General features: G+C 36.2%; 1 protein-coding gene across 1 annotated transcript; it reads left to right on the plus strand.

Moving 5' to 3' along the window:
* The first annotated feature begins 27,518 nt into the window (after window positions 1-27,518).
* On the plus strand, window positions 27,519-118,217 carry LOC101895856 (uncharacterized). The gene is made up of 8 exons (XM_059130235.1): window positions 27,519-27,537; window positions 29,265-29,473; window positions 75,827-75,962; window positions 89,571-89,704; window positions 102,023-102,142; window positions 109,544-109,733; window positions 116,995-117,041; window positions 117,987-118,217. Exons 1-8 carry the CDS (start codon window positions 27,519-27,521, stop codon window positions 118,215-118,217), a joined length of 1,086 nt encoding a protein of 361 aa, XP_058986218.1.
* Window positions 118,218-142,901: the final 24,684 nt, after the last annotated feature.

Here is a 142,901-nt window from a genome sequence, read left to right on the forward strand (position 1 = left end):
ACGGTACCCCCGATATTCGGTATTTGGATGATTTTAGCGATATTATTTAACGGAATCGTTCCAAATTTGGTATTTGAAGTTAGTAACAGATACTGTAGCATAAAAAAGAAAATGAGCCATGAAGGTCCACGTCTTGGTATAGCCCCTATATACCGTACCCCCGAATTCGGCATTTTCACGATTTTAGCGACATTATTTACCGGAATTGTTTAAAATTTCGCATGTGAAGTTCGTAATAGATACTTCATCCCATGCCAGAAAATTGTCTGTGCAGGTCCACGTCTTCGTATAGCCCCCACATAACAGTACCCCCTATATTCGGTATTTTGATGATATTAGCTACATTATAAATAGATTTTTCTTCAAGTTTCGCATTTAAAAATTGTGATAACTTATGACAAAAGTTGCCTAGGCAGGTCCACGTCGTCGTATAAGCATTCGGTATTTTTAAGATTTTAACAGAATTTTTAAAGGATTTTATTTATTTACAGCTTTTTTACTTCTTTTGGTTCATTTGATCCCTAAATATTTTGCGATCATCTCCCACAACAATGGGCTTATATTCTTACTTAATCCCTAACTTCCTACTAAATTTCGAATTGGGCCATAATTGTGACCTTTAGCGTCTTTACAAGTTAACATGGACAGACGGACAAACACTCATAGTTAGATCGACTCAGATCGGCGAGATTGGAAGATCCATACAAAACATCCTATGTGAAGGACCAACAATTACAAATTTTTGATCCAATCAATCTTATAATACTTCCAATATATAGTGTTGTAAGGTACAATTATAGAATATGTGGGCGTATATACGGCCTATACAAAAACGAAGACATAAATATAGAGGGTAAGATAAAAAAATTGCAACAAAGTCAAACGCCATAATTTTTAAATTTTTTTTTTTTGGATGGCTTTGGAAATAAAGCGATTAACCTCATTTTTTAACCATTCGTGGTACGTGCTGACTGCGATGGAGCTGAGTTCTGTTGGAATGTCCAAAGTCTGCGTCCAAAATGTTTGCATGCCCAAGGCTTTAATACATCGTCCTAAATAGTTTCCGAATAATATTCGCGAAATTTAATGCCACGGTCGATTAATAGAGCGAAGGGCAACCATCGGCTAGTGGCCAACCGAAGGTACACATTTTAAGCTGACCTCTTTGGCAAGTAAAGGCGATCATTTTGTTTGTTAACAAACTTCTGGACAACGAATGTATTCTCATCGGACAAAGCCAAATTCGGCAGTTCACCACTTTCGGCCAAGAGAAGCAACTCTTTAGCTCGTTTGAGTCTATTTTCAAGAAGCTGAGGTGTAAGTTCTTGCACTTTTTGGAATTTCAATGGCTTTACCCCGAGCTCATTTTTCAATATTTCCCGTGTGGAATATTGCGATATGTTCAGCTCACGAGCGATTTGTCGGCCAATGCGACGTGGGTTTCGATTAAGTCGCTTCTTCACCTTTCGAGCCATTTCTGCTGATGTTGCTATTTTCTTCCGTCCACTTCCTTGACGTCGCTCTACGCTACCAGCATCACGGTAACGAGCGATGGTACGAGACACAAAAGATTTCTTCACATTTAAATGCAGGAGTGTTCTAACCATAGTCACTTGCGGTTTTTTCAACCAAATATAAAGAAATCTCACTATCACGCTTGAATTCCATCACGAATAATTTTTATTCAGGATAATTCTCACCAAAATGCTTTTGTACGCTTGTAAACAGTATAATGAGCTGTCCTGGAATAATATTAACAGCTGTTTGACGAGTGGCTTAGAAATGACAGCAGTCTGAATTGGTTGCAGCTTTTTCATCTCATCCCAAACACGCAATCCTAATTATTACGGATAGAAATTCGGATTTCCTTAATATTTTCGCAAGAACATTTTAAAATTTTCTTTCCAGAATTTTCTTTTAGGATTGAATTTTAACAGTCTTTTTTATGTCGATAGCCATGTTTGTCCATTCACCTGTCTCTCCGATACTCTAGCTTCTAACCAATGAGGAAGGTTGATACGGTTTTATCGAAATGTTTTTCAGATCTTTTGAATTATACGTATTGAGAATGATACATAGGGGTCCACATTTTAGTGTAGGTCCCTTCCGGTTTGAGTAATTCTTCAGATTTTACCTTTTTTCATTCGTTCATTTTGTGTAAACTGTCCAGTGGGTAAAAAACGCCCTTGCAGTGAATTACCAATAAAGATGTAAGTTGCGATATAAAGGCACCTCCCCATTTTCGATATTTCAACGATTTTGGACACATTTTTTGAAGCGGATCGATTCAAGAATGGTGTTTGGAGTACGTAAATGTTACCACTTTCGGTATTAGGAATTTTTTTCAAGTATCAAATGCTTGGCCAGCCCGAAAATAGCTTTTGCTTACTTGTTTATTATACATCGGTTAGACCACGTCGTTAAGGCTCGTTTCCACGAATCAAAATCCAAAATGTTAGGTCCCGTCGACTGGATCATAATCATTACCTAAGGAGACAACCTTGAAAATTGGAATCTATCGAAGTGTCACGTGTCAGCCGACGCGATTCGCCGTTGTTTAACGGATCATTAAGCATACTAAATGCTTTTTTTTAGTGCCTGTGGGAAAACGCGTCGAATACTGGACTTAAGGATCATTAAAAGCTCAACTTGAAAGGTAAAATTATCTATTCTAGTTGGACCACGTCCTAAAAGTTAAATTTTGGAGGTGATTGTTTTGTAGTTGCATTTTGGGGTTTGATAAACAATTAGAATGAACTGATGGACGATCGACACTCATTACAGCAGTGCAAATCCAGTTCAAACGGAAGAATTAGTTCCTTATCTAGTTCCGTAGACACCGGTCGTTTGTATGACAATCCGGCGTATGAGTGATATAAATATATATGATACGTTTAGAAATTCTTGATTTTTACAACCCTAACAAGTCCATTTAAATCGGGGTGCCAACCACTACCAACACAAAAAATTTGATTTTGTATGTTATACTGATGTGAACATCGTGAGAGTAACTCACCCTCTCTCGGTAAGGATTGCGTGTGCCAATTTTGCGAAATGGAAAATCGTTAAATCAATCCACATCCTACTTCACAGAAAGCAGCTACTGTCTGTCTGCGCATCAAATTAGTTGTTGGGAACGAGCGATGAGTTCTGATGCTTAATTTACCGATCGATAGTGAGTTTTACAGACAAAACTATGATTGTGTGCGGGGTGTGCTGAATTTCATATGGTGTGGTGAATTTCAAAAACTTATAAATATTTACAAAACATGTAAGCAAAGGTTATAGTCGTGCGGGGCCGACCATGTGATACCCTACAACACTACAATATGTTCGAAGTCCCTTTATATCCAAATCCATTTTTGAAGATTTCGTTTTTGAAATAATGTCAAAGAGCCCCGCCCAGAGATTACCCTTAGTTTTTTGACCCGGAGAATTTGGCCAATATTTACGCACTCCGTAGTGTTGTTAATTATTCAAAACAATTTCACACGAAGGTTGTGGTCTATTTTACTGCTAAATAAAATCCAATGGTCATCCAAAATGCTAGACTTCTTCCCTGCCCTTAACTCTCTTCTGATGCGAAATTCCACGTCGATTAGTTTTCAATTGTGGCCTATAGAGCGACTACAAAATTAAAAAAAATATTTTTTTTCGTCCATTTGCGCCTCTAAATGTATATCGTAAGAACAATGGGCTTTTTTCTGACCCTAACCCTACCCCCATGCAAAATTTCGTGAGGATCGGACGATAATTGCGATATGCATATAATACACTCAAAACGTAGTGTTGGGGGGTGTAAAAATTTAGAAAATGCGCATGCGATAAAAAATATCACAAAAATTGAAAAAAATCGACAAAAGATATTCACTTTTTTATTGGTATATTTTTCCGCGATTTTCTTAGATTTTATCGTTTTGTGGCAAAACACCATCCCGAATTGATGGGAATTGTGAAAATCGGCCCAGCGGTTCTTGATTTATAAGGAGAATAAATAAGATCAATTCTTTTACATATATATTGTACTTATTCTTCTATATATCCGATTTCTTGGCTATTAGCATCACTGTTATGGTCAGAAGTGACATTTTAATGTATTTTTTATTTGGCTGGGATTGATAATATTTTGGTAGACATTTTCCTATTTTCTTACATAAAAGTTTTGGTCTATTTTACCCGCTAATTATTGTCCGATGACCGAAATTGGTAGATTTCTGCCCACTCCTAAACTCTAACTCCATGTTAATTTTCGCGTCGAATGGTTCATAATTGTGGCCTACAGAGCAACTGCAAAACCAGGAAATTTTTCTGTTTTTGGTCCATTTCAACCCCTAGATATCGTGCGATCGTATCCAAAAACAATAGGGTTCTATTCTGACAATAACCCCACTCTTATCTGTTCATTTTCCTCATTCTTTTATATTTCCTTTATCTTGACCCACTGTTCATATTTCTTGCCAAATTTATAAGTCTGTGCTAATGTAGACGTGAGTTGATGTTAAAGATTATGTGATTTTTAGATGAATGCGTTGCACAAACACATCTCTTTCCTACACCTACTCGCACACACTTACAGCGATTGAATTTGTTTTCATTTGAAGCAAAAATATTAATATTTAATAGACACACGTAGTTGTACCATTTGCATCTCGGCATGAGCACGTTAACATTTGTATCCACATGTGTTTATGCCTCTGTGTGTGTGTGTGTGGCATGCAGTTACACTCATGCATACATATGGAGATATGAATGTGTTTGTTTATCTCTAGGTTTGCTTTGTGATTTATTCATTTCCCCAATGGTTCTCAGATGTTGTGTGATTTTAAGTGTTTAGGTGTGTGTGAGTGTGTGTGCGGAGCTTGTAGATTTATGTTTTTTCTGCTCACGATTTTTTGTTTCTTTTTTGTTGTTGTTTCTATGTTAGCTGTTACTTTACGCTTGTGTAATGCTAAATATTAACGTGTTTGTTGTTCTGTGCCAATCTCTGTGCCTTTCTATGCCTGGCTGGCTGTATCTATGTCTGTCTGTCCTCCTGCCTTTTCGTCCCTCTGTCATTCTGTTTATATATTGTTGTTAAAGTATTTTGTTAATTTATATGAGTGTTGACAGATGTTTTATGTGCAAAGGTTTTTTTATTTTCGCTCTTCCGGGTTGTTGTTGCTGCTGTTGTTTTTTCACTTACTGTCATGTAAGCATGTCAATGGAGACTTTTATATATTGGCATGTGTACGCTTATGTTTTTGTATTTGTTTGTGCTTTGGCATTATCCTCTCCATATCCTGCTGGTAGTAAATTTATTTTAATAATGCGTACTGTGCAAACATATGTTTCGGTTGTGATTGAGTTGGTATATTGAAATGTGTTGTTGCTGTGCATTATTAACTTTTTATGCTGCGAATTTCCAATATGTTCTAGCCATAGACTAATTTGTATTCATATATTAAGCGAATTATGCTGTAACATATTGATTTTTGTTCACATAATAATATTGAAAATTCATTTGACCGCCAGTCGGAAAATATCGGTTATATTAGGTTAGGCTGGCCAAAAAGTTGTTGTGGCTTAGGCTGTGAGGCATACAGTTGGTATAACTATAACAAATATTGATTATATTTGGTATTGCGGCATATAATATAAATGATAATGTATCAATTTCGGTATATTCTGCTTCGTTAACATTTTTGCCATTGAGAAATTCCGAAAAGACAATCGAAATTCCTAAAATTACTTACAAAATACCAAAATTTCTCCTATTTAATTTAATGAAAATAAGTGAATACATATGAAATAGAACCTAGCAACATTCTATAGATACTTAATATATTATACCAAGGCCTATATAAGGCCGGCCAGGAAGTGAATTGTTAAAAAATACAGCTCTGTCTGTTAATTTTAATGCCAATTTTTTTTCTAGGCGGAAAAACTAATTTTGCCCTGACATCTAATAATGCCAACAGAGAAAAACAAAAAAAAAAGGAACACATCATGTATTCAAAATTTTGACACTTTGGGGGGGGGGAGAGGTACTTAAGATAGTATACTGATATCGTCCTAGCACTGATATGGTTATTGGTATGCCTAGAGTTTTAACAAAATTGGATGATCTGTTTTTTGTTGTATTGGGTAAATTATTTTCTTTGAAATTGTTGAACTTTTTTGCGGTAGGTACCAGTAGGATTGCACCAATACTACTCATCTCGATCTTAGTTTTCTAAGCCAAATCGGCTCCCTTTGAGAGTTATCATGATGGACGGAAATACACCTCTAGATCGATTCCAAATGTCCTGAAACGAATTTGGTCAAAAGAGACCTGGGGTCTCGAACCGTTATTTCGATGAAACAAACAAAGTCAATCGCCATAATTTTTATATTTTTTTTTTAATTTTGTTTAATGAAAGCAAAAAATGTCGGAATGAAGCCGCAATGAAGCGAGGAACCTCATTTTGTAACCATTCTTGGGTGGCGTGTGCTGAGTGCTATGGTGCTGAGTTCTGTTGGAATGCCCAAGGTCTGTGGCCAAAACGTTTGCGTGCCCAAGGCTTTAATACACCCTCCAGAATATTTTCGAGATAATATTCGGCATTTAATTCGGTCGATTAATACGAGCGGAGAGCAACCATCGGCTGTTATTACGGCCCACACCATTACCATGGCCGGCGTTTGAGTTCTGGTGGCGAGGTCCCTTACGTGGGGATATACCAAGTCCTGGACCTAAGTAAAGAATTTTCTCTCACAGGCTGTTGTACTCATTACGAAGTGCAAATACGAAATTTGAAACAATTTCGGTGATTAAAGTCGTTAAAATCATGAACTTGCATAGACAGTTTTCTGGCACAAATCGCGGTACTTACAGTGGACTATAAACACAATTGTAACAATTCCGGTTGAAAATATTGTTAAAATCATCAAAATACCGAATATGGGGATGGACCGCTACACGGGGGCTAAACAGAGACGTGGACCAGCAAAAAAGAAATTGTCACAGAAGTCCAAATACGAATTTTAAGCTATTCCGATAATTAAAGTCGCTAAGGTCATGAAAATATCGAATATAAGTAGATACCATTATATGGGGGCTATACGAAAACCTATATGGCGCATTTCAACATGAAAAGTCCTGCAGACCAAAAACACACATCTAATTATAATTTTATCAACCTACTTCAATTGTTTCGGAAGCTAGTGTGATTTCCACAGACAGACGGTCATCGACAAAGAATTTTATGCTGATCAAAGATATATACTTTGTAGGGTTTTAAATGTATATTTTGAAGTATTACAAAGGGAAAGACAAACTTAGTAAATCTTCCATACTAGGGTGGCGTTCAGGCTTTGTTAATATAATGACTTAGGAAAATGACCTATGTTTCAATATTCGTGGTATAAGGGACTTGTATCCACCGATAAATTTTACTACCTTAGTAAAATCTATTATAAACAAGTAAGCAAAGGCTATAGTTTTTCGGGGTCGACCATGTCATACCCTACAACACTACAATATATTAGAAGCCCCCTTATGTCCAAATCCATTTTGAAAGATTTCGCTTTTGAAATTATGTCACGGAGCACTGCCCACATATTACCCTTAGCATTTTGACCAGGAATATTTGCCCAATATTAACGCACTTCATCGTGCTGCTAGTTATTGTGGTCCATTTTACAGCTAAATATAATGACCACTGGGTCATCCAAAATGCTAGACTTCTTCCCTGTCCTTTACTATCTTCTCAGGCGTGTTTATTGGCTTCAATTGTTTGATCAGGAAATTTCAGCATAAAAATCAGAAGTTCGCATTTTGTGTACTTCGGATATCGCCTGTAAGTAATGTTGGTATTTTTTACACAAAAGTTGTGGTACATTCTACTCGCCGTCCTAAACTCTAACTTCATGCGAGATTTTGTGTCCTATGGTTTCCATTTGTGACCTTTATAATGGATGCAAAATCAGGAACATTTTTAGTTGTCGGTCCATTTCAACCCCTAAATATATTGCGGGAATCTTTGAAAACAATAGGCCTAGCCCTTCTTAGCCTTACCCTACCCTTGTGAAAATTTTCGTGATAATCGGATGATAATTGCAATCTGTATATAATAGCCACAACCTGTGTTGTAAGGTGAAAAAATATTACAAAATGTACACCTTCATATTATAAATCAAATTGAAAAAATCGCATGCGATAAAAAATATGAAGGAATAAAAAATGTCACAAAATACTACCAAATCTATATTCACATCATTATTGGCATATTTTTCTGCCATTTTTTCTAAATTTTATACTTTTATGCCAAGAGGGCATTCTGAATTAACAAAATTTGTCAAAATCGGTGCAGCCATTCTTGAGATATAAGCATTTTAACTAACATCCCCTTCTATTGTATATAGATATTGTATATATTTCGCTATATATAACCGATATATTTACTACCGGCATCTATGTAACGGTCAGAATTAACCTGTTCGTCCTTTTGTGATTTCGCCGGGGTTAAAAATATTCGCGGTGGCCTATTTCACCCACTAAAAATTACCCAATGACCATCAAAATTGGAAGGCTTCTGCCCAGCCTTAAGCTCCAGCCCCATGCTAATTTGCGCGTCGATTGGTCCATAACTGCGACCTGTAGAGCAAGTGCAAAATCAGGATTTTTTTCAGTTTTTGGTCCATTTCGACCCCTAAATATTATGCGATCATCTCCAAAAGAAATAGGGTTCTATTCTGACCTTAACCCCACCTCCATTCTGAATTTCGTGAAAATCGGGCCATAATTGCGACCTGTAGAGTGATTACAAATTAACATGGACAGACGGACGGACGGACATACATAGCTAGATTGACTCAGCTCGGCGAGATAGGAAGATCCATATATACTTTCCTATGTGGAAAACCAATATTTCGAGGTGTTACATAATTTTTGGCCCAATCAAACTTATAATACCCCCAACACATAGTGTTGTAGGGTATAAAAACAAAACAAAAAGGAACACATCATGTATTTAAAATTTTGACACTTTGGGGGGAGGTACTTGAGAGAGTAGACTGATATCGTCCTAGTACTGATATGGTTATTGGTATGTATGAGCGTTTGGACAAAATTGAATGTTTTGTTTTTTCTTGTATTGGGTAAATTATTTTCTTTCAAATTGTTGAATTTTTTTGAGGTAGGTACCAGTAGGATTGCACCAATACTACTCATGTCGATCTAAGTTTTCTAAGCCAAATCGGGGGGTCCCTTCGAGAGTTATCATGATGGATGGACAGACAACTCTAGATCGATTCCAAATGTCCTGAAACGGATTTTGTCACAAGAGACCTTGGGTCTCGAACCATTATTTCGATGAGACACCTTGTGGCCGTAATAAAACAAACTGCAACAAAGTCAATCGCCATATTTTTTTTGTAAATTTTGTTGAAAACAAAAATGTCGGAAATTGCATCAAATTTTAGAATAAAACGATTTGTTCGAATTGGTCGCCTACGGCACGAATTATGGCCTTCAAACGGCCAATGAAACTGTCACATGTTGCCCGAATGTTGCTCTGTGGTATTTTGGCCTATTCCCAGCGAAGCGCTTGCTTGAGGTGATCGACACTTTAACATTTTTTAGTGCCAACCTTGCTTTCCAAAATACTCCAGACACAACAGTCCAACGGATTGGTATACGGAAATTTTTTGAAATTTTGAAGCGAAGAACCTCATTTTGTATTTTGTATTTTATTCTTGGGTGGCGCGTGCTGAGTTCGATGGTGCTGAGTCCTGTTGAAATGTCCAAGGTCTGCGGCCAAAAAGTTTGCGTGCCCAAGGCCTTAATACACCCTCCAGAAGTGTTTAGAGCATACAGAAGATGTTTCTTAAAATTCTAATTGGCAAACGTTGGAATAGAAAAAAATTTACCCCTTCCTGGAACCTCCTTCTTTCTGCATACATACGAGTTAGACCCATACCTGTCCTTCTGTCTCTCCATATACGCTCGTTAGCAAAATGTAGATCGCATGTATAGTCCGATTAAGATGAAACTTTCCATATTCGACGGAATTTGGCCAGGTGCACCAGCTTAGGTGATCAGTTCAGATGAAGCTATAGATCCACATATATATGTTTCATTTGATTAAATATTTAAGGCCGCCACAGCTGTAATATATACTCAGTAACAATGATTTTCAATACAAGATATATAAAATATACAGCTTAGAAATACCTATGCCAACATTCGAGGAGAGCGGCTCAGATTGGCATATAGCTCCCATACATACATTTTCCGATTTTAATTTTATCTTGCACTATATCAGCCCAAATAAGTTAAAACAAGATGAATTTTAGTACACTCGAAAGAAATTTGATATTTAGAGTTCGGGGTGGGTACTACTACCTCCTATGACAGAAAATTGTCTATACTACGTATGGCTCCCATATAAAGGCATCTCTCCATATTTGGTATTTTGATTATGTGAAATCAATTAATTAGCGGATTTATTTCAAAGTTGGAATTTGGTGAAAGTAACAAATGAAATTGTTTTAAATTTTGTTGCCTCAGCCCGGTCGAGTTTGGACACCATTGTTTGAGATTATATGTCTTCCGCAAATTAATCGAAGTTTTTTTTTTTTTTTTTTGAATAATAAAATATACAGGTTGTGATAAAAAACTGCAACAAAGTCAAACGCCATAATTTTAACATTTTTTTTTTAATTTTATTGAATGAAAGCAAAAAATGTCGGAAATTGCATCAAATTTTGGAATAAGTTTAGATTTGTTCGAATTGGTCACTTTTAGCACGAATTATGGCTTTCAAACCGCCACTGCCACCGTCTCACGCTGTCCGGATGTTGCTCTGCGGTATTTTGGTCCATTCCCGGCGAAGCGCTTGCATGAGGTGATCGACACTTTGGTATTTTTTAGTGCCAACCTTGCTTTCCAAAATACTCCAGACACAATAGTCCAACGGATTGGTATCCGGAGATCTTGGTGGCCATTGTTCGCTGGAAATGAAGCGAGGAAACTCATTTTGTATTTTGTATTTTATTATTGAGTGGCGCGTGCTGAGTTCGATGGTGCCCTTCAGAATATTGCAAGAATTTTCGGTATTTATTCTGATGCCACGGTCGGTTAATACGAGCGGAGAGCAACCATCGGCTGTTATGACGGCCCACACCATCACCACGGCCGGCGCTTGAGTTTTGGTGGCCAACCGAAGGTGCACATTTTCAGTTGACCTCGTTGGCAAGTAAATACACGATCATTTTGTTTGTTTACAAACTGCTGGACAACGAATGTCTTCTCATCGGAGATAACCAAATTCGGCAGTGTACCAATTTCGGTCAAGCAGAGCAACTCTTTAAATCTAAAGGCTCTACCTTGAAAATCCGGTAAAATCATAGGCCATTACAATATTCAAATACGAAACATGAAAAAATTCTGGTTAATAATATTCCAAAAATATCAAAATACCGAATATAGGGAAATCCCTTACGTGGGGGCTATACAAAGTCCTGGACCTGAGTAAAGAATTTTCTGTCACAGGCTGTAGTACTTATTACGAAGTGCAAATACGAAATTTGAAACAATTTCGGTGATTAAAGTCGTTAAAATAATCAAAATGCGGAATATAGGGAGGTACGAAGACCTGTACTTGCATAGGCATTTGTCTGTCACAGATCGCGGTACTCACAGTGAACTGTAAATACAATTGTAACAATTCCGGTTGAAAATATTGTTAAAATCATTAAAATACGGAATATAGGGATGTACCTCTACGTGGGGGCTAAAGGGAAACGTGGACCAGAAAACTCAAAAAAATTGAAAAAAAATTATCATAGACTGTAGTACCCATTACGAAGTCCAAATACGAAATTTTAAGCTATTCCTGTAAATAAAGTCGCTAAGATCATGAAAATACCGAATATAATTAGATACGGTTATATGGGGGCTATACGAAGACGTGGACCTACATGGCGCAATTCCAAAAGTCCCTCAGGCTAAAAACACATCTAATTATAATTTTATCAACCTACTTCAATTCTTTCGGAAACTAGTGTGATTTCTACAGACAGACGGTCATCAACAAAGAATTTTATGCTGAGAATATATATACTTTGTAGGGTCTAAAATGAATATTTCGAGGTGTTACAAACCGTAAGACAAACTTAGTAAATCCTCAATACTATGGTGGTCAAATCAGGCGTTGGTAATATAAAGGCATAGGCAAATGGACTATGTTTCAATATTCTTGGCAAATGGGACTTGTATCCACCGAAAACTATTACTACCTAAGTAAAATCTATTATAAACAAGTAAGCAAAGACCATGTGATAACCTACAACACTACAATATATTAGAAGCCCCCTTATGTCCAAATCCATTTTGGATGATTTCGCTTTTAAGATTATATCACGGAGCACTGCCCACATATTACCCTTAGCATTTTGACCAGGAATATTTGCCCAATATTTACGCACTTAATCGTGCTGGTACTTCTTGTGGTCCATTTTACAGCTAAATATAATCCAATGGTCATCCAAAATGCTAGACTTCTACCCTGTCCTTAACTCGCTTCTCGCGTTTATTGGCTTCAATTGTTTGATCACGATTTTTTTTTTTTTTTGGTTCATTTGAACCCTTAAACATTTTGCGATCATCATCAAAATAAGAGTCCTCTCTGTATTCCAAATTTACACTCATCTATATGCTTTGCTTGTTTACGATATTTGACTATATTCGTCAACGAAATCAGCATAAAAAAGCAAGAAGTTCGCATTTTGTGTACTTCGGATATCGCCTGTAAGTAATGTTCTACCCGCCGTCCTAAACTCTAACTTCATGCGAGATTTCGTGTCCTTTGGTTTCCATTTGTGACCTTTATAACGGATGCAAAATCAGGATTAGTTTTAGTTGTTGGTCTATTTGAACCCCTAAATATATTGCGGGAGTCTTTGAAAACAATAGGCCTAGCCCTTCTTAGCCTTTCCCTACGCTTGTGAAAATTTTCGTGATAATCGGATGATAATTGCAATCTGTATATAATACAGCCTGTGTTGTAAGGTGAAAAATTATTACAAAATGTACACCTCAATATTATAGGTCAAATTGAAAAAATAGCATGCGATAAAAAATATGAAAGAATAAAAAAAATGCCACAAAATACTACAAAATCTATATTTACATCATTATTGCCATATTTTTATGCGATTTTTTAGATTTTATTCTTTTATGCCAGGAGGGCATTAAGTATTGCGAAATTTATCAAAATCGGTCCAGCCATTCTCGAGATATACGCATTTTAGCTAACATCCCCTTCTTTTGTTTATACACATTGTATATATATATATATATATATATATATATATATATATATATATATATATATATATATATATATATATATATATATATATATATATATATATATATATATATATATCCGATTTATTTACTATCGGCATCTACGTAACGGTCAGAATTGACCTGTACGTCTATTTGTGATTTCGCCGGGATTAAAAATATTCACGGTTTAATGGAAATTTTCACCCACTAAATATTAGCCAATGACCAAAATTCGAGGGTTTCTGCCCAGCCTTAAGCTCTAGCCCCATGCTAATTTCCGTGTCGATTGGTCCATAATTGCGACCTGTAGAACAACTGCAAAATCAGGATTTTTTTCAGTTTTTTGTCCATTTCGACCCCTAAATATTTTGCGATCATCCCCAAAAGAAATAGGGTTCTATTCTGACCTTAACCCCACCTCCATTCTAAATTTCGGGCCATAATTGCGACCTGTAGAGTGATTACAAATTAATAGGTTATAAATATGACCCGAATACAATCTTAACAAGTTAAAAAGTATCAGTCGGTATTGCCGGTAGATATATACCCTCAGCCTGTGTTCGATTATTTAATTTTTTTTCTTGTGTTGATAGAAATATTGAGATGTGCCAAGTCTAAATGGAATCGGATGTTAATTTGGCGTTTTATGAGCTTCATGGGTATTCAAAATTTCGAAACTTAGTGGGGGAGGTACCAGAAGGAGCGGACCGATACTTCCCATGTTAGCACAAGATCTTGGGTTTATAAAAATATTGAAATGTGATCATTACATTACATTATTGAAGAGTTATTATTATTCAAAATGTTGACCCTTTGTGGGGGAGGTACTTAATGGAGTGAACCGAAATTTTAGCACCTAACATAGCACTGACGCAAATATTAGGATTTGCAAAGTTAGCGCAAAATCGGCTAATCGTTTCTCTTTCTGTGCAAAAAATATATTTTATATATATTTTTTTTTTTTGAAAATTTTGACCTTTTGTTGGGAGGTGCCAAGAGAAGTGGACCGATGTATTGCCTCTTAACACCAGACCTTGGGTTAACAAAAATATTGGGATGTGTGGAATTTGAAGACTATCGGACTCTTACATCACATTTTATAAGAACTTTAATTATTCAAAATTTTGACCCTTTGTGGGGGAGGTCCCTGATAGAGTGGGACGATTTTGTCAATTTTCGCACATGACCTAGCACTGATGAAAATATGAGGATTCGCAAAGTTCGAGCAAAATCGGATTATCCTTTCTCTTTCTGTGCAATAAATTATTTTCTTTGATAATGTTGACATTTTGTGTGGGAGGTACCAGAAGGAGTGGACCGATATTGCTCATCTCCGAACTCGATCTAAGTTTGACAAAAGTATTACGATGTACCAAGTTTAAATCAAATCGGATACTACCTTCGAGAGTTATCGTGCGCACCAGCCAGACAGACAGACGAACGGACGGACATCGGTAGATTGACTCCAAATGTTCTGAAACGGATTTGGTCCAAAGAAACCTAGGGTCTAAAACCATTATTTCGACTAGGCAAGTTTTGACCGTATCAAATGATATATACCCTCTGTAGCCATATGGCTGAGGGTATAAAAAAACTTGTAAAATGTTGTGCGAAAATCTACATAATATATTAAATGGCGGTGTACCTGTATGGGGTCTATGTTGTTTACCCAAACCAAATTTTTTGCCACACTTTTAAGTTTACTAGTTCAGTGTCCATAGGAGGAGGGGAAGGGGTAGGGAAAAAGTCCTCGTCTTTTTTTTACTCTGTACCAATGATATCTAACATTACAGAAGTAGGTGTAGGATACCATATGCCCAATCCCTTCACATTTTCGATTAACAAAAAATCATTCCGCTTAATTGGTCATAGCTGACCATAGGAAATTTCCCAATACGATTTTTAAAAAAAATTGCAATGAATAAATTCATTTGAAATTCCGCATCTATTATTTGTAATCCTTTCGTTTTTTAACAAATATTTGAAAAAATGTCTGTCTTCTTTGGTTGTGACATGCGGCTGGAAGTTTGCAATGATTTCCTCTCCAATGTTTTGTGGTATTTGTTGGGTTTTTTTCGCTTTCTCTCTCTTATTTATTGGTTTGACATTTGTGCGCTCAATTGATTTTCAATCAGAACGTTAGATATTTTCTTTTTTTTTTTTCCTATTTAGGTTTGTCTCTATTTATTGTTATTTTGTTTTCATGTGCCATGGAATGGAATGGCATGGCATGGCCATTAGTACAAGTTGACGATGTCGCACGCCTGTTTGTCTATGGCATTAGCTGGCGAACTGGCTGGCAAATAGTCAGCCACTATTTGCACATCACTGTCACTATCATCCGCACTTGGGCAACGACGACAACATCATTGAAACGCAACGCATTGCCATGTTGTTGTCAGTAATAAGGGGAGGGTTTGGGGGGACAGCCTGCCTAGTAAAAACATTGTGACAATGGCCCTCATCTTTACCACAGTCATTGCCATGATGATGATGATTTTCCATACCATCCAAACCGCAACGCTTCGCCACAATTGGTTAGTGTTAATGATGAGAGTCGGTAGAGTCGATTTACATTAAAATTGTTTAGCAGTTTCTTTTTAGTATTTTTTTCGTTGGGTTTCGTTCGCTTTGCTCTTTGGCTTTGCTCCTTGCTGTTGTCTTTCGTTTTATGGCTTGCATGGCTTGTTGACTATCCTAACCGCTTTTGTGTGACGTCCTGTTTAATGTTTTGCTAATTGTGGTGTGACATGCAATCATCATTATCAACATCGTCATCATGGTTGTCGATTCTTTGCCGAGAGTTTCGAAGGTTATCGTTGTTGGTGTTGTTGTCATTCTTGCTATTTAGCATTTCATTTTGTTCATTGGTTTCTATTTTCTCTTCTTTTATTTTAATTAATGTCAATGTTATTGGAAATGTTGATTTTTCAATATTTCTGTTCTTCCTCCCGTTTCACAAAATCCTTTTTGTGGTTGCCCTCTCCACTGTGGTTTGGCCTTAGAGCCATTGCAAAAAAATTCTAGGCGAATAATTAAGTGGAATAATAGTGGGGAGAACAGAGACGCAAACAAAAAACTGCAGGATATAAACAATTCTATAGTTGGTCGGTTTTGTTTATTTTTCCCATTTCTCATTTTCTCAACAAATGCATATTCAAGTCCTCGCCCAACAAAGGTTTCAGTGGTACGGCTGTAGGTATTTTAATTAGAAATATATTTAGCGATTTGCTGTTTTCTCTCTCTCCCTCACTCTCTCTGTCTTATCATTCCATCAATTGCTGCTCTAGCTATTTACATATTTTGCTATCCTTAAGCCACAACAATAATGTATTCGAAACAAAAATAAATCAAACTGGCTCAAACCGCCATGGGTGCGTATCAATACGGTGTAGAACAAAACATGCATGCCATCATTATCATCCCATCATGTGGCACCGGGTGCGTATGTTTTACCAAGGGAAAATGAGGAATATGCTGGTATTATGAAAACAAATAAAACAATTAATCGTAGATTATGTGTAAATAATGAGAAAATCCGTTATTTATTATGAACTAATAAATTGAGTATAGACTGAAGAGAAAAAAAAACAACAAAATATAAACACAACAAAACGTGATTGATAGTATCAATAAATAATTAGGTTAGTATGAGCTCTTTTAATAAACCTTTAGTTAGATTAGAAATAAAAAATCTTTTAAAAATCCACGTTTCTAGGCCTATTTGAGGTGAATAAAAATTCTTTTAAAAATCCACGCTTCTAGGCCTATTTGAGGTGAATAAAAATTCTTTTAAAAATCCACGTTTCTAGGTCTATTTGAGGTGAATAAAATTCTTTTAAAAATCCACGTTTCTAGACCTGTTTGGGGTGAATAAAAATTCTTTTAAAAATCCACGTTTCTAGACCTGTTTGGGGTGAATAAAAATTCTTTTAAAAATCCACGTTTCTATGCCTATTTGGGGTGAATAAAAATTCTTTTAAAAATCCACGTTTCTATGCCTATTTGGGGTGAATAAAAATTCTTTTAAAAAATCCACGTTTCTAGGTACATTTGGTGTGAATAAAAATTCTTTTAAAAATCCACGTTTCTAGACCTATTTCTGGCAAATAAAAATTTATTTTAAAATCCACGTTTCTAGGCCTGTTTCTGACAAAGAAAATTCTTTTAAAAATCAACGTTTCTAGGCCTATTTGGGGTGAATAAAAATTCTCTTAAAAATCCACGTTTCTATGCCTATTTGTAGTGAATAAAAATTCTCTTAATAAATCCACGTTTCTAGGTCTATTTCTGGCAAATAAAAATTCTTTTAAAAATCCACATTTCTAGGCCTATTTGGGGTGAATAAAAATTCTCTTAAAAATCCACGTTTCTAGGCCTATTTGTAGTGAATAAAAATTCTCTTAATAAATCCACGTTTCTAGGTCTATTTCTGGCAAATAAAAAATCTTTTGAAAATCCACGTTTCTAGGCCTATTTGGGATGAATAAAAATTCTTTTAAAAATCCACGTTTCTAGGCCTATTTGGGGTGAATAAAAATTCTTTTAAAAATCCACGTTTCTAGGCTATTTGGGGTGAATAAAAATTCTTTTAAAAATCCACGTTTCTAGGCCTATTTGGGGTGAATAAAAAATCTTTAAAAAAATAATCACGTTTCTAGGCCCATTTGGAGTGAATAAAAATTCTTTTAAAAATCCACGTTTCTAGGCCCATTTGAGGTAAATAAAAATTCTTTTAAAAAATCCAAGTTTCTATGCCCATTTGGGGTGAATAAAAACTCCTTTAAAATCCACGTTTCTAGGCCTATTTGGGGCGAATAAAAATTCTTTTAAAAATACTCGTTTCTAGGCCTATTTGGGGTGAAAAAAAATTCTTTTAAAAATCCACGTTTCTAGGCCTATTTGGGGCGAATAAAAATTCTTTTAAAAATCCACGTTTCTATGCCTATTTGGGGTGAATAAAAATTCTTTTAAAAATCCACGTTCCTAGGGCTATTTCTGGCAAATAAAAATTCTTTTAAAAATCCACGTTTCTGGGCCTATTTAGGGTGAATAAAAATTATTTTAAAAATTCACGTTTCTATGCCCATTTGGTATGAATAAAAATTCTTTTAAAAATCCACATTTCTAGGCATATTTGAGGTGAATAAAAATTCTTTTAAAAATCCACATTTCTACGCATATTTGAGGTGAATAAAAATTCTTTTAAAAATCCACATTTCTAGGCATATTTGAGGTGAATAAAAATTATTTTAAAAATCCACGTTTCTGGGCCTATTTAGGGTGAATAAAAATTCTTTTAAAAATCCACGTTTCTAGGTACATTTGGGGTGAATAAAAATTCTTTTAAAAAATCCACGTTTCTAGGTACATTTGGTGTGAATAAAAATTCTTTTAAAAATCCACGTTTCTAGGTACATTTGGGGTGAATAAAAATTCTTTTAAAAAATCCACGTTTCTAGGTACATTTGGTGTGAATAAAAATTCTTTTAAAAATCCACGTTTCTAGGTACATTTGGGGTGAATAAAAATTCTCTTAATAAATCCACGTTTCTAGGTCTATTTCTGGCAAATAAAAATTCTTTTAAAAATCCACGTTTCTAGACCTATTTGGGGTGAATAAAAATTCTATTAAAAATCCACGTTTCTAGGCCCATTTGGGGTGAATAAAAATTCTTTTGAAAAATCCACGTTTCTAGGCCTATTTGGTGTGAATAAAAATACTTTTAAAAATCCACATTTCTAGACCTATTTGGGGTGAATAAAAATTCTTTTAAAAATCCACGTTTCTAGGCCTATTTGGGGTGAATAAAAATTTATTTTAAAATCCACGTTTCTAGGCCTATTTCTGGCAAATAAAAATTCTTTTAAAAATCCAAGTTCCTAGGGCTATTTAGGGTGAATAAAAATTATTTTAAAAATCCACATTTCTAGACCTATTTGGGGTGAATAAAAATTCGATTAAAAATCCACGTTTCTAGGCCCATTTGGGGTGAATAAAAATTCGTTTGAAAAATCCACATTTCTAGGCCTATTTAGGCTGAATAAAAATTCTTCTAAAAATCCACATTTCTAGACCTATTTGGGGTGAATAAAAATTCTTTTAAAAATCCACGTTTCTATGCCCATTTGGGGTGAATAAAAATTCTTTTAAAAATCCACGTTTCTAGGCCTATTTGGGGTGAATAAAACATCTTTTGAAAAATTCACGTTTCTAGGCATATTTGAGGTGAATAAAAATTCCTTTAAAAATCCACGTTTCTAGTCACATTTGGGGTGAATGACAAATCTTTTAAAAATCCACGTTTCTAGGCCTTCGCACGGAGGTGTGCGAAGACCTGGACCAGCATAGGCAATTTTCTGTCATAGGCTGTAACATTCATTACGAACTTCAAATACCACATCTCAAACCGTTTTGGGTGGTATTGTACCTAAAATCGTCAAAATACCGAATACTGATATATGGGGCCTATACGAAGACCAGGACCTGCGTAGACAATTTTCAGTCACAGACTGTAGTTCTCATAACGAACTCTAAATACGTGGTTTGAAACTACTGCGGTGAATAATGACGCTAAAATCATCAAAACTCCGAATATTGGCAGGTACCGTTATATGAGGGCTACACGAAGACGTGAACCTGCACAAACAATTTTGTGTCATAGGCTGTAGTATCCATTACGAACTTTAAATACCAAATTTGAAAAAATTCCGGTTAATAATGTCGCTAAAATCATCAAAATACCGAATATAGGGAGGTACCGTTATATAGGAGCTATAAAAAAACGTAGACCTACATGGTCCATTTACGAACTTAACCTGCCTGCTGGAAAAATGAACATGTGTGCAAAATTTTTACCTTCTATCTCAATTCATTCGAAAGATAGCGTGATTACAACAGACAGAGAGACGGACAGACAGACGGACATCGCTAAATCGACTTAGAATTTTACGCTGATCAAGAATATATATACTTTCTTGGGTCTGACATGAGTATTTCGCAAACGCAATGACAAAGTTAATATACCCTCCATTGTATGGTGGAGGGTACAAAAAAACACGTTTCTAGGCTTATTTGGGGCGAGTTAAAATTCTATTAAACGTTCACGTTTCTAGGCCTATTTGAAGTGAATAAAAATTCTTTTATAAATCCACATTTGTAGACCTATTTTTAGTTTTAGAAAAAAATCGAATAACAAATATTAATGATTTAGACACTGAAACTCTACTCCACGAATAAGGAAAGGTCATGATACCACTACACATTTTTCGTAGAGCTTCCAAAAAAAGTTAATGTTGGGAATTTATTTGAAATAGATCGTACCAACTATAAGCCTTATTTGAATGTGTATAATGCCTTTATAGCAGCTATAAATTGGTTTCAGAGGGAACTAGTATGTGGTGGGACGGAGGCATTTTTACCTCTGAGCAAAAAAATATTGCTGTAGAGTGCAAGATATTATGTTGAGAAGTATTACATTAAAAAATATAAATCGGAACGGAGTTCCATCAAATGGACAAGTTCGGTTGAATGTGAAAAAATCTATTCGATTTGGGCTGGTATTTATCGGTGAAGTCGGATATATGTACATGGAAGCTACATCCAAATCTGAATCATCTCGATAGATACAATCTGGTATTAAGTAAACATATAGTGCTTGAATGTGACTACGTGTGTCTGTAGTTGAGAGAAGGAGCTGGTTTTGGAAATGCGTACCATATTTGTACTAAATGGTACTAAATTTAGTAATGGGGGAAATTACATAGCTGAAATCCTGAAATTAGGCATTTAAGTCACTTTTGATATCTGAGGTTGAAATATGGAGATTGTTTTGAAAATGCGTGCTGTAACAGCACAAAAACGACTAAATGTTACAAAATTGGTATTTGGTGAAGCGATGGAGCTGAAATCCCGAAATTCGATGTGGATGTCAAAGTTGGTGTCTGTAGTCGAGAGAAGGAGGTTGTTTTGAAAATTCGCACTATGAACGTACAAAATGTGCAAAATGCTCCAAAATGTGTCGTTGGGTGTTCGGATAGAGATAGTATTCCGAAATTTAGTATTGAAGTCACTGTTGGTGCATAGGGTGGAGAGAAGGAGGAAGTTGTGGACATGCAATAAATTTGGGATTGGGGCTTATTATAGTCCTGGAATTCCGATGTTTGATATAAAAGCCGCTATTCTAATAAGAGAATGAGGTGGATTTGGGAGTTGGAGGACTTCTGTTACATGTGGATCATACCCATATTGAATATTTTTTGCAAGGCTGATTTGTTTTGGAAATTGGGGTCGATGATTTTTTATGCCGATGTCGGGAGAAAAAAGTATCAAATAAGATTTTGTTGCAAATGTAAACCTCTTAAATTCCGAAAATTAGGATTTACCGTAACATTGTGTGGGTGTAGAATAGATGCCCATTTTTTTTTTTTTTTTTTTTTTTTTGTTGGAAATTCGAAATATATCTACTTAAACTCCTATTTGGTATTATATGAACGGTTATAGCTAAAACCGTTAATATATAGTAAAATTATTAAATTTGGAAAAATTACTTGTTAAAAATGGGGGTGGTTTTGGAAATGTATACTGGGTGGAATCAAGTAAAGGGGGTTTCAGCAGCTTTTCAATTGCAAATGTTCGCATCAACAGTCTCCTGTATTGCCCACTATGTAAGGTGCGCTCTCCAAAACGTCTCCAAGCAATTCAAAGTGGCACTAAATTCGGTATAATTTAGACATTTGGTATTAAAAATGAGCTGCATAGGTCCTCGTTTTTTAATAGCCCCCATACAACTGTACGGACAGATTTAATTTAAACCCGATTTTTTGCAAATTGGCAACATGTGTTCTTATTATTAAGAAACATTCTTGCACAGAACTGTCAATATAGGTCTACGTTTAGATATAGTCCCCATATAACTGTACCTCCGGATATTCTGTATTTTCCTGATTTGAGTCACGCTTTTTACCAGAAATGCATCAAATTTGGAATTTGAAGTTCCTAATGGGTACTACATCTTATGACAGAATATTACTCATACAGGTCCATTTTTCATGTAACATCCATATAACAGTACCTTCCTACAGGATGAGATAAAAAAACTGCAACATAGTCAAAAACCATATTTTTTTCATTTTTCTTAAATTTTATTGATTGAAAGCAAAAAATATCGGAAAAAGCATCAGATTTTAAAATAAGTTTAGTTTTTAGATTTGTTCGAATTGGTCACCTTTGGCACGAATTATGACCTTCAAATGGTCAATAAAACCGTCACACGCTGCCCGAATGTTGCTCTGCGTATTTTGTCCCATTTCCGGTGAAGCGCTTGCTAGAGGAGATCGACACTTTGGTATTTTTTTAGTGCCAACCTTGCTTTCCAAAATTCTAAACACACAATAGTCCAACGGATTGGTAACCGGACATTTTGGTGGCCATTGTGCGCTGGAAATAAAGGGAGGAACCTCATGTTGTTACCATTCTTGGGTGGACAACGAAAAACCAAATTCGGCAGTTCACCACTTTCGGCCAAGCGCAGCAACTCTTTAGCTCTTTTGAGCCTATTTTCTTCCTGTTGCGGTGTAAGTTCTTGCACTTTTTGGAATTTCAATGGCTTTACCCCAAGCTCAGCTTGCAATATTTGCCGAATGGAATATTGCGATATTTTCAGCTCACGAGCCATTTTTCGGGCACTGCGACGCGGTTTTCGATCAAGTCGCTTCTTTACTTTTCGATCCATTTCGGTTGATGTTGCTGTTTTCTTCCGTCCACTTTCCTGACGTCGGGCTACGCTACGATTTGAGCGATTGTACGAGACACAAACGATTAATTCACATTTAAATGCCACTTGTGGTTTTCCAGCTAAATATAAAGAAATCACACTATCACCCTTGAATTCCATCACGAATAACATGTTTTCTGGAAAATTCTCACCAAAATCCATTTGTACGCTTGTAAACATTATAATGAGCTGTCACTGGAATAATTTTAACAGCTGTCGGACGAGTGACTTAGAAATGACAGCAGACATTGTCTGCAGTTTTTTCATCCCAACCTACATGCAGCCCAAATTGGATAGATTTTTCATATTCCACCAAATTTTTCCATTTTGTGAAACTCTGTCCGGTATATCTATGTTCAAATATATATTTTTTGACATAATACAATACAATAATTTTTTTTTTTTGTACTAGATGCACAAAAGCCTTCGTCAAATTTGTTGTTCTGCAGTTTTTTTCATCCCAACCTACATGCAGCCCAAATTGGATAGATTTTTCATATTCCACCAAATTTTTCCATTTTGTGAAACTCTGTCCGGTATATCTATGTTCAAATATATATTTTTTGACATAATACAATACAATATATTTTTTTTTTTTGTACTAGATGCACAAAAGCCTTCGTCAAATTTGTTGAAAATCGATTCAGAGTTGCATATAGTTTCTAAATTGTTACTTCTTTAAACCATGATAAGCATTGAAATAATATATTTTTTTTTTTTTGTTACGGGAGGTCTAATAAATACGCATACTGGTGTAGGGCATTATATTATCGGCCCAGCCCGTTTTTTTACCTTTCCTTACTGGTTTTTGTTTTGAATATTTATAATTCGTTCCAAATGGTGGAGGGTATTCCAAGTTCGGGCAGGCTTACTTTCTGATTTTTTACTTGTTAAATATAAATTGAAAACAATTAATTTTGTCGCACTGTGTATTTTTAGATAAGTTTTGAGCTCCAATCGATTACGACCTATGGTACACTATTTAAATAGTTTAAATATGTTTTACTTCTCAGAAATGTTCAAAAATCATTTGTACTTTGAGAAGAAATTTAGTAAATTCGTAGCTCAACTTGAATTGTACTATGTTTGCTACTTTTTTATAATTTGGTAAATAATATACTCTTTTACTTCTAAAATCCAAACCTGTATCTCTGATACACATTAATTAACATTTACCAAAATAATGAATTTCAAGGCTTTTCCTTCAAAGTCGTCATCTGGGCGTTGACATATCTAGATACCTGTTTGCATGAAGATGAACAATTAAGTTTTCTAGGTGAATTCTCTCAATTTTCTTCCACTTATCTACTAGTTTAAATTGTCTTTCATTTTTGCAGTTCTTATTATTTCGTTATGCATATCTACTCCGCTATGATGTGCTCCACATTGTGCCATTGGGGTCAGAACTATTAAAAACTTTTATTAGTTTATCTGCTAATGACAATGCCATTCGAAGTTTATTAATTTCTTCTTCTGTGTGGCAATATTTTCTATTAAATATTTCGGTACCTCTTGCAAAACGCCCCTCCAGGGGGTAGCAAAGTTATTAATTCTACTGTCATAAAATAAAAAAGTTTTAAACAAAAGTTTTATCACTTTCTCCTCTGATTGCTGATGAAAAGCTAATAAACTTATTATGTACACATATTGCAGGGTCACTGGTAGCATCGAGCAGAGCAGAGCAGAGCGGAGCAACCAGCCACCCGAACACACATAACCACAGGACAAATACGTACCGACAAACACTCACTGCTGAGACCAACAAATTTATTGCGCTCTCTAACAAAATCTAAATAAAATTAAAAGTTAAAATAACTTAATTGCACAATGAAAACAAAGTTTTTAATTTTTTCAATAACAACTCCTGCTGACACTTTTCTGGCTCTTACGGTCCCTTTTGGGGGGTTTTCAAGCCAAGCAAAGTTGCAAAAATAATGTTGCAGAAGAAAAGCAAAAATACGAAAAAAGTCGGCGAGTGTCTCCTGAGTGCCACTTGTATGTTAATGCCTGCCAAGTGTTGATTCCTTTATTAACACCACCCAACACTCGACAGACAGACAGAGAGCCCGCCAACCACCAAAGAACACGCCCAACCAAACATTTCTTGCTCCCTAATGGTCTGAGATTTTACACCAGGATATTCTGTTAAGTAAATACGCTCTCAACAAAAGCTACAGAGAAAGCAAAAAATCACAGTTTTCAAAAGAACTGCCTCAGCTACTATTTAGTTAGCAACGGGACAAAAAAGCCTGAACTGAATGACTGCCTACAAAAGAAACATCCAGCGAGGAGGAACAACACACAAATGTTGAGTTGATTTAGCCAAAGTGTTTGCTTTAGTCGAGTATTTGACATTAAATGCTTGAGGCGCTTTTTACTTGGAAGAGATAAATGATAAACATTTAACAAAAATATGATAAGCGCGTTCTTTTTTTCTGTTTGGCAGATATTTATAAGCTGAAATGATAATATTATGGATTTAGATTTTCTTTATTTAAAGGTCTTAAGGGATTTGTGTGTAGATAGTTTGTTTGACTAAAAAATTAATGGATGCTCTCACGATAATTTTGGACGATTTTGAGTTTTTGAAAGACAAAAACGGTATGAAAACAAGAAGGCGAGTAACAAAATTGTAAAAGACTGCCAAACTGTAATTCGGAATAGTTTTTCCTGCTCAAAATTCTGCGCACTTGAATTTTCGAGAAAGAAATTAATACATAGGGCATTAATATGGGAGAATTTGGAATTTGGAACTTCCTTCACTTTATATGACATATACGATAATTTTTAGAAAATGTTTCCATATGCGTGAGATTTCAGATATAGTCGACCGAAGTATTCCATTTCCATGCTTCACTAATACATATAAAAATATTGATATGGGAAATATTAGAAGAAAATCGAACCTTTATATCAAATTTATGGAAAAGCAAAAAATTTCATATCCATCACTGGTTTCTGATAAAGTGAGATAAATTTAGATATAGCAAGTTGTAAAGAATTGCTGATTTGTTTCGCAAGTTATGACAGATAAATGTATTGAAAATTGTGACCTTTGTGAGTGAGGGTTTCACAGATTTATATCATCTGCACAACATATGTTGTATTAGCTAAAATATTTGTATGATTGAAATTTGGAGAGTGTTAAATGCTTATTTCGTTTTTTTTTTTTGAACGTTTTGTTTTTCACAATCTTGAACAAAAGAAATGGTCCGACCTTTACCAACTTTATAACAGATCTTGTGTTGGTAAAAATATTGAGATATACCAAGTCTTGAATGGGATCGGATGTTAATTTCGTTTTGTATGAGTTAAAAGGATATTCAAAAATTTCAGCCTTTGTGGCGGAGGTACCAGAAGGAGTGGACAGGTTTTTTGTTAGTGGAAATATAAATGGATGTGTGAAATATAAAGAGAATCTGATGCATACTTCGGATTTTATAAACGTTTTTGTTATTCAAAACTTTGACCCTTTGTTGGGAAGGTACAGAAGAAATGGTCGGATCTCCACCGTTTTTATAACAGATCCTGTGTTGATAGAAATATTCGTATGTGCCAAGTCTAAATGGAATCGGATATTCAATTCGCCTTTCACTCAATGGATAATCAATTTCGACCAATTTTAGGGGAGGTACCAGAAAGAGTGGACCTATATATTTCATCTTAAAACCAGATCTTGGGTTTATAAAAATATTGGGAGGCACTTGATGGAGTGGACCGATATTATGCATTTATGCATCTGACCTAGAACTGACACAAGTATAAGGATTTGAAAAGTTGGAACAAAATCGGATTATTGCTTCTCTTTCTGTGGAAAAATATATATATGTATATATATTTTTTTGAAAACTTCGACCTTCTGTGTAGAGGCACCAGAAGGAGTGGACCGATGTACTCCGTCTTGACACCAGACATTGGGTTAATAAAATTAGTGGAATGTGTGAAATTTGAAGACAATCGAACTCTTACATCATATTTTATAAGAGTTGTAATTATTCAAAATGTTGACCTTTTGTGTAGGAGGTACTTGATGGAGTGGATCGATATTGTCCATTTTTGCACCTCACCAAACATTGACGCAAATATTAGGATTTGCAAAGTTAGAGCAAAATCGGATTATCGCCTCTCTTTCCGTGCAAATTTTTTTTTTTTAAATATCGGTCTTTTGTGGGGGGGGAGGCACCAGAACGAGTGGAGCAATATTACCTACCTCCGAACTCGATCTAAATTTGAAAAAAATATTACGATGTACCAAGTTTGGACCAAATCGGATACTGCCCTCCAGAGTTATCGTGCGCACCTGCCAGACAGACGGACGGACATCATTAGATCGACTCGAAATGTCCTGAATCGGATTTGGTTCAAAGAGACCTAGAGTCTAAAACCGTATTTCGACTAGGCACGTTTTGACCGTATCAAATGATAGCCATATGGCTGAGGATATAACAAGTAAAGAGCAGTAAGTTCAAAAAATAATTCTCTTAACAATTCTTTTAAAATCTTAAGAATGCAGAATATACGAAGTTACCATTATATTGGGATCCATATTAAAAACTGGATGTGTATAGACAATTTTAGTCGTAGGCATTAAATTCAAATATAAATTAAATTCAAATATATATAATAATGTCGCTAAAATCATCAAAATACTGAATATAGGGAGGTACTGATATAGGTGGGCTATGCGAAAACCTGGACCAGCATAGAAAATTGTCTGTCACAGGCTATAGTACCCATTACTTAGTGCAAATACAAAATTTGAAACCATTCCGGTGAATAATGTCACTGAAATCAGTTAAATGCCGAACACAGGCAGGTACTGTAATTGGCGGGCTATGCGAAGGCGTGGACCTGCATAGACAATTTTATGTCACTGTTGTACCAATTACTAATTTTTATGAAAAAGTCTTTTCAATTTTGGCTGATATCACATGTAGGGTGAGAAATAATAGTAAAAACGGGTGAAGATGTACATCGAAGATAAATAAAAATCTGAACCGATCTCGATACCATTTGGCAGAGCTATTTTCAAGCAGTATCTGATGCTCGGTAGTATATATAATTGTTGTGGACTGCATATTATGCATGTGAGGGACTTTAACAAAAAATCGGATGAAAAATATTTATTGGAGTTATAACTAAATCTGAAACGATATTCACCAAATTTGATACTTGCTTCTAGACTGAGTTCCGTCGGATGTTCTAAAATTCATGTCATTTGGACTGATATAACGATTTGGTGCGCAATAAACCTGATATTGGATAAAAATATACATGATACCTAAATCCTTATCTGATCCGATCTCGTTTAAATTTGACAGAGATATTTCTGGGCTACATCTAATATCTGGTACCAAATATTATTTTTGTGGAGTGTATATTACACATGTAAGGGACCTAAACCCCAAATGAATGAAACAAATATATGGGACCTATATCTGATCCGATTTTCACCAAATTTGATCTACTTGCTTCTAGACTGAGTTCTGTCGGATGTGCCGAAATTAAGGTCATTTTGACTTATATTAGTCATTTGGTGCACAATTAAACCGAAATCGGTTGTAGATATATATATGGGAGCTACATTTAAATTTGAACCGATCCTCACCACTTTCAATTGTATCCTCGGGCCAAAAAAAAAAAATTGTTTGAAAAATTCGTTCATCTCAATCGGATATTAAATTCGACCTGCATTTTGTTCCCAAAAATTCATGGACAGACGAACTGTCATGCATAAATCGACTCAGATATGAAGATCCTCAAAAGTAACTATGTGTTTATCTCGCTTCCTTCTCCATGTTACAAACAAATGCAAAAAAAACATAATAACCTTACTACTATCTGGTGTAGGGTATACAAATTTGGAAGAGGTGGGAAATGATTCCTTCCATTTAGATAACTTGCGACGCAAACTTTCAAAACGCCATAGACGTTTCTTCTATTTTTAGGTCTTTTTGAAAGTTTTCATTTTGTCTCCCAGAGTTATGAATTTAAAATGTATTTACATTAATTCTTAGTTGTATGACAATCCTCTGCCTTGCCTTTAAAATATCATAAATTTAGGATTTTAAAATATTTCTAATTAAACTTTTTTCGATTTTTTTATCAACCAATAATTTTAAACACAAATTTATTGTCATTTCTTCTTTTTCTTTTCTTTTGATTTTCCGTTACAGATGTGACAGCAGCCCTACGCGATGTACGCGTACAAATACCACACGCTGTGCGTCGGGGCGAGAGGGCCATACTCAAATGCCTTTATGATTTGGAAGGCGATAGCCTATATTCGGTTAAATGGTACAAAGGACGGCGGGAATTTTATAGTTTTACACCAAAGGAGACACCCGCAATGAAAGTTTTTCAATTTACTGGTGCTGGAATTAAAGTTGATGTAAGTACCGCAAGGAAAAGTCAAGTCAAAGCTAAAGCAAACGCCAACGCCACAGCCGCGATGCTGAAACCGCTAAAAGAAAATTTTCCAACTAGAAATGCGTACATACATATAATCGAAAAAAGCAAATATTCCAAGGGCTAGAGAGATAGAGTGTTAGTGCCTTAAAAGCGTAAACTTTGCACATAAAAGTGGCAAGAAAAAAAAAACGAAAACTTTTTCTCAAGCATTTTAAAGTTCTTGTTGTTTTTATCTCTTTGTGTGTCTGTCGCTGGAATCTATTGGCGGAACATTGCAAAGCACAATTTTTACAACGACAACGAAATTTTTGTCACATTTCTGTTTTTTTTTTTTTCGTTGCTTCTGTTTTGGTTTTTCATGGCGAAAACTGGCATTCACTGGCTAAAACTTCCTATGAACATTTAGCACCCTTTAAAATTTCATTGTTTTCGGTATCATCATCAGAGCAAAAAGCCGGAACACAAATGAATTGAAGTGTCTAAAGAGCTGAAGACAACAAACGAAAAGAGAAAAAACAAAAGGAATTTCCATATTCCATAGTCAAATTTTGCCACAAGTTTTTGTCATGGTTTTCCATCTGTGTATGTGTGTGTGTTAGGCATTCAAATGAAATGAAATGCTGCTCCGCAATTCTGGTGGTTGGTGATGACATGCCCGAAGAACCCATGGCCCAGGGGGAGAGGGTGGGGCAGGCGAATGGTAGAGTTGTCACCTAAATTTCACTGCAAATGGAGCTTAGAATTATTTAACTTTATGTGGTCTTTTGTGCGGTCTTTCTCTACGGTTATTTGCCTTTTTTTTTTTGGAGGGCCAAGTGGCACTTGTCACTTGAAATCCAACAATCCACCACCCCTTTGCTGTCGCTAACATGTCGGCCCCAAAAACAAGCAATTTTGACTTTTTATTACTTCAATTTGATTGTTGAGAGTTCTTTTGGAACTTTTTTGTAATTGATAACTTTTTTATTTGTTTGTGCATTGAAATCTATGAATTTTAATGGTATTCATATTTTCCGTTTTTTGGCGTTTTATTGCAGTGTTTTACGAAATCAAAATGGCTTGATGTAAATTAATTGATTTTCTATTTGCTGAAATAGAATGTTTTAAAAATATTAGAGGCAAGCATTTGAGTTAAAATGATATATTTTGAAAATCAAATTATTGGAAAAATTCTGAATGATTTTTGGCCTAAACGTTTATGATCAAGTAGGAAATTTGGCTAAGGATCGGTATGGTTAACAAGTAACATTTTCAGAAAAAGTTTTAACTGCCCTCTAAACTAAACGGTTGAGCTTGTTTTGTGACCTGTTTCAACTTAAAAATTTCGATTCTATTCATTCAAACAGTGCTGTAACTCGGCTGTGTCTTTTTGTGCAGGATAAAAAACCAAATACTTAAAATTAATAATATTGATAAGAGTGGAACATGCCCTCTGTATATAAGTTACTTTGCGATATAAGCTGTCAAAACGCCGATACACTTGTCTTCTATTACAGATATATTTTATACTTTCTGTAAAAATTGGCCGAATAACCCATTAAAAGTTAATGACTATTGGGGTCTATTAAATTGGATATTAATTAAGTATTTCATGGTACTTATTTTTTACTTTATTGCTTTCGTGTGGCTATTTAGCTCATTAAGTTTATTTTTATACGTCTTTGTGAATTGCATTGAAGCTCTTACCTGCGCCAAGGATTACTTTTGGAGCCCAGACCTCCACCAAGGACCGTAGTTTTTTTTCGGCCCCATTTACGGGTATGTACAGTAACCTTCCCTGTTTTTACCTAATGTCGTGTTGTGAATGTTTTCTTTCATGATTTTAAACATCATCTAGGCTTGAAGAAAATGACAAAGGTCCACTATCTGCCTCTATCAGTCACTTAGGATCTTTCGAACATAGTGTTTCCATTTTGACAAAATCTTAAGTTTTGAAAGAATAGACTTACCAAGGATCGCCATTGTAAAGTTGGAACTAATGTGGATGGCAATTGTGGCAGAAAGCTTCAAACTAACGAAAATAGGGAGGTACCGTTTACTGGGGCTATACATAAACATGGACCCTATAGCCCATTGTCAAGCACCAGATTAAATAATGTGGACTATATCGTGATTTCAACGGAAATAGAGACGGACACCAATAAACCGACTTAAAATGTTACGCTGATTAAATATATATACACCTATTGGAGTCTCCGACGATTACTTCGAGGTGAGACATTGAATATACCCTCTATTGTGTGGTGGAGGACATAATAAAGGTCATAAAAAAGGACACAAATAAAACTTAAAAAAAAAAACAAGTAAAAAAGCAGTAAGTTCGGCCGGGCCGAACTTTGAATACCCTCCACCATTTGGAACAAATTAGAAAATTTTCAAAAAAATAAAATCCATTAAAAATTCTGTTAAAATCTTTAAAATACCTAATATCGGAAGGTGCCGATATATGGGGGGGATATACGATATTGTGGACCTATAAAGACAAATCTATGTCTGGGTGTAAAGTACTCACAAGGAACTACTTGTGTGGATTTTAAGACAATTCCATTGAAAAATGTGACAAACATTATCAAAATATCGAATACCGGGGGGTTTAGTTATATGGGGGCTATAAGATATCGTGGACTTATATAGATAATTATCTTCCAGGGGATAAAGTACTCACAAAGAACTCCTTGTCTGGATTTTCAGACAAGACTATTGGAAATGTGGCTAAAATCAATATACCGAATATCGGGTACCGTTGCATATGGGTTTATACGATTTTGTGGACCTATATAGACAATTCCCTTTTAGGGGATAAAGTGCTCCGAAAGAACTCTTTGTGTAGAGTTTCAGAAAATTCCGTTGAAAAAATGCGGCTAAAATCATCAAAATACCGAAAATCGGGGGTTACCCTTATATGGGGCTATACAATATCGTGAACCCATATAGACAATTCTCTTTTAGGAGGTAAAGTACTCACAAAAACTCCTTGTGAGGATTTTCAGACAGTTCCATTGAAAAATGTATCTAAAATCGTCAAAATACCGAATATCGGGGGTGCATTTATATGGGGGATATACGATATCGTAGACCTATACAGACAATTCTCTTTCAGGGGGTAAAGTACTCAGAAGGGACTCCTTGTGTCCGATTTCAGACAATACCATCAAAAAATGTGGCTAAAATCATCAAAATACCGAAATACGACATCGTGGACCGATATAGCCCATCTTTGAACTTGACCTGCCTGCAGACAAAGACAGATATGTGCAAAATTTTCTTTCTATCTTAATTCGTATTTACTGTAGCGTGATTACGGACAGACGGACGGACATGGCTAAATCGAATCGAATTTTACGCTGATCAAGAATATATATACTTTGTGGGGTCTAAAATGATTATTTCGATGAGTTACAAACGGAATGACGAACTCCATACTATGTATGGTGGAGTGTAAAAAAATTACGTCACATGTAACCTCCATTATGAAGAATTTTAAATTCTGTTGAAATCGGCTGTCCTACTACATAATTGTTAGGCATAGATCAATGTGGTTGTTGTGGTTTAAAGGTAGCTAGACTTTATTTTTTTCGTCTTCGTCTAATATATTCCCCTATGCCCCTATGTTATGCGATGCAATACTATATGTTGGGGGTATTCTAAGTAAGTATTCTAATTATGATATTAAACCCAAGATGTTAAAATTAGCTTTCAAATCTCGTCGGGCGGGCTAGCCCTTGTTATATGTTGTAATCATTCTTCAGGACGCAATTATTGACCGATCTGCACGAAATTTTGCATGACGCAAAGGTTAGTGTTAGAATACAGGCCTAGTATTTTTTTGGAAATGTTCACATACACAGAGTGATATAAAAATACTACAACAAAGTCAAGCGGCATAATTTTTACATTTTTTTTTTTTAAATTTTAGTGAATGAAAGCAAAGAATGTCGGAAATAGAATCAAATTTTAGAATAGGTGACCTTTGGCACAAATTATGGCCTTCAAATGGCCAACGAAACAGTCACACCGCTGTCCGAATGTTGCTCTGCGGTATTTTGGCGAAGAGCTTGCTTGAGGTGATCGACATTTTGGTATTTTTTAGTGACAACCTTGCTTTCCAAAATACCCCAGGCGCAATAGTCCAACGGATTGGTATCCGAAGATTTTGGTGACCATTGTGTACTGGAAATAAATCGAGGAACCTCATTTGTAACCATTCTTGGGTGACGCGTGCTGAGTGCGATGGTGCTGAGTCCTGTTGGAATGTCCAAGGTCTGCGGCCAAAATGTTCGCATGCCCAAGGCTTTAATACACCCTCCAGAATATTTTCGATATCTGATATTTATTCTGATGACACAGTCGCTTAATACGAGCGAAGAGCGACCATCGGCTGTTATGGCGGCCCACACCATCACCATGACCGGCGCTTGAGTTTTGGTGGCCAACTGAGGGCGACATTTTCAGCTGACCTCTTTGGCAAGTAAACATCCTCATTTCGTTCGTTTTACAAACTGCTGGGCAATGAATGTTTTCTCAGCGGAGAAGACGAAATTCGGCAGTTCACCACTTTCGGCCAAGCGAAAAAACTCTTTAGCTATTTTGAGTCTATTTTCTTTCAATTGCGGTGTAAGTTCTTGCACTTTTTGGAATTTCAATGGCTTTATCGCGAGCTCTTTTTTCAAAATTAACCAAATGGAATATTGCGATATGTTCAGCTCACGAGCCGTTTTTCAGTCACTGCGACGCGGGTTTCGATCAAGTCGCTTCTTTACTTTTCGAACCATTTCAGCTGATGTTGCTGTTTTCTTCCGTCCACTTTTTTCCAGCCAAATTTAAAGAAATCACATTATCACGGTTGAATTCACAAATAACAAATAACTTTTTTCCCGAAAATTCTCACCAAAATGTTTTGTACGCTTGTGAACAATATAATGAGGTGTCACTGAATAATTTTAACAGCTGTCGGACGAGCGGATTAGAAATGACAGCAGTCTGAAGTTGGTTGCAGTTTTTTCATCTCACCCTGTATATTGTTCATCTATTTTCTTATTTTGTCCCCACAGCCGTATTAAGCACTTCTTAAGAAGGATATTCGAAAAAAATATACCAAATACGTCTCAGAAATACCTTTGCCAAATTTTATCAACATACGTTTATGTTTGGATAAAAGGTTATAATTTTCAATACTTTATCTCTCAAAACTTGCATAACATGCCAACGAATCTTTTCAAACTGGATACGTCTAAATATTATTCTCTACCAAAGATTTGATGTGAATATGAAATTTATCCGCCAACTCCTTCAGGTAACTTCGCCACAAAAGTTCAACATTTTTATCAGTATAAGATGAAATGGAGTGCTTCGGAGGGCTTGGACCAATATTTACCAAAAATTATCATATATAGTTAATGAAGTAGTCGATATGGTTCAAATAGGGTCAAGAGTTTGAATAATCATAATGCAAGTCAAAATATACAAATATACATTTGTCGAAAAAAACCGAATGATACTTTGTAACTTGTTAATATTGTAATTTGGCATTAAACCACCTGTAGTTTGACATTTCGGCTATGTTGCGGTTAGTTTAACTCTTCTCAGAAAATGTTCAAAGTAGATCCAGTATTTGCTAAATCCCACAATTATAAAGAATTCAGCTATAATTAAAAAACAGTTTGGTGTAGGTTATTCAAATTAATAGTTTCTGATTGTTTATCTCATCGCAAAAATTAGAGAATATAAATCAGAGGCCAGCTTTGAATCACCGCAACTCCGTAGTGCCTCGGATAATTTCATAAACAAATCATGAATTTTACTACTCAAAATTCTCTAGGCATAACCCAATCAGAATGTCATAGCATATGCCAAATGTTACATTTATAAGGCATAAAATATTTTTATATAAAAGTATCTGAACTCAAACTTGTTTTTTGAATAATGCTGTTAAACTTTTCAAAAAAATAAAAAGAGAAACAATTAAATAAGTTGTAATTTCGGCCGGGCCAAACTTTGAAAACCCTCCACCATTTGGTACAAATTGGCAATTTTCAAAAAAATTAAAACCATTAAAAATTCTGTTCCGTTATATTGGGGCTATACGAAGACGTGGACCCGCACAGACAATCTCCTATCATATGCTGTAGTATCCATTACGAACCTCAAATACCAAATTTGAAACATTTCCGGTAATAATGTTGCTAAAATCATCAAAATATCGGGGGTACCGTAATATGGGGCTATACGAAGACGTGAATCTGCACTGACAATCTCCTGTCATATGCTGTAGTATCTATTACGAAATTCAAATACCAAATTTAAAATAGTTCCAGTAAATAATGTCGCTAAAATCATCAAAGTACCAATATCGGGAGAAACCGTTATATGGGGCCTATACGAAGATGTAGACCTGCATTCAAAAATTGTTGTCATGCGCTGTATTACTTATTACGAACTTCAAATACGAAATTTGAAATAATTCTGGTGAATAATGTCGATAAAATCATGAAATACAGAATATCGGGAGGTACCGTTATATGATGGCTATACGAAAACGTGAACCGACATGGTCCATTTACGAACTTACCCTACCTACTGGTAAACTACACATGTAGACAAAATTTTAGCCTTATATACCAATTCGTTCGAAAGATATATTATAACGGACATCCCTAGAATGTCCTAGAATTTTACGCTGATCCAGAATATTTCGAGGAGTTTCAAACGGAATGATAACGATAATATACCCTCCATAGAATGCTGGAGGGTATAAAAAATGATTGAACCTAAATGCGATTTAACAGGTCGCATTTATTGTTTGATAGAGATTAAATTTTCCTCAAATCATTTTCTTAGACTTTCGAGGACCCCGAAATTGGTGAGAGGCGGTAAACTTTAGGCATGGCTCCCATGTCTATCTTTATCCGATTTAAGTTTTATTGTGCGTCATATGCGTAATATTCGTAAAATTGATTGAATTTTTTTAAATTCGACCGAAAAAATCAAAAAATCATCAGATGAGGCTATAGCTCCCATATACAGGGTGAGATAAAAAAACTGGAACAAAGTCAAATGTCATATTTTTATATTTTTTAATTTTATTGAATGAGAGCTAAAAATATCGGAAAAAGCATCACATTTCAGAATAAGTTTACCTTTGGCACAAATTATGGCCTTCAAACTGCCAAAGATTCCATCACACTCTGCCCGAATGCTGCTCTGTGGTATTTTGGCCCATTCCAGGCGAAGCGCTTGCTTGAGGTGACCGACTCTTTGGTATTTTTTGCGGCCAACTTTGCTTTTCAAAATACTCCGGACACAATTGTCCAACGGATTGGTATCCGGAGATTTTGGTGGTCCTTTCGCGCTGGAAATAAAGAGAGGAACCATCCATCAACTTTTAATTTCATCGTATGGCAAGCGCTTCCCTTCACTTTTACTTTTATCTAACAATTGGAGTGATATAAAAACTACTTGATTTTAAATAAAATATCTTACCTCAGTCCATAATAAATTCATGTTTTTTTAAATACCTTGGCAAAAAAATCTCCTGCAAACCGTTTTTATAGTTTCTACAGTTTTCGATTGAATTTCAAATTCTTATAAAAATTGAAACACTTTTTATTTTTCAACAGCCCATTGCAATTCATTTCTCAGATATTGAAAGTAAAAACATTTTTTAATAATAATATTATCTACTTATAAAAAATAATTCATTCATGGGCAGATTTCTTTCATACTTCAGTAGATAAATTTCCAAAACATACTTTCAAGTTCTTATGAGCTTACATCGACACTAAAATTCATTTTGGCAATAAAATGTTTATTTTCACTTGAATTTGTATTTTATTGAACTCCGCTCCCCATACAATGTCTTATTTCGGGTCTATAATTTGTGGTTTTCCCAGATATTGCAGTTTGCATTGGTTTGTTATTATTATGCAAACATTTTTAAATGTATGTATGTATATATTTTGCAATCGTGTGTGTGGGTGTATAGAAATTTTTGTATTTTTTACCTAGCCAAGACCCTACCGTTTCTGTTACAAATTCCATAAACTTTCCCATTCGAATGCATTGGATTGTAAATTTTGAAATTTTATTTTATTTAGCCTCATCCTATTTGTGTTTGGTGTTTTTTATTGTTGCTACTTCAGTCGGATACCAGATTTTTGTGAGGTGTTTTTGAAAATAGTTTATTGTTGTAGTTTTTTTTTCTGTGTGCGGGTTACAGTTGCTATTCTTGTATGCTTGAATTGATTTCAAACCTATAAACTTTAGGTCACCTAACAATAAATAGTATATTGGCCACAAAAAGAAATTTGTTGCAGCTGGCACTGCAACAATCGTACAGGGTGGGGCATTTGGAGAGTGATAAAATAATTCGCTGTAAAAATAATGAATGAAAAAATTATAAACAAGTGAAAAAGCTGTAAGTTCGGCCGGGACGAACTTTGAATACCCTCCACCGTTTGGAGCATATTTGTCAGTAAACAATAAAAAATAATAATAAAATCCGTTAAAATTCTGTTCAAATCTTAAAAGTACCTAATGTAGCCGTTATATTAGGGTTTATACGACGACATGGACCTGCATAGGTAACTTCTGTCATAAGACATTACAATATTCAAAATCCAAACTTAAAAATATAAGTGATTAATGTAACTAAAATCATCAAAAATACCGAATATCAGGAGGTACCATTATATGGGCACTCTATGAAGACATGGACCTGCACAGACAATTTTCTCTCATAGACTGTAGCATCCATTACGAACTTCAAACACCAAATTTGAAACAATGCCGGTGAATAATGTCGCAAAATCATTAAAATACCGAATATCGGGAGGTACCGTTATATAGGGCCTATACGAAGACGTGGACCTGCACATACCATTTTCTGGCATAGGCTGTAGTATCCATTACAAATTTCGAATACCAAATTTGAAATAATTCCGGTGAAAAATAAGTCTGATATCATCGAATAACGAATATCGGGAGGTACCGTTATATGGGGGCTATACGAAGACGTGGACCTGCACAGACAATCTCCTGTCATAAGCTTTAGCATCCATTACGAACTTCAAACACCAAATTTGAAAGAATTCCGGTGAATAATGTCGCTAAAATCAACAAAGTACTGAATATCGGGAGGTACCGTCATGTGGGGGCTATACGAAGACGTGGACCTGCACAATAGTTTTCTGTCATTGGAGTATCCATTTCGAATTTTAAATACCAAATTTGAAACAATTCCAGTGAATAATGTCGCTAAACTCAACAAAGTACCGAATATCGGGAGGTACCGTTATATGGGGGCTATACGAAGACGTAGACCTGCACAGGCAATCTCAAGTCATAGGCTGCAGCATCCATTACGAACTTCAAATACAAATTTGAAACCATTCCGGTAAATAATGTCGCTATCAAAATACCGAATATCAGGAGCTACCCTTGTGTGGGGGGCTACACGAAGACGTTGACCTGCACAGACAATTTCCGCCTTTGGCTGTAGTATTCATTACAAACATTAAATACCAAATTTTAAAAAATTCCTGTTAAAAATGTCACTAAAATCATCAAAATACCGAATATCAGGAGATTCCGTTATATGGGGGCTATGGGAAGGCGTGGACCTGCACAGACAATCACTTGTCATAGGATGAAGCATCTATTACGAGCTTCAAATACCAAATTTGAAACGATTCCGGTAAATAATGTCGCTAAAATCATCAAAATACCGAATATCGGGAGGTTCCGTATATGGGGGCTATAGGAAGACGTGGACCTGCATAGAAATTTTTCTGACATAGGCTGTAATATCCATTTCGAATTTCAAATACCAAATTTGAAACAATTCCGGTAAATAATGTCGCTAAAATCATCAAAATACCGAATATCGGTAGGTAACGTTATAGGGGGGCTATACGAAGACGTGAATCTGCACATACAATTTTCTGTCATAGGCTGAAGTATCCATTTCGAATTCAAATATTAAATTTAAAACAATTCCGGTGAATAATGTCGCTAAATCATGGAAGTACCGAATATCGGGAGGTACTGTTATATGGGGGCTATACCAAAACGTGGACCGACATGGCCTATTACCAAAAGTCCGCAGACATAGTATATATTTGAGTAAAATTGTATCAACCTACTTAATTTCGTTTGGAAGCTAGAGTGATTTCCATAGACTGATAGACTGACGGACATCGCTAAATGGACATAGAATGTTCATGTTGATCAAGATATATATACTTTGTTGGGTCTAAAATGTGGTATTTCGTGGTGTTACAAACGGAATGGCAAAACTTAATATATCCTCCATACTATGGTGGAGGATATAAAATAATAAAAACAATATAGTCATCAATTTTATATTAATTTTCCAATTCTAAAACCGAACTCATAAGAATTTCATTCATACTCCACTTTGTCACCTTTAAGTAAACACCTTCCAAAATATATGTCTTTCTATGACACAATGTTACAGTTAAAAATTAAATTCTCCTGGATTAGCAATTTAACACACCACAATTCTCCATAAAATAGTATCGGCTAAGCTCTATAGTCTCTTTATGATAGCAAACAAGTATAATATTTATAACATTTGAAAATACGTAAAAACAGCATAAGAATAATATTTATTACATTTGAAAATATATAGCAAAAAAATGTCAATATTAATAATATCTATATATAAATTTTTAAACATAAAAATTAATGTATGCAATGACATTTTCAAAAAAATAATAGAAATATGACAATAATCCATGACTGCAGGTGGCTGAAATATTTTTGTGGGTGATTGACGATTTAGCAAATTGAAATAATTTATTCAAATATTTGAACAAAAGATAATCAAATAAGTATGTGAGTCATTTGTCTTAAAACGAGAACATATATTTTAGTTGTGATTGATGATATGTAAAATAATTAAATTTAAAAAGACAAAAATGAATGTATGTATGATTAAGGGAACGGGAGGTGGGTTCTAAATGATTCATTGTCAATGGCTGATCAGATAGGACAGGATTTTTAGGTATTAGACATATCGGCAAAACTATTAAAAACGAGTAAAGAGAGGTCAAAAGTCGGGCGGGGCCGACTATATGATACCCCACACCACTATGTATACTTAGTAGAGCTCTCTAAAAAAAAAAATATTATATTTAGAATTTATATGAAGTAGATCATACCAAATATGAAGCTTATTTGAATGCTTATCATGGCTTTAAATCAGTTATAATTGGCTTTGAAAAGGAAATAATTCTGATTTTCACCAATGTATTTCACATGTGTTTACTACAAAAATGTCAAAAATAACTGACATTAAGGGCCAGTCGTAAAATTTATAGCATTTTCTGATAGAAGGATTACTTTTGCGTCACCTTGTATTAAAAATATAAAATTTGATGTCGATAAAATTTGACAGAGGTAATTCTAAGCTCTAAGAAATATGTGATACAAAATATCATTATTGTAGATTTCATATTACGAATGTTAGAGATTTAAACACCCAATTGGATGAAGCACACAACCATATTTGCACCGACTTCCGTAAACTTGATTTACTTGCTTGTAGACTAAATGTGGTCGAATGTGCAAAATCCAGGTCATTTAAACTGATATTGGACATTTGGTGGCGAGATAAAAAAATTGTAACAAAGCCAAACGTCATATTTTATTTTCTTAAATTTTATTTAATGAAAGCAAAAAATGTCGGAAATAGCATGAAATTTTAGAATAAGTTTATATTTGTTCATATTGCTCACCTTTGGCACGAATTAGTTGCTTTGCGGTATTTTGTACCACTCCCGGCGAAGCGCTTGCTTAATGTGATTTACACTTTTTCACACCGCAACAGAAAGAAAATAGACTCAAAAGAGCTAAAGAGTTGTTTCGCTTGCCGAAAGTTGTGAACTGCCGAATTTGGTTTCCTCCGATGAGAAAACATTCGTTGTCCAGCAGTTTGTAAAAAAAAAAAAAATGATCGAGTTTACCTGCCAAAGAGGTTAGCCACCAGAACTCAAGCGCCGGCCATGGTGTGGGCCGCCATAACCGCCGATGATTGCTTTCCACTCTTATTAATCGACCGTGGCATTAGAATAAATGCCGAATATTATCGCGAAATATTCTGGAGGTCGTCTTAAAGCCTTGGGCACGCAAAGATTTTGGCCACAGAACGTGGACATTTCAACAGGACTCAGCACCATCACACTCAGCACGCGCCACCCCAGAATGGTTACAAAATGAGATTTCTCGCTTCATTTCCAGTGCGCCGTTGGACTATTGTGTCTGGAGTATTTTGGACAGGTTGGCATTAAAAAATACCAAAGTGTCGATCACCTCAAGCAAGCGCTTCGCCGGGAATGGGCCAATGGGCCACAGAGCAGCGTGTGACGTTTTCATTGGCCGTTTGAAGGCCATAATTCGTGAAAAAACATGACCAATTCGAACAAATCTTAACTTTTCTAAAATTTGATGATATTTCTGACATTTTTTGCTTTCATTCAATGAAATTAAAATAAAAATGTAAAAATTATGGCATTTGACTTTGTTGCAGTTTTTTTTATCTCACCCCGCATAATACACATTTCCGAAACCGCTACACATGTTCAGGCTACGCTTGAACAGTGGCCCAATTCAAAATTTTGAATATGTAGCACATCTGTTCGCCCAATAAAAATTGTAAAAAAAATAGTACTAAGTACTTTTCGTGCATATGTAGTACCCATTTTCAAAACCTCCTCTTTATCACAACCTACCACCATAGGGATCCCAATATTACATTTCAGTTTTCCAGCTTCACCTGTTTACCCTATATTTAAAAAAATATAAAATAGTAAAAAACATTAAGTTCGGCCAGGCCAAACTTTTAATACCCTCCATCTTAGGGTAAAAAAAAAAAAAAAAAACATTGGAAGCAATGTGTCAAAACCATTAAAATGCCGAATATCGGCAGGTACCGTTATATGGGGCTACACCAAAACATGGACCTATAATTACAATGTTTCGCTACACGACTAGGACCCATTATGACCCACAAATACCAATTTTTAGACAAAGCAGTGAAAAAATGTGACAAAAACCATTAAAATACCGAATATCGGGCGGTACCGTTATATGGGGGCTATACCAAAGCGTGGACCTATACATGTAAAGTTTCGCCCCCGCAGCTATAATCCATTATGACTAAAAAATACCAATTTTTAAACAAATCCATGAAAAAATGTGGCAGAAATTATCAAAATACCGAATATCGGGAGGTACCGTTATATGGGGACTATACCAAAGCGTGGACCTATACATACAATGTTTTGCCGCACGAACTGGGACCATTATGACCTACAAATACCAATTTTTAGACAAATCCATGAAAAAATGTGGCAAAAATCATCAAAATACCGAATATTCGGATGTACCGTTATATGGGGACTATACCAAAACGTGGACCGATATATTTCATTTTCAATACCAACCATCCTAGACACAATACAAATTATTCTGCTAAATTTTGACGCTCTACGTCAAATAATGTTGGTTGTATCGTGATTTCAACAGACAGACAGACGGACATCGTTAAACTGTTTTAGATTTTTATGGGGTCTACGACGAATATTTAAGGATGTTACAAACGGAATGACAAAGTTAATATACCCTCCTTCCAAGGTGGAGGGTATAATTATAATTTGATAATTATATTGAAATGGGTACAGATTTGGATATAGCTCCTATATACATTTTCGGCCGATTTCACGTATTTGGTGCACCAAGCACGCTATGAATCTCTAATTTCAATGAAATTTGGAATGTATAACGAAATTTAAAACGAATATGCATTTGTCCAATTATATTGAAATCGTTCAGATTGAGATATTATTTTATTAGAATCATTGTCCTACAACGACTTTGCAATGGTATTGCAAAGGAACTACACAACAAATTAATTGAGGATACGATGATTATGGGGAATTATGTTGCTACCTTGAATTCTTTAATTGCAACAGACATTCCACTCAACTTTAAAGGATTGCAGTTTTCTGCGCGCTTGCCAGTTGCTATGTAAATAATAAATCCGAAGGACAAACTATGTAATTAATAAATCTGAGGGACTAAATCCGTGTATGCGGACTAAATTTGACATGTTCCTGTTTTTCTCATGGTCAGCGGTTCATGTCATAGTTACCGCGTTGGTAGACCGAGCTATTTGTTCATTTGCGCACTAAAGTATTACAATATTTTTTTTACCCTCCACCATAGTAGAAGGGTATATTAAGTTTGTATTTCCGTTGTAGCACCTCGAAATATACATTTCAGACCCCACTTTAGCTTGCGAACGAAATGAATAGGTTGATAAAATTTTACTCAAATGTATATCATGCCTGCAGGATTTTTAGTATTGAAAATGAGCCATATAGGTCCACATATTGGTATAGGCCCCATATAATGGTACCTCCTTTTACAGTATTTTGGTGATTTAAGTGACATTATTTACATGAGTTATTTCAAAACTGGTATTTAAAATTCGTAATAGATTTTACGGCTTAAGACAGAAAATAGGCTATGTAGGTCCACGCCTTCCTATAGCCCCCATGTAAGTGTACCCCGATGTTCTTTATTTTGGTGATTTACGCGACATTATTCACCGGAAAGGTTTCAAATTTGGTATTTTAAGTTCGTAATGGATACTACAACCTATGAGAAAAATTGTCTGTGCAGGTTCACGCCATCGGATAGCCACAATATAACGGCACCTCCCTATATTCGGTATTTGATGATTTTAGCGACATTATTCACCTGTATTGTTTCATATTTGGGTATTTGAAGTTCGTAATGGATACTACAGCATAAGACTGAAAATTGTATGTGCAGGTTCACGTCTTCGTATAGCTCCCATATAACGGTAACTCCCGATATTTGGCATTTTGATTAAATTAGCGACATTATTTACTGAGTATTTTTTTTTTTTTAATTTCGAATTTGAATATTGTAATGGCTAATGAGGGAAGTTGCCTATGCAGATCCACGTCGTCGTATAGACCCTAATATAACGGCTACATTCGGTATTTTTAAGATTTTAACCAAATTTTAAATGGATTTTTAATTTTTTTGAAAATTGTCCAATCTGTTACAAATGGTAGAGGGTATTCAAAGTTCGGTCCGGCATTTTACTTTTTTTTTAATTTTCCAATTTGTTTTAATTTGTTTTTTAAACCGATAAATTTTCGTTTTTAAAATTTGTAATGCATATAAAATGGAACGTGTTAGCGTAGCGCACCGGGTTCACCCAGTATTATATGTATATTGTATGACCATTCACAATAATGTTAAATCCCAGCATCTTTGGCGACCAAAACGCATCAAACTATTTTTTTTTTTTTTTTTTTTTGAGCCAAACATTATCTTCATATCTAAACACAATTTTTCGAAAAAGGTTCGAACTAACCTATAGAAGCTATATCTTATCGATTTCCACTGAACCTGACTGAGGCAAATTTATGTTACATGTGACTTCTCGAATAAAGTATCGTTGCTATGGTCTTTCAGAATAGTTAAATATAAAATCGAATGATGCTACTTTATTTGATTTTCACCAAATTTGATGTACTTGCTTCCAGACTGAATTCGGTCGAATGAACCCAAATTCGGGACTTTTGGACTGATATTGGCCAGTTGGAGCAGAATTAACTCGAAATCGGTTGTAGATTTGTTTGGGAGCTATATCTAAAACTGATCCGATTATCATCAATTTCAATAGGGTTCGTCCTTGTTTCCATCTCAGTCGGATAATAAATGCGACATGTATTTTGTGCACAAAATACATGGACGGGCTGACATGCGTAAATCGACTCAGAAAGTGATTTTATGAATATTCGCAAAAGTAACTATGGGTCAATCTCGCTTCCTTCACCATTTTACAAAAAAAAAATGCACAAAGACCCCTTTGTGGGGTAGGGTATAAAAATTACACTATTTTTGAAGTTAAGTACTATTTATCCTGCACTCATTCCAGTTTTCCTCATTCCGCTGGTCCTATACAAATTATTAAATTTTTAGTACAATTTTATTACTTTTGGTATCCTTTTGGTACGACTTTCATAAAGCCCAGCCTACACACCAATGCTGACCCTTGAACAATATTTCAAGATTTTAGATTCTGCCGCTTCGTCTAGGCGTTGATTGTCAATCAGTCGTTAATTTCATAAAAATGTCTTATTAGTCACCAAATTTCAATTTAAAAAAATATATATTTTCACTATTCGAGCATGAAAGCTTTTACAAATATATTCCTTGAGGTTTTTATAGAAATTCATTCATTCTCCCATTTGTCCATTTGTCCAAAAACACGAAAGTAAATTTCTTCCACAGTCCTTGGAAATCTATTTGTACTTAAAATACCCAAAAATTTATTACCAAATATTTTTTTATTTAAATGCAAGTGCTACAACAACATTGACATCTCTATTTTTTCTCCGTTTTTTTTTTCAACACCAACACGACTGAAATATATAGGTTTCAGGTGCTAACACGAACTTTGTTCGCAAAACTATTTATTTTTGTTTGCATTTTGTTTTTGGGTTTTTTTTTATTTGTATGCATTTTTCAAAAGGTTCGAAACAAAATGAAAATATTCACTAAAAAATACATTCAACTCGTATATAACACACAAATAGCAACTCACAAAAACACACCCATACACAAATTGCAAGAAATAAAGAAACAAAACAAAAGCGAGGTACTCGTAAAGCGGAAGCAAACAAAAATTACATGAAAAATGTGCGAAAGCAGAGCAGAGCTTCTACTGCTGTTGTTGCTATAAGGTTAAATAAATATGCTTGGAAATTTCAAATAATGCACTGTGGAGGATAAAATTTGGAAAAAAATGTAACAGAACTTAAACTTTTAAAATTAAATTAATTTAAAATTTCTAATTTGTACAAGTTCTTTGGAGGAATTTTAAAATTGGAATATAAGTTATACTTTGGATTAATAATCAACTAAAAATATACTTTTTATTCAAAACCTTTTTATGAATCAAAAAAACCCAAAAAATAATAATAATAATGAAAAAAAAAAAAACAAGTAAAAAAGAAGTAAGTTCCGCCGGGCCGAACTTTGAGTACCCTTCACCATTGGACGAATTAGAAAATTTCAAAAAAATAAATCCATTGAAAATTCTGTTAAAATCTTTAAAATACCTAATATCGGAAGGTGCCGATATATGGGGGGATATATGATATAGTGGACCTATATAGACAATTCTATGTCGGGGGGTAAAGTACTCACAAGAAACACCTTGTGTGGATTTTCAGATAATACCATTGGGAAATGTGGCTAAAATCATCAAAACACGGAATATCGGGGGTACCTTCATATGCGGGATATACGATATCGTTAACCTATAAACAGAACTATCTTTCACAAAGAACTCCTTGTGAAGAATTTCAGAAAATTCCAATGAAAAATGTGGCTGAAATCATCAAAATAGCGAATATCGGAGGGTACCGTTATATATCGGAGGGTACCGATATACGATATCGTGGACCTATATAGACAATTCTCTTTCAGCGGGTGAAATACTCATAAGGGACTCCTTGTGTGAATTTTAGACAATTCAATTGAAACATTCGTTGAAAAATGTGGGTAAAATCATCAAAATACCGATCATCAAAAATATGGGGGCCATCTTCGAACTTGACCTGCCTGCAGACAAAAGAGAGATCTATGCAAAATTTTAGCTTCCTATCTTAATTCGTTTAGACTGTAGAGTGTAGAGTATAATCATCAAACTACCGAATATAGGGGGTACCGTTACATGGGTGCAATACAAAGACCTGAAGGGCACAGGCTGAAGTACATTTTAGGAATAACAAATACGAAATTTGCAGAAATTCTAGTGATAAGGTAGCCACAAATCGACAACATACCGAATATAGGGAGATACCGTTATACAGGGGCTTTTAAAAAGCCATGGACCTACAAAGCCAATCTTCTGTCACAGATTGTAGTACCCGTTACGAACTACAAATACGAAATCCGAAACAAGTTGAATATTGTCGCAAAAATACCAAATACCTGGACCTTCATATGCAATTTATTGTCACAGGTTACGAACTGAAAATACGAAACTTGAAAAAATCCGATGAATAATGTAGCTAAAATCATCAAATTACGTAATATATGGGGGGTACCGATAAATGGGGGCTTTATGTAGACATGGACCTGCACAGACAAGTTTCTGTCATAGGCTATATAAACATTACGAACTTCAAACAATTCCAAAATTTGAAAGAATTCCGGTAATAATTTCGCTAATATAATCAAATATCGAATATCGGGATGTGCCATTATATGGGGGCTATACGAAGGCGTGGACCGGCAAGGATAATTTTCTGTCACAGGCTATAGTATCCATTACGAACTTTAAGTACCAAATTTGAAACAATTCTGTGGAAAAATGTCCATAAAATCATTAAAATACCGAATATTGGAAGGCACCGTTATATGGGGGCTCTACGAAGACTTGGCCCCGCACACACAAATTTCTGCCATAGGTTGTTATATCCATTACGAACTTCAAACAATTCCAAACTTGAAACAATTCCGCAAAATACCGAATATCGGGAGGTGTCATTATATGGGGGCTATACGAAAGCGTGGACATGCACGGACAATTTTCTGCCATAGGCTATAGTATCCATTACAAACTTTAAATACCAAATTTGAAACATTTCCGGTGAATAATGTCACTTAAATCACCAAATAGAGAGGTAGCATTATATGGAGGCCATACCAAAACGTGAACCTACTTGGCCTATTTTCAGTACTAAAAGTCCTGCAGACATAATATACATTTGAGGAAAATTGTATCCACCTACTTAATTTTGTTCGGAAGCTAGAATGATTTCTACAGACGGACGGACATCGCTAGATCGATATAGAATTTTATGCCGATCAAGAATATATATACATTATGGGGTCTAAAATGTATATTTCGAGGTGTTACAAACGGAACGACAAACTTAACATACCCTACGTACTATGGTGAAGGGTATAAAAATTATAAAAAAATATTTTCAATTCCATGTATAAGGCTGGCTTGTCTAGGGTGTGACTGAACAAAGCAGACTATATTCACATCGTTAGCATGTGATTATATTCTTAAATAATATCAAATATATATTTAACAATTTGTCTACTATATTTTTATACCCTACACCACATAGTGGTAAGGGTATTATGTCTTTGTGCATTTGTTTGTAACATGGAGAAGGAAACGAGATAGACCCATAGTTACTTTTGAGAACCTTCATAGAATCACTTTCTGAGTCGATTTATGCATGTCAGTCCGTCTGTCCGTCTGTCCATGTATTCTTGTGAACAAAATGCAGGTCGCCTTTATTATCCGATTGAGATGAAATTTTCCAAACAATACTTTTTTGGCCCAAGGACGAACCCTATTGAAATTGGTGAGAATCGGATCAAATTTAGATATAGCACCCATATATCTTCATCCGATTTCGGGTTAAATGTGCACCAAATGTCCACTATCAGTCCAAATGACCTGAATTTTGGCACACCCAGCCGAGTTCAGCCTAGAAGCAAGTATATCAAATTTGGAGAAAATCGGTTCAGATATAGCTATAGCTCCCATATATATCTTTCATCCGATTTGATCTTTAAGTCCCTCACATTCCTACTATGCAATCCACAACCGTGATATTTGGTACCAGGTATTAGATGGAGCACAGAAATATCTGTTTTAAATTTTATCGAAATCGGTTCAGATTTGGATATAGCTTCCATATATATCTTCATCCGATTTCGGGTTAATTGACCACCAAATGGCCAATATTAGCCCAAATGGCCCGAATTTTGGCACATGTGACCGAGATTAGCCTTAAAACAAATACAACAAATTTGGAGAAAATCGGTTCAGAAACAGCTATAGCTCCCATATATATGTTTTATCCGATTTGGTGTTTAAGCCTCTCACATTCGTAATATGCACTCCACAAGAATGATATTGGTACCAGATATAAGATACAGCCCAGAAATAGCTGTTTGTAATTTTATCGAAATCGGTTCAGATTTGGATATAGCTCCCATATATATCTTCATCCGATTTCGGGTTAATTGTGCACCAAATGGCCGATATAAGTCCAAATGGACTGAATTTTAGTACATCGGACCAAATTCAGCCTAGAAGCAGGTATATCAAATTTAGTGAAAATCGGTTCAGATATAGATATAGCAACCATATATATGTTTCAACCGATTTAGTGTTTTAGTCCCTTACATTCGTAATATTCAATCCACAACCGTGATATTTGGTACCAGGTATTAGATGGAGCACAGGAATAGCTGTTTTAAATTTTATCGAAATCGGTTCAGATTTGGATATAGCTCCCATATATATCTTCATCCGATTTCGGATGATTGACCACCAAATGGCCGTAATAGCATCAATTTTGGCAATTCCGACCGAAACCAGCTTAGAAGCAAGTACACCAATTTTAGTAAAAGTCGGTTCAGATATAGCTATAGCTCCCATATATATCTTTCATACGATTTGGTCTGTAAGTCCCTCACATTCGTAAAATGCACTCCACAGGAATGATATTTGGTACCAGATATCAGATAAAGCCCAAAAATAGTTGATTTTAATTTTATTAAAATCTGTTCCGATTTGAATATGCCTCCCATATATATTTTCATCCGATTTCGCGTTAATTGTGCATCAAATGGCCAATATCAGCCCAAATGGCATGAATTTTCGTACATAAGACCGAATTCAGTCTAGAAGCTAATACGTCAAATTTGGAGAAACCAGGTTCAGAGATATTTATAGTTCGTAAAATGCAGGATAGAATTAGATAGATTTTGATTTTGTACCAAATATCTCATACAGCTCTGAAATGCCCTGTATAAACCTTTTAAGAGAGCTCTACTAAATATGCATAGTGGTGTAGGGTATCATATAGTCGGCCCCGCCCGACTTTTGAGTTTTCCTTACTGGTTTTACATATTAAAGAGGAAAACTATTTGCTTCTTTATAGAAAATCCTTCCTTAATGCCTCGCCTTCACCACCCAAAATGATGTGATTTTTTTCTAATATCAAAGAATTTCACAACTGCTACGTTTGTAACATTTTGCTCAGATTTATGTTTCACAATTCAGTTCGGTGTGCCTTCATCCCTCTCTCTCTCTCTCTCCGTGAGTGCATACAAATTTTGGCAAATCCATAGAAAATAAATATATATTTCGAAGAAAATGCAAGTCCTTGAGCGTGAACATGTTTAACACATGTACAGCTGCAAGCGTAACAGATGTATTATAACGTGAAAACTCTAGTAATACATAATGTAAATAGATTTCACAGCTACAAAAAAAAGAGCTACGAAAAATAGAATTGAATAAATTTATCTATGCATATTCACCTAAACCGGACGAAGGTGGGTGGGTTTAGAAATATTGGAAGAGATTAAAGCTTTGGGTGGGAAGGTATTAAAAATAGTTATTTAAAAAAGCTTGGATTTCCTGTTTATTGGTAGAATAAATTGTTGAATTGTTCATTGGCAAAATCATCAACTTAAATTCAGAGTAACTTTTCTTAGCAAAGGATTGCCTCGAAAATTGATACAATTTTCAAAATATTTCACTTTGACATCATGTTATATATTTATACCCTACACCACATAGAGGTAAGGGTATTATGTTTTTTTGCACTTGTTGTAACATGGCCGTCCGTCTGTCTGTCCGACTGTCCATGTATTTTTGTAAACTAAATGCAGGTCGCATTTATTATTCGATTGAGATGAAATTTTTGAAAATTGATGAAAATCGGTCCAAATTTAGATATAGCTCTCATATATATCTTAATCCGATTAAAGGTTTCTTGTGTACCAAGTGGCTAATATCAGTCCAAATGGTGTGAATTTTGCTACATCCGACCGAATTCAGCCTACAAGCATGTGTTTCAAATTTGGTGAAAATCGGTTCAGATACAGCTATAGCTCCCATATATATATATATTTCATCCGATTTTGTGTTTAAGTCCCTCACATTCGCAATATACATCCAAAAAAATTATATTTAGTACAAGATATTAGATTCGGTCCCGCAATACATGATTCAAATGTTATCAAGATCGGTTCAGATTTTGATATAGCTCCCATATATATCTTCATCCGATTTTAGGTTGCTTGTGCACCAAATGGCTAATTTCATTCCAATTGGTGTGAATTTTGGTACTTTGGTACTTTAAAAAAGTACTTTGAATTTGGTGGGAATAGGTTCAGATAAAGCTATAGCTCTCTTATTCGTATATTCGTAATATACACCCCACATATATCTCATATAGCTCAGAAATGATCAATATCAACCTTTCCTTTACGAGAGCTCTACTAAGTATGCATAGTGGTGTAGAGTATCATATAGTCGGCCCCGCCCGACATTTGAGCTTTCCTTACTGGTTTCCTTTGATTTTGAAGTCACTCTATAGGTCGCCATTAGTTGGAGATTATGACAGTACAGAGGCCTACTATTTCGGATGTTCATCGGAAAATATTAGCGGGTGAAATATACCATAACTTTGCTGTAAAAATTACCAAACTTTCCGTTTATTCGCCTTCTCGGCGAGTTCACATATACAGGGTGAGACAAAGAACTGCAACAAAGTCAAATGCAATAATTTTTACATTTTTTTTAAATTTTATTGAATGAAAGCAAAAATTTCGGAAATAACATCAAATTTTAGGATAAGTTGGGATTTCTTCGAATTGGTCACCTTTGGCACGAACAATGGTCTTCAAACGGTCAATGAAACCGTCAGACGCTACCCGAATGTTGGTCTGCGGTATTTTGGCCCATTTTCGTCGAAGCGCTTGCCTAAGGTGATCGACACTTTGGTAATTTTTAGTGCCAACCTTGCTTTCCAAAATACTTCAGATACAATAGTCCAAAGGATTGGTATCCCGAGATTTTGGTGGCCATTATGCGCTGGAAAAGGAAGCGAGGAACCTCATTTTGTATGCGATGGAGGTGAGTCCTGTTGAAATGTCTAAGGTCTGCGGCGAAAATATTTGTGTGCCCAAGGCTTTAATACACCCTCCAGAATATTTTCGCGATAATATTCGGCATTTATTCTGATGCCACGGTCGATTAATACGAGCGAAGAGCGATCTTCGGCTGTTATGGCGGTCCACAATATCACCATGGGCGGCACTTGAGTTCTGGTGGCCAAACGAAGTTGCACATTTTCATCTGACCTCTTTGGCAAGTAAACACGATCATTTTGTTGATTTACAAACTGTTTTGTTTCTCATCGGAGAAAACCAAATTCGGCAGTTCACCACTTTCGGCCAAGCGAAGCAATTCTTTGGCTCTTTTGAGTCTATTTTCTTTCTGCTGCGTTGAGGTAACATTTTTCAATATTTGCCGAATGGATAATACAGCGATATGTTCAGCTCACGAGCCATTTTTCGGCCACTGCGAAGCGGGGATCGATCAAGTCGTTTTTTTAATTTTCGAACCATTTCTGCTGATTTGGCTGTTTTTTTCTGCCACTGCCTTGACGTCGGGCTACGCTACCAGTAACACGGTAATGAGCGATGGTACGAGACACAAAAGATTCTTATTTAAACGCTGGAGTGCTCTAACGATAGCCAATTGTTGTTTTCTAGCCAAATATAAACGAATCACACTATCACGCTTGAGTTACATCACGAATAACTTTTTTTCTGGAAAATTCTCGCCAAAATGCTTTTTTACGCTTGTAAATAATATAATGAGCTGTCACTGAAAGAATTTTAACAACTCTCGGAAAATGGCTTAGAAATGACAGAAGTCTGAAGTTGGTTGCAGTTTTTTCATCTCACTCTGTATCTTCAACGATTTCGGGTTAATTGTGCATCAAATGGCCAATATCAGTCTGAATGACCTGCTTTTTGGCACATCCCACTGAATTCAGTCTTGAAGCAAGTGCGCCAAATTTCGGTTCAGATACAGATATAGCTCCCATATATAAGCTTCATCCGATTTGATGTTTAAGTCCCTCACATTCGTAATATGAACCCCACAAGAATTATATTTGGTAACAGATATCAGATTCGGCCCAGAAATACCTCCGCCAAATATTGGTTCAGATTTGGATATAGTTCCCACATATACCTTTATCCGATTTCAGGATTATTGTGCACCAATTGACAAATATCTGCCAAAATTACTTGAATTTTTTACATTTCCGAATGAATTCATCCTAGAAACAAATGCTTTACATTTTAGTAAAATTTGGTTCAGATATAGCTGTAGCTCCCATATATATGTTTTATCGGATTAGTTTTTAAACATGCATACTATACATTCTACAATAATGCTATTTTATCCCGGGCATCGGAGACTGCTCGAATGTACCTCTGCTAAATTTTAATGAGACCGGTTAAGATTTTTGTATAGCTTCGATATACATCTTTGTCCGATTTAAATAGATAGATTTTTTCATTTTCAACCGGATTCTATCATTTGGTGAAGCTCGTTCTGCTATATCTATTGTTCCAATAAATCCTTATCGAAGTCATATCATGCACTACACAGCAATGTTATTTGTTCATCTTAATATGAGCTACTTCACACAAATTCCCAATATAAACTCCTGACTTATGATGTTTCTTTAGTGCTTTTGAATATAATGAAAATATAGATTTCTCATAAACTCACCGAAAATAAGGCTTTCCTGGCGTTGGGTAAGATTTAGAGTCTCCAAATATATTCTGGGTCCCATAGAAAAATTGTATAGCAAAATGTTGCGATTTAAAGTAAGTTCTAAACATTTTTTAATGAACCACTTTTTCGATTCATTTATTCTTTTCCGAGTCGGGTTAAATGATTTGATAATTGTAATGGAAAGGAAATCCAGGGTATTGTTATAAGAAATATTGTCAAAGGCACTATATACCAACACTGCAAAGACATATTTATCGGAGAACCTCATATGACCACCCAATGAAACGTTAAGATTTTTGGTCACATACCCTTCTGCTGGTACGCCCATCTTTAACCGAAAAATATTTCACTCAATTCACTTTTTGTGGTTCGAATATCCATAATTTAACCTTTTCGTTTTTGGCCACAATTTGGAAGCAAATCCAAGTTTAACCAGTAAGGAAAACTCAAAAGTCGGGCGGGGCCGACTATATGATACCCTACACCACTATGCATATTTAGTAGAGCTCTCTTAAAAGGTTTATACAGGGCATTTCAGAGCTGTATGAGATATTTGGTACAAAATCAAAATCTATCTAATTCTATCCTGCATTTTACGAACTATAAATATCTCTGAACCTGGTTTCTCCAAATTTGACGTATTAGCTTCTAGACTGAATTCGGTCTTATGTACGAAAATTCATGCCATTTGGGCTGATATTGGCCATTTGATGCACAATTAACGCGAAATCGGATGAAAATATACATGGGAGGCATATTCAAATCGGAACAGATTTTAATAAAATTAAAATCAACTATTTTTGGGCTTTATCTGATATCTGGTACCAAATATCATTCCTGTGGAGTGCATTTTACGAATGTGAGGGACTTACAGACCAAATCGTATGAAAGATATATATGGGAGCTATAGCTATATCTGAACCGACTTTTACTAAAATTGGTGTACTTGCTTCTAAGCTGGTTTCGGTCGGATTTGCCAAAATTGATGCTATTACGGCCATTTGGTGGTCAATCATCCGAAATCGGATGAAGATATATATGGGAGCTATATCCAAATCTGAACCGATTTCGATAAAATTTAAAACAGCTATTCCTGTGCTCCATCTAATACCTGGTACCAAATATCACGGTTGTGGATTAAATATTACGAATGTAAGGGACTAAAACACTAAATCGGATGAAACATATATGGTTGCTATATCTATATCTGAACCGATTTTCACTAAATTTGATATACCTGCTTCTAGGCTGAATTTGGTCCGATGTACTAAAATTCAGTCCATTTGGACTTATATCGGCCATTTGGTGCACAATTAACCCGAAATCGGATGAAGATATATATGGGAGCTATATCCAAATCTGAACCGATTTCGATAAAATTACAAACAGCTATTTCTGGGCTGTATCTTATATCTGGTACCAAATATCATTCTTGTGGAGTGCATATTACGAATGTGAGAGGCTTAAACACCAAATCGGATAAAACATATATATGGGAGCTATAGCTGTTTCTGAACCGATTTTCTCCAAATTTGTTGTATTTGTTTTAAGGCTAATCTCGGTCACATGTGCCAAAATTCGGGCCATTTGGGCTAATATTGGCCATTTGGTGGTCAATTAACCCGAAATCGGATGAAGATATATATGGAAGCTATATCCAAATCTGAACCGATTTCGATAAAATTTAAAACAGATATTTCTGTGCTCCATCTAATACCTGGTACCAAATATCACGGTTGTGGATTGCATAGTAGGAATGTGAGGGACTTAAAGATCAAATCGGATGAAAGATATATATGGGAGCTATAGCTATATCTTAACCGATTTTCTCCAAATTTGATATACTTGCTTCTAGGCCGAACTCGGCTGGGTGTGCCAAAATTCAGGTCATTTGGACTGATAGTGGACATTTGGTGCACATTTAACCCGAAATCGGATGAAGATATATATGGGTGCTATATCTAAATTTGATCCGATTCTCACCAATTGCAATAGGGTTCGTCCTTGGGCCAAAAAAGTATTGTTTGGAAAATTTCATCTCAATCGGATAATAAAGGCGACCTGCATTTTGTTCACAAGAATACATGGACGGACGGACGGACAGACGGACTGACATGCATAAATCGACTCAGAAAGTGATTCTATGAAGGTTCTCAAAAGTAACTATGGGTCTATCTCGTTTCCTTCTCCATGTTACAAACAAATGCACAAAGACATAATACCCTTACCACTATGTGGTGTAGGGTATAAAAATTCCACACACAAACATTGTTCTGCCAAAATGTGCTCCATTTCAAAGCACTTGACCTCCTTGCTCCTTGAAAAGTTCTTAAGATTTTCAACTCCTTTTTCTCATTTTCTTGTCAACAATTTCTACTTCCCCTACACTATCAAGAGTTTTCCTTCAACAAACAACTGCAAAAAATATATTCAATTTAAAGTTTTAATTTTCTTAGTTTAAAACTTAGTTTAGTTTACCCTTTTTAAAATAACAAATTAACTTTACCAAAAACTAGTTTATGAAGAGGGCATAAAAAATTTATATTAAAAATAATAACCTCACTTTATGACACTATCAGCCGTAATGAAGTAAATGCCGAAAGAAAAGTTTTACATGTTTTCCATGCAAGTATTTGCAGCATTTCCTTGGATATTTTTCAGTTGAATGCTTTTCAACAAAAGTTTTTAGTTCTAGCTCTATAATCTCTCCTGGCGACTCTAAGTCATATTTCCTGCTTGACTCGGCAAAAGATAGATAGAAGCAGAGAGCACACACGCACTCACACATACACAGATGTAAAGGGAGTATCAACTATTGAAATGAACTTTTAACATTTTTGCCATAAAGAGTTTAGACCATTTTTGTTTGTGGTATTTGTTTTTGCTTTTCCTGTGTTGATGTTGTTTTTGCTGTTGCTGCTATTGGGTTTTATAATATGGCCAACAATGTAAAGTTTAAGCTGGGAAATGCAAACAAAATATAACACTTCCATGTGCATTGGGAATTGGGAAGCATTATGCTCATGTTTGCAGATTTTTTTTCATGCCAAAAAATTTGCTAATTTTCTGGACATTTGAACAGTGGCAAAACTATAAAACCCAACAAAAATTCTTCAGAGCATAAAGTTTTGTCAGATGTTTTTGGGTCTTAGTTATTATTTGTTTGTTTTTTTTTTTTTTTTCTTCTGTTTTGGAGTTTGGAAAGGGTAATGAAATAATTCTTATATTAGCTGTATGTGCAAGAACAAAAATGTTTGGATGCTATGGAGGGGAATTGGTAATAAAAGTTCTTTGTCATGCGTTGCAATAAGTCAAAGCGTAAAAAATGTAAACATGGAAGATAGAGTTTAGAAATGTTAATATCTCTGTATATAACAAAATTGTTCACATTTCCCGGCAACTTTATTTAACTTTACAAACGTTTAACAATCACCAATCTTATCTCTTTCTTAAATCTGACGGTATGATATTAGGTTCGCCATTCTACAAAGAAGGTCTGCGCTTAATTAATTATGGATGACATGGTTAGAAAGAACTTTAATCTCAAGGTCCAGAAATCTGTTTTGATATTACTCATAGAAGGAAAGAGAGAATTTATTACCGCACAGATAATATAAATGCTTCATTACTGTCAAATTCTAAACCGGATTCACGATATCCGTCTGTCTGTTCTTCTGATAAAACATAGGATGAGATTATTGGTGTTGCAAATGGACTTCGGTGGTTCCCTTAGTTTTCTGTATTTTAAAGGCTTGGCTAATAAAAATGTTCAATATATGCCAACAATTTGGGAAAGCTTTTAGATAAGAGAACCGGATGATTTTTATACACTCCACCATAGTATGAAGGGTATATTAAGCTTACCATGCCGTTATTAACAATTCGAAATACACATTTTAGACCCCACAAAGTCTTCTTGATCAGCATAAAATTTCATGTCGATTTAGCATTGTCCGTCCGTCTATCCGTCTGTGGAAATCACTCTATCTTCCGAACGAAATGGATTAGATTGAGACAATTTTACTCAAATGTATATTATGTCCGCAGTAATTTTGGTATTGAAAATGGGCCATGTAGGTCTACGTTTTGGTATAGCCCTCATATAACTGTACCTCCCGATATCTCGTATTTAGCGACATTATTCACCGGAATTGTTTCAAATTTGGTTTTTGAAGTTCGAAATGAATACTACAGCCTTAGACAGAAAATTGTCTGTTCAGGTCCACGTCTTCGTATAGGCCTCATATAACGGAATCGTTTCAAATGTCGTATTTGAAGTTCCTATGGGTACTACATTCTATGACAGAAAATTGCCTGTGCAGATCTACGTCTTCATATAGCGCCTATACAGCGATATCTCCCGATATTCGGTATTTTGATGATTTCAGCGACACTATTTAGCGGAATTGTTTCAAACTTCTTAAATCAGGAGCGAAAAATTTTTAAATCAATATCTGATTTGCCTCAATCTTAGCACATTACAATATGCTTTTTTAATTTGGAATTTTAAGATTACGAAAAGTTCTAAAGTGGTACAAAATTTCTTAAATGGTACCATTGGTATTATGTGCGTGGATAGTGCTAAAAATGTATAAATGAAATTTAGCACGGGAATTAAGGTTGGGAAATAAGTGTGATATATGAATAAGTGTGATATATAAACTGTACTAAATGATACTACATTTGAAACAGTTTGTGTTAGGGTGAACGTATGAAGCTGGAATTTAGGAATTGTTGTATTGTTCATGCGAAGTCTGGACATATGAAGATGTTTTCGCATATGTGATTTATTATTGTACGAAAAGTACTAGATAGAGCTAAGTTTGCTATTGGTGAAGCGGCAGGACTGGAGTTTAATTTGATATTGAGGTCTCTGTTGGTATAAATTTAATATTTAGATTACAATTGGTATCTGTGGTGGAGATTTCGGGGTGGGTTTGGAAATGCGTACTACAGTTGTTCGAAAAGTTCTTAATTAATCTAACTTTGGTATTGGGTGAAGTGGAAGAGCAGAAATCGTGAAACTTTATATTGGGATAACTGTTGGTATCTAAGATTGACGTATGGAACGGTTTTGCAAATGGGTTCTAATATTATACGAAAATTACTAAATGGTACAAAATTATGAATAATTTCGTGGATCAATTTATTGTACCAAATATGTATAACATTTGTTCAAATAGGATATATTTCCTACCAAATTGAACCTAGAACCTAAATCTCCCATATACATGCTTCATTCAATTTGGTGTATAAATCCCTCGCATTCGTAATATATGATACAACACAGATATCTGTTTGTGTGTTTTCAAATTTTCATAAGGAGTTTTAAGTTTCTTATCCCTGCTTTCCTTATTTCCTGGATTTAAATTCAAATTCTAATGTATTTCTCTCGAACACCTGGAGTTATTACATTTATTGATTCTGGGATGTACTCATTTGGGTCATTGTCTTAGGCACATTTCTATCGAAGAGTACTGTCACACAGGCATTAAAACCCAATATGCACTCGCTTCAATTGCTTGCCGCTCCCACCCGGTCGTATAAGTATTAATAAATTACTCCGACAAACAATTTACCTAATAATCATACGCCCCCTGGGTATCTGCTGAACGGCACTAAATCAGCCCAAAAGGCCAGACTAGCTTGCATTTATGCAAATTAAATGTTCATAGAGTTAAGTGAAAAACATAAATTTTAACACTTTTTGCCAGTACTAGCACAAATACAAAATTCGATTCACAAAAAATATTTTGTATGTGTGTGTGTGCGTGTGTGTGTGAAAGAAAAGAAAAATCACATATAAGTCGTTAGATAGGTAACACCTGTACAAAAATTTAAAGTGTAGAAGAAAAAAAAAACGAATATGCAGGGAATAAAGACGAGGCAGCAGCTGTATATAAAACCCACTTCAAATAAGGACATTAACAATGCACCGCACACACACGCATGCATGTATGCATGCCTGCATGTTACAACATGAATTGCCACGTCCTTGTAGCACATATTTGCAAAATATGAATTTACTTATGGCCTCTGTGGCAGTATATCAGCCACTTCCGTTTCTACTTAGTCCTGGGGGAAAATTGAATATTAAAAAGTGCACAAATAGACGACGACGAACCGAGCAGAAGAAGAAGAACCAGAAGCAACTTGCAGAATTTGCAAAACATTACTTTTTTCGCCTGCATACTTTTGGTAGATGTTTAAAAATTTAGAGAAAGTTATAAAATTTCAACCGCACACCTACTCAGTGCTATAAAAATGCTCTCTCATGAATTAATACTTGTAGCAGAGCGGGAGCAAGGACAAAAAATGCTTTATAGCTCTTTAGGATGATTGTGGGTAGAAAACGGCACGGAGAAAAAACGGACACCATAAATATCAGCGTTTGTGAGAGTATGACCAAAAAAGATGAGTTAGCGGTGGCGCAAAAAGTTGCTACCCCCGCCGGAGATGTGAAATATTTTGCAAAAAGGATTAACGCCGGGTTTTTTGTGCTTTCACACCAATAAACTGCAATGAATGGCTGAGACTTTGCTACATTATCACCAGCAAATGGTTGTGGGGGTAAAGCAAATTTCGAAATGTTCACAGGTTTAAGTTGGACGTTTATACTTTCCGGTTTTTTGGATCTTTTTTCGTCTCCCGAGTGGTGTGTTGGCTGGCACATGCAACAATTTGTTGTCGGACTCAGCAATTTTTTTTTCGAAGTGACAAGCTAAAATATTTTTATAAGTGAATAATATTTAAAGACAGTCTTGGAATGGGACACGTTTTTGTGATAGTAGTGATGAAAATAATAAACATTAGGTTTTAAAGGTCTCTTATAATTGTTTTTATTTCAGACTTATTATAAACGAAGCAAGTGCTATTAACATGTCTAACTTCAACACAGGTGCAACAGTATCTAAATTAAATCTCCATTTGAGTAAGCTGATAATGTATTATAAATACAAGGTCATAATATCAATAGTGCAAAAACGGTAGAAGGATCTGAAATAGTTCAATTAAATATTGTAGAATCGGAAACTGGCAAATGCACAAAAATCAACATTCACCTTAAAATTTCACACTTTTTCCACCAGTTGGCATGAGGCTTTTTTATACCCTGCATCACATAATGGTAACGATATTATGTCTTTGTGCATTTGTTTGTAACATAGAAAAGGAAGCTAGATAAACCCATATTTACACTTCAGAATTTTTATACAATCACTTTCTGAGTCAATTTATGCATGTCAGTCGGTGAGTTTTGTGAACGAAATGCAAGTCGTATTTATTATCCGATTGAGATGAAATTTTCTAAACAATATTTGTTTGGCCCAAAGGTTAACTCTATTGCAATTGGTAAGAATCGGTTCAAATTTAGATATAACATCCATATATATCTTAAACCGATTTCGGGTTAATTGTGCACCAAATAACCAAAATCAGCCCAAATGACCTAAATTTTGCACATCCGACCGAATTCAGTCTTGAAGCAAGTAAATCAAATTTAGTGAGGATCGGTTCAGATATAGTTAAAACATATATATGTTTCATCCAATTTGGTGTTAAGCCCCTCTATCCTAATATGCACTTCACAAGAATAATATTAGGTGCCAGACATCAGAGGAAGCCCAAATCAAATACCTCTATCAAATTTTCTCGAGATCGGATCAGTTTTGCATATATCACCTACATATATTGTGATGGCGGAAGTCGCAGGCTCGTTTCCGGTCACACAAACGTGTCTAGTTCCGGTAATTAGCGGAAATTATTTATATGTTATGAATCTTTTTTTTAGTAAATATATGGCAATGCTGGATTAATTGGAAGAAAACTTATATTTCCCTTTATTTTCGATTGTTGCCACTGACCGCTTATCGGGGGAAAAACAAGTAGCAACAAAACGCACGTCGATCCTAACTTAAGAAAACAAGTAGCAACAAAGCGTACGTCGTTGCTAAATCGTAAACAAGTAGCAACAAAACGCACGTCGATGATAACTTGTAAACAAGTAGCAACAAAACGCACGTCGATCCTAACTTGTAAACAAGTAGCAACAAAACGCACGTCGATACTAACTTCAAAACAAGTAGCAACAAAACGTACGTCGTGGCTAAATCGTAAACAAGTAGCAACAAAACGCACGTTACAGGGACTGCAATGCGCTGCTTGTTTGTAACAACTACCAACAAAACGCACGTCTTTGGATCGGTAATGCGTTACTGGCTCGAAAACAACCAGCAACAATACGCAAGTCTCTGGAACTGTGATGCGTAAACATCTAGCAACAAAACGCACGTTGCAGGGACTGCAATGCGTTGCTAACATGTAAACAACTAGCAACAAAATGCACGTCGTAGGGACTGCATTGCGCGGCTAACTTGTAAACAACTAGCAACAATGCGCCTGCGTATGCAGTTAAAGGACTTCGGTAAGTTGTTGACACCGGATTATAAAAGGAAAGTAGAAAGTTGCAGGGGGGACAGTCGATGGAGAGTCACTAGGCCAACAGGAGTCTAGATCAACGAAGCAGCCTATTTTTGCAACTTCAGGTGAGTAAAGTGAACCAAAGATCTTGGAAACGCGACCGCCGAAGCGAAAGAAGCCCAGGACAAAGATATACCTGAGTGAGTTATTATAGCCACCAGGAAAAGGGGAGAGCGAGTTGTCAAAGCCGCTCAAGAACACCTGGGTCAAGTCCAGTGAGTTGCCGAAGCCACTGGGATAAGAAACCGGGGAAGCTGCTAGGAGTCCTCTTATCTCGGAGCCGGACGAATATTCGAGATCACTCCAAGGACTCTGTGTAATATCCCGGTTGTAAATACATTGAACTGAAGAACAATAAACCGGGGTGATCCCATATTAATAAAGAGTCGTATTTTCCTTACTCCCGTCGCTGACAGAAATAAATTTCTGTGACGAACTCTGGCCACCGTGAGCTAACCTCAGCAAACGGAGGAATCTGAGGCGTTACAGTGGCGCCCGAGCAGGGACCTGAGTAAGGAAAAAAATCAGTACCAACAAGAAAGGGGGTCACCATCGGCATACAGGTATGTCAACAACGCTGCGGACCACCTGGGCGTACAGCCTACGTAAAGAAGAGCTGGGGAACTACCTCACCGAATTTGGCCTCGACGTAAATGGAACGGTAGACGAGCTTCGAAGGAGATTCGGCAAATTCTTGGGGGAGGAACATGAACCAGAGGAGTTGGAAAAGTTACTTCGGTACCAGGACTACCATGATCAACATACGTCCAGTAAAGACAGCAAGGCCAGCCTTTCCCCGAAAAGAACTCCAAGCTTGGCTATTACGAGCCCCAGTGGAGTTACAGTTCCGGTTCCGGGTAACAGCCCAACACGACCAACGTCCCCGATTGGCCGAATCAGAGCTCCTACCAACATCGATTTCCGGGCGGTGGCGGATCAAGTGCGAAAGTGGAACTTGGGATTTGATGGTGAGCAGGACCCATTAGAATTTCTCGAAAGAGCGGAGGAGTTAGCTGGAATGTACGCGCTACATATTGATATTCTACCCAAGATGATGCCAGAAATAGTGAAGGGTAAGGCACTTGTATGGTTCAGAAACAATAACCGTCAATGGCAGACATGGGCAGACTTTCGAGAGGATTTCCAGAGGTTCTTCCTGCCAACTCGCTATTTCGAGCGCTTGGAAGACGACATTCGGAAACGGCGCCAGCGTCCAAGGGAGAAATTCCGCGATTACTCGCTCGGAATGCAGAACATGATGAGACACAGCAACTACTCCGAGGAGCAAAAGTTGGAGCGGATTTTCAAGAACGCGCTGCCAGAATACCTGTGGTACATCCGGCGGCGTGACTTCCAGAGCCTGCACGAACTGATATCGATGGCCGAAGACTTGGAGAGTCTACCACCGTTAATGACACCATCCAAGGAACAACACCGGCGTTTAGATCCCGCTGACAGCCCACCAAACATACCCCGCCAGTCCCCGATCAATCCACGAACGGCGTGTCGGAGATGCGGACAAGACGGTCATTTCGCCGCAGGCTGTCGAAATGAGGGAATTTTATTCTGCTGGGAGTGCGGACGAAGAGGTATCCGTTCCATAGAGTGCTGTCGGAAACGAGCAGCGGGAAATGGGCACCGGACTCGCCAGGAAAGAGGGGAGACGGGTCCGCAGTTCGAAAAGGAGCCCCTCAATTAGACACGACACTCCACATGGAACCCAACAGGTTGGTGGCCACCGTTGGGATCGCTGGACGAAAAATCGCTGCCACGGTAGATACAGGAGCCACCACGTCGTTCATTAAGGAATATCTTGCAGCGGTACTTAGAGTCGAACGTATACCTTGCTCTTCTCTGGTGACTTGGCAGATGGATCCCAACGAAATGTGGAACATGCTGTCGAAACAACTATTGAATTAGGCTGTCAACTTGTGCCCGCTCGTCTCTTGATCATGCCAGATGCCACGGAAGACCTAATCATCGGGCTTGATCTTCTGGCAAAGATCGGGGCTCGCCTGACGATAGCTGGGCTATCCTGCGTTTTTACAACGACTAGAGAAGCATCAGAGTCAAAGCAGCATTTGAACACCAGCATTTCGTGTAATTGCGGAATACCCGATCAACGGTGTCAGAGGACGTTGGACGGCCAGAACGTCCCAGAGGCTTCTGTGCCGGCAAAGCCCCCGACTATAGAGGAGCAAAAACGGATCCAGAGCTTCCTAGACCAGGAACTACAGAAATTCAGAGATATTCATGGACCGTCTACGGCCGCAACGCACCGTATAGTCATGACAGACGACCGTCCATTTAAATTACGTTATGCGGCCCGTAACCCGGCTATGCAAGAAGTGATCGATGCCAAAATCAGTGAGTTATTGGCGAACGGATTTATTGAACCATCACATAGTCCTTACAGTTCTCCAATTACTCTTGCGCGAAAGAAAAACGGAGCTTGGAGACTCTGTATGGATTTTCGTCACCTTAATGCCAAATCCGACCCCGACGCCTATCCCCTACCTCGAATCCAGTCGATTTTGGACCGACTTCGAGAGGCAAACTACACCAGTAGTATTGACCTTAAGGACGGATACTGGCAGATTCCTTTGGAGGAGGACAGCAAGAAGTACACTGCATTTACGGTTGCAGGAAGAGGATTATTTCAATGGCGGGTAATGCCGTTTGGTCTGCATTCAGCTCCTGCGACCTTCCAGCGGGCTTTAGATCGCGTAATAGGACCAGACTTGGAGCCTTTTGCGTTTGCATACCTGGATGACATAATTGTGATCGGAAGAAATCTAGACGAGCACTTGGCCAATCTGTTGGAGGTGTTCCGAAGACTACGAGCCGCCAACCTTCGCATTAACCCTGACAAGTGCCAGTTTTTCCAGAAAGAGACGAGATACTTGGGTCACATTGTCTCCGAGCACGGCATCCGAACTGATCCAGACAAGGTTGCCGCGATCATGGAAATGAAACAGCCGCAGAACCCCAAAGAGCTGAGACGATTTATAGGCGTGGCGTCCTGGTACCGCCGATTTGTGCCCGAGTTCGCGACACTTACTCAACCATTGACATCCCTCTTAAAAAGGGTAAACACTGGCGATGGACGGAAGAACAGCATACTGTGTTCGAACTACTCAAAGCTAGGTTGACTCAAGCTCCAGTATTGGCATGCCCAGATTTCGGTCGAACGTTCCTGTTGCAGACCGACGCCAGTGATGTTGGTCTTGGGGCAGTGCTGACCCAAGAATTTGTTGACGGTGAACGGGTCATTGCATACGCGAGCCGATCTCTGAATGGAGCGGAGAGGAATTATTCCGCAACTGAAAAGGAGTGTCTGGCAATTGTGTGGGGCATCAGAAAGATGCGGCCATACTTGGAAGGATACGAGTTCCAAGTTTTAACGGACCACTTGGCGCTGAAGTGGCTGAATTCGATCGAAAACCCCACCGGCCGATTGGCGAGATGGGCACTAGAGCTCCAGCAGTATCGCTACACTATACGATACAGGAAAGGAGGTCTAAATGTAGTCGCCGACGCTCTGTCTAGGCAGCCAGTAGAATCGTTGCAAAGGGCGGTTGCTGAAACATGGGATGTGTGTCCCTGGATTCGCTTAAAACTGGAGGAGATCAACAAGGATCCCAAGAAATTCCCCGATTATGCTGTCGTTGGGGACCAGCTCTACCGCCATATACCAAGACACTCGAGTGATGGAGAAAATTATACTTGGAAGCTGTGTGTACCCACCAATCTTCGGAACCGCGTACTTAGCGAAAACCATGACCAGCCAGCCGCAGGCCATCTTGGGATAAGAAAGACGGCGAGACGAGTTTCTGAGCGATACTATTGGCCCGGAATGATGAGGGATGTTGCAAGGTATGTGAGAAGTTGCATTTCTTGTCAACAGTACAAGCCTAGTCAGTTGGCACCAGCTGGAGAGATGTTACTAACAATCCCCGAAGAACCGTGGTCCATGGTTTGTGCAGACTTCGTCGGACCTCTACCCAGGACAAAACATGGCAACACGATGCTTCTCGTATTTATTGATCGTTTTTCAAAATGGGTGGAACTGGTGGCGTTGCGTAAAGCCACCACGGGTGCCGTGATCAAGGCATTTAGAGAGCGGATTTTGTCTAGGTTCGGTACTCCCAAAGTGTTTCTCTCGGATAATGGTAGTCAATTTACGGGTCGCGAATTAGGAAGATACCTTAGAGAAATTGGAGTTCGACAGCAGTTCACCGCACCTTACTGTCCCCAGGAGAACCCAACGGAGAGGGCGAACCGGACTCTTAAGACGATGCTGGCACAGGTCTGTCAGAATCAGCATAATAAATGGGATGAATTTCTTCCAGAGATAAACTTGGCCATGAATTCGTGTATATCCGAAACCACGGGGCATAGTCCTGCCTATATAATACAATGTCGGGAACCGCGGTTGCCAAACACTCTCTACGATGAAGTAACGAATGGGACTGGTACAACTGGGAAAAGCTCTGAGGAAAGAGCGGAAGAACTCCGCGACGTTTTTAAAATGGTTCGTCAACGAATAGGTCAAGCCGGAGAACAGCAGAGGAGATATTACAATCTGAGACGGCGGCAATGGAAACCCGCTGTGGGCGACTGGGTATGGGTACGACAACACCCCTTGTCAAAGGCGATTGAAAGCTTTGCAGCAAAGTTGGCCCCAAAATATGATGGACCCTATGAAGTGATGGGCTACACTTCCCCCGTGATTGTAAACGTTCGCGGTCAACAACGAAACGATGTGCGCAGGGCACACCTAAGTGAACTGAAACCTTTCGCTTCGGCAGAGACTTCCTCTTCTGGACGCGTTAACGCACCAGTATTGGAGGCGGCCACTAATACATTTTCTGTTGTTTCTTCTTCAGGTGTAAAAAAGAGTCTCGACGGCAACATGGAAAACCGATCGCCTGTACTAAAGACCAAAGCCTATTATAAACAACAGTGGCAGAACCAGGAAGATGAGGTTACACCAACGTCCAGCAAACGTATTTGCCAGGGCGTACCAGGAGTTACGCAGCCCAACCCAGTCCGGCTGGGAAGAACGACCATAGGGGACGTACCACGACCAGTAGCTATTGTTCGTCCCTTTAGAGTGCAGCAGCGGCCAAGTTCGCTCGATATAATCGAGATTTCGGATGAAGAGAACGCGGCAAACCCAGGTTTTATGTGGCCTCCAGTCAACGGGTCATTCGCCCCAAATACCGATGACCAGCCCACACCCCCCAGGCCGAGACATGGGTCCGCAAATTCCCCTACGCCACCGCAGATTATGTCGCCGGGATCGTCGATTATCATTCTCGACGAGGACTCCCTGTCTAGTGTAACGTCGCATGAATCCTTGCCAGCACCTATAATGTCCCCGGGATCTTCAATAATCACCCTTGAGGAAGAATCCCTCCCAGAAATGATACCGACCAGCATCGTTTCACAATCTGAAGTTTCGTCCGCAGAGGATAATTCCCAGGGAAACGAAATAGTTTCCGACCTCGAGGTCAGGGAAGGTACGGACAATGGGTACCAGGCCGAGCTTAGCACGTCACCAAGGTATGCTGATTGGACAGAGTCTGAAGCGGAAGAAAGCGGTTCTAGTAGCGATGGGGACCCGAGAAGAATGCGTAGCGTGGTAGTGGTTCCCGACGGCAGAAACTCATGGTGCCGGTTTTCATGCCGAGAGGAATTTTCCAGTGAGGTTCAGGTGGGACTGCAGAGACACATTCGGATGGGCATGGCGTTACGGGTACCTCGTAAACAGTACAAACGTATCGTGGAAGTCTGTGGACGCTCCTATAGACTGCTGATTAACAGACAAGGGAAGGTTTTCGTCAAAAGCCGTTGATTTCGATGAACCCGAGGAGAGGGAGAAGTGTGATGGCGGAAGTCGCAGGCTCGTTTCCGGTCACACAAACGTGTCTAGTTCCGGTAATTAGCGGAAATTATTTATATGTTATGAATCTTTTTTTAGTAAATATATGGCAATGCTGGATTAATTGGAAGAAAACTTATATTTCCCTTTATTTTCGATTGTTGCCACTGACCGCTTATCGGGGGAAAAACAAGTAGCAACAAAACGCACGTCGATCCTAACTTAAGAAAACAAGTAGCAACAAAGCGTACGTCGTTGCTAAATCGTAAACAAGTAGCAACAAAACGCACGTCGATGATAACTTGTAAACAAGTAGCAACAAAACGCACGTCGATCCTAACTTGTAAACAAGTAGCAACAAAACGCACGTCGATACTAACTTCAAAACAAGTAGCAACAAAACGTACGTCGTGGCTAAATCGTAAACAAGTAGCAACAAAACGCACGTTACAGGGACTGCAATGCGCTGCTTGTTTGTAACAACTACCAACAAAACGCACGTCTTTGGATCGGTAATGCGTTACTGGCTCGAAAACAACCAGCAACAATACGCAAGTCTCTGGAACTGTGATGCGTAAACATCTAGCAACAAAACGCACGTTGCAGGGACTGCAATGCGTTGCTAACATGTAAACAACTAGCAACAAAATGCACGTCGTAGGGACTGCATTGCGCGGCTAACTTGTAAACAACTAGCAACAATGCGCCTGCGTATGCAGTTAAAGGACTTCGGTAAGTTGTTGACACCGGATTATAAAAGGAAAGTAGAAAGTTGCAGGGGGGACAGTCGATGGAGAGTCACTAGGCCAACAGGAGTCTAGATCAACGAAGCAGCCTATTTTTGCAACTTCAGGTGAGTAAAGTGAAACCAAAGATCTTGGAAACGCGACCGCCGAAGCGAAAGAAGCCCAGGACAAAGATATACCTGAGTGAGTTATTATAGCCACCAGGAAAAGGGGAGAGCGAGTTGTCAAAGCCGCTCAAGAACACCTGGGTCAAGTCCAGTGAGTTGCCGAAGCCACTGGGATAAGAAACCGGGGAAGCTGCTAGGAGTCCTCTTATCTCGGAGCCGGACGAATATTCGAGATCACTCCAAGGACTCTGTGTAATATCCCGGTTGTAAATACATTGAACTGAAGAACAATAAACCGGGGTGATCCCATATTAATAAAGAGTCGTATTTTCCTTACTCCCGTCGCTGACAGAAATAAATTTCTGTGACGAACTCTGGCCACCGTGAGCTAACCTCAGCAAACGGAGGAATCTGAGGCGTTACAATATCTTAATCCGATATAAGGTTTTTTAAGCACCAAATGGCTAATATTAGTCCAAATAGACTGATTTTTGCATCTAAGACGGACTTTAGTGTAGAAGCATGTACATGAAATTTGGTAAAATGTAGGTATTGCACCTATATCCTATTGGCGTATCCAATTTGGCGTTAAAGTCCCTCACATGCATAATATGCTCTCCACAACAATGATATTTGCCAAATTTTATCGAGATCGGTGCAGATTTTTATTTATTTCCGATAAATATCTTCATCCGATTTTACGGTTATTGTCCACGGTATATGTAATATCAGAGCAAATTGGATAGATTTTTTTCATACTCAATCGCATTTTTCCATTTGGAGGAACTCGTTTTGGTATATCCAATTGTTAAAACAAATATTTTTATGGAAGGTATATTAAGTTCGTCATTCCATTTGTAACTCATCGAAGTAATAATTTAAGACTCAGCAAGGTCTTGATCAGCATAAAATTCTAAGACGATTTAGCTCTGTCCGTCCGTTTTTATGTCCGTCTGTTTTAATTACGCTGCAGTCAAAACGAATAAATATAGGAAGCTAAAATTTTGCACAGATCTCTATTTTGTCTGCAGGCAGGCCAAGCTCGAAGATGGCCTCATTCGGTCCACGATATCGTAAAGCCCCCATATAACGGTACCACCCGATATTCGGTATTTTGATGATTTTACCCATATTTTTCAATGAAATTATCTGAAATTCCACACAAGGTGTTCCTTGTGATTACTTTACTCCCTGAAATAGAATTGTCTATATAGGTCCACAATATCGTATATTGCCATATATCGGCATGTTCCAATATTAGGTATTTTTAAGATTTTAACAGAATTTTTAATAGATTTTACTTATTTATTTATTTTATTTATTTTATTTATTTATTTATTCATTTATTTATTTATTTTATTTATTTATTTATTTTTTTTTTTTTTGAAAAATTCCTAATACGTTCCAAATTGTGGAGGGTATTCAAAGTTCGGCCCGGCCGAACATACTGCTTACTTTACTATAGAGCAAGTTTTTTTTTCTGTAGTACTAGAGGTAAAAAAGCCTCAGTCAAATTAGATGAAAATCGATTAAGAGTTGTGTCTACTCTAAAACCATTCGCATTTAAATCAGGTTCATATGTGGTATAATTTGCTTGACACAAAACTTTCCGTTATAAACTTTTTTGTTGCGGGATCTCTACCAAATACTCATAATGGTGTAGGGTATCGTGTAGTCGGCCTCGTCCGACTTTTGACCTTTTTCTCACTAATTAGTATTAAAATGCACAATTGGTTCAGATGATATCAAAATTTTAAAAATCGTACTAAATCTTCAGGTTGTTAAGGTTTTATTTATTACTGAAGATTTTCCTTTTTCGGAAGGAATAATAGGTAAATTTTTACATTTTACACCAAAAAGTCTTCAAAATTTTTCATTTTTATGTTTACCGAGGAGGATATTAGTGAAAGCTTTGTACAATGAACCCACATTAAATTTTTCTCTCCAATACTATTTCAACGTCTCTATATGTAAACCTAGAAAGTGAATTTAAGAATTTCAACGCTGTCCCTTCCTTAAACGGCAAATTTTGTGGCATTTTGCACTCTTGGAGCGTTCAGATCCTAACCACAGGCACTAACATCTACATATATTAAATTTCTGGGTTTAAGCTCTATCCATTCACTCAATATCAAATTTGATAACATTTAGTGCTTTTCTTATAATTTTAGTACACATTTCCAAAACCACTTCCAAATACCAAACATATAGTTATATAACAAATTTTGAAATTCCTCCAATATCCCTTAATCCAATACCCAAATTAGTTTTATTGTTAGTAACTATCGTACAATTACAGATTTTAAAATCAAATTTGAGTATGCTGGATTTTGTTCCTCCACCCAATATAAAATTTAGTACCATTTAGTACTTTTCGAGCAAATATAGGACTCATTTCCAAAACACCGCAAATCTCTATTTTATATACCTACAGAGACATCAATATCAAATTCGAGGATTCCAGCCCTGTCCCTTCACCCGGTACTAAATTTTGTATCACATAGTACTTTTCGAACAATTATACTACATATTTCCAAAACCAACACCATCTCTAAACTTCAGATACCAACAAAACTTTAATATCAAATTTAAAGACTCCAGCCCTTTCCCTTCACCCAATACTCAAATGCTTTTCAAACAATTATACTACACATTTAGAAAACCACCCCTCAAATATTAAATTTAAGGATTCTAGTAATATTCCTTCACCCAATACCAAATTTAGTATCATTTAGTACTTTTTGTAAAAATATAGAAAGTATTTTCCAAGTCACAGCCAAATCTCAAACACAGATACCATTAGATAATTAAATATCAAATTTCAGAATTTGATCTCTATCCCTTCACCCACTGACAAATGTAGTACGATTTAATACCTTTCGTACCAACAAAGGACGCATTTCCAAAGCCACATCCAAATCTCAGTCCCAAATACAAACAGTGAGCTCTTTATCTAATAGCCAATCTAGTACCATTAACTACTTTTCAAACAATTTTACTACACATTTCCAAAACCACCTCCACATCCTAGCTACAGACACCAACAGAGACCTCAATATTAAAATACTAAATTTAGTACCTGGCACTTTTCGTACAAATATAGGACACATTTCCTAGTCACGGCCACATCTCAAACACAAATACCATCAGATATTTAAATATCAGATTTCAGAATTTTGTCTCTATCCCTTCATCCTATACCCAATATAGTACTTTTCGTACAATTTTAATAATTTTAGATTTCAAGCACAAGCACCAATACCAAATTTGTAACAACTATAGTATTAATTAGTACACGTAAGTTCGAATTTCCAAAAATTCATACCCAACCCTATTCTATATTAAAACGGTAATCTAATTCAAAATTTATGGTTACATTCCTATCGGTTCATAGAAATTAAGTAACATTTGGTACATATCCCAATCCAATTCAAGAATAATCCTTATTTCAAATTTTAGGATTTCAGCCCCAACTGTTCACACAAATCCAAATTAGAACCAAATTTAGCAGACATAAGTACGAATTTCCATAACTTCCTACGTCTTACAACTCTACACTCTAAATTTCCAAAACTACCTCCAAATTTCATTAATACAAACCCATAGAAATGTTACTGCCAAATTTTAGATCGTTTCGCCACAATTTCAATTTGTACACAAGTTAGTACAAATAAGTACAAATTTCCATAACAACCCGCGTCGTACAATCCAAGAGAAATCTTATTTTCCAATTTCAATATTCTAGCCGCATCGGTTCGCCCAAATTCGAATTGTACCAATACTTCACTCCCGCAGAAATCCCCATTCCAAATTGCAGAAATTCCTAAATATTAGGATTTCATCTTTACCGGTTCTCCCAAAATTTAAATTGTAGCAAATTTAGTACCATTTAGTACACATAAGTACGAATTTCCAAAACTTCCTACATACCACAACCCTACAATGCAATAGATATGTTAATGCCAAATTTCAGGAATTCAACTCTACCGGTTCTCAAAAAATTTAAATTGTATCAAATTTAGTACCGTTTAGTAGACAAAGTACGAAATTCCAAAATTTCCTACATTTCTCATTCCTTGAATTCAATAGTAATCATATTTGTAAATTTCAGAATTCCAGCTTCATCGGTTCACCCAAATAGTAGTTGTACCAAATTTAGTACAATTTAGTACTTTTCGTGCACATAAGCACAAATTCCAAAAACTACCTCCATATTCTAATCCTACACTCAGGCAGTTATCTTAATTGCAAATTTCAAGATTCCACCTCAATCGATTAATACAAGAATTGAATTGCACCATATTTAATACCATTAAGTACAAATAAGTACGAATTTCAAAAATTTTCCTACTAATTCCAATCCTACGATGGCATAGTAATCTTATTTCCAAATACCAGTACTCAGTTCACCCAAATCGAAATTTTACCAAATTTAGAACAATTTGGAAAACTACCCCCATATCCTTACTCTTACTCTCCGCCGGTAATATTAATTTCAAATTTAAGAATTCCAGCTCCATCCTAGACTCTATACTGCCAAAAACTACATTATTACATCGACCCTTCTTGATTTCCATTCCAAATTTCAAGAAGTTTATGATACGAAAATGGTTCTTAAAAATACAAAATGGTACATGTTGTAGTACATTTCAGTTCGTTTCGTACACTTATAGTTCGAACTTCCGAAAAACCTTTAGTACGTCCATCATGCACTCCATCAGTGACCCTCATTCGAAATTTAACCGTTTCTTTCCAAAAACCCAGTCTTAACTGACACCTTTGGACCAAGAGAGACCTTCATCCATTTTAAGATTATAGCTTCAACGGTTTCGTCTAGCTTCGGCCTTCTCATGCTTTTTTATACCCTGCATCACATAGTGGTAAGGGTATTATGTCTTTGTGCATTTGTTTGTAACATGGAAAAGGAAATGCGATAGACCCATAGTTCCTTTTGGTGATCAGCATAGAATCACATTTTGAGTCGATGTATGCATGTCCGTCCGTTTGTCTGTCCGTCCGTCTGTCCACGTATTTTTGTAAACAAAATGGAGGTCACATATATTGTTTGATTTAGATGAAATGTTCTAAATAACATTTGTTTGACTCAAGGACGAACCCTATTGAAATTAGTGAAAATCGGTCCAAACTTAGATACAGCCCCTATATATATCTTTATCCGGTTTTAGGTTTCTTGTGCACAAAATGGCCAATATAAGTCCAAATGGTGTGAATTTTGCTACATCCGTCCGAATTCAGCCTAGAAGCATGTAGGCTGGTGAAAATCGGTTCAGATATAGCTATAGCTCCCATATATATGTTTCATCCGATTTGGTGTTTAAGTACCTCATATTCGTAATATGCACTCCACAAGACTGATATTTAGCACCAGATATCAGATAAAGCCTATCAATTCATGATTCAAATGTTATCAAGATTGGTTCAGATTTGGATATAGCTCCCATATATATCTTCATCCGATTTTAGGTTTCTGGTGCACCAAATGACTAATATCAGTCCAAATGGTGTGAATTTTGACACTTCAGATCAAATTTAGTGTAGAAATAAGTACTTTAAATTTGGTGCAAATCGCCTCAGATATAGCTATGGCTCCCATACATATGATTCATCCGATTTGGTGTTTAAGTCCCTTTAAATTCCTAAAATGCACGATACAAGAATTATATTTGGTACCAGATATCAGATGCAGCCAAGAAATAGCTGTTTCCAATTTTATGAATATCGGCTCTGATTTGGATATAGCTCCGATTTTAGGTTTATTGTGCAACAATTAGGTAATATTAGCCCAAATAGAGTGAAATTTCGCAATTCAACCGAGTTTAGCATAGAAGCAATAATTTCAAATTTGCTCCCATATATATATTTCATTCGATTTGGTTTTTAATTCTCCAACTTTCGGAATGTGCACTCAACCATAATGATATTTTGTACCAGATATGTCATAGAGCTCAGAAATTGCAATATAACCCTTTCTATTACGAGAGCTCTACTAAATATACATAGTGGTGTAGGACATCATATATTCAGCCCTGCCCGAATTTTGGATTTTCCTTGCTGGTTTTTAAATAATTATTTTGTAACTACGTAATGAAAACCCCGAAATGTAGGTTTAACATGCCTCAAGATTCTGCCATGAGCACATGGAAAATGCAACGTAAAGCTCTTCTTGTGTGAAATACTTTTTTATATGCTCTCCACATTGATTAAAAAAATAAAAATTTTATCCCAAAAAAGATCATATTTCGACCGTTTATCTTAATGTTTTTAAAACTGGCCCCAAAGACTTATAAAAATTGCTACTTATAATAAAAATTAAAAGTTTTTAATTTTCTTGTTAAATTTCTTACCAATAAACTCATATCATGCACTTCTTTCATTGCAGCGTTCCCAATCAAACGAAAGCCAATTGGTATTGGAGACGGTAAATGCCATCACCACCGGCAAATACAGTTGTGAAGTTTCAGCCGATGCTCCATCTTTTCATACACTGATTGCAGCTGCAGAAATGGAGGTAGTTGGTAAGTTGCACACAGGCATATACACTCGTACACAAAAATGAAAATTGGAAAAATTTTCAACTACACCCGCATAGAATTTTAATAAAGTGTCTCCGAAACTAATATCTTTTGAACCACAAATACCAAACAGAGAATCTTTTGTTTGTTTTGTTCGTGGAGGGGTCACAAAAAGATTTCCTCTGTCACAGATAAAACTCCGGCTAAAGATTAACTGAACCCCAAACTAAAAACTAAAATCTGATGCACTCACACACACACACACACACACACCAAAGGCATAAAGAGTTTTCAGCAACAACTAAACAAAAAATATATCCACACAAAAAGAGCAGAGTTGAGTATGAAAGAAGAAAATAGTTAAGTCGAAACGACAAAAGCTAAATAACGAACAACAGAAAGCCATTAAAAAATACCATGTCATATGCTTTCGGAAGAACCATTTATTTTTGTTTTCCAAAGGAGAATATATGGTCTAACTCGCAAATGCGACACACACAAAACATTGCTGGCTAGAACTTTGTTGTATGAGCAACAGGAACATGGACCAGGAGAGCAGATAACAAATTTGAAATTATCTTCAAAAAATATGGGTTGTACAACGTGCAATGGAAGATTTTTGCAGCTCGCAAAGATATTGTTTAGATTCAATTAGAAAGAGTATGGCAGAAGATCGAATCGGGTCATTTAGTTAGAATAGAATAAGGGCTATTTTTTAAGTATTTCGCTGCTATTGATTTTTCTTAAGGCAAGGTTCGTTGTGAGTTGAGTGAGGATTTGGAATAGAATTCAATGCTTTAACAAGACATTCCGACAGCGTAATTATAAGTACTTTGTGATATATAAGTAGTAGACAAATTTTAAATCACATAAGGTGCTTATACCCTACACAACATAGTAGTAAAGGTATTATGTCTTTGTGCATTTGTTTGTAACATGGAGGACGCGAGATAGACCCATAGTTATTTTTGAGGATCTTCATAGAATCGCTTTTTATGACGATTTATGCATATCAGTCCGTCCGTCCATCTGTCCATGTATTCTTGTGAACAAAACGCAGGTCGCAGTTATTATCCGATTGAGATGAAATTTTCCAAACAATATTTGGCCCAAGGACAAACCGTATTGAGATTGGTGATAATCGGATCAGATTTGGATATAGCTTCAATATATACCTTTAACCGATTTCGGGTTGATTGTGCACTAAGAGACCAATATCTGTCCAACCGACCTGAATTTCGGCACATCCGACCGAATCCAGTCTAGAAGCACATTTGGTGAAAATTGGTTCAGATATAGCTATAGCTACAATATAAATTCTATCCGATTTTGCTTTTAAGTCCCTCACATTCGTAATGTGCATTCGAGTGCAATGAATTTAAGTACCAGATATCAAATACAACCCCAAAATACCTCTGCCAAATTTTATCTAAATCGGATCAGATTTGGATATAGCTCCCATATATATTTTTAACCGATTTAGGGTTAATTGGGCACTAAATGGCCAATATCAGACAAACTGACCAGAATTTTGGCACATCCGACCGAATTCAGTCTAGGCGCAAGTACATCACATTTAGGAAAATTGTTTCAGATATAGACATAGCTACCATATGTATATCATCTGATTTTTTTAAGTCCCCCACATTCGCAATATGCATTCGACAACAATGATATTTGGTTCCAGATATCTTATAGAACTTGGAAATAACTTTTTCCAAATGTTGTCAAAATCGGCTAAGATTTGAATATAGCTCCCATATATATCCTTAATCCATTTTCTGCTTTATTGTTCAAATAATGACTAATATCAGGCTAAATGGAGAGAATTTCGGGACGTGCGTTTTCATTTTGTGGAACTCGGCTCCGACATATATTTTTTGATAAAATCTTTCTCGAACTGATATCATGCACTCTATTGCAATCTTATTTGTTATTAAAGATTAAAATGTCTCCGTCAAATTTAGTGAAAATCGATTACCATATATTAGTTCCCTCTGAAACCGAACTATAACTGCTCTAAAGGCAAATTTAGTAACAGATAGAGCTGGAGTCTGGATATGGATATGGAGGTAGTTTTCGAAATATGTACTTATGTGCACAAAAAGTACTAAATGGTACTAAAATTTGTATAATTTCAATTTGGGTGTACCGATAGAGTTTAAATCCTGGAATTTTGAAATAAGATGACCCCTGTACTGTAGGACTGAGATATCTACGTAGTCTTGGAAATTCGTACTTATAAGTACTAAATAGTAAAAAATATGGTACAATTTTGGGAGTACCACTAAACTATAATAAATTTAATACAATTTAGATTTAGGTGAACCGATAGAGCTGGAATCCTGAAATTTGAAAATAAATTTATTATTGGAGTGTAGGATTGCTGTATATAGGAAGTTTTGGAAATTCGTACTTATGTGCACTACGTGGTACTAAATTCGCTACAATTTGGATTTGGATAAACCGATAGAGCTGGTACTCTAGAGTTTCAAAATAACATTAGTGGCAGAGAGTAGAATTGGGATATGGCGGTTTTTTTTCGAAATTTGTACTTATGTGCACACAAATAACTAAATGACACTAAAACGGTACAATTTCGATCCGGGCGAACCGATAGGGTTTGAATTCTGAAATTTGGAAATGAGATTACTTTTACATTGTAGGATCGGGATATGTAGGATGTTTTGGCAATTCGACTTATATGTACTAAGTGCTACTAAATTTGGTATAATCTTGCGAGAGCCGGTGAAGTTGAAATCTTTAAATTTGGAATTAAGATTACTGTCGGAGGATTGGAATGTGGAGGTTGTTTTCCCATTTTGTATTTAAGTGCAGGAAAAGAACTAAATGGTACTAAATGTTGGTATAATTTCGATTCTGGTACTAAATTTGGTACAATTTGCATTTAGGTGAACCAACAGAACTGGTATCAGGAAATTTGGAAGTACGATTAATATCGGGGTGTACGATTGGGGCATGGGGGTAGTTTTGGAAATTTATTGCTATGTGTATTAAAATGTACTAAATTTTGTACCATTTCGTATCATGTGAGGGGTTGGAGCTAAAAACTTGAAATTTGAAATGGGAATCGAGGCTGAGGTATAGGGTCGATATAAGTAGGTAGTTTTTAGAAGTATTTAGTCATGCATACGAAATGTACTAAACGGTTCTAAATATTTTTACAATTTGAATCTAGTGGTACAAATGGAGCTGGGATCCCAAAATTAATATTACTGGCGGAGTGTATGGAGGTAGTTTTGGAAATTTATACTTATGAAAATTACTCAAAGCTAATAAATTTGGATCAATTTCGATTTGGGTATAACGACCTTTGGTATAAAGACCTATAACTAATTCATCAACACTCTAGCGATACGGCTGATCGCGATCATGTTTAAATAGAGTTTGTAATCATATTTTGCAAACAAACAAAAACAAACATACCACATTGCTGACGCTTGTAAAGTTGCGAATTCCTCGCTTCATTTCCAAAGCACAATGGCCATCAGATTCTCCGGATACCAAACCGTTTGGGAAGCAAGGTTGACACTAAAAAATACCAAAGTGTCGATCGCCACTTTCATTCAATAAAATTTAAAAAAAATTAAAGTTTTGGCGTTTGACTTTGTTCCATTTTTTTATCTCACCCTGTATTTATGTCTTTGTACATTTGTTTGCAAAAAGCAAAAGGAAACGAGATAGACCCATAGTTCCTTTGTCCGTCCGTCTGTCCGTCTGTCCATGTATTTTTGGAAACAAATTACAGTTCACATTTTTTTGCCCTATCCAGATGAAATTTTGCACAAATCATTTGTTTGGCCCAAGGACGAACCCTATTTAAATTGGTCAAAATTTAGATATTATTATATGTTGAATTAGGTCAATATATATGCGGAGGACAAAAGTAACAAATCGAATGAACAATATATATGGGAGCTGATTCATCAAATCGATTTCGATCAAATTTGGCATACTTATTTTGAGGCCTAATTTGGTTGTATGTGCAAATATTACACGTTTGGTGCATATATATATATATATATATATATATATATATATATATATATATATATATATATATATATATATATATATATATATATATATATATATATATATATATATATATATATATATATATATATATATGCACCAAACGTGTAATATAAGTCCGAATAGTATGGAATTTTCCACATACCTTTGCTAAATTTCGTCCGATTTACCTTTTATTGTGCACCAAACGTGTAATATTTCCCCAAATGGGATGAAATTTGGCACTTACGACCGAATTGAGTCTAGAAGCTAGTATGTCAAATTTGGTGAAGATCGGTTCAGATATAGGTCCCATATATATTGATCATCCGATTTGTTACATTTGTTACCCACAGCAGTAATATGCACTCCGTAATAACGGTATTCAGGGAAATATATGAAATTCAGCTCAGAAATATCTTTGCCAAATTTTATCAAGATCAGTTCAGATTTGGATATAGCTCCCATATATATCAAATTGGCAATACAAGTCCGAATTTAAAAGATACAAGTGCTTCGGCATATTTAGTCTTTTGAACATTAAATTATAATTACAATCATAGCGTGTGTGATTGAATTCTCTCATAAAAACTTTAAATTGTTATGTGGAGCTCTACTAAATTAGCAAAGTGGTGTAGGGTGTCATAAAGTCGGCCCCGCCCGACTTTAAGTCTTTCTTTACTGTTTCAGTTTGACTTATAATATTGAAGTATACATTTTGAAATATTTTTCACATTACAACACAGGTTGGAGTTATTATATACAGATTGCAATCATCGTCCGATCCTTCAGAAAATTTTTGCAAGGGTCAGGCTCAGAAGGGCTATACCTATTGTTTACAAAGATGTCCGTTTTATATTTATGGTTGAAATGGACCAACAACAAGCCGTTTTAAAGATCACAACTAGAAACCAAAGGACACGAACTATTGCATGATGTTAGGGTTTAGGACAGCGTGTAGAGTGGACCACTACTTTTGTGTGAAACAATATCAACATTTTCATTCTACCGAAACGCTGAAAATAAATTAGAGGTGAAATCCAATATAAATAAAAGGCGAACTGCTGGCTTTGTTATGCTTATTTCGTTTGCGAATATAGCCAAAATATCGCAGGCAAGCAATTCATATAGATGAGTCAAAATTTGGAGATACAGATACAGATTATCGCAAATTAGTAAGAGGTTCAAATGATCGAAAAACAGAAAAAAATTCCTGATTACACAATTGAAGCCAATCGACACGCCTGAGGAGAGAGTTAAGGACAGGCAAGAGTTCCAGCATTTGGATGACCATTGGATTATCTTTAGCTGTAAAATGGATCACAACAACTAACAGCACGACGGAGTGCGTAAATATTGGGCAAATAACCCTGGTCAGAATGCTGATGGTAATATCTGTGCAGTGTTCCGTGACATAATTTCAAAAGCGAAATCTTCCAAAATGGAGTTGGACATAAGGGAGCTTTTAACATATTGTAGTGTTGCAGGGTATCACATGGTCGGCCCCGCACGACTGTAGCTTACTTGTTTTGATCCAAGTTAGTCCTCAGTACAAAATCAATATTTCCTGTTAGATTACTAAAAACTTTTCTGCAAACCATTGATTACCATCGGATTTTCTTGGTGTCTCTCCCTCAAACACAGCGTAAAATTCTGCTTATTGTTCAGCAAAACTCCGTAATATTCTGCACAGCATGCAACGAAAATTTTCGCAAAACTAACTCCGAACAATATAGATTTAAGATGCAGCTGCAAAAGATTTTGCCGAAATGCTGTGCACTCCATTCAACACAACGATGTCCATAACATGAAAGAGAACTTGGAAATTTCCCTCTTTCGAAAATGTCCTTTACAACAACCTGTTGTCTGTTCATTTGAACAACTCAATTGCACAAGGACAATGCTGGTGCCAAGGATATTCCCTGAAAATGCTATTCCTCGTAAAGCTATTTTCATTTCAAATTGCAATTACACAATATTTCTATACAACTCAAATACCACTGATATTGACCATAAAAAACACCCGCAAGTAATGTAATTTCTTGTCTCCATTGAAAGGCAAAGGATGTCCCAAGAACGACTCTGGTCATGGCCACAATCAGGATGCAACCACAAACGATGACAACTATCCAAATGACTAACATTAAATTTCATTGTTCTGTGGGAGGGCCAAACTAAAGCACCAGCATCGAAATCAAATCCCACAACAGGAAGACATTGCACTTGTAGTCTCGAGTAACAGAGATTTACAAAAAAAGAACCCGCAGTCCTTGTGAAATTGTCAGGAAAACCACATTTTGAATTTTAAATTCCCCGACATTGAGTCTCTCGAACTCTGGAATGTTGAATAAAACCCAAGTAATCGACACTTACAATTCATGCCACAAAAATGCACCAGAAGTGCCAATGAAATATGCTGGCAAATATCAGATAACTGGTTAGGACATTTCTGCACCTGGACCGCATAACCTGTAAATGAAAGGATAATGGTCAAAGTAAAAACAAAATGAAACAACAACAACAAACACAAAAATAAGCAAGGAACTAGACAACCTGCTCTCTCTCTACGCAATAAAAGCACACGCCTGAATAACTCTCTTCTGGTCGGAACAATTGCCAACCAATTGACAATTCCTTTCGACATCATTGACAGACGAACACCAACGCATTAGACAGACTCGACTTGACTCGACTCCAATATGATGATGGCATTTTCTGGATGCCAGCATCTGACTCTAACAGAATCATAACCTGTATGTGTGTGTGTGTTCGGTTGTGTAAAACTGGGAACCATTAAATTTTAATGGCAAAATATGGCAATGATGTCACAAGAAATCGCACACACACTCACACATTCATACATATGCATAACTGAAATGACTTTTAGATAATGTGCACCAGGTATATGAAGTGAAAATTTATGATACCCTTGAATATCATTCCTTGGAATTTCCCATAATGGACAGCAAGAATAGGAAATGTAATGAGCATTTGAGTGGGAAAAGGAGTCTCAAAGCTGATGGTAATATAAATTCAAAAAGGTTTCATGGAACTTCAAGTTATATATGTATTTGGAAGTTTCAAAACTTAAATAACAACAAAAAAATTAAAAAATCAGTAAGTTCCGCCGGCTGAACTTTGAATACCCTCCACCATTGGGAAAGAATTTGGAAGTTTTCAAAAAAAAAAAAAAAAATAAATAAATAAATAAATAATATAATTCTTTTTCTTCTGTTAAAGTCTTGAAAATACTTTTATCTTCTGTTAAAGTCTTGAAAATATGGGGCGTTACCGTCATTTTGGGGTCTATACGAAGGAGTGGACCTGCATTTCTCTGTCACAGTCTGTAATAGACAATTGTTAAAATTTCGCATTTGCACTTCGTAATGGGCAAATACGAAGTTTTAACAATTCCGGTGAATAACGTAGCTATAATCATCAAAATACCGTATATAGGGAGGTACCGATATTTAAGGGCTATACGAAGAACTGATTGGACAATTTTCTGCCACAGGCGGTAGTTTTTATTAGGAACTTTAAATGCGAAATTTGGAATAAATGCTGTGCATAAAGTCGAAAAAATACAAAACAACGAATATCGGGAGGTATTGATATTTAGGGGCTATACGAAGAGCTGGACCTGCATAGACAATTTTCTGTCATACACTGTAGCACCTATTTAAAAACGAAATATTAAACAATTCCGGTGAATAATTTCTCTACAATCATCAAAATACCGAATATATGGGGGTACCTTTATATCGGGGCTATACAAAGATGTGGACCTGCTTACCCAATATTCTGTAGTACCCATTACGAACTATCATAACAAAATTTGAAAAAAATCCGGTGGACAATGCCGCCCAAAACATCAAAATACTGTATATAGGGAGGTAGAGTTATATGGAGGCTATACCTAAACGTGGACCTATGTAGCCCATTCTCAATACTAACCAGTAAAGAAAGTCTTTAAGTCGGGCGGTGCCGACTTTATGATACCCTACACCACTTTGCTAATTTAGTAGGGCTGGGCATAACAATTAAAAGTTTTTATGGGAAAATTCAATCATACACGCTATGATTATAATTATAATTTAAAGTTCAAAGGACTAATTATACCGAAGCATTTGTATCTTTTTAATTCGGACTTGTATTGAACATTTGGGGCACAATTAATTTGAAATCGGATTAAAAAATATATGGGAGCTATATTCAAATCTGAATCGATCTTGATAAAATTTGCCAAAGATATGTCTGAGCTGTATTTTATATATTTCCCTAAATATCGTTGTTAAGTAGTGCATATTACGGTTGTGGGTAATAAATATAACAAATCGGATAAAAAGTATATTAGGGAGCTATAGCTATATCTGAACCAATCTTCACCAAATTTGACATACTAGCTTCTAGACTCAATTCGGTCGTAAGTGCCAAATTTCATCCCATTTGGGCAAATATTAGGCGTTTGGTCCACAATCAAAGGTAAATCGGACGAAGTTATATATGGGAGCTATATCCAAATCTGAGCCGATCTCGATAAAATTTAGCAAATGTATTTCTGAGCTGTATTTGATATATTTCCCTAAATATTGTTGTTACAGAGTGTATATTACGGCTGCGTAGGACAAAAATAACAAATCGGATGAACAATATATATGGGAGCTATAGCTATATCTGAACCGATTTCGATAAAATTTGGCATACTTATTTTCAAGTCCAATCTGATCGTACGTGTAAGATTCCATACTATTCGGACTGATATTACACGTTTGGTGCACAATAAAAGGCAAATCGGACGAGATATATATGGGAGCTATATCTAATATATATATATATATATATATATATATATATATATATATATATATATATATATATATATATATATATATATATATATATATATATATATATATATATATTTTGACCGATTATCTCCAATTTCAATAGGGTTCGTCTTTGGGCCAAACAAATGATTTGTGCAAAATTTCATCAGGATGGGGCAATGAATGCGAACTGTACTTTGTTTACAATAATACATGGACAGACGGACGACGGACATGCATAAATCGACTAAGAATGTGATTCTATGCAGATAATCAAAAGGAACTATGTGTCTATCTCGTTTCCATTTGCCTGTTACAAACAAATGCACAAAGACTTAATACGCTGGCCACCTTGTGGTGTAGGGTATAAAAATAGAACTCGTTATAAATTCTGTTAAAATCTTAAAAATACCTTATAAAGGGCGTTACCGTTTGGTGTCAATACGAAGGAGTGGACCTGCAATTTTCTGTCACAAGCTGTAGTTCTTATTAGGAACTTTAAATGGGAAATTTGAAGCAATAAAGTCGCAAAAATCATCAGAATACTGAATATCGAGAGGTACCGATATTTAGGGGATATACGAAGGCCTGACCTGTATAAACAATTTTCTGTCATTCACTGTACTATCTATTCAAACACGAAATATGAAAAAATTCAGGTGAATAATGTCGCTAAAATCGTCAAAATACCATACATATGGAGGTACCGTTATGTGGGGGCTATACGAAGATGTGGACCTGCATAGACAACTTTTTGTCTGAGGCGGTAGTACCCATTACGAACTATTATAACAAGATTTGAAACAATTTCGGTGAACAATGTCGCCAAAAACATCAAAATACCGAATATCGGGTGGTACAGTTATATGTGATTAAACCAAAACGTGGACCGATATATCTCAATTTTTAATACCAACCATCCTAGACTCAATACAAATTGTTCTGCTAAATTTTGGCGATCTACGTCAAATAATGTGGGCTGTATCGTGATTTCAACAGACAGACGGGCATCGTAAAATCGACTTAGAATTTTATGCTGATTATGAATGAAGCATGGGGTCTACAACGAATATTTAAGGATGTTACAAACGGAATGACAATGTTAATATACCCTCCTTTCCATGGTGGAGGGTATACAAATACATATATTGGGCTGATATTAGTCATTATTTGCACAATAAACCTGAAATCTGATAGTGATATATATCTGAGCAATATCCAAATCTGAACCGAGATTTTTAAAATTTAAAACAAAACAAATATTAACACAATATTATTCTTGTATCGTGTATTTTACGAATTTGCGGGACTTAAATACCAAATCGGATGAAACATGTATATGGGAGTTATAGCTATATCTGAAACCATTTTCACACAATTTTGGGCTGATATTGGCTATATGGTGCACAATTAACCCGAGATCTGTCAAAGATATATATGGGTGCTATATCCAAATCTGAACCGATTTCTAAAAAATTTAAAAAAGCCATTTCTGGGCTGTATCTGATATCTGGTGCCAAACATAACGGTTGTTGAGTGCACATTCGAAAATTGAGGGAGCTCAAGTGCAACTCGGATGAAGCACATATATGGGCGCTATAGCTATATCTGAACCGATTTTCACTAAATTTGATGTACTTTCTTCTTGGCCGAATTCGGTTGGATGGGCCAAAATTCAGGCCATTTGGGCTGATATTGGCCATTTGGTGCACAATTAACCCGAAATCGGATGAAAATATATATGTGACCTATATCCAAGTCTGAACCGATCTTGATCAAATTTGGGAGAGGTATTTCTAGACAGTATCTTATATGTGGTACCAAATATCATTGCTTTCGAATGCATATTACGAATGTGAGGGACTTAAACACTAAATCAGATGAAACATATATATGTGGAGCTATAGCTATACCGACATTTATTGTACTTGCAACTAGACTGAATTCGGTCGGATTTGCCAAAACTCAGGTCATTTGAACTGATATTGGTCATTTTGTGCCAATTAACCCGAAATCGGTTAAAGATATATATGGGAGCTATATATAAATTTGAGCCCATTCTCACCTATTTCAAAGCGGTTCGGGGTTCGGGATTCGGGAAAATCGGGAAGATTTCATCTCAACCGGATAATAAATCAGTTCTGCAATTTGTTCACAAAAATATATGGACAGACGGACGGACTGACATAAATCGATCTAGAAAATTACTCTATGAAAATCCTTAAAGGTAATTAAAGGTCTATTTCGCTTCCTTCTCCATGTTACACAAATGCACAAAGACAAAATTAAATTATACCAAATTATGTTTTTTTTAATACAGACCTTCATACCCGGAACGTACGCAGAGGAGGACACATGGGCTAAGCCCACTCAAAAATGGGTACTTCTTCGACAGTTTTTGTAAATACCGAATATCGGGGGGTACTGTTATATGGGGGGCTATGTGATATCGTGGACCGATATAGCCCATCCCAGAATTTGACCTGCCTGCAGACAAAAGACTGATCTGTGCATTTTAGATTCATATCTCATTTCGTTTTGACTTTAGCGTAATTGCAGCACACGGAGACACGAATATTAGACCGATCACGAATATACAGGGTGAGATGAAAAACATGCAACCAATTTCAGACTGCTGCTACATCAAAGCCACTCGTCCGGCACCTTTAAAAATTATTCCAGTGACAGCTCATTATATTGTTTACAAGCGTACAAAAGCATTTTGGTGAGAATTTTCCTGAAAAAAAGTTATTCGTGATGGAATTCAAGCGTGATAACGCTATTTCTTTATATTTGGCTGGGAAACCACAAGTGGCTATCGTTAGAGCACTCCAGCATTTAAATCTGAATAAATCATTTGTGTCTCGTACCATCGCTCGTAACCGTGATACTGTAAGCGTACCCCGACGTCAAATAAGTGGATGGGAGAAATCAGCAACATTGTTCGAAAAGTAAAGAAGCGACTTGAGCGAAACCCGCGTCGCAGTGGCCAAAAAATGGGCCGAACAACATATCGCAATGTTCCATTCGGCAAATATTGAAAAATGAGCTCGGGGTAAAGCCATTGAAATTCCAAAAAGTGCAAGAACTTACACTGCAACAGAAAGAAAATTGACTCAAAAGAGCTAAAGAGTTGCTTCGCTTGGCCGAAACTGGTAAACAGCCGAATTTGGTTTTCTCCTATGAGAAAACATTCGTTGTCCAGCAGTTTGTAAACAAACAAAATTATCGTGTTCACTTGCCAAAGAGGTCAGCTTAAAATGTGTACGTTAGGTTGGCCACCAGAACTCAAGCGCAGGCCATGTAAGCCGCCATAACAATTAATGGTCGCCCTCCGCTCGTATCATTCGACCGTGGTATCAGAATAAATGCCGGACATTATTGCCAAAATATTCTGGATGGTGTATTAAAGCCTTAAATACGCAAAAGTTTTGGCCGCAGACCTTGGACATTCTAACAGGACTCAGCATCATCGCACTCAGCCACCCAGGAATGGTTACGAAATGAGGATCCTCGCTTCATTTCCAGCGCACAATGGCCACCAAAATCTCCGGATACCAATCCGTTGTACCATTGTGTCTGGAGTATTTTGGAAAGCAAGGTTGACACTAAAAAATATCAAATTGTCAACCACCTCAAGCAAGCGCATCGCCGGGAATGGGCCAAAATACCGCAGAGCAACATTCGGACAGCGTGTGACGGTTCCATTGACCGTATGAAGGTTATAATTCGTGCGAAAGGTGGCCAATTCGAACAAATCTAAACTTATTCTAAAATTTGATGTTATTTCCGACATTTTTTGCTTTCTTTCAATAAAATTTAAAAACAAATGTAAAAATTATGTAGTTTGACTTTGTTGCAGTTTTTTTTAACTCACACTGTATATATTTAATAGGTCTGGAATTATTATTTCGATGAGTTACAAACGGAATGGCGAACTTCATATACCCTTCATACTATGTTTTGTGGAGGATATAAAAGAGATCTCTTGCTTTCATCGATCTCTGAGTAATATTGAAACAATGTTTCATAGCTATTCACATTCGGGCTTAAAACTGTCCTCGACCTTAGTACCTACATTTAATTTAAACGGTGAGATAAAAAAACTGCAACAAAGTCAAACGTCATAATTTTTTAATTTTCTTTATAAATTTTATTGAATGAAAGCAAAAATGTCGGAAGTAGCATCAAATTTTAGAATAAGTTTAGATTCCGGAGATTTTGGTGGCCATTGTGCGCTGGAAATGAAGCGAGGAACTTCACTTTGTAACCATTTTTCCATAGCGGTGGTGCAGATTCCTATTGGAATGTCCAAGGTCTTCGGCAAAATGTTTGCGTGCCCAAGGCTTTAATTCACCCTCCAGAATATTTTCGCGATAATATAGTTTACAAACTGCTGGACAACGAATGTTTTCTCATCAGAGAAAACCAAATTCGACACTCTTTAGCTCTTTTGAATATTGCGATATTTTCAGCTTATGAGCCATGAGTTATCACTGGAAAAAATTTAACAGCTGGCTGGGGATGACAGCAGTCTGAAGTTGGCTGCAGTTTCTTCATCTCACCCTGTATAGAGTCAGAGTTGGAATGACAGCAAATGTGTCTCCATTTTCTTATCTACAAAAATTATCCATTTTCAATATAAACTATTTTACCAGTCCTATTTGTGTCGGTTTTAAATCAGAACAATTTAGCCTACTTTCGTTGCGATCAACAGTTAAGGATAATCATATTTTCTCTCTCATTTCAGTCGTTCCCGCCCGAGATCCAATTATAAGCGGCATACGTTCACGTTACAAAGTTGGTGATATAGTGCGAGGCAATTGTACCTCTGGACACTCAAGGCCAGGTGCAAACATAACGTGGTATATAAATGGTTATGAGGTAAGTTGGGAATTCTCGAAATCTGAAATTTTGCCAAAAAAAAAAAAAAAAACAAAAAAAAAAAAAACGGCAGTGCAAATTTAAACAAAAACTAAATTAAGGCTTAAATTGTAAACTTCTGTTTCATTCGCAAATTATTATTGAGCCAATAAATATGGCTTAGTGTTAAGTAATGTCCTGCTGTCCATTGTCCGTACAATTATTGCAGAACATAAAGACAAAATAACAAACAAACAAAGAAATAAATACAAAACATCTGAATATTGTAAAACTAACTTTTCGGCACAGAGAAAAATATTACAACAACAACAACACAAAAACACAGTCAAAAACAGGCAAATCTATGAAACATGGCATAGAATGCCTTTTATTCAACCAAAGGACCAAGTTTTTGCCGTTGCTTCGTATATCCGCTTTGATGTATATTTTACAATAGACGCGTATGTTGCCAGGGCGGGAAGGGTAGGGGCGGGTAGAATGGGAAGTTGTGGGGTTGCCAAAAATGTAAACAAGGCTTAATGTTAAATAAAACAACCATCTACCAAAAACCATACACAACATGAACAAAACTTTGTCTGGTTTTAAAGAGATAAAACAACAACAAAAGCAACGACAAAAACGAGCAACAAAACTCTATAATAACAACTACAACTACCATGTTGGACCCAACGGTCAGGCAAACATATTAGCAACTTTCAAGTCCAACATCCAACCACCCAACCATCCGTCCAAACCAGCCCCCATGGCACTAACCAAAAACTATCCACAACAGCAGCCATAGCAAAACAGAAGTTACGAAATTGTCCAGAAACGAAGAAAAAAAAAAGCAAAAAAACCCGAATCCTTGTATTTCAACACAAACAGAAAAACTCTAAACAACAACAGAGGCAACAACAGCTAACGATGGAAATATAATTTAATGTCCACTTAAAGAATTTTTAGGTGCAAACAACCCAAATGTTTGCACTGCTCTCACACGAAAGTTATACGTTGCTCCATAGAGAATCATGTTTGGTAGGGAGGTGGGATGGCGGGAATACTTTGTTAAGGTGAGAATATTTTTACGGTAATTTTGTTTCTGTTTTTTCTCGGTTTCTTTTAATTTGAGGTGCAATGTCAAAACACGAAGCTATGTTAATGGAGCCAAATTATATATAATATTGCCGCATAAACAATTGCATTAGCAGATTAAGTCTCATAATTTTTGGCAAGGGAAAAGTTTTCGCAACATCATTAAGTGTTAAGTCATTTTAAAATAAATTTAATTAAATCGTAGCATTAAAATATGGTCTGGGAATAACTATGATCGTTGGATCTTAAATTTAAACAAATGTTACGAAGATATGTAGTTGTTCCATAAGGAAAATCGAGGCTTATAAATCACAATTACTCCAAATACAACAAGTAAAAAAGAACTAAGTTCGACCATGCCGAACTTTGAATACTCTCCACCATTTGGAACGAATTAGAAAATTTTCGAAAAAGTGCTCCATTAAAATTTCAGTTAAAATCTTTAAAATACCTAATATCAAAAGGTGCCGATATATGGGGGATATACGATATTGTGGACCTATATAGCCAAATCCCTTTCAGGGGTTGAAGTGCTCACAAAGAACACCTTGTGTAGAATTTCAGACAATTCCGTTGGGAAATGTGGCTAAAATCAACAAAATCCCGAATATCGGGAGGTACCGTTATATGGGGGCTATACGTTATCGTGGAACTATATGGACTATTATCTTTCAGAGGGTAAAGAACTCCTTGTGTGGATTTTCAGACAGTTCCGTTGAAAAATGTATCTAAAATCGTCAAAGTACCGAATATTGGGGGGGTACCGTTATATGGGGGCTATACGATATCGTGAACCGATATAGCCCATCTTCGAATTTGACCTGCCTGCAGACAAAAGACAGATCTGTGCAAAATTTTAGCTTCCTATCTTAATTCGTTTTGACTGAAGCGTGATTACAACAAATGGACGGACATGGCTAAATCGTCTTAGAATTTTACGCTGATCGAGAATATGTATACTTTGTTGGGTCTAAAATGATTATTTCGATACTTCATACTATGTATGGTGGAGGGTATAGAAATCGGTGGGAACAGCTTTATGTCTTTATGTCAAAAGCCCCCTAATTAAGATTTCACTTTTGAAATTATGTCAGGAAGAACGGCCCAGATATTACCCTTAGCATTTTGACCAGGGACATTTGCCCAATATTTACGGACTCCGTGCGTAAATGTTAGTTGTCGTAGTCCATTTTATTGCTAGGGCAATAAAATCAGGCGAGTCGATTGGCTTCAATTGTGTGAGCAGGAAATTGTTTTTGTTTTTTGGTTCATTTGAATCCCTACATATTTTTCGATCATCTCCAAAAGCAAGAGGCCCCTCTGTATCTCCAAATTTAGACTCATCTCTGTGATTTGTTTGTCTACGATATTTGGTTATATTCGTCAATGAAATCAACATAAACAAGTTAAAAAGCAGTAAGTTCGGTCAAGCCGAACTTTGAATACCCTCCACCATTTGGAACGAATTTGAAAATAAAATTCTTAAAAAATTCTTTTCAAATTTTAAAAATACCGAATATAGCCATTATATTGGTGTCTATACGACGTGGATCCACACAGGCATGTTTGTCATAAGTCATTACCAAATTCAAGCTCGGAACTTGAAATAAACGGCGAATAATGTAGCTAAAATCATGAAAATATCGTATATGGGGAGGTACCGTTATATCGGAGCTGTGCGAAGACCTGGACCAGCATAGACAATTTTCTGTCTCAGGCTATAGCATCCATTACGAACTACAAATACGACATTTCAAACAATTTCGGTGAGTATTGTACCTAAACTCGTCAAAATACCGAATATAGGGAGGTACTGATATATAAGGTTTGTACGAAGGCCTGGACCTGCTTAAACAATTTTCTATCATAGACTGTAGTTCCCATTACGAACTCTAAATACGAAATTTGAAACGATTCCAGTGAATGATGTCGCTAAAATCATCAAAATATGCATTGGGATGTACCATTATATAGATGCTATGCGAAGACGTGGGCCAGCATAAGCTATTTTTGTCATAGGCTATAGTACCCATTACGAATTCTAGCTATGCAATTTGAGACAACTCCGGTGAATAACGTCCCTAAAATCGCCAAATATTTAATATCGGGTTTACCGTTGTATGTGGACTATTCGATGTCTTGAACCCATATATATATATATATATATATATATATATATATATATATATATATTTCTCTTCCAGGGAGTGAGGGGCTTGGAAAGAACTTCTAGTATGGATTTTTAGACAATTCCATTAAAAAATGTTGCTAAAAGCATCAAAATACCGAATATAGGGAGGTACCGTTATATTGAAGATAAACGATATCGTGGATCTATATAGACAATAATCTTCCAGGGGATGAATAACTTAGAAAGAAATCCTTTTGTGGCTTTTTCAGACAATTTTATTGAAAAGTTTGGCTAAAATCATCAAAATAACGAATATTGGGGGTATTGCTGTAAGGGAGCTATATGATATCGTAGACTTATATAGACAACTCACTGAACCCGGTGCGCTTCGCTATACCCTTTTGATTTTAAATGCATTGAAAATTTAATATACGAATATTTTTTGTTTTAAAAAAATAATACAAATTCTAAAATTTTAAAAACTTTATTGTTGTAATAGGTCGATCTACCAACGCGTGAACGCACAGCTCACAATAAAGAAAGCAGGAACATGCCAAATTTAGTCCGCATACACGAAGAGTATGTCCTTCGGAGTTATTAATTTCAAAGCAAATGCCGAGCGTGCAGGAAACTGCAATCTTTTGAAGTTGAGTGGCATTTCTGATGGAATTAGTAAATTCGAGGCAGCAACATACTTTCCCGTAATAATCGTATCCTCAATTAAATCGCTGTGCGGCTTTTTACGGTTAGCCTAATACCATTGCAAAGGTCAATGCTTCTTAATAAAATCATATCCCAATCTGAACCGATTTCAATAAAATTTGAAAAAAAAAATCACACCTGCCACATTTCATTGAAATTGGAGGTATATACCGTTGAGGTACATCAAATGTGTGAAATCGGCCGAGAAAATATGTATGGGAGCTATATCCAAATCTTAACCGATTTTTAATTAATTTATCAAATTTTATATTGTAACCAAATTCCGCAACACATTCTTTTTTTTATTGAAATTGGACATACATATCGTGTTTGGTGTATAACATACATGAAATCGGCCGAAATATATATATGAGAGCTATACCCAAAGCTCAACTGACTTCAATATAATTTGAATTTTTTCGTGGTAACAAATTTCTCTCTCATCAAATATGTGAAATCGGCGGAAAATATATATGGGAGCTATATCCAAATCTGATCCGATTTAAATATAATTTAACAAATTCATTTTTGTTTCCAATTCCGTTACTCATTCCAAATTTCATTGAAATTGAGGATACATAGCGTGTTTGGTGCATCAAATGCATGAAATCGGCCGAAATATATATATGGGAGCTATATCCAAATCTGATCCGATTTCAATATAATTTAGCATATTTGTTTTTATTTCAAATTCCGTTATGTACTCCAATTTTGGAGACTGTATTTGTAATCGATCAATAGATATGTGCATATAAATTCAAAATTTTTGGGAGGTACCTCCGATTCTGATGCTATATCCCCAGTTCCAAGTGGAATTTCAAAAAATTTTATGGCCTATGTTACTTTCATGCGATGTTGTAGTATACTCGGAAATTTTCAGGAAAATCTGTGCAGCGGTTTTCGAGTCCATAAATTACAAACAAACAAACGAACATACAAACATTTTACCTCTCTTATAGATATAGAAGATTCTCTTCCAGGTGGTAAATTACTCAAAAGGAACTCCTCGTGTTAATTTTCAGACAATTGCGTTGAACAATGTGACTAAAATCACCAGAATACGGAATATCGGGGGGTACAGTTGTATGGAGGCAATTCGAAAGCGTGGACCGACATGGCCCATTTAAGTACGTTGCCTATTGCTAAACTATACACGTATGCAAAATTTTCCTTCTATCTCAATTCGTTCGAAAGATAGCGTGATTAAAACAGTCAGACGGACAGATAGATAGACGGATATAGCTAGACCGTCTTATCTAAACAATTCTCTTCCAGAGGGTAAAGTACTCAGAAAAAACTCCTTGTGTGGATTTTCAGACAATTTGATTGAAAAACGTGGCTAAAATCATCAAAATATCGAATATCCAGGGATACTGTAATGTGGGCCTATGTGATATCGTGAACCGATATAGACAATTCTCGGTCAGGGGGTTGAATACTCACAAAGAACTCCTTGTGTAGAATTTCAGACAATTCCATTGTAAAATGTGGCTAAAAACGTCACAATACAGAATATCGGGAGGTGCTTTTATATGGGGGTATACGATATCGTGGACCGATATAGCCCATCTTCGAACTTGACCTGCCTGCAGACAAAAGACAGATCTGTGCAAAATTCTAGTTTCCTATCTTAATTCGTTTCGTCTTAGAATTTTTCGCTGATCAAGAATATATATAGGAAGAGAAAAAAATTGCAACAAAATCAAACGCCATAATTTTTACTTTTTTTAATTTTATTGAATGAAAGAAAACAAGTTAAAAAGCAACTTTGAATGGAACTTGAACATTTTCAAAAAAATCCGAAATCTACAACTTAATTGAAAACCGCTACATGAGGACTATACGAAGCCGTAGACCTGCACACCAAAATTTTTGTAATAGGCTGTAGCACTCATTACGAACTTCAAATACGAAATTAGAAATAATGTCGCTAAAATCATGAAAAAAAAACGAATATCGGGAGGTACCGTTATATAGGGCCTATACGAAGACATACTCTCAATATTTCCCATGGGCTGTAGTACCCATTGGTATATTCCAGTACGAAATTTGAAACGATGCCGGTGAATAATGATGCTGAAATCATCAAAATACCGAATATTGGGAGGTTCAGTTATATGTGGGCTATACAAAGACTTGGACCGGCATACAAAAATTTTTGTCATAGGCTGTAGTACCCATTACGAACTTCAAATACGAAATGTTAAATAATTCCGGTAAATAATGTCGCTAAAATCATGAAAATGCCGAATATCAGGAGGTACCGTTATATGGGGGCTATACGAAAGAGTGGACCGACATGGCCCATTTAAGTAGGTTGCCTACTGGTAAACTATACACGTATGCAAGATTTTCCTTCTATCACAATTCGTTCGAAAGATAGCGTGATTACAGCAGGCAGACGGACAGACAGACAGACGGATATCGCTAGACCGTCTTAGAATTTTACGCTGATCCAGAATATATATACTTTGTAGGGTCTATTATGAATAATTCGAGGAGATACAAACGGAATGACAAAGTTAATATACCCTCTATGGTGGAGGGTATAAAAATGTCGGAAATAGCATCAAATTTTAGAATAAGTTGACGAACCATGGCCTTCAAGCTACCAATGAAACCGTCACATGCCCGAATGTTGCTCTGCGGCCGATAGTTGCCATTCGCTCGTATTAATCGACCGTGGCATCAGAATAAGTTATCCCGAACATATTCTGGAGTGTGTATTATAACCTCGCTTCATTTCCAGCGCAAAATGGCCACCAAAAACTCCGGATACCAATCCGTTGGACTATTGTGTCTGGAGTATTTTAGAAAGCAAGTTCGGCACTAAAAAATACCAAAGTGTCGATCACTTAAGTGGCTATCTCCTTAATAATATTCCAAAATAAAGGTATTTAAGATTTACCTCCCCCACCCCACCCTAATGTACACACTCATTTCTACTTGAAACCACAAATGTCCTGCTTAACGTGTTGTCATAGCTAGTCACCATCCACACATATGCTCCCAGCGAAGAGGCAAAACTTTTCAACATTTATGTTTTTGTGTTTTGTGTGTGGCGAAAGAGCTGTTGCTTTAGTTTTGGTTTCGTTCATTCGTTGGTTCGTTCGTTCGCTGCTGTTTTAATAATGAGACGCATCTGTGGCTTTGTTTCTGTTGTACTTCATTCGGTAGATACAAACATGCATACATACATACATATGTATGTGTTCCCCTGCTCTCCTATGACTTTTGCCATTAACTATCCCATTCGTGGTTTCCTACTTAGGTTACAACAGGATACTTGTTGTGTTGTGTGTGCATTATGTGAGTGTGTGTTTGTGTTTGTTTCTCTTCTGTTTTTTTGTTCAACTCCGCAGCGAATGGGTAATTTGTGTCACAATGTTTACTAGAATGGCGTATTTTTGGTAATTTAAGGTACAATTAGGAACTGAGGATAGTTTTTTTTTTTTGGTGCTATGTTGCGCCGTTTGTGGTAACTAGGCGGCAACTGTGTTGCATGCAACAATGTATGGTAGTTTCCATATATTTTCGCTAAAAATATTGAGGTTTTGATTCAGGTAGTGGTGGTGATCAATTCATATCTTCAACAGAGATTCATATCTCTAAGGAATTTTCCCAGAGTACCTGACCCCAAGCGTCAGAGAAATTGAGATCCTATCCATGATGAGCAGTGGAGTTATCCATTTGGTTACTCAACCACGAATTTTCTAAAGACCATAAACAAGGCCTTCTTCCCAAAAATTAAAAAAAAAATGTTAATCCTCCAAACACTGTCCTCACCCATACCCTTGTAAGTAATTTACCACAATTGCATATATTTCCCCAGACAGTCTCATGGCATAGCCTATAATTACATACGGCAGAAAAAAAAATGTAATGCGTCGGAAAGCTAAAAACAAACGAAAAAGTCAAACATCAACAAAAAATCTCGACTTTTAATTTACAAAGAACATTAACAGCAATTTTTTTTTTTTGGTGGAGAAGGGATTCGAAAAATATTTGCATGAGCTCAACATAAAAACCCCCCGAACAAACATCCATTGTCAAAACTTTAAAAACATTTTACTATAAAAGCGTAGATTCCAAAGGGAAAGGGTAAAGGACAAAATTATGCACAAAATTGAAACATTTAAAACGAGTTGCTTTTTCAATTGAAATTGTGTCAGCACAATTTTAAAATGTTGCAGGAAAAGTTTAAATGCCATAAATTAAATTTATTACCCAAAGAAAAGTGTAATTATTTACCACAAAATGTGTGGGGTAATGGTGCTTAATCATGATAATTAAATAGTTTATTTTGAAATTATTTTTATTCCTGGAATTTTATGAGACTTTTCTCTCCTTGGTAGGGAAATGTTATTAAAAGTGGAAAAGTAGGGAGTATGCACTATTTTATTGTGGGCGGATGAGAAGGTATTTTCTTGAGGCTTCCATAATATTTGAGGAATATGTATGGGATGATTGCTTATACAAAAAAGTAATAATAAAACTGAGTACAAAGAAGAGGAAAAAGCAAACAAGTAAAAATAGCTGTAAGTTCGGGCCGGCCGAAATTTGGCAATTTTCAAAAAAAAAAATATATATATATATAAATATATAAATAAATAAATAAAATCCGTTAAAAATTCTGTAAAAATTTTAAAAATACCGAATGTCATATATTAGGGTCTATACGACGACGGGGACCTACATAGGTAAATTATAAGCTATTACAATATTCAAATACGAAACTTGAAAAAAATCTGTTTATAATGTAGCTAAAATCATCAAAATACCGAATTAGGGAGGTACCATTTTGAAATAATACCTGTAAATAGTGTCGCTAAAATCATCAAAATACCGAATATCGGGGGTAACGTTATATGGGGGCTATACGAAGACGTAGATTTGCACAGACAATTTTTTGTCATAAGCTGTAGTATCAATTACGAACTTAAAATGCCGAATTTGAAACAATTCCGGTAAATAATGTCGCTAAAATCATCAAAATACCGAATATTGGGAGGTACTGTTATAGGGGGGCTAGTATCCTAGTATTCACTACGAACTTCAAATTCCAAATTTTAAACAATTCCGGTGAATAATGTTGCTTAAATCATCAAAATACCGAATATCGGGAGGTACCGTTATATGGTTCATATAGCCCCATATAACGGTACCTTCCGATATTCGGTATTTTGATGATTTTAGCAACATTATTCACCGGAATAGTTTCAAATTGATTGATTGAAATGACCTACATGATCCATTTACGAACTTAACCTGCCTACTGGAATAAATAATAAACATGTGTGCAAAATTTTAGCCTTCTATCTCAATTCGTTCGAAGGATAGCGTGATTACTACAGACAAACGTACAGACAGACATACAGACGGACGTCGATAAATCGACGTAGAATTTTACGCTTTATTTATTTTTTCGGGTCTGACATGAGTATTTTGAGGAGTTACAAACGGATTGACAATGTTAATATACCCTCCATGGAAAGATGGAGGGTATAATAATATGGATTTTAAGCGTCGTTTCACAACTGTAGATAAGAAGGATCCACCACTCCAGAGACAAAAGAACAATCCAAACAATGGACTGATGCTGGAGAAAGTGTCCCTTCTTTAGGACAAAAAAAAAATCGGTCGGCTGGTAAGGTAATGACAACGGTTTTTTGGGACTTCAAAAGAATTTTATTGATTGACTATCTGCAAAAAAGTAAAACAATAAATGCAGAGTACCATTGCAACCTTTTGGATCAATTAAATGTAAAAACTGGAGAAAAACTTCCAACACACACAAATCATTTTTCACCAAGACAACGCACCAGCGCACAAGAGTGTTCTAACAATGGCTAAAATCAACGAATTAAAAGTACGAGTTGCTTGACCACCCAACTTTTTCTCCTGATTTAGCTCCCAGTGAATTTTACTTGTTCCCAAATCTTGGTATTTTTGGTTGGCACTTGCTTTCCAAAATACTCCAGACACAATAGTCCAACGGATTGGTATCCTGAGATTTTGGTGGCCATTGTGCGCTGGAAATGAAGCGGGGAATCTCATTTTTTAACTATTCTTGGGTGGCGCGTGCTGAGTGCCAAAATGCGGCCAAAATTTTTGCATGCCAAAGGCTTTAATACACCTTCCAGAATATATTCGCGATAATTCGGCAGTTCACCACTTTCGGCCAAGCGAAGCAACTCTTTAGCTCTTTTGAGTCTATTTTCTTTCTGTTACGGTGTAAGTTCTTGCACTTTTTGGAATTTCAATGGCTTTATCCCGAGCTCATTTTTCAATATTTGTCGAATGGAATGACCACAAGGTGGTCAGGGTATTTTGTCTTTGTGCATTTGTTTGTAACAGGCAAAAGGAACCGAGATAGACCCATAGTTTCTTTTGATGATCTGCATAGAATCACATTTTGAGTCGATTTATGCATGTCCGTCCGTCCGCCTGTCCATGTATTCTTGTGAACAAAATGGAGGACGCATTTATTATCCGATAGATATGAAATTTTCCAAACACCATTTTTTTTTGACCCAAGGACGAACCCTATTGAAATTTGAGATAATCGGTCAAAATTTAGATATATCTTCGTCCGATTTGTCCTCTATTGTGCACCAAACGTGTAATATCAGCCCGAAAAGTATGGAACTTTGCACATACAACCAAATTAGACCTGAAAATAAATATGCCAAATTTGATCGAAATCGGTTCAGATATAGCTATAGCTCCCATATATATTGTTCATCCGATTTGTTATATTTGATACCCATAGCCGTAATATGCACTCCGTAACAACGATATTCAGGGAAATATATCGAGATCGGCTCATAAATATATTTGCTAACTTTTATTGAGATCGGTTCAGATTTGGATATAGCTCCCATATATAACTTCGTCCGATATACCTTTGATTGTGCACCAAACGTTTAATATCCCAAATGGGATGAAATTTGGCACTTATGACTGAATTGAGTCTAGAAGCCAGTATGTCAAATTTTGTGAAGATCGGTTCAGCTATATAGCTATAGCTCCCATATATACTGTTCATCCGATTTGTTATATTTGTTGCCCACAGCCGTAATATGCACTCCGTAACAACGATATTTAGGGAAATATATCAAATACAGCTCAGAAATATCTTTGCCAAATTTTATAGAGATCGGTTCCGATTAGGATATAGCTCCCAAATATATTTTTATCCGAATTAAAATTAATTGTGCACCAAATGGACAATACAAGTCCGAATTTAAAAGATACAAATGCCTCGGCATATTTAGTCCTTTGAACTTAAAATTATAATTATAATCATTGCGTGTATGATTGAATTCTCCCGTAAAAAACTTTTAATTGTTATGCAGAGCTCTACTAAATTAGCAAAGTGGTGTAGAGTATCATAAAGTCGGCCCCGCCCGACTTTAAGACTTTCTTTACTGGTTTTAATATAGATTGGTGGATTGCTTGTTAATGTCTTTTAATGATGTTCCTTAGCAAGGTCAAGGGTCAGATCATTGTCTCATCCAAGGCTTCCTGTTTGCAGATAATTCGAATCACTACCCGAGTCAGATCGTATGGTAATTGTTATTGAGGTGGAGCTAAACTTCGTACTCATAGCTTTGTTGGCTAAGGATGCAAAGTCGTCTACATCAGCATCAGTCGACATAGGTGTGTTTGTTTTTGGTGGATATAATAATTTGTCTTGTCAGGATACTGATGTCGACTATGGCATAGTCTCTGTACAATGGCAAGAACTCGGTATCAAGAACTCTTTTTCGCTGGGGCGTCGAGATATCAACGAAACTCCTTTAAAATACAGCCTGCAAAACCTGACTGCAAACCTGTAACACTGATGGGCTTGTGGTTGCATAACACCCCAACATTAGGGGATCATCTTTTTGTGGGGATCAGCGCAGAAGTTTGACTATTTTAAGGGCGCCAAGAATCGCCTCGTCAGTCTAAGGATCATTGGCACTCGGGTTTTTAAGCCAAGACTTCCCCAAGACGCGTTGACTGTCCGCGACTATTTATTCAATTCGTAGTTATCAAGAATCTCTACTTGGCTTATTCGCAACCTGTGGATGCTTTTTATAGATATCATCGGATATGCTCTCTTTTGTGGAGTGTATGTCATTTTAATTTTATGTTTTCAAAATCCAAACACGTGTCAGCTATCCCCAAATTTATCGTTATCAGATATGCAGTACTTACATACTTACATATACTATGCATTTGATTACAACACTTCCTCGCTGGATTCTTCTTTGTATGAGAAGAACACTTCATATTATTGTTTAATACTAAACATTAACTTAATTACAGTTATTTTTCAACTAACTTTTAATTAACACTTTTATCTTGCGATGCCTTAATACTAACTTTTGTTCTTGTTCTTCTTCTCCCATTCATTCTCTTTGCAGACAAATCCGGTGCACATTAAACACTACAAGCCGTTAAAGGACGCACGTGAAATGGAGACAGTAATATCGGGCATACATTTTGTGGTAACGCCACAACATTTTATTTATGGCAAATTAAAAGTAAGTATCGAGAGTTGGAATCTCCATAAAAGTTGAATTAGCCCATGATTGTCAAGGTATGGCCAATAAATGGAACCAGCAGACCAAGCCACCATTCTGACTAAGTTCTAAAAGTCTTAGTTGGGGCATGGTTGGTGGCCATAAACCTAAAACAGTCGTGTGGAGCCTATAAAAAGTAGCAACTTTTTCCATTTAAAAGTGATAAATGTCGAACTATTACGGGTTCGCACAATGCAAAAATAACCTGCACCCCATCGAGTTGTGGGCCATTATTTACCTGCTGGTTATGGCAGAACGACAAAGAGGCTTAGAGGAAATATCAATTTGGTAAAGTTTTGGTTCCACCAGCCAGCCAACCATTTGGCTAATAAAAACAAATCCTTTTGTTCGACAAGATTTAGCTCTTGTTAAATCTGTTCCATAGCCTGGCCTTTGGTGTGGAGTATTTCCCATAGCTCCTTTGTGTTTTAAATATTAAGTAATTAATTGTACATGCTAAACATTGAAATTCATTAGACGACATTTATCTCGAGGTTTCGTTTTGGGCAAACGTTGTCATTGTCATCGCCATCCGCATGACCACTGGGCCATTTTAGTAGTCATTCCATGTAGGCAATAAAAAACATTACATTTGCCGCTTAATTGTTTGTTATTGTTGTCCGGTGCTGCATTATTTTTGTCGTTTAGCCAAATGACCGCCTGGCCTGCCGGCCGGCCGACCAGATGTCCTCTATGGCCAATGAATTGTTTTATGACCGCCTTTTTGTTTTAACTCAACTCCTTTGTTGTCCATTTGGAATCCGTGACACGTCCATGGTAACATTTTATGGTTAATTGTAATTTTTGCGCCTTGTTGCCAGCGCTTTTGTTTTGGTTATAATTATATCCGTTTGAGGACAAATCTTCTACTTGGTTATTTTTATTTCATGCGATGATAAGATAGGTCTAAGAGGCTTGAGTAAATAGAGATTTCAAAAAGAAGGAGAAAATGTTCGATTTAACAAATGGAAAGTTCCATGACAAGTTAAAATATTTGTACAACCAATCAAGTGGAAGTCTCATAATAAACCCTTCGGAGGGATGACAATTTTGACCAGATCACGAATTTAATTTCAAAATTTGAAGAATTAAGCAATACTAGATCAGACTATACAGGATGAGATGAAAACATGCAATCAACTCCACACTGATGTAATTTCTAAGCCACTCGTCCGACAGTTGTTAAAATTATTCCAGTGACAGCGACAGATGAAAAGCATTTTGGCAAGAATTTTCCAGAAAAAAAGTTATTCGTGATGGAATTCAAGCGAGATAGTGTGATTCTTTATATTTGGCTGGAAAACCACAAGTGAATCTTTTGTGTCTCGTTACGGTGATACTGGTAGCCTAGCCCGACGTCAAGGAAGTGTACGGAAGAAAACAGTAACATCAGCAGAAATGGTTTGAAAAGTAAAGAAGCGACTTGATCGAAACTCGCGTCGCAGTGGTCGAAAGAAAAATGAGGTTCCTCGCTTTATTTCCAGCGCACAATGGCCACCAAAATCTCCGGATACCAATCCTTTGGGCTATTGTGTCTGGAGTATTTTGGAAAGCAAGGTTGGATCTAAAAAATACCAAAGTGTCGATCAGCTCAAGCAAGCGCTTCGCCAGAAATGGGCCAAAATACCGCAGAGCAACATTCGGGCAGAGTGTGACGGTTTCATTGGTCGTTTGACAGCTATAATTCGTGCCAAAGGTCACCAATTCGAACAAGTCTTAACTTATTCTACCAGGAGAAGTGAATATTCACAGTATATCTTATAGTGGTAGAAAAAATGGGATGAGTGAAATATAAATAGAACCGGATGCTTATTTCGGAATTTATTTTTATCGTTTTGGGTATTTAAAATTTTGAGCCTTTGTGGGGCAGGTACCAGAAGGAATGGTCCGATCTCTACCATCTATATAACTAATCTTGTTTTGATAGAAATATTGAGATGTGACAAGCTGGAATGGAATCGGATAATAATTTCACGTTTTATGGGTGATGGATATCCTAAATTTTGACCCTTTGTGGTGTAGGTACCAGAAGGAGTGGACCGATATATTTCCTCTTCACACCTGACTTTTGGCTAATTAAAATGTGTGTAATTTAGAGACCAACCGACTTTTACATCATATTTAAAAAAAGTTATAATTATTCAAGATTTTGACCCTTTAGGGGGAGGTACTTGATGGAGTGGACCGACGTATTCCAACTTCGCATCTGACATGGCACTGATGCAAATATTAGGATTTGCAAAGTTGGTACAAAATTGGATTATCCTTTCTCTTTCGGTACAGTTAAAGATTTTTTGTAAAAATTTCGACCTTTTGTGGGGAGGTACCAGAAGGAATGAACCGATATTGCCCATCTCCGAACTCGATATAAGTTTAATAATAATAATATTACGATGTGCCAAAGTTTGACCAAATCGAATATTGTCTTCGTGAGCACCACCTAGCCAGACGGACGAACGGACATCGCTATATCGACTCCAAATGTCTTAAAACGGATTTGGTCCAAAGTGAGCTAGGGTCTAATATCTTTATTCCGATGAGACAGGTTTTGGAATTATCAAATGATATATACTCTCTCTAGCTATATGGCTAAGGGTATAAAAGTTACGATTCAAGACTATCGATATCTGCGATAAAATGAAAAGTAGAAATAACGTTCTAAGGCGCCAACTAGCGGCACTGTCATGCTAGCGAGGAAAAAGTTTTGGCCACTATTAACGCGATAGGTCGGTCTGTAGTTAACTATGCGTCCCTGTGTGGTCTGCTAATACTAGTGCTACCCAAAGAGCAATAGTCAAACCTGACAGTATGCTGGACTGAAATTGAATGTTGGAATTTTGGGTGAGTGCCACTCTTGGTCCAAAGTGTCACAAAAGGTTTTTTTTTTAACTTTGTACCAGAACGGTGGGAAAAGTACAAAAAAGTACTAAATATGGCACCCTTGGTATTTGACGAACTAGTGGAGCTAGAGCTCTTCAATTTGGAATGAGGATCACTGATGAAGTGTATGATGAATGTATCAAACATTTTATTTTGCGCTTTAAGTGTATGAAAAGTACTAAAATATACTACATTTTGTACTGTTTCGCAATATGTGAACGGCTAGAGTTAAGAAGTTGAAAATTAGAATGAAATGGAAGGTATGGAGCTGGAATCCTGAAATTTACAGGCGGATTGTAGGATTGGGGTGTAGAGGTACTTTTCATACTAAATGTTACTAAATTTGGTAAAAAATGAATTTTGGAATAATCGTTAGAGTTGGAATCCTGAAATTTGGATATAAGATTTCTAATGTATGATGCAGGTACTTATGGAACTTTCACTTTATGTGTACTAAATGGTACTAAATTTGGTACAGTTTCGATTTGGGTGAACCGATTGAGCTGGAATGTTGATATTTGGAAATAAGATTTCTATTGCATTGAAGGGCTGCTGTATGTTGGTCGTTTTGGACTTATGTGAACTGAATGGTACTAAATTTAGTAAAAATTAAATTTTCGAATAACCGAAAAAATTGAATTCCTGAAATTTGGAAATAATTTGGGGGGAACCGATTGAGCTGGAATGCTGAGCTGGAAATAAGACTACTATTGCATTATAGAGCTGTGGTGTGCTGGTAGATTTGGAAATTGGTACAATTTAAATATTGAAAACCTGAAATTTGGAAATAAGATTTCTATTGGATGATGTAAGAAGTTATGGAAATTTGTACCAAATCTGGTACAAAGGCTATAAATGGTACAACATTTAGTGTTGATTTTACGGATCGAGTTAGATTTCTGAATTTCGGTGTTGGGGTAAGAATCAGTGTGTAGTGTTGAGTCGTGTAGCTGGTTTTGGAAATACCCACTGTAGATATATGAAGGTTACTCAATGGCGCTTAAATTTGAATTATGGTCGATATTGCTGTGTAGGGTGGAGATATGAAGAGGTTTTTTTTTTGGAAATTAATACTTACGTGACTGAAAAGTACCAAGTGGTTCTAAATTCGGTATTAGGTGTAGACAACAAAATAATATACATGTATATATGAAGGTGTGGAATAATGAGTGAGTGTGAGCCAATGTTGGTGTGTAGGGGTGAGATAAGGCTGAAATTCGTACTAGAAGGGTACCAAACCCTGAATCCATTGTATTGGTCAAAAGGATAAACCTAGAATTCTGAAATTCGAAATTTAAGGGTCACTGAAGGGGTGTAGGACAGATATAACTACAATTTTTGGAATGTTCGAAAAAATATGTAACAATTGGTGTTACGTGAATATCTTGACATTTGGTACAAGAAATAACTTGGGGACATAGAGTTGATATAGGGAGGTAGTCTTGGTCTCATGAAATCGGATAAAATATGATCACATGTCTTGTCAAAATTTCCAAAATTCATATTCTTACCTCTAACTCGATAATAATATTGTATCAAGCACTAACATTAATACTAGATTTGAAAACCAACATATTCGTAAAATTTTAGCTTTTATAACCAAATTTCACGTTGTCCCTCCTATACTCCATAGCGGCGTAAAATTTCCCACAATTATTGATTTAGAGGTTTTATGGCCTTTCATGAGCATCTTGATGCTCATAATTACTTACACAGTCATCTGGTCTTAACAGAAACCGCACACAACTACATACAAACATACGTACACACATATATGTAAATAATTGCGCACCGAAATATGGCAAAGTGTTTGCACAAACACCAGCATACATATATATTGGTGATTGTGTGTGCGTGTTTGCAAATGCAGTGATATAAGACAACAACTTCAACGTCGATAAGTTAATGAAAATGTGGTGAGGTGTATAAGGGTGGGATGGAAAAAATAATGAATAAATGGTGGTATATGATTTTAAAGCCAAAGAAGTCGAAAAATCTATGACGATTTAACATTTCCAGTGATTTTTATACCATACACCACATAGTGGTTCCTCGCTTCATTTCTAGCGCACAATGGCCCCCAAAATCTCCGGATACCAATCCGTTGCACTATTGTGTCTGGAGTATTTTGGATAGAAAGAAAGGTTGGCACTAAAAAATACCAAAGTGTCAATCACCTCAAGCAAGCGCTTCGCCGGGAATGGCGATAATTCGTGGCAAACGTGACCAATTCGAACAAATCTAAACTTATTCTAAAATTTGATGCTATTTCCGACATTTTTTGCTTTCATTCAATAAAATTAAAAAAAACATGTAAAAACATGTAAAAATCGGTCTTTGTATAGCCCCCATATAACGGTACCTCCCGATATTTGGTATTTTGATGATTTTAGCGAATTTATACACCGGAATTGTTTCAAATTTGGTATTGGCCTAAGACAGAAAATTATCTGTGCAGGTCCACCTCTTCGTATAGCCCCATATAACGGTACCTCCCGATATTCGGTATTTTAATTATTTTATGGTAATTTTTTTAACCAGAATTGTTTCAAATTTGGTATTTGAAGTTCGTAATGGATACTACAGCCTACGACAGAAAATTGGCTGTGCAGATCCACGTCTTCGTATAGCCTCCGGATAACGGTACCTCCCGATATTCGGTATTTTGATTTTATCGACATTATAACCAATTTTTTAAGGATTATGACAAACGCAGGTTCATGTAGTCGTATAGAATGAATGACCAATATCAGTCCAAATGACCAGAAATTTAACACTTCCGAGGAAATTCCGCTATAGCTCCCATATATATATATATATATATATATATATATATATATATATATATATATATATATATATATATATATATAGGTTTCATACGATTTTGTATTTAAATCGCTCATATTCGTAATATGCACCCCATAAAAATGATATATATCTCTGCCAAATTGGATCAAGATCGGTTCAGATTTGATATACCTCCCTTATATGTCTTCAACCGATTTCGAGTTAATTGTGCACCATATAGCTAATATCAGTCCCAATGACCTGAATTTTGGCACATCATACCGAATTCATTCTAGAAGCAAGTACATCAAATTTAGTTAAAATCTGCTCTGATATAGCTTTAGCTCCCACATATATTTTTTATCCGATTTGGTGTTTATATCCCTCATATTCGTATTATGCCCTCCCCAAGAATAATATTTGGTATCAGATATCTTATAGATCTCGAAATTACCTTTGCCAAATTTTATCGAGATCGGCTAAGATTTGGATATAGCTCCCATATATATGTGTTCAACCGATTTCGGGTTAATTGTGCACTAAATGGCCAATATCAATCCAAATTACCTGAAATTTGGCACATCCATCCTACTATATGCTAAATTTGTACCTGTCAGAGAATACCTTTACAACTTTAAACGGAACGAGCTGTAATTTGGCATTTCGAGTTCTCAGTACGAGGATCTCTTCTTCGTAGTTGGCAAATATTCCCTTAAACAAAATATTATAAACAATGGCTCACGTTTTGTCATAATGGTTAAAAGTACTTCCATATTCAAATCATGGATTTCCTCATATTGGAAATTAAATGGTAACCTCCCATTTCAAAATTAGTTTACCAACTGATTTACTTCAAATTTAAGGTTCCCCTAAGGATAAGAATATGTCCCTATTCTTTTCAAATTAAAAGAGATTTTATTCCTGTCTTCTGGTAGAATATGTATTGAATGGCTTCTTTAAACTTTCCCAACCTTCCCAGTTTTCTCACCCCAATGTACTTTTCCATTTGCTGCCAACATCTTCATCTCATTTGCCACCGACATTTTCTCATATAAAATAAATAAGTACACCATGCACTCATACACACGCACATAAGTCAATATGGCGTTATATCATTTTCTCTGCGTTTAACCACATCAAGTGGTAAATATGACTGTCATTCATTGAAAGTCAAAAATAAACAACAACAACAACATCAACCAGAAACTGAGAAATAACAACAGCTACCATGAGGATGATGAATAAAATGTTTACCATAATGATGACCAAAAAGGAAATGGAGATATTCATGGCTGGTAGCACGGCCACGTTTCTCCAGTTTCTCATCCAAGATATTGGGTGCAATGGATCTGATTATTTAAATTATCCTCTTTAAGACAACTGAGATTGTGCGTTGTCCAGGGGAGCAAGAGACTTAATGATAATCGTCAATGAATAACATTTCTTCAATGGTCATCTGAAAAAGCCATTTGCCAGTCAGTTGAGATGACTTTCAATGATTATTGGGCATTTTTATGTCCACTTGTCGTGGCCGTTTGCTAGCTTTTTCTTTGCGCCCCGAAACCAAGGCTCCATATCAGATTTTCTTAATCAATTAAACGGCTATAATTTTTTTTTGTCCATTTGCAGTACGTTTTATTAATGACATTCTTTTAATGTGTGTGTGTTTGTGTATTTTTATTTCATTTCCAGATACGCTGTACAGCCCACATCCACGATGTTTATTGGAAATCCACGGAAAAGTCTGTTGAAGAAAATCGCCATGCCACCAAACAGTCGGGCAATGTCAATGTGGTGCACACATTCTCAGATGATTATTTTGATATGGATGATGAGGATAATGTCATTGATCGCTCCGATACATATATGACACACATCAAAGGTAAGAAGAAAAATATAATTATTTTCAGTTTTTTCGAAGGCTTTTGTGGAATTTAATTTAATATTGTGCAAAAGGAGAAGAGATCCAAAGATTTAATTGAAAAAATATTATTAACACTTTGAAGGAAAGAAAAAAAAAAATTGCTTTAAGGACGTTTGTAAAGACACACTTTAGGTCGTTCAGGAGGTCTATAGAGACCACCTTCAGGTCATCTATAGAGATCACCTTCAGGTCGTCTATAGAGACCACCTTCAGGTCGTCTATAGAGACGCCCTTCTTCAGGTCGTCTATAGAGACGACCTTCTTCAGGTCGTCTATAGAGACGCCCTTCTTCAGGTCGTCTATAGAGACGCCCTTCTTCAGGTCGTCTATAGAGACGCCCTTCTTCAGGTCGTCTATAGAGACGCCCTTCTTCAGGTCGTCTATAGAGACGCCCTTCTTCAGGTCGTCTATAGAGACGCCCTTCTTCAGGTCGTCTATAGAGACGCCCTTTTTCAGGTCGTCTATAGAGACGCCCTTCTTCAGGTCGTCTATAAAGACGGCCCTTCAGGTCGTCTTTAGAGACGGCCCTTCAAGTCGTCTTTAGAGACGCCCTTCTTCAGGTCGTCTGTAGAGACGCCCTTCTTCAGGTCGTCTATAGAGACACCCTTTTTCAGGTCGTCAGTAGAGACGCCCTTCTTCATGTCGTCTATAGAGACGCCCTTCTTCATGTCGTCTATAGAGACGCCCTTCTTCATGTCGTCTATAGAGACGCCCTTCTTCAGGTCGTCTATGGAGACGTCCTTCAGGGACGTCATCTTTGGCACGAAATACGGCCATCAAACGACCAACGAAGCCGTCGCACGTTGCGCGAATGTTGCTTTGCGGTATTTTGACCCATTCCCGCGAAGCGCTTGCCTCAAGTGATCAACACTTTGGTATTTTTTAGTGCCAACATTGCTTTCCAAAATTCTCCAGACACAATAGACGGATTGGTATCCGGAGATTTTGGTGGCCATTGTGCGCATGAAATGAAGCGGGGAACCTCATATTGTAACCGCGTGCTGAGTGCGATGGTACTGAATCCAGCTGGAATGTCCAAGGTCTGTGGCTGAAATGTTTGCGTTCCCAAGGCGTCCCCAAGGCGGTATTTATTCTGATGCCACGGTCGATTAATTCGAGCCGAGAGCGACCATCGGCTGTTATGGCGGTCCACACCGTCACCATGGCCGGCGCTTGAGTTCTGATGGCCAATCGAAGGTGTACATTTGATCTGACCTCGACCACGATCATTTTGTTTGTTTACAAACTGCTGAACAACGAATGTTTTCTAATCGGAGAAAACCTAAATCGGCAGTTTACCACTTTCGGCCGAGCGAAGCAACTCTTTAGCTCTTTTGAGTCTATTTTCCTTCTATTGCGGTGTAAGTTCTTGCACTTTTTTCGAAATTTTTGCCGAGTTTATTTTTCAATATTTGCCGAATGGAATATTGCGATATATTCAGCTCACGATCCATATTTCGGCCACTTCGACGCGGGTTTCGATCAAGTTGCTTCTTTACTTTTCGAAACATTTCTGCTGATGTTGCTGTTTTCTTCCGTCCGCTTCCTTAACTTTGGGCTACGCTACCAGTATCACAGCAACGAGCGATGATACGAGACACAAAAGATTTATTCAAATTTAAATGCTCTAACGATAGCCACTTGTAGTTTTCCATCCAAATATAAGGAAATCACTATCACGCCTGAATTCCATCACGAAGTACTTTTCTTCTGAAAAATTTTCACCAAAATGCTTTTGTACGCTTGTAAGTGATATAATGAGCTATTACTGGAATAATTTTAACAGTTGCCGGACGAGTGGCTTAGAAATGACAGCATTCTGAAATTGGTTGCAGTTTTTTCATCGCACCCTTAGGTGAGGTCGTCTATATAGACACCATTTTGGTCGTCTATAGAGAAATCCTTCAGGTCGTCTACACTTCAAATTGAACAAAAACTTTTGTTTCTTTTTTTCCTTTATCTTTCATTTTCCCTACCACAGTTAAACGTGCCTCATAGAAATATCGGGTTTTAATCCCTCCCCTACAAAAGGTCCAGATTTTCACAGATAATAACTTACTTCATAGGACAAGAAAAGATCGACAATTTTTGAGCAAATTTTGAATATATTGGACAACTCCATCAAGAATCTCCCCCACAGCAGGTCAAAAGTTTGATTAATTATAATTAATACAAAATGTGAAATAAAAGTCCTATTGTCTTCAAATCTCATCCCCATATTTGTATCAACACAAGATGCAATGTGGAAATGGGACATATAAGTTCACTCCTTAAGGTACCTCCCCTACAAAAGGTCAAAATTGTGAATAATCGTCTCTCTTATAAAATATGTAATAAGTGCCTCATCACCTTCAAATTTCACACGCCCTAATATTTTCACTAAGGGATCTGGTACGAAATGGAAACTATCTGTTCACTTCTTCTGGCACATCCCCCACATAGGCCACATCACAATTGTCGGTATTTATGTATCTCATAACTTACGAACGAGTCAGCGATTCTTTTCAAACTTGGTACCAGAGCACAACTCTGGTGCGTTGTAACATTTATATCAGACCGACCAGTTCAAATACAAAATGGACAAAATTGGGCCACTTCTTCGGAACTTCCCCCATAAAGGGTCAACAGTTTGAATAATATAACGCAAGGCTGTGTGAGTGTGTATTAACTTGTTTGAGTGCGTATTATGATATTAGATCAGTTATAATTTAGAACCAGAAGGAACTAATTTTCACCAAATTTTACGAATTCACGAATTCATTGTTATGGAATGATATGGCTTCGAGAAGGCTGAAATTAAACTAATAAAATAAATTAAGTACGTTTGGACCGATCTGTTTATATTGGGGCTATACGAAAACGTGGACTTGTATATGCAGTGTTTTGCTACAGGAGATAGAATCCATTATGAACTGTAAATATTAGATTGTAAGCTATTCCGCTAGAAACTAAGGCTAAAATCACCAAAATACCGAATATGAGAAGGAAAACGTGGACCTATATAGACAATGTTCTGCAGAACATATGATAAACTCTAAATATTGAATATTAAAGAATTCCGTGTGTCAAAAAATTAAACGAAAAATTAGATTTATATAGACAAAGTTCTGCCACAAGAGGTAAATCTCATTCCAAACTCTAAATACCAAAATTTCTGAAGTATTCCGTTAGACAGTATGACTTAAAAGTTAGAAAGTGGTTCTAAAATGATTGTTTCGGTGAGTTACAAATGGAATAACAAACTTAATATACACTCTATACTATGTATTCGGACAGCATAATAATATATTCGAGCTATAGATATTCCGGGACAAAATTTCACCAACTGTGCTATTTGCTTCCAACTTAAATTCGGTTGAATCTGCAAAATCCATCTTATATGGGTTTATATTACAAATTTGGAGCACAAAAAAATTAAAATCGGCTTCAAGGCTTAATGGTCACATGTGCCAAAATTTTGGGCTGAAATTTACATTTGTTTCATAATATACTTTAATATAGATTCTAAACTATATCTGATAGCCGGTACCAAACATCATTGTTGTGATGTGCAAATTACTAATGTGAGGGACTTAAACACCAAATCGGATAAAACATATGTATGCATTCGCAGAAATTCAGCCAATTTAGAGGAGTATTACGCATATAGCAAAAAATTGAACTGGGACGAAGGTATATATACGGTCAAGAAAATGATTTGTGGAATATTTCCTCTCAATTGGTTAATAAATGCAAACTGACTTTTGTTTACAAAAATTGTTAGACAGACGGTCTACTCAGAATATGATTCTTTGGAGATCATCAAAAGGAGCTATATGTTTATTTTGTTTACTTCTGCATCACTAAGATATAATACCCTGTATTATAGTGTGGCGTAGGGTATAATTACAAACGAACTACCTTCCTTAATTAGTTCGCGCTTTAAGAGTCTTTATCCATGGCCTTGATCTGGGATGCCGGGCACTCTCTCCAATCAAAGAAAGCAAGTGTGCAAAAAAAATATCTAAGAAACTATTAGAGGAGACTGAAAACAAAATATCTATTAATTAAGAATGAAGAAACAGTTGTATCTTCCCATATACTGGCAGATTTTTGACCTTGTTCCCCTTAAGGTAATTTCTAGTGCAATAGTAGCATATCGCCTTATTGTGTGTTCTCATTTGACTACTTATTAAAGCCTTTTTTAGTAATATTCTTACACATCCTTGTCTGAGTACTTGTTTAGGTCCCATGAAGTAGTTGCCTTCAGTATCCTTGTAGATTCCCGTAATATCCAGATCCGACGAGAATTTAGCGATTTGGGACCTTCAATATACGGTATTTTGACGATCTTAGCCACACTTTTCTGCAGAATTATTTCAAATTCGAAATTTAGAGTTCCCAATGGGTACCACCTTCTCTTGTCGATAATAGGCTGTAAAGATGCACATTTTCGTACTACACCATAAAACAGTAACCCTGATTATCTTAATTTTTATACACTCCACCATACATAGTATGGAGGGTATATTATGTTCGTCATTACTTTTGTAACTCATCGTAATAATAATTTTGTTATATATATATTCCTGATCAGCGTAAAATTCTAAGACAATTTAGCCCTGTCCGTCTGTTGAAATCGTGCTGTAGTCAAAACATATAAAGATAGGAAGCTAAAATTTTGAACAGATCAGTCTTTTTTCTGAATGCAGGTCAAGTTCGAAGATGACCTATATCGGTCCACGATATCGTATAGCCTCTATATAACGGCACCCCCCGATATTCGGTATTTTAATGATAGTAGCTAAATTTGTCTATGAAATTGCCTAAAAATCCACAAAAGGAGTTCCTTCTGATTACTTTACCCCTTCGAAGATATTGTATATCCCCCATACAACGGTACCTCCCTCCCTTTAGCTACATTTTTCAATGGAATTGTCTAAAAATACATACTAGAAGTTTCTTCAAAGCACTTTACCCCATGAAAGAGATATGGGTCCACGATATCGTATAACCCACATACAACGGTACCTCCCGATATTCGATATTTTGACGATTTTGAAGGAACATTATTCACCGGAGTTGTTTAAAATTTCTATCTAGAGTTCGTAATGGGAACTACAATCATTGCCAAAAAAATTGTGTATGCAGGTCCATGTTTTCGTATAGTCCCGATATAACGGTGCCTCCCTATATTCGGTATTTTGACGATTTTAGGTATAATATTCACCGAGATTATTTGAAATTTCGTATTTGAAGTTCCTAATAGGTACTACAGCCTGTGACAAGAAATTGTCCATGTAGGTCCAGATATAACGATACCTCCCGATATTCAATATTTTGACGATTTTAGGGGGACATTATTCACCGAAGTGGTTTAAAATTTTGTATTTGATGAATTTGAAGTAGGTACTACAGCCTAGTACTACAGCCAAAATTACGTTTGCAGACCTAAGTCTTCGTATAGAAATTGTCCATGTAGGTTCAGATATAACGGTACCTCCCTAGTACTACAGCCAAAATTACGTTTGCAGACCCAAGTCTTCGTATAGGCCCAATATATCAGTAGCTCCCTAAATTCGGCATTTTGACGATTTTAGCTACGTTATTCACTGTTTTTTTCGAGTTTCGTATCTAGATAATGTAATGGCTTATGCAGGTCCACATCTTATAGACCCCAATGGAACGGCTATATTCGTATTATTACTATTTTAACAGAATTTTTAGCTTATTTTATTTATTTATTTATTGTTTTTTTTTTTTGTTTTGGAAATTTCCAAACGGCGGAGGGTATTCAAAGTTCAGCCAGGCCGAACTTACTGCTATTTTACTTCTTAAAATTATAATGTGATTTTCTTACGGATTTTTTTTAAGTTTTTAAAATTTGTTCCAAATGGTGGACGGTATTAGTATTAAGTTTGGTCCTGCCGAACGTATCTGTTTTTATATTTGTTCCTTACTTGTTTCATATTTCAAAACGGTCAATTCCTTCTCAGGGTTGCGGGACATTGTACGGTTCTCAATTTTCTATTATATAAAGCTATATTCGGAAAGGATTCTTGCTTTGGTGTTGAAGAAAGTTGCATCAGATGATTACATTTGCACTCAGGGTCTTCTCAAAAATTTTGGTTTTAGTGCTAAAGAAGTTAGTGGATTTAGTACTACTGAACCTTGACTTTCAGGAAAAGACTTTCGAAAAAAAATTGTCCTAAAATCATGTACTTCACACATTCAATATCGTCATAAACTCTTTATCCTCAGGCCACACCTTTTCAGCGATTTCTCTATCTGTGTCTTTTAAAACCTATCTATGCTAAGTACCTCAATCCCCAATCTTTACCTCTTTTCGAAGCTGATAGGCTGTTCTGAAATCTTATAGTTCGATGTTCAATCAGCTAGACCTCAAAAATTCTTAAGTTTTCATTTGCGAAATTGTAGTCAATAGATATTTTATTAAATTGGGACTCACCCTCAAGAAACATTTGCTCTAGAAAATTTATCTGTAAAAATTCTTATTGAATTTTAAATTTACAAATATTACAATACAATGCCTCCTAGTCATGGTTGATAGCAGCAACAAAAGCTTCCCGTGAACGCAGAAAAAAATACAAAAATAAGTTGCAATTCAGTGCCACAGGCATTGACCCGGTCAAATTAGTTGATATAAAAATTATTACACTGACTTTTGTTTATGCCTTTGTTTCGGTGTTGGAGTGTTCTTTTATTTATCTTTGTTGTATTTTTTTTTTTGTTTTTTGTAACACTTCATTGCCAAAAGTTAAAATGTGTTCCAATTTGTTTGTTGTTGTCCATATTTGCGCTTTTTTTATCAAGGCGAGTTTTCTGGGTCACATGATAGCTATGTATGTGTGTGCCCATTAAACAAGCGAGAGAGAAAGCGGCAGCATCAAATTAAAACGGATCTTTGTGCTTTATAAATATTAAATTAAATTCCACTTTTTTGTGTTATTGTTGTAGTTGGAACACCACTACTACTACACTACTGATACAGCTTACAATGTGTTCTCATTTCGCCATTTTGTGTCATCTCTGTTGTTGTATTCATATTTTCACTTGTTTTTCTTCTTCTTCTCTGTCTTTTTTTACTTTCATTTATTTACCCATCTGCCCTACGCCCGTCTGACTGCTGCCTGCCTGCCTGACTGTCCTGCGACGATGCTGCCCGGCTGGATGTCGTACGTACGTGAATATCCGTTGTTGTTTTTCGGTGGGGCTATAGGTGATGTATCATCGCTGAATGCCAGCGGCGGTTCATCCACTTTGCATGCATGCCTTTCATGCTTTTGGCCACGTTTAACAACACTTTCACTGTTGCTCTATTATGGTGTTCGGCAACAACTATTGCAATTATTCTTTGGCCAAAAGACAATAAATGAAAAAATAAGCAATTGTTTGGCATTCAATGGGAAAATAACAAGGCGTACAAAAACAACAACAGCAACAGCAATGGGAGCATCAAGAACAGCAACAGCAACAACAACATCGACGACGACGACAATAATGGCAAACAATGAAAATTGCAACAAACTGAACAAAGAGAACACTGGCCAACAGCGACGACATAAAATGGAGACAAAAGAATTACAACAACAACGACAACGAGAGCAACAAAAACAACAACATAAAATGCCATCAGATGAGCAACAATTGCAGTATGTGCAACACCCAGAGTCCATGCAACAACAACAACAACAAAGACCTGCTGCTATAAGTGGTCCAATGTTCAGTGAAGTGGCAACAATTTGTTATAAAGACACAAAAGCTGGAGAAGAAGAAGACAAAGAAGATGGCGATCAAAAACAAGCACAACAACAGCAGCAGCAACAACAACAACCGAATAAAATGTTATTGTTAAGAGAGACATTTTTTCAAATAAAGTTAATCAACAATAAAAAAGAACAATTGCTTCAGCAACAGCACCGTCAAGTATCTGTGCAATTGGCACAGCAGCATCAGAATTTTTACAATGTGCAACATCAAGTGGCATGCAATGGAACAACAAGCGTAAACGAGACTTATAATTTAACAATGACAATTCAAGTGGCAACTATTTTTAATACCGGCAACAGAAGTAGAACAACAACACATTCCAACAATGCAAATATTCTTCCCCAACATCGAGCAGCAGCTATTCCCACAGATGTTATATGGCAGCTTTGCCATAAACAAAGTCTTGCCATTAAACATAATTTATTTATTTTACAACAACAGCAACAACATTGCAACTATCTTTCCTATCCCACCAAATACCAGGAAATCCAAAAGAACAACCCTCTTACCATCAACCTCTCCACCACAACGAAATCCATCAACAGCATCTTTGCTACATCAAACGAATTCAACGTAACCAACTTTTCACAGCTAACCAATGTGGTTGGATGTTTGCAGACAAAACTAATGTTGGATACAACAACACCAAAATTTTATATCATGCATACGTAAAATATCATCAAAAAAATTGCATGCAATATTTATATATAATTTTGTGTGTGCGATGCGGAAATATTGCAATTTTCTGAATTCGCACAGAAAAATGAATAACTGTGTGTGTTTAATAATATTATTTTTTTTTTTTTTTGTAGCATAAGTTTTGTAAAATATTATGGAAAATGATATATGTATATGTAATGCTATATATACAGACGTTATAAAGGAAATATAGACCATTAAGTTTTATGTAGCTGTAATATTTTTTCAGATCCAAAAAAATAAAAGGAACATCTTGGAAGGTATTATGTCAGTCCCTAACTCCAAAACATATCCAGTAATTTTTATACCCTACAACACTATGTATTGGGGGTATTATAAGTTTGATTGGGCCAAAAATTATGTAACACCTCGAAATATTGGTGTCCCACATAGGAAAGTATATGCGGATCTTCCTATATCGCCGAGCTAAGTCGATTATGTCCATCCGTCCGACTATCCATGTTAATTTGTAATCAAGCTACAGGTCGAAATTATGGTCCGATCTTCACGAAATTTAGAATAGAGGTGGGACTAGAGCCAGAATAGAAGCCTATTGCTTTTGATGATGATCGCATAATATTTAGGGGTTGAAATGGGCCAAAAACTAGAAAATTTCTTCATTTTGAAATTGCTCTAGAGGTCGCAATTATAGACCAATAGACGCGAAATTTAGTATAGGGCTAGAGCTTAGGGCTAGGTAGAACCCTTCCAATTCTTATGGTCATCGGAAAATATTTAGTGGGTGAAATAGACCATAACATATGTGTTAAATAAAAGTCAAAATTTCCATTATAACGCGAATATTTTTAAGCCTGCGAAATCGCAAATAGACGAAAAGGTCAATTCTGACTGTTACGTAGATGCCGATAGCAATTAATCGGATGTATATAGCGAAATATATAGAATGTGTATATACAAAGGAAGGGGATGTTAGCTAGAATACTTATATCTCAAGAATGAATCGAACGATTTTGACAAACTTTGTCAATTCAGAATGCCCAGTTGGCATAAAAGAATAAAATCTAATAAAATCGCACAAAGATAAATCAATAATGATGTTAATATAGATTTTGTAGTATTTTGTGACATTTCTTCACATTTTTTATTGCATGCGATTTTTTCGATTTGACTTATAACATTGAAGTATACATGTTGTAATAATTTTCCACCTTACAACACAGGTTGCGGTTTTTATATACAGATTGCAATTATCGACCAAACCCCACGAAAATCACAAGGGTAGGGTTAGGCTCAGAAGGGCTAGGCCTATTGTTTTCAAAGATGTTCACAATATATTTAGGACCAACAACTAAAAATGTTCCTGATTTTGCAGCCATTATAAAGGTCACAAATATAAATCAAAGGACACGAAATCTCGCATGAAATTAGAGTTTAGGACAGCGGGTAGAATGGTGAAAAAATACCAATGTTTCCATTCTACCAAATTGATGAATATAACTTACAGACGATATCCAAAATAAACAAGAGACGATCTTCTGGCTTTTTTATGCTGATTTCATTGACGAACATAGCCAAATATCGTAGATGAGCAAATCATATAGATGAGTATAAATTTGGAGATAAAGAGGGGCCTCTTGCTTTTGGAGATGATCGCAAAAATTTCATTCAAATTCAAATAAATCAAAAAACAAAAAAAAAAAACAGAAAAAATTTCCTGATCACACAATTGAAGTCAATCCAAACGCCTGAGAAGAGAGTAAAGGACAGGGAAGAATTCTAGCATTGTGGATAACCATTGGATTATATTTAGCTGTAAAAAATGAACCACAACAGCAAAATGCACATCGAAGTGCGTAAATATTGGTCAAATATCCCTGATCAAAAAGTTAAGGTTAATATCTGGGCAGTGCTCTGTGATATTATTTCAAAAACGAATACTTCCAAAATGGATTTGGACAAAAGGGGGCTTCTAATATATTGTAGTCTTGTAGGGTATCACATGGTCGGCCCCGCACGACTATAGCCTATGTTTACTTGTTATAAAATGTATTTCATTATAAAACTTGCTCTAATTCTTCTATCACAAAATAATCCAAGAAATTTATGGAAGCCTCACATGCGAAGTAAACCCTTAGAATGTAAAGTGAATAAACTTTCTTAAAGATTATCGACAGGTAGGAAGTGGTTAATTGGTCCTTAAAAATTTTAAAAAGCTCCGATTTTACCTATTACCAAGTGATGAATTGCGGCAGCATATAATGTGCTTGCCTAACAACAACCAGTAAGGAAAGTTCAAAAGTTGGGCGGACTACATGATACCCTACACCACTATGCGTATTTAGTAGAGCTCCCGTAACAAAAAAGTATATATTGGGAATTTAAGTGAAGTAGATCATACCAACTATGCATGATATGACTTCCATAAGGATTATATTAGACAAGTAAAAAAGTTGTAAGTTCGGCAGGGCCGAACTTTTGAATACCCTTCACCATTTGTAACGAATTTGGCAATTCTCAAAAACAATGAAATCCGTTAAAAACTCTGTTAAAATCTTAGAAATGCCGAATGTAGCTGTTATATTAGGGTCTATACGACGACATGGACTGCATAGGTAACATTTGTCATAAGCCATTACAATATTCAAATGCGAAACTTAAAAAAAATCGGTAACAATTCCGATGAATAATGTCGGTAAAACCATCAAAATACCGAATATCGGGAGGTATTGTTATATGGGAGCTATACGAAGACTTGGACCTGTACAGACAATTTTCTGTCATAGGCTGTAGTATCCATTACGAACCTCAAATGACAAATTTGAAACAATTCCGGTGAATAAAGTCGCTAAAATCATCAAAAAAACGAATATCGGGAGATACCGTACCGATACGTAGGCATGGACCGGCACAGACAAGCTCCTGTCATAGGCTGTAGTATCCATTAGGAACATCAAATATCAAATTAGAAAGAATTCCGGTGAATAATGTAGCTACAATCATCAAAATACAGAATATCGGGTGGTACCGTTTTATGGGGGCTACACGAAGACTTGGACCTGCACAGATAATTTTTTGTCTTAGGCTGTAGCATCCATTTCTAACGTCAACTACGATATCTCAAACCATTTCTGTGGGTATTGTACCTAAACTCGTCAAAATACCGAATATAGGGAGATACCGTTATATGGGGGCTATACGAAGACGTGTGCCTACATGGCCCATTTTCAATACCAAAGAACAGACTTAACATAAAGTTGAGTAAAATTTTATCAATCTACTTCTATTCGTTCGGAGTGATTTTCACAGACGGATAGACGTACAGGCATCGCTAATCGACATACAATTTTATGTTGATCAGGAATAAATATGCTTTGTAGGGTCTAAAATGTATATTTCGAGGTGATATAAACGGAATGACAAACGTAATATACCCTCCATACTATGGTGGAGGGTATAAAAAGGTTTGAAAAATAGAGACATATATTTACCTCCTTAAAAAAATTTAAAATTTTACTTAAAATAATTGAATAAATGTAGGAACATGCCTGTTCTTACATTTCTGTTCAATTTATATCTTTAAAGCTCTTCCCAACTTCACATAGTTGAATAACGCTTTCCCCCTCTTTGTACGTCCAATACATATATTTCCAAGTACGAGTACTCACATCGCATGATTGCTGTATTTTATTTCCATATAAATATTTTAATAAATTCATCCAAAAAAAAGAAAAACTTTTCCTTCATTCTCTGCTTCTCAATTCTTTGAAAAAATGTTTCATTTCGTATGAAATTCAGTTGAAACGCTTTATTTTTTGATGAAAGGAATTTGGTTTTCCTTTTTTCTGTTGCTCTCTCAAGTCCATCAGTGGAACATTTACCCACATTTATATACGCATGCATACGGTGCATGCTGCTGTTAACACTTTGTTGTGAGTTTGAGTTAACAATCATCACCAGTAGTAGTCGTTTTTCCTTAGTTTATTTTCCGTCCAGACATCCACGCCTTTGCAAAAAAGGCCGATCAAAAGAGCCGACAGCATAATAAGAAACAAATAACACTAAAAAAATGACTGTCATTTCTGATGAAAGGGTGTTATGTTTGGGGGATGCAAAAACAATCATTGTTGCAATCGTCATTGTCATCATTTCGTTTTTGTCTGCCGGTCATGGTATTATAAATGGAAATTTGTACGAAAAATGCAACGTAATTTTAAAATTTCTTTGTAAAAAACTAATAGGGCGTTAAGTTCTTAGGTCAAACTTTTGCTATGACCCATGATATATCTTTAATCAAACACATTTCTCACTTTGCAATACTTTATTTACAGCGTTTACATCTTCACCCACATACAGGGTGAGATGGAAAAAATTTCTCGTGAGCTGAACATATAGCAATATTCCATTCGGCAAATATTGAAAAATGAGCTTGGGGTAAAGTCATTGAAATTCCAAAAAGTTCAAGAACTGACACCGCAATAGAAAGAAAATAGACTCAAAAGAAGTAAAGAGTTGCTTCGCTTGGCCGAAAGTAGTGAACTGCCGAATTTGGTTTTCTCCGACTAGAAAACATTCGTTGTCCAGCAGTTTGTAAAAAAACCACATGATCCTGTTTACTTGCCAAAGAGGTCAGCTGAAAATGTGCATCTTCGGTTGGCCACCAGAACTCAAGCACCGGCCATTGTGATGGTGTGGGCCGTCACAACAGCCAATGGTCGCTCTCCGCTCGTATTAATCGACCGTGGCATCACAATAAATTCCGAATATTATCGCGAAAATATTGTAGAGGGTGTATTAAAGCCTTGGGCACGTAAACATTTTGGCCGCAGACCTTGGAAATTCTAACAGGACTCAGCACCATCGCACTCAGCACGCGCCACCCAAGAGTGGTTACAAAATAAGGTTTGTCGCTTCATTTGCAGCGCACAATGGACACCGAAATCTCTGAATACCAATCCGTTGGACTATTTCGTCTGGGGTATTTTGGAAAGTAAGGTTGGCCCTAAATATACCAAAGTGTCGATCACTTCAAGCAAGCGTTTCGCCGGGAATGGGCCAAAATACCGCAGAGTCACATTCGGGCAGCGTGTGACGGTTTCATTGGCATAATTCGTGCCAAAGGTGACCATTTCGAACAAATTTAAACCTATTTTACTTGACTTTGTTGCAGTTTTTTTCTCATCCTGTATATGTTACATCCGATTTGAGGTTTTAAGTCCCTCATATGCGTAATATGCACTACAAAAAATAATCTTCCGACGGAATTCAGCCTAAAAGCAAGCTCTTCAGATTTTGGTGAAAATCGGTTCAAATATAGCTATAGCTCCCATATATATATTTTATCCGATTTTGTGTTAAAATCCCTCTTATGCGTAATATCAACACCTCAACAATGATACCGGGCATCAGAAGCTGCTCGAAAATACCTCAGCCAAATAATAACGAGGTCGATTCAGATTTTTATATGGCTGCGATATACATCTTCATCCTATTTTACGGTTATTGTCCACCATATATGTAATATCAGCCCAAATTGTATGAAGGATATACTAAGACCGTCATTCGGTTTGTAACTCATCAAAATAATAATTTTAGACCCAACAAAGTCTATATATTCTTGATCAGCTTAAAATTCTCAAACGATTTAGCCCTGTCCGTCCGTCTGTTGCAATCACGCTACAGTCAAAACGCACAGCTCTGTCTTTTGTCTGCATGCAGGTCAAGTTAGAAGTTTTGCTGTATCGGTCCACGATATCGTATAGCCCCCATATAACGGTACCTCCCGAAATTCGGTATTTTGATGATTTTAGCCTCATCTTTCAATCAAATTGTCTGAAATTCCACCCAAAGGAGTCCCTTGTGAGTACTTTACTCCCTGCAAGAAGATTGTCTATATATATGTCCGCGATATCGTATATCCCCCATATAACTGTAGCCCCCGATATTCAGTATTTTGATGATTTTTGCGACTTTATTTACCGGAATTATTTCAAATTTCGCATTTAAAGTTCGTAAGGATACTACAACCTATGACAGAAAATTGTAAGTGCAGTTCCCCAATGCTGCCTCCCTATATTCGGTATTTTTATGATTTTAGCTACATTATAAACAGATTTTTTTCTAGTTTCGGATTTGAATATTTTAATAGATTATGACAAAGTTGCCTATGCAAGTCCACATCATCGTATAGACAATAATATACGGCTACTTTCGGTATTTTGAAAATGTTAACAGAATTTTTAACGGATTTTATGTTTTTGAAAATTGCCAAATTTGTACCAAATGATGGAGGGTATTAAAAATTCGGCCCGGCCGAACTTACAGCTTTTTTGCTTGTTTAAAAAAAGTATAATTCCCTGTCTTAAAAATATATATTTTTAGAAATATTTTGTATATAAAAAAGAGTATTGAAATAACTGACTACCAGACCGAGAATCAACGCCAAGACGAAACGGGGGAAACTAGGGTCTTGAACTTTTGCACCAGGGCCAATCTTGGTTGTGTTTTCTTAAATTCATTCCAAAAGGATATGAATAGTACTAACATTTACTATAAATAGTGAATATTTTGTATTGGACAGAAGGAATGAGCCAGAATTCTGAGATTTTGCACTACAGTCAATCTTGTTGCATAGGTGTGTTATAAGACTGTGATTTCTTAAATTCGTTTTAAAAGGATACGAAAAGTACTAAAATGTACTTAATATTGAATACTTGGTATTGGACAAGAGCAATGAGTCAGATTTCTTAAATTCGGAATGAAAGTCACTGATGAAGGGCAGGATAAATGTACCAAGGGTCTTCGAAAATTCGAAATTTAAGGTTAGGAAAAATTCTAAAAATTATTAATTAAGAATATTAGCGGTTTAATGGTAAATTTGACTTTTATTCACCCATTAAATATTATCTATTTCACCCATTAAATATTACCCGATGTCCATCCGAATTGGAAGGCTTCTGCTCAGCCCTAAGCTAACGTCCGCATTGATTGGTCTATAATTGCGACCTGTAGAGCAACTGAAAAATCTGGAAAATTTGTGGACCATTTTAACCCCTAAATATTATGCGATCATCTCCAAAAGAAATGGGTCAGACGAACATACAAAGCTAGATCGACTCAGCTCGGCAAGAAAGGAAGATCCATATATACTTTCCTTGTGGGAAACCAATTTTTCGGGGTGTTACATAATTTTTTGTGCATTTTGAGTACTAAAAGTACTACTTAGAAAAGCATTAAGTTCTTCCGGGCCGAACTTTTAATACCCTCCACCGTAGGGTATACGAAACATTAGAACACATTATGACCCACAAATATCAATTTTTAGACATATTCGTGGGAAAATGTGGCAAAAATCATCGAAATACCAAAAATCAGAGGGTACCGTTATATGGAGGCTATACCAAAGCGTGGACCCATACATATAATATTTCACCACACGAACTAGGATCCATTATGATCTACAAATACCAATTTTCAGACAAATCCGTGAAAAAATGTGGCAAAAATCATGAGTATACCGAATATCTGTAGGTACAATAATATGGGGGCTATACCAAAACGTGGACCTATATATGCAATGTTTCGCCACCGGAGCTAGAAGCCGACTTGACCAACATATACCAATTTTTAGACAAATCCGTAAAAATGTGGCAAAAATCATCAATATACCGAATAACGAGAGGTATCGTTATATGGGGACCATACCAAAACGTGGACCGATATATCTTATTTTTAATACCAACCATCCTAGACACAATACAAATTGTTTTGCTAAGTTTTGATGCTCTAGGTCAAATAATATGGGCTGTATCGTGATTTCAATAGACAGACGGACAGACAGAGAGACGGACATCGTTAAATCGACTTAGAATTTTAAGCTGATTATGAACATAAAGTATATATGGGGTCTACGACGAATATTTAGGGATGTTACAAACGGAATGACAAAGTTAATATACCCTCCTTTCCAAGGTGGAGGTTATAAAAAGGCCTAACACGAACAGTTGGAACGAATCGTGATTTTGAGGTTGACTTTTCGCTAACGAAGTAACGTTGACTTGCTAGTGTTCCTGTATTTATGCAAAGCTTCTAACCACAATTTTAAAATATTTTCTTCTAAGGAGCTCAACGTCTGTCTATATCTCTTCAGATCAGATTCTTTTTGAGAAATATTATTTCCTATTTAAAAATATATTTCTAATTTTTATATACTTATGTTTTTCTTTTTTTTTTTTTTTTGTCTCTACAAAAAGTTGGTACCAAAGAAAAATATTTATATTTAAAATATTTGTATTTAAGTTGTAGAAAAAAATAATATTTATGCTATTGTTGTATAAATGTTGGTAGATATTTGTTAAAAAATTAATGATTATAAATCGCACCTAGAAATGAAATATGCACTTATTACTCAGTTAAGTCCAATTGCTTTAAAAGTGAAGACAATTTGTAAAATAAAACCATACAGATAAAAGGTATATTTAAATCCGTTAATATATAGATAATCATTTATGTGAGTCAACCTTAGATGACCCTTAAAATATCATAAAAATGTAAATAAATATTAAATGTTTAAATTTAAGCGAAGCCCTTCAATGACATCCCCGCGATGACCATGCTAATAGTTTAGATATGAATGTATGAAATATATATTTGTAACAAAATAATAATTTACATAATAATATTAGCCACTGTTCGCCATATATATTGATAATATAGAGATCAGCAGCGAATACATGTATCATAAACACAAATATTATACAACAAAAACAAAAAAAAAATATATAGCTAAAAATAAAAATATTATTTCCCGGAAATAAAGACAATATGTTTTATATACTCGGGGCAAAAATATCAAAATTTAATTTGCTTTTGTTGATTTGGCAATTTTTAATTTATTCATAAACACCAAATCTATTTTGCAATGAACAGGAAATAATGGTTACAACAACATTATTTGCCATGAGCTGCTGATAAAGGTAAATATGTGTGTATGGACGTTTTGACATACCCAGCGAACCAAATTGTACGATTTCGGTCCGATGTCGTACAGAAAGTCGAATGAAACTTCCGATTACAGATGGGTATTAAGTCCAACTTCTGATGGAAATTAAAGGGAGTGGTAGACCTGTTGTCGGAACAAGGGTTCGGATGAAAATCTTAAGATTTAGGGGAATTTTGAAGCAAAGTCGAATACTCAGCCGCTTCAAAAAAAAAAAAAAAAACAAGTTAAAAAGCACTAAGTTCGGCCGGGCCGAACTTTTAATACCCTCCACCATTTGCAACGAATTTGGAAATTTTCAAAAAAAAAAAAAAAAATCCTTAAAAATTCTGTTAAAATTTAAAAATACCGAATATAGCCGTTATATTGGGGACTATACGACGTGGACATACATAGGCATTGTTTGTCATAAGCCATTACCATATTCAAATTCGAAACTTGAAATAAACGGTGAATAATGTAGCTAAAATCATCAAAATATCGTATATAAGGAGGTGCCGTTAAATTGGAGCTGTGCAAAGACCTGGACCAGCATAGACAATTTTCTGTCACAGGCTGTAGCATCCATTATGAACTTCAAATACCACATTTCAAACAATTTCGGTGGGTATTGTACCTAAAATCGTCAAAATACGAGGTACTGATATATGGGGCCTATACGAAGACCTGGACCTGCACAGACAATTTTCTGTCACAGACTGTAGTATTCATTACGAACTTCAAATACCAATTTTGAAACAATTCCAGTGAATAATGTCGTTAAAATCATCAAAATACCGAATATCGGGAGGTACCGTTATATGGGGGCTATACGAAGACATGGACTTGCACAGACAATTTTCTATCTTAGACTGTAGTATTCATTACGAACTTCAAATACCAATTTTGAAACAATTCCGGTGAATAATGTCGCTAAAATCATCAAAATACCGAATATAGGGAGATACTGATATACGGGGCCTATACGAAGACCTGGACCCGCACAGACAATTTTATGCCACAGACTGTAGTTCCTATAACGAACTTCAAATACCAAATTTGAAACAATTCCCGTGAATAATGTCGTTAAAATCATCAAAATACCGAATATCGGGAGGTGCCGTTATATGGGGGCTATACGAAGACATGGACTTACACAGACAATTTTCTATTTTAGACTGTAGTTTCATTACGAACTTCAGATACCAATTTTGAAATTTAAAAATCATCAAAATACCGAATATAGGGAGGTACCGTTATATGGGGGCTATACGAAAACGTGGACCTACATGGCCCATGTACGAACTTAACCTGCCTACTAGAAAAATAATCATGTGTGCAAAATTTTAGCCATCTATCTCAATTCATTCGAAAATAGCGTGATTACAATAGACAGACGGACAGACAGACAGACGGACAGACAGACAGACAGACAGACAGACAGACAGACAGACAGACAGACAGACAGACAGACAGACAGACAGACGGACAGACAGACAGACAGACAGACGGACATCGCTAAATCGACTTAGAATTTTACGCTGATCAAGAATATATATACTTTGTTGGGTCTGACATGAGTATTTCGAGGAGTTACAAACGGAATGACAAAGTTAATATACCCTCCATAGTATGGTGGAGGGTATAAAAAAAATATATAAAAGTGAATAAATAAAAATAAATAAATAAATAAATAAAATGAAATAAAATAAACAAGTCTACAACAACAAAAAAACCTCCGACAAATTTCTCAGAATTCGGATATACGTCGATCAGACGCGTCGGACCAAACTTCAGATATTTAAATGTTGTGTCGAACGTCCGATAGTTGGTTCGCTGGGTATACATATAATGTGTGCATGTATGTTAGTTTCAGTGATATGACTCACCGTTCATTAAAAGGTGAACATTGTGCCACCTTTGTCGTTTATATTTGCATATTTTTTTGGATATCGAGTTTATTCATTTATTTCAAAATTGCTGTTCATTTGGTATTGTAACGTAAAGAGATATAGTAAATATGTATTGTCAATATAGGGTGTTTCTAATGACAATGACACAATTTGATATATACTAAATTGTCCGGAAATTGTAACGTTGTTCAGTCACTAAAAATTCCCTTTGCTGATTGGCTTGAGGGTTAAAATTCATGACAAAAATATTCCTCATATTTTAATCTGCAATATTGCCGAAGAAACTATATAACTAAGTATATATAACTAAGTCTCAGTGATTCGGAGAAATCTTAATCCGAATATGTCCAAATGTGGTTAAGAGGGGCGTACTTACCTTCTCTGTCGAGACTTACGATGTGAGGATTACAATGTTCGGATTGTAGACGATTTGAAGATAATCGGAAACTCTGATGAATTGTTTTCAGGTATTGCGGTGATGATTCTCTTTTTCAGACGATTTGAAGATAATCGGGAACTCTAAAACAGGAATGAATGGAAGTTGGGTGTCCTAGAATTACGATAATGATGTTCGGGTTGTAGATGATTTCAAGATGATCGGGGACTCTCCTGGATGAACGTCGGTTGTCCGAGTATTGCAATGATGATGTTCGCTGTAGACGATGCCGCTGTTCGGATAATAATAGGAAACTCTGATGAATGCTCGTCGGGGACCACGATGATGACGCTCGTTTTGTAGATGATTTCGCTGTTCGGCTTAAAATCGGGAATTCTGGAGGAATCTCAATGTCCTTGGAAAAAGTCTTTTTAGGAAATCCACGCCTAGGGATCTCATTGTCCTTGGAAAACAGTATTTTTAGATATCCAAGCCTAAGGATTTCATTGTCCTTGGAAGAAGTCTTTTTAGGAAATCCACGCCTAGAGATCTCATTGTCCTTGGAAGAAGTCTTTTTAGGAAATCCACGCCTAGAGATCTCATTGTCCTTGGAAGAAGTCTTTTTAGGAAATCCACGCCTAGAGATCTCATTGTCCATGGAAGAAGTCTTTTTAGGAAATCCACGCCTAGAGATCTCATTGTCCTTGGAAAAAGTTTTTTTAGGAAATCCACGCCTAAGGATCTCATTGTCCTTGGAAAAATCTTTTTAGGAAATCCACGCCTAAGGATTTCATTGTCCTTGGAAAAAAGTCTTTTTTAAAAATCCACGCCTAGGGATCTCACTGTCCTTGGAAAAAGTTTTTTTTTTTTAAATCCGAGACTAGTGATTTTATAGTTCTTAAAAAAATATTTTCAAGAAATCATCGCCTAGGGATCTCACTCTCATTGAAAAAATGTATTTTTAGAAAGCCAAACCTAGGTATTTTATAGTCAATGGAAAAGATTTTATCGTCCTTGGAAAATATATTTTTAGGAAATCCCCGCCTAGGGATCTCATTGTCCTTAGAAAAAAGTCTTTTTAGAAACACACGTCTAGGGATTTTATAGTCTTGGGAAAAGATATGTTCAGGAAATCCACGCCTACGGATCTTATAGTCCTTGGAAAAAGTCTTTTTAGGGACTAAGGATCTCATTGCCCTTGATAAGAAGTCTTTTAAAAACCCGCGCATAGGGATCTCATTGTCCTTGGAAAAAAGTCTTTTCAAAAACAAATGTCTAGGGATTTTATAGTCCAGGAAAAAGATATTTTCAGGAAATCCACGCCTACTGATCTTATAGTCCAGGGAAAAGATATTTTCAGGAAATCCACGCCTACGGATCTTATAGTCCTTGGAAAAAGTCTTTTTAAAAATCCAAGCCTTGGATCCTCCAGTCATGGGAAAAAATTCTTTTTTAAAATCCACGCATATGGATTTTATAGTTCTCGGAAAAATGTATTTTTTAAAATCCACGACTATAGTTATTAAAATCCTTGGAAAAAATTCTTTTAAAATGAATCTTATAGTCCTTTGAAAAAAGTATTGTTAAAAATCCACGCATAAGGATCTTACAGTCCTGGATAAAGTCTGATGGGATTTTTTTTTTTTTTTTTTTTTTTTGGAAAATCATATTATACAATATTTTAAAGGAATATGAGGCCAATACTTGTGAATGTTAGAAGAATTATAAGACTTACTTACGTAGCTCGAAAAAAATCCTTGATGAGGTTTTTTTACTAAGATTTAAAAATTTTAAAAAGTTTTTTCCCTCACAAATTTCAAATTTTTTACACCCATAAACTGTATATACCTATCTAATATATTCTCAATATTATAAACGCTTCCACATGTAGACTATGGCATACAAATGTTAATTTTAGTGCTAAAATATATAGTTTATAATGTAATAGTTATACTATGTAAAATATCAGTAAAGACAAAAACAAAAGTTGAATATATGAATAACAGAAAAAAAAAACACAATATATACATATAAATAACTTAATAATAATGTCATAATTTGAAATCAATAAACTAATTGCTTTGGAAACATGTACATATTCGTATAACAACGTTTTTGTATATTATTTGGTTTATGTCAAAAACAGGTAAGTGTAGAAATTCAAATGAACAATTTGATAGAATACCAACTGATTATTGGAATCCGGGTAAATTTCAAAGGGGGTATACATTTTGTTTGCAATTCCATCCTGATGGGGTAAAAAATAACACAAAGGGTTTCATGACATGACATATTGAAAATACATTCTTGAAACCTTTTCTGTGAAGCCTGGTGTTAAATGACATTCGTGGACCCATATAAGCCGAATAATCCAATACAAAATAATTGTAATAAATTACTTCTTGTAGGTTAGAAGCAATAAGTTGAATCAAGCAACTTATTTTATTCAGTACCATGTAATTAGTGAGAGTAGAGGAAAATTTGAGTGACCGATTACAAAAGTAACGGTTAAAATTTCGATATTTAGTAAAAGAAAACAAAAAATGCACATACGAGTAATGTTGATATATAACTCTAAACAACCTCAAACGTAGGTAATTTTAGAGTGTATTGAGCATCAGTGAATGGTGAACTTGAAAACAAATTCACGCCAAGAGTTCTAAGATATATTGATTTATGGCGCCCAAATGGTAAATTTGATTTGTAAGTAGCTTAGAAGTCAATACTTGTAATTGTCATTATCGCGAATAAGTACTGAGTTTTTATACCCTACAACACTATATGTTGGGGATATTATAAGTTTGATTGGGCCAAAAATTATGTAACACCTCAAAATAAAGTTTCCCACATAGGAAAGTATATATGGATCTTAATAGATTTCCGAGCTGAGTCGATCTAGCTTGTATGTCCGTCCGTCTGTCCAGGAGACTTCCAATTTTGATGGTCATCGGGTAATATTTAGTGGGTGAAATAGACCATAATATTTGTGTTAAATAAAAGTAAATTTTTCTATTAAACCGTGAATATTTTTATACCCTACACCACATAGTGGTAAGGGTATTATGTCTTTGTGCATTTGTTTGTAACATAGAGAAGGAAACGAGATAGACCCATAGTTACTTTTGAGAACCTTCATAGAATCACTTTCTGAGTCGATTTATGCATGTCTGTCCGTCCGTCCGTCTGTCCATGTATTCTTGTGAACAAAATGCAGGTCGCATTTATTATCCGATTGAGATGAAATTTTCCAAACAATATTTTTTTGGCCCAAGGACGAACCCTATTGAAATTGGTGAGAATCGGATCAAATTTAGATATAGCTCCCATATATATCTTCATCCGATTTCGGGTTAAATGTGCACCAAATGGCCAATATCAGCCCAAATGGCCCGAATTTTGGCACATGTGACCGAGATTAGCCTTAAAGCAAATACAACAAATTTGGAGAAAATCGGTTCAGAAACAGCTATAGCTCCCATATATATATTCATCCGATTTCGGGTTAAATGTGCACCAAATGTCCACTATTAGTCCAAATTACCTGAATTTTGGCACACCCAACCGAGTTCGGCCTAGAAGCAAGTATAGCAAATTTGGAGAAAATCGGTTCAGATATAGCTATAGCTCCCATATATATCTTTCATCCGATTTGGTGTTTAAGCCTCTCACATTGGTAATATGCACTCCACAAGAATGATATTTGGTACCAGATATAAGATACAGCCCAGAAATAGCTGTTTGTAATTTTATCGAAATCGGTTCAGATTTGGATATAGCTCCCATATATATCTTCATCCGATTTCGGGTTAAATGTGCACTAAATGGTCAATATCAGCCCAAATCACCAGTCTAGAAGATAATACGTAAAAGTTGGAGAAACCCGGTTCAGAGATAGCTATAGTTCGTAAAATGCACGATAGAATTAGATAGATTTTGGTTTTGTACCAAATATCTCATAGAGCTCTGAAATGCCCTGTATAAACCTTTTTACGAGAGCTCTACTAAATATGCATAGTGGTGTAGGGTATCATATAGTCGGCCCCGCCCGACTTTTGAGCTTTCCTTACTGGTTTTTAATCCCTACGAAATCACAAATAGGCGAACAGGTCAAGGTGAGCTTTATGTAGATGCCGATAGTAAATATATTGGATATATATAGCGAATATATACAATGTATATACAAAGGAAGAGGGCGTTAGCTAGAATGCTTATGGCTCAAGAATGGCTGGACCAATTTTGACAAATTTTGTCTGTTCAGAATGCCCCTTGGCATAAAAGTATAAAATCAAAAAAAAAAAAAAAATCGCACAAAAATGTCAATAATGACATTCTTCTAGCAACACAGGTTGGGGTTATTATAAGCAGATTGCAATTTTCGTTCGATCCTCAGGAAAATTTTCACAAGTTTTGTGTCAGGCTCAGAATTGCTAGGCATATTGTTTTCAAAGATTGCTGATTTTGCAGCTGGGATATAGAGGTCACAAATAGAAACCAAAGAACACGAAATGTCGCATGAAGTTAGAGTTTAGGAGAGCGGGTAGAATGGACCACTACTTTTGTGTTAAAAAAAATATCAACATTACTTACTTGTGATATCCGCAATATACACAAAAGGCGAACTTCTGGCTTTTTATACCCTACACCACATAGTGGTAAGGGTATTATTTATGCTGATTTTGTTGACGAATATAGCCAAATATCGTAGAGAAGCATATCATATAGATGAGTCCAAATTTGGAAATACAGAGGGGCCTCTTGCTTTTGGAGATGATCGCAAAATATTTAGCGGTTGAAATGAACAAAGAACAGAAAAAATTTCATGATCACACAATTGAAGCCAATCGGCAAGTCTGAGAAGAGACTTAAGGAGAGGGAAGAGATCTACCATGGTGGATGACCATTGGATTATATTTAGCTGCAAAATTGACAAAAACAACTAACAGCACGACGGAGTGCGTAAACATTGATCAAATATCCCTGGTCAAAATGCTAAGGGTAATATCCGGGCAGAGCTCCATGACAAAATTTCCAAAGCGAATATTCCCAAATGGATTTGGACATAAGGGGGCTTCTAATACATTGTAGTTTTGTAGAGTATCAGATGGTCGGCCTCCCCAGGTCAACGATATCGTATATCCCCAGGTCCACGATATCGTATATACCCACATTTTGGATGATTTTACCCACTTTTTCAACGCAATTGTCTGATAATCCACACAAAGAGTTCTTTGTTGTTTCTTTATCACTTGGAAGAGAATTGTTTATATAGGTTCAAGATATCGTATAGCCCCCATATAACGGAACCCCGCGATTTGAGTACTTTCCACCCTCAAAGAGAGTTGTCAATATAGGTCCACGATATCGTATATACCCCATATAACGGTATTCCCGATATTCGGTATTTTGATGATTTTAGCCACATTTTCGAAATTGTACACAAGAGGTTCTTTGTGAGCACTTTACCCCTGACAGAGAATTCTCTATATAGGTTAACGATATAGTATAGCACCCATATTACGGTACCCCCGATACTCGGTATTTTGATGATTTTAGCCACATTTTCCAATCGAATTGTCTAAAAATCCACATAAGGAGTTCTTTGTGAGCACTTTACCCCCTAAAAGGGAATTTTTCATATAGGTCCACAATATATTTTATCTCCCATATAGCGGTACCCCCGATATTCGGTATTTTGACGATTTTAGCCACTTTTTTCAATGGAATTATCCGAAAATCCACACAAAGATTTCCTTGTGATTACTTTACACAAGGTCCACAATATCATATATCCCCCCATATATCGGCAACTTCCTATATTCGGTAATTTAAAGATTTTAAAAGAATTTTTAATGGATTTTTTTTTTTTTTTGAAAATTTTAAAATTCGTTCCAAATGGTGGAGGGTATTCATAGTTCGGCCCGAACGAACTTACTGCTTTTTTTACTTGTTTAAATTCCATCCCTTCATTTCTGCACAAACACACACAAACAAAAGATCAATTCTTAATTTCAAAATTTTGGCTTTAATCCTAATCTACTGCAGCAGTTAGTACGTTTTGTTCGAAATACACCCATATGCCACACGAACTGAGAATCTCATTGCGAAAATTTGTAATCTATTATCCATTTTAGCATTTTCCATTCTATCTTGCTTCGAATTTCCAAGAACACAGTCTTATTTCACTCCAGTACACGTTAACAGCACACACGTGCTAAATTATCTGGATTTACCACTCACGCCAACGTCATAAAATTCAGTTCCTAAGAAAATCAGTTCTCTTTAATTTGCTTTTATTCGTCTATGAATTTAGGAATTGATTTCAAAAGTAAATATTTCTGAATCTCGGTTTTCCCATTCTGTTGCTATTTACAGAATGTTAGAAAGGATATAGTTTCATTGTCATAATTAATTCTGATTACAAGTGTAAATTGATCCGCTAATCTTGAAAGCGAGTTTGGAACTAAGACTACGAATATTATTGCTATCAACGAAGGTTCCATTGACAATAAAGAAAGGCAATTTCTACATTTTCATTTGTTTAAATCCCTTTAAAAGTATTTTCTAATCCTTGTCCAACTTGCATACTACTGCATTTAAATTAGTTAATTTTGTACTTCTGAATACCTTCAATAATAATACCAACAAACAAATTAGCTAATTTAACAATGCCCCGATTTACTGAGTCGAAGGAAAATCTCTCTCTTCTATTCCAACCTCCGCCGGTTTAATCAATTAATTAGATTTCCATTAGTAAGTGAAATTTGTGTAAATATTCACAAATTGAAATTGGAAAGGCGATTGCTGGAAATGCTGCCTACTAATTTCTATAAATATTGATTTTCCTTTGCACACACTCACACACACTCACTCATATTCGCACACAACACACACACAGACTTTGAGGAGACTAGCAAAACGTTGCCTTTACTTTACAATGGAATTGTGTGCCTTTACTCAGACTTGTTGGAAATAGAAATACAAACATATACGAGATTGTGTGTGTGTGTATGTGCCGAATTGGTAGATGTTACAACACTACACACTCATTTGAATATCCATCGAATTGTTTGCAAAGAGTGAACAATAATCTTTATGGGAATATCATTAAATACATTGGCAATAATTAGAGCTTTACACTTAAGGCATTGTCTTATGGCTCTTGGGGCCCACTTTTCACAAATACCGAAAATTGCAAATGGCTACATGTTAAATGGAGGAAATTTTCTTTAAATTTGAATAAATAAGTGGGAATTTTATGAAAATACGTTTTGAGGGTGCATTAAGGGTATTGTATCCACTGGCTAAAAAAAAAACTGTTAATAGCGAGGACACCTGTACAGGTGGTAAATATCAATATCCACATTATTGCCGGATTTTTATACCCTCCACCAAAAAAAGTATGGAGGGTATATTAAGTTCGTCATTCCGTTTGTATCTCATCGAAATAATCATTTTAGACCCAACAAAGTATATATATTCTTGATCAGCGTAAATTTCTGATTTAGCCCTGTCCGTCAGTTGTAAAATTTTGCACAGATTTCTCTTTTGTCTGCAGGCAGGTCAAGTTCGAAGATGGGCTATATCGGTCCACGATATCGTATATCCCCCATATAACGGTACCCCCCGATATTCGGTATTTAGATGATTTTACCCACATTTGTCAACGGAGTTGTCTGATAATCCACACAAGGATTTTCTTGTGGGTACTTTATCCTTTGGAAGAGAATTATCTATATAGGTACACGATATCGTATGGCCCCCATATAACGGTAGCCTCCGATATTCGGTATTTTGATGATTTTAGCCACATTTTTCAATGGAATTGTCTGATAATCCACACAAGGAGTTACTTGTGGTTACTTTATACCTCGGCAGAGAATTATCTATATAGATCCACGATATCGTATAGCTCCCATATAACGGTACCCCGCGATATTCGGTATTTTGATGATTTTAGCCACATTTTCCAATCGTATTGCCTGAAAATCCACACACGGAGTTCTTTGTGAGCACTTTACCCCTGAAACGGAATTGTCTATAAAGGTCCACAATATCGTATATCCCTCATATAACGGTACTCCCCTATATTCGGTATTTTGATGATTTTAGCCACTTTTTCCAATGGAATTATCTGAAAATCCACACAAGGAGTTCCTTATGAGTACTTTACACGCAGACATAGATTTGTCTTTATAGGTCCACAATATCGTATATCTCCCATATATCGGCACCTTCCTATATTAGATATTTTAAAGATTTTAAAGGAATTTTTAAAGGATTTTATTATTATTATTTTTTTTTTTTTTTGAAAATTTTCTAATTCTTTCCAAATGGTGGAGGGTAGTCAAAGTTCGGCCCGGCCGAACTTACAGCTTTTTTTCTTGTTTGAATATAAAACGCAGATATGGCAATGCAAAATAAAGATTTACTGGTGGAAATCGCATTCATATCAAATATGAACTAAGGGTTGCCTTTCACGATATAAACACTAGTTGCAAAAAGAAACCAGTAGGGAAAAGTCAAAAGTCGGGCGGGGCCGATATGATAACCTACACCACAATGCATATTTAGTAGAGCTCCGGTAACAATATAAAATATATATATATATATATATATATATATATATATATATATATATATATATATATATATATATATATATATATATATATATATATATATATATATATATATTATATATATATATATATATATATATATATATATATATATATATATATATATATATTATATATATATATATATATATATATATATATATATTATATAATCCCTCTCGAAGTAATATCCGATTTCAGGTTTATTATATATATATATATATATATCAGAGCCGAGTTCCACCAAAGGGAAACCTACGTCCCGAAACTCACTCCATTTGGGCTGATATTAGCCATTACTTCCACAATAAATCTTAAATCGGATTAAAGATATTAAGGAGCTATATCCAAATCTTAGCCGTTCTCGATAAAATTTGGCAAAGGTATTTCCGAGCTTTATAAGATATCTGCTACCAAATATCATTGTTGTCTTATGCAAATTATGAATGTAAGGGACTTTAACACCAAATCGGATAAATCATAAATATGGGACCTATAGCTATATCTGAACCGATTTTCGCCAACATTTGAAATACTTTCCTCTAGACTGAATTCGGTTGGAAGTGCCAAACTTCAGGACATTTGGACTGATATTGGCCATTTGGTGCACAATAAACCTGAAATCGGTTAAAGATATATATGTGAGCTATATCCAAATCTGATCCGAACCTCGTAAAATTTGGCAGAAGTATTTCTGGGCTGCATCTGATCTCCGGTATCAAATATCCTTGTTGTGGAGTGCATATTTCTCATGCGAGGGACTTAAAACCCCAAATCGGATAAAACATATATGTGGGAGCTATAGCAATATCTGAACCGATTTTTACCAAAATTTGAGGCACTTTCTTTTAGGCTAAATTCTTTCGGTAATGTCCATTTGGGCTGTCATCAGCTATTTAATGCGCAAAACCTGAAATACTAATCTGATGCGATCTCGCTAAAATCTGACATAGGTATTTTTGAGCTCCATAACTTACCTGGTACCAAATATCACTCTTACACATGTGAGGGACTAAAACCCCAAATCGGATGAAAAATATATATAAGAGCTGTAGATACATCTAACTCTGTACCGATTCATACCAAATTTGTAGTACTTGTTTCTAGGATGAATTCCGTCGGAAGTGCCAAAATTCAGTCCATTTGGGATGATATAAGCCATTTGGTGCACAAAAAAACCTTAAAACGGATAAATATATATACAGGGTGAGATAAAAAATACAACAAAGTCAAATGCCATAATTTTTACTTCTCTACATTTTATTGAATGAAAGCAAAAACGTCAGAAAATCATCAAATTTTAGAATAAGTTTAGATTTGTTTGAATTGGTCACCTTTGGCACGAATTATGGCCTTCGAACGGACTATGAAACCGTCACATGCTGCCCGAATATTGCTCTGCGGTATTTTGCCCCATTCCCGGCGAAGCGCTTGCTTGAGGTCATCGACAAATTGGTAGTTTTTAGTGCCAAATTTGCTTTCCAAAATACTCCAGACACAATAGTCCAACGGATTTGTATCCGGAGATTTTGGTGGCCTTTCAGCGCTAAAAATGGAGCGAGGAACCTCATTTTATAACCATTCTTGGATGGCGCGTGCGAAGGGACTTAGTCCTGTTGGAATGTACAAGGTCTGCGGCCAAAATGTTTGCGTGCCCAATTCTTTAATACACCCTCCAGAATATTTTCGCGATAATATTCGGCATTTATTCTGAGGCCACGGTAGATTAATACGGGCTGAGAGCGACTATTGGCTGTTGTGGCGGTCCACACCATCACCATGGCCGGCGCTTGAGTTCTGGTGGCCAACCGAAGGTGCACATTTTCAGCTGACCTCTTTGGCATGTAAATACGATCATTTTGTTTGCTGGAAAAAGAATGTTTTCTCATCGGAGAAAACCAAATTCGGCAGTTCACCACTTTCGGCCAAGCGAATCAACTCTTTAGCTTTTTTGAGTCTATTTTTTCCGTTGCGGAATGCACTTTTTGGAATTTTAATAGGTCTACCCCGAGCTAATTTTTAAATATTTACCGAATGAAACTGTGCCGGCAAAAGTTCTTCGTCATTATTGCCCACTCAAAACGCTATGAGGAATTACAATTTGCCCAGCCAAATTCTTGCGAGCAACCACACTCAATAAAAGTAAACCGTTATCACGTCAACAGACAGCATTACTCATCACCAACATTGGCGGTGATGAGCACATGTTATGTTGTTGTGATAACCAATTTTACTCCGCTGCGAACACGTGGTGGAGCCGGGAATAAGAGGGTAGTCAATGGCAAAAAGGGTGACAGTCAGCGCCATACCTTGAAAGTGACAACATCGACCTCGCCCTATTCTAGATCCTTGTAGAGGAAGATCTCTTGCAGCCGTATGCTTGAATATCATGTAGCCTGCTTGAGTACTTATCCAGGTCCCTCGTTCCTTGAGTACTTATCTAGGTCTCGAGTGGAAGAACCACCAATCCCGCACCGATATGTTCAGCTCACGAGCCATTTTTTCGGCCACCGCGACGCGGGCTTCGATCAAGTCGCTTCTTTACTTTTCGAACCATTTCTGCTGATGTTGCTGAAAATGACAGCAGTCTGAGGTTGGTTGCAGTTTTTTTCATCTCACCCTGTATGTGGGAGCTGTATCTCAATTTGAACCGATTCTCACCAATTCCAATAGGATTCGTCCTTGGGCCAAACAGATATTGTTTGGAAAATTTCATATCAATCGGATAATAAATTTGACGTGCATTTTGTTCACAAAAATACATGGACAGACAGACGGACGTACAGACATGCATATATTAACTCAGAAAGTTATTCTGTGAAGATCTTAAAAATTAACTATGGGTCTATCTCGCTTCCTTCTCCATGATACAAAAAATGCACATAGACATAACACCCTTACCACTATGTGGTGTAGGGTATAAAAGCACATCGTCCAATACCAACCCAAACCCCTCAAAATATTACCCTCATTTCATTTGCAAATTGTATTGTAATGCTGAAATAATACACCAATCTTTATGCAAAATTGAATTGTTATTTAAATTTTCCATCAGTATTTGTGAAATGTGTCAAAATTAAAAGCTTTTGTTCTTCTGTCACAATCACAAAAAAAAATTAACTTCAAATTAAAAATGAAGATTTTTATTACAATTTCGTTCTTCCGAATTTTATTCACATTAACTAAGGAAATGGCTTAGGGCCTATTGTTCGAGATGTTTATTTGCCACACAGATTTAATTCATATCTAGCTGCCGTCTCCCATGAAAATTTAATGTTGGCACACATTTAAGTCGCAAGGCAATCGTTGTTTTTTTTATCAATGCCAACCATTTGCAGATTTAAGAAAAATATTTTCATTTAATTTAAGCATTTCCAAGTGAGCGCTTAAATGGCGCATGAATAAATTATTTCTGGCCCAATTAAATAAATCGCTATTGTAAATGTATTTGAGAAATTATAATTTAATATATTTAAATGGCATTGTGAAATGGAGGGATGCCATTGGGTGTAAGATTTCATGAAAAGGGTTTGATAATGGAGATTTAAAGTTGATGTAAATTATTTTCTTGAAGATGTATCAAATTCAGATGCATTTCGGTTAAGATTATAATGTTTCAATTTCAGTATTGAATCGGAGAAAGATTCTCCAGAGTTCATGTTTCATTTGAAATAACTGCTTTTAACCTTACTTCTTTAAAGAAATCGGATTCAGGACATTTGTATTATGTCTTTGTGCGTGTGTTTGTAACATGGAGATTGAGATGAAATTTTCCAAACAATATTTGTTATGCCCAAGGACGAACCCTATTGAAATCGGTGAGAATCGGTTCAAAATTTAGATATAGCTGCCATATATATCTTCAAGAGATTTCGGATTAATTGTGCACCAATTGACTAATGTCAATCCAAATTACCTGAATTTTGACACATCCGACCGAATTCAGTGTAGATGCATATAGATATAGCTCCATATATATGTTTCATACGATTTGGTGTTTAAGCCCCTCACATTCGTAATATGCAATCCACAACAAGATATTTTATACTGGACATCAGACACAGCTCGAGAATACCTCTGGCAATTTTTATTGAGATTGGTTCCGATTTGTTATAACTTTGATATACTTCTTCATTCGATTTTAGATTATTGTTCAGCACAAATTGGATAGATTATTAAACCGAATTTTTCCATTTCGTGAAACTCGGACCGGCTTATCTATTGCTTCAAGAAATAGTTTGTATCATAATCCTAAATTGTGACTTCTCTAAAACCCTTTTTGCCCATTCAAATAAGGTTCGTAGTTGGTATGATCTACTTAACATAAATTCCCAATACAAAGGGTTTTTTTGTTACAGGAGCTTAACTATATACGCATAGTGGTATAGGATATCATATAGTCGGCTCCGCCTGACTTTTGACCATCCTTACTGTTTTATTTTCTTTCTTTTTTGCAAGCAATATGCATGTCAAATTTATTGCCCAATCGAGATAGACATTTTTAATCAAAGCTTCATACATCCTGCTAAATTTTCAGATATTCAAGGATTTATATATTATTCAAGTTTCTCCTTTTTTGGAACTAATGGCAGAAGAATGTTTACCTTTTATACTAAAAAATCTTCAAAATCTTTCATTTTGAAGTTTACCGAGGAGGACGTTAGTAAAACCATTGCACAATGAACCCACATCGATTTTTTTTCAAAACTATTTCAACTTCTCCATATGTAAACCAAAGAAACAAACAGTGACTTCAATCTCAAATTGGAACAATTTGATCCCAGACCATATTTAGTAAACTTTAGTACGCATATT

The sequence above is a fragment of the Musca domestica genome, unplaced genomic scaffold (genome assembly GCF_030504385.1).
Source record: "Musca domestica strain aabys unplaced genomic scaffold, Musca_domestica.polishedcontigs.V.1.1 7, whole genome shotgun sequence".
In the NCBI taxonomy this organism is placed as follows: Eukaryota; Metazoa; Arthropoda; class Insecta; order Diptera; family Muscidae; genus Musca; species Musca domestica.

Excerpts from the sequence above, each read along its gene's own strand:
- LOC101895856 (XM_059130235.1), top strand. Across the intron at positions 29,474-75,826 it reads TTACTGGTGCTGGAATTAAA|CGTTCCCAATCAAACGAAAG; the intron begins GTTGATGTAAGT and ends CTTTCATTGCAG. Across the intron at positions 102,143-109,543 it reads TTATTTATGGCAAATTAAAA|ATACGCTGTACAGCCCACAT; the intron begins GTAAGTATCGAG and ends TTTCATTTCCAG.